The 144,179-nt window shown below is 25.8% G+C and overlaps 4 protein-coding genes and 3 non-coding genes across 8 annotated transcripts in view; 2 read left to right on the forward strand and 5 right to left on the reverse strand.

The window, feature by feature from the left end:
- Positions 1-13,192: 13,192 nt before the first annotated feature.
- On the reverse strand, positions 13,193-82,328 carry LOC145840307 (intraflagellar transport protein 172 homolog). Of its 2 annotated transcripts, none has more exons than XM_082947518.1 (43): positions 82,245-82,328; positions 79,186-79,329; positions 77,564-77,716; positions 74,734-74,879; positions 74,107-74,250; positions 73,665-73,823; positions 72,807-72,930; positions 68,441-68,536; positions 68,214-68,276; positions 67,802-67,976; positions 66,172-66,345; positions 65,911-65,988; positions 65,648-65,748; positions 65,215-65,358; positions 65,021-65,115; positions 64,703-64,810; positions 64,052-64,136; positions 63,740-63,817; positions 63,582-63,674; positions 31,225-31,401; positions 30,274-30,345; positions 29,939-30,012; positions 29,633-29,733; positions 29,324-29,493; positions 28,648-28,835; positions 28,327-28,462; positions 27,571-27,663; positions 27,372-27,434; positions 27,054-27,157; positions 26,824-26,918; positions 26,434-26,609; positions 26,038-26,216; positions 25,698-25,808; positions 23,859-23,982; positions 23,393-23,566; positions 20,925-21,011; positions 20,750-20,846; positions 20,544-20,665; positions 19,822-19,941; positions 19,475-19,611; positions 18,970-19,087; positions 13,603-13,756; positions 13,193-13,450 (listed from the first exon to the last, which is right to left on the reverse strand). In XM_082947518.1, the coding sequence occupies exons 1-43, from the start codon at positions 82,281-82,283 to the stop codon at positions 13,266-13,268; spliced, it is 5,256 nt and encodes a 1,751-aa protein (XP_082803644.1). In that variant the 5' UTR covers positions 82,284-82,328; the 3' UTR covers positions 13,193-13,265. The 2 variants fall into 2 exon arrangements, with proteins under 2 accessions (XP_082803644.1, XP_082803645.1); XM_082947519.1 differs by having other exon boundaries at positions 79,186-79,325; positions 82,245-82,291.
- LOC145841806 (U4 spliceosomal RNA) lies at positions 24,667-24,810 on the reverse strand. Its single transcript, XR_014370182.1, has one exon. It is a non-coding gene; the product is annotated as a U4 spliceosomal RNA (small nuclear RNA).
- LOC145841779 (U6 spliceosomal RNA) lies at positions 69,413-69,519 on the forward strand. The gene has a single exon (XR_014370156.1). It is a non-coding gene; the product is annotated as a U6 spliceosomal RNA (small nuclear RNA).
- On the reverse strand, positions 71,285-71,391 carry LOC145841780 (U6 spliceosomal RNA). The gene has a single exon (XR_014370157.1). It is a non-coding gene; the product is annotated as a U6 spliceosomal RNA (small nuclear RNA).
- Positions 82,329-92,542: 10,214 nt separating the features above from the next.
- Positions 92,543-99,109, forward strand: LOC145841360 (uncharacterized). The gene is made up of 8 exons (XM_082948722.1): positions 92,543-92,585; positions 92,645-92,719; positions 93,030-93,108; positions 94,630-94,739; positions 95,940-96,018; positions 97,408-97,453; positions 98,131-98,309; positions 98,996-99,109. The coding sequence occupies exons 3-8, from the start codon at positions 93,106-93,108 to the stop codon at positions 99,107-99,109; spliced, it is 531 nt and encodes a 176-aa protein (XP_082804848.1). The 5' UTR covers positions 92,543-92,585; positions 92,645-92,719; positions 93,030-93,105.
- A 5,910-nt stretch (positions 99,110-105,019) lies between these two features.
- LOC145840185 (solute carrier family 2, facilitated glucose transporter member 1-like) lies at positions 105,020-112,575 on the reverse strand. Its single transcript, XM_082947353.1, has 3 exons — positions 112,440-112,575; positions 109,663-109,907; positions 105,020-106,695 (listed from the first exon to the last, which is right to left on the reverse strand). The coding sequence occupies exons 1-3, from the start codon at positions 112,527-112,529 to the stop codon at positions 105,561-105,563; spliced, it is 1,470 nt and encodes a 489-aa protein (XP_082803479.1). The 5' UTR covers positions 112,530-112,575; the 3' UTR covers positions 105,020-105,560.
- A 16,764-nt stretch (positions 112,576-129,339) lies between these two features.
- The window catches only part of LOC145840277 (DNA replication ATP-dependent helicase/nuclease DNA2-like), a 21,333-nt gene continuing 6,493 nt past the window's right edge, over positions 129,340-144,179 (reverse strand). The window contains exons 5-25 of the mRNA XM_082947476.1: positions 142,863-143,006; positions 140,561-140,756; positions 140,113-140,282; positions 139,791-139,992; positions 139,220-139,393; positions 138,469-138,648; positions 138,144-138,289; positions 137,885-138,073; positions 137,684-137,776; positions 136,378-136,521; positions 134,755-134,913; positions 134,323-134,465; positions 132,770-132,906; positions 132,552-132,674; positions 132,120-132,355; positions 131,000-131,089; positions 130,680-130,863; positions 130,360-130,449; positions 129,968-130,055; positions 129,719-129,822; positions 129,340-129,614 (exon numbers count right to left, since the gene is read on the reverse strand). Of these exons, the coding sequence (XP_082803602.1) occupies positions 129,417-129,614; positions 129,719-129,822; positions 129,968-130,055; positions 130,360-130,449; positions 130,680-130,863; positions 131,000-131,089; positions 132,120-132,355; positions 132,552-132,674; positions 132,770-132,906; positions 134,323-134,465; positions 134,755-134,913; positions 136,378-136,521; positions 137,684-137,776; positions 137,885-138,073; positions 138,144-138,289; positions 138,469-138,648; positions 139,220-139,393; positions 139,791-139,992; positions 140,113-140,282; positions 140,561-140,756; positions 142,863-143,006 (3,190 nt within the window). The 3' untranslated portion in view covers positions 129,340-129,416. The remainder of the gene's footprint in view (positions 129,615-129,718; positions 129,823-129,967; positions 130,056-130,359; positions 130,450-130,679; positions 130,864-130,999; positions 131,090-132,119; positions 132,356-132,551; positions 132,675-132,769; positions 132,907-134,322; positions 134,466-134,754; positions 134,914-136,377; positions 136,522-137,683; positions 137,777-137,884; positions 138,074-138,143; positions 138,290-138,468; positions 138,649-139,219; positions 139,394-139,790; positions 139,993-140,112; positions 140,283-140,560; positions 140,757-142,862; positions 143,007-144,179) is intronic.

The raw sequence follows: 144,179 nt of genomic DNA on the forward strand, positions 1-144,179 counted from the left end.
ACTTACGTTACGTATTACACTAGAAAAGAGCAGTCGGGTCGGGTGTTAAATTCAAATAGATCTTATACAGATATTTTAAATATATAAAAATTACGAATTTATGTTTAATATGAAAGTAAAAATGTAAAATAACAATGTGCTAAATATAAACCTGCAGTAAAAAATCTTCTCAACGATCTTTTGGGCGTAGTAGGTAAAAATTCATGGTTTATCAGTGATTTGAATACAGGCTTTCAAATAAACTTGGAACTTAATACATAAAGGAACATGAAAAATATAAAGAATAAATCATCTATTTTGCAATGCAAGGTAAATGAATTCTTTTAATGTTAACGTATTAGGACACAATCTTGTGACGTAAATTTTAAGTATTTTCCGAATGTATAACGACGGTTTAGATATCAGTATTACTACAACTTTCGTGTGAGTGCTTAATTTTTTGATTTGTTATTTTATTTTGTATTTAACTTTGCTTTATCTTAATTTAGATTTAAAAATAACAAGTACTATATAGTTTTATTGCAGTCGGATTTAACATTATATATTGTATCTATTAGTAACTAATTATCTACCTAAAATTATCTATAGTGTTTAATCTTACTTAAAATAAACACATGTATACACCTACTTTAGCTTCTATTCTTTCCTTACAGTATGTATCTTTTTACAGAGCTCCGTTAAAGTGTGTAAACTTGTTTACACACACAAACAAGTGTTAGTTTTATAAAGAAAGATTATTTTTTAAATTTGTTATTATTATATCGTATATATTGAGTATCTATATTTCGTTTAAATTTCATCTTAATTAAGATAGTTGCTTTGCTAAAACAGTTAAATGCACTTACATCTATAAGCTTTCTAGTAACAGTAAAGGGGATTTCAACAAAGTCTCAAGCCTAAAAAATAATGTAAGTTAAACGCATCGGCTGCAAATCTAAGAAAATCCTGACTAGCTAATATTTAACGCATTTTTATTTTTAGTTTGAATTATAAATATTTTTATTTATTTGTTAATTTTTTATTTATTTGGGTAAGCTGGGTTTGGTTAAAGGGTATTAATCAAGTTAAACGTATAGTAATGTATTTTTTAAATTTAATTTTATATAAAATTCAATAATTATACAAATTTTATATATAAACAACATAATTTTAAACATACACTAATTTTTGATTAAAAAAAAAACATATTTATAGATTTTGTAAAGTTTAATGTTTAAGAAACTTTTTTTTGTAGTTAACACTTATTAAAAGTTTTAAAAACTAGCAAATATTTTAGATAACAATTGGTGAATATTTTCTAGAAAACTTGTCAAAAATACTGAGAATTTTTAGTTTTGAAAATGAAATCATAAAACTAATTAATTTTACAAAACTTTTTGCAACCATATAAGTTATTACAACAATTTTAAATATCGGAAGATAAAATGTAGGTTGCTTTATTACATATATAAACAACAGTTTTTCATTCAAAACAACTTTAAAATTATTTGTTTTTAATAAAGCTACTGAAATTAGCTATTTATATTCTGATAGCACTCAAAAAATAAGCATCTGAATGTTTTAATTAGAACTTTCTTTTTAACGGATTCTTTTTTGCTGTTTCACAATTAGTTTAATTAGTAAAATTCCTAAATTAAATTAAATTTATCGATTAAGTAATTATTATTGTCGTTTCTACTAAAAATATTAAAAATCTTACGTTAATTTTTTTCAATTTTAACATTAAAAACTTAATTAAAATACACTCATACTTTATTCCACGTTTTTATAGTGAACTAACTGTATAACAGGGTTCGTGATTAATTTTTTCAAAAAATAACTTCTACACTCAAACTCTCTTATAAAGACTCAACAAAATAAATTCATAAGCAACATAAATGTTTTTTTCAATAAATGTCAAATTTAATAAAAAAACTAAAACTAAAGAGCTTTCAAAAATGATAAAATCTGTTAAAAGAAAAAAAATTAGTAACAAATATACATATCCAGTATAAGTTGTTTGCAACTGTCAGTTTCTAAAAACTGTTAACACTTATTTGTTGTTTACTGAAAGAAAACGAAACGCTTGTAAACAATATTTTAAAGCTAGTTTGTCTGAATAAAGGACATTGAAAAACTTCTTTATAGAACTTCTTTATTTATTCCTTGCATGAATATTTCTAAAGTAATGAACTTTAATAATCATTTGTTCTTATTGAAACTATTAAAAGTCACGTTTTTCCAAACAGATTTTCTTAATTTTGTATAGAGATGAAGTTCAGCGTAAAAGACTTTATGATCTATCGGAAACATTTCACACACATTTAGTTTCTATTTATTTAGTTTTCTAAATGTTTTCAATATATTTTGTTCACACCTAAAAAATTTTTCAATATAATACCATTAATAATAGTAAAATCTGAAAATAGCTCAAAAATTTTTTTTTTTTTTACAAAACTTGGTCAAAAATACCGAGATTTTGTTTTATCAAGTATAGCATTATAAAACTTAAACTAATTTTATAAAGCTTTTTTTCTTGTATAAAAACAACTTTCACAATAAAACATCGAAAAATTAAGTTAAAGGTTACTTAATTACATATAATTAATAAAAAATTTATACTTAAAACTTATCATTTATTTTTTATTGATTTCAAATTACAAAAGTTTGTTATTCTAATGCTGATAGTACTTCAAACTTATCTAATAATAAAAAGTCGACTCCAATACAAACTAATGTTTATACCAGAAAATTAAAACATCATTGTTAGATAGCTATACAACACATCAAAGTATTTAATTTTTCGTTTAGTATTGGTCATAATAAATAATCAGGTTTTTAAACCCTTTTCATTCTAGTGTACATTTTAATTAAAGTTTAGTTCACTAAGCTTAAAAAAATACTTTTTTTACGTCTTTAGATTTCACTCATTTATCAAATTAAAAACAAAAACTCTTAGGGTCTTTTTACGATTGCGATTGTTTATATCTATTTTGATTAGATCAAAATAAATTGGATTTCATTTTTGTTGAATTAAATAGTTGAAACATAAGCTGTTAGCATCATCAAATGTAAAAGTAACCTAACTTAAACAGTTTCTTAAAACTCTCCCATTATAACATAAAGAAGTCAAAATAACTTTATTTGTAAAATGTTTAATACATACTTTAAAAAGAAGCTCGAAAATTTATTAGATTATAATAAAAGTTGTTGTTTTCTGCAGTTCCAAAATGTTAATTCAAAAAAAAATTTAATTAGCATATTAGCCAGGATTCTGTTGTAAACATAATATATTTGTTTATAAATTTTCTTGGTTTACAAAATTGATGTTGAAACAACCAAAAACTTAATTGATAAAAATGTGTGTTTATAACTTTTATTTTTTGTTGTTAATACTTCTTAAACTTTGTATCCAAAATTACTATTGTTATAAGTTTGTACGAACAGTTTTTTAAATTACAAAAGCTTATAAAACATAAATTTAAGTTTTACTTGAAGGACTTTTTCAAAAACTATTATTAACCTATTTACTTTATTTAGATAATTTATACTTTATATGACTGGTAACAAGTTTACAGGCCTAACACTATTTTTTACTAGTTTGATAAAAAACTCAATTTAAGTACGTTTAATTTTATTCTACATGTCTATAATGAAACTATTAAACAGCAGGGTTAATAAAATTTATAAAAAACTAAGTTATTTGCTCAAACTTTCTCAAAGACATAAAAATTTGAATTCATAACTTAATTAATACAAAAAAAAGCTTTCAAAGATTATGAAAGTTATTACGAGAAACATTAATAACAACAAGTCTATATACCCAATTAGAAATACAAAGATTTTAAGCAGTCAATTTATAATAACGGTTTTAAATAACTCTAAGGACTACTAAACACTCTTGAACAATACTTTCAAGCTACTCTCTTCTGAAAAGTGGACAGTTTAAAACCTTTTTACAGAACTCTTCCTTTTCTTCTTCATTCATTCCTTCCATAAACCCTTCTTCTTCAATGAACTTTATTAATCGCAGGTTCTTCTTGAGACAAAATTCAGTAGCAAGTCTATAGAGAGGATCTGTCATATTAACATGGCATCATACATTTTGTTTGTGTTTATGTTAGTTTTTAACAGAAAAAAAAAATTATCATCGAAGATACACACGTAATAGTCGTACTACTGACTTTAAATGTTTCATTAAACTTTGTTGGCGCTTATTAATGGTTCAATAAAACATTTTACTGCATTGAATTTAACAACATTTGAAAGAATGAAGTGAGCTGAGCTACTAAACTCATACCTTTATATTTTAATCAAATTAATTTTTAAATTTTTGTTGATCTAGTTTATAAAATTTTTAAAACTATTTATAAAAATAAATTCTCAAAGCAATGAAAAGTGCTGTAAATAATTGAGCTAAAAAAAGTTAGATTACTTAGCCCTTAAAGCGTACAACTGAATTTATTTTTGAAAACTATCGATGAGAAACAAAACAAAGCATTTTCCTTTTAAGCAAATGCAAACCGTATATTTAAACTTCTACAAACTTGAGCGATTGTTAGTATATTTTTCTCGTTTCCTCTCCAATGAATTTTCCTGTGATGAATTTTTGATTTCAGTTTTCCTGGCAACTTCCTCAGCAATCCGGCGTTTGTGCTCATCTTTATCTTTAATAAAAGAGTTAAGTTTTTACATTAATAAAATAATTATTTAATTATTAGTAAAAACATTAATGCTTCAGTTGTAGGAGTTATTACTCTACTTGATATGTGCAGTAAAATATGTTACTTAAAAATAAGTCGTAGACGAGTTATGAACTATGTTTTTAAAAATTGTGATTTTAAACTATGCTCGAATTTTGTTCGTTAGTTTTCTTATTTTAATTTTCTTAGTTTCAAATGTTTCTGTCTGAGTTTACTTAATTTCTATTATTTTCAAGTTACAGTTGGTTAAGATTGTTTTATAAACCAAAACCTTTACAGTTGATAAAAGGAAGAACGTTTTTATATCATGTTCCTGACAATCTCCTCTAGATACTTCTTACATTTAAAACTTAATTTCAAACAAAGTTTTTCAACAAACCCAATTTAATTGTTACAGCGTTTAGCGGTTTTCTTTTGTAAAATTCATTAATTAGTCCTTGGCAGAGAACATTAGCCTTATCCTCCCAGCTATTATCTGACCTGAAAAACAGAAAGACAGAAGAATAATCATGCTAGTGTTCACTGAAAAGCTTTAATATTTGTTTTATATATGTAACAGTTTTTTCAACATTTTTTTTTATGAATTTCCATGCAAGTTGCTGCTAATGATATGTTTTTGAGTGTTAGTTTGACAAACAGTTAGAAATAATTTTAGTTACTGTTAGCTAAGTTAAGAGTAATTATCATTTAAATTTACAACTGATTGTAATTCTACTTTAAAAACTGACTGATTTAATTGATAAGACTCCCTTTTAAATGGGAGTTTGGACTCATTAAATAATTTAAGAACTTTAGCAATATAAACTATTTAAGATATACTCACTCAGGATATCCTTTCCACTTGAGTAGGTACTGAGCTTCATTTGTTATATAGTCAATCCTTCGTCCAATAACTCTCTCCACTTCAAATACTTGTGAAACTGCTGGGTTTTTAGTCATTACGTTTTTAATGAACAACTGTAAAAGTGTAAGTGATTTTTACAGATTGAACTTACACAGTGGAAAAATTAGCAGCTGTTTATTATACAATAAACTAACTATTCAAAGTTTTGAGTTTAAAGTATTTTTGAACTTATTTTTAATGTTATTTATTTTCAAGAAACATTAAAACAAATTAATGATACTTTATATTTAAAAACCATATCATATACAGTATAAAGTTTACATACTTCGAAACTAAACAAATATGCATTTCATTGAAAACTAGTCACATTCAAACGAAATTTTAAACTTAAGTAATATCCTACATAGATAAATATAAAAGCTAATACATCCTTAATTTGAAAAAAAAAACTATTTTAGAATTATTAAGATGGCAAATAAAAAAAATAAATAACTACATAGTATTAAAATACACTTATTGACACATTTTTTAAATATTTTAAATACTAGTTAGTTTAAAATCGTTTATTTGCTTCTACAAGAAGCTTAAAGATACTTTAAAAAATCTTCATTACTTTAAAACATAACTTAATTTTAAGTTCAAGTGTAAAATGAAAAATGTATTGAATTAAAGTCTGTAGTCTAAAACTTTTAGTTTTACATTCACTACTGTTTTATATATGTCAATTAAATTAAAAATGTGACTTTTATTTGTTTAGCAAAGCTTTACAGTAACAAGAGTTAGGAATTAACTACTATCCTTTTCTTTTTCTTATCAAGAAAAATTACTTGTATTAATTACCTACTAGAAATAATCGTTTTACTAATTATAAAAGTGATGGCAAGACTTTAACTATTTATTGATCAGCTTTATAGCTTAACTTTATTTACTGTAAAATCACTTTAAAAATCTTATTACCGTTACAGTAGATTTTAAAACTTTTTTACTTATTTATCTTATACAGTTATAGCAAGTTCAAACAGATTTTATTTATTTATATAGCTCTACCGTAAGTTTTACTTTAGTATGATTAACTCTGTGTAATTAACATTCCAAAATATTTTGTTACTGAAGTCTTATCATAAACTCAATATATTTTAATGAATTTATCGATAGCTTTTTTGTATTCTTAAGGTAATTAATTTCTAAACAATAAACTTTTAACTGTTTTAACTTATATGTAAGTATTGGCAAAACAAAAGGAGAGCAATATATTTAAGCTAATGAATTCTTTCAATCCAAAAATAATAAAGTGTGTAAAATTTACGGTCTAACAAAAAGTTATATTTACTTACAAGGTATGTTATATATCAAAAACAAAATAAATTGAGCTTCTCTATAAATTATATTTGAAAATAAACTCAACATTGTTTGTAGTACACAATGGTGCTTATATAATTTTTTTTTTATACAATATCGCGTTTACATAGTTTTTTTTTTCTTAATACGCACCAAAAAATATTTAAATAAGCTCGGCACGAGAATTTTTTTATTTAAATCTTCTCCACTGACTTTGAAACTTGACCATACCTCTAATAAAGCAAAATAAAGGTAAAACTAACCGTATAAACAAAGTAAAACAGAGATTTATAATAGGCAATTAAAAAAAATAATAAAGATGCACTCAACCAAACGGTCTCTAATTTGTTTTAATAAGAATGACTCTTATGCTTTATCAATCGTCACAAGTGGTTGCAAACCTTTCAAAATCTAGGCAGGTACACGGCTATTCAAATTCGGACAATTCAAATTTGGACAATTCAAATTCTTAAAATAGTTTCAAGGTTCACAACTCAAAGTTGTGTACAGATACAGACTTCAAAAAATATGAAAAGCGGTTGTAGGTCTAATTAAAACCTACAAACGGTTTTTTTTTGTAAAAAAATAAATTGAAACCTGAAAAATATACATTTTAAAGTATAGTAATTTTAGTATTTTCTAAAGTTTTCTTTTAATCAATACATTTTTACTAATTCTTTTTAACTATCAAAATTTTATTAATTAGACCTACAAACGCTTTTAGTTACTTTTTATTATTTTTTTTTTTTGAGCTGTGTCCCTATTAACATTTTTAAAGATATTGAAATGTCATGTAACTAATCTACGTATGTCAACCTTTTACAACAAAACTATTGTTTTTTAAGATTTTTATAATTACTTTACTTACGAACCAAGCATCTATGTATTTCGATATGTCAAACATACTTTCTTTAGATAATAAAAACTGTTAATGCAAAACAATAAACACTTAAAATGTTACAAAAGTTTAAACTCAAAAGTCAAACGAAATTAAAATGCAAAAATATATTCATTAGTTTTGACATGTATTAAAAAACATTAACTAATTTTATCTGATGATAAATTAATAACATATTTTACTCAAATTTTATTTTAAAATCTACTAGAATTTTAAAGACGAATTAAAATATTTGAAACATGATCTGTTAGCATTGTCAAGTGTAAAAGTAATATAGCATACACAATTCATTAGAATTCTCCTACCATTACTTTAAAGATATCAAAGTATCTTTACTTGTTTAATGATTGTTACTTACTAGAAAGCAATATTAAACTTAAACTTTTAAAACAAGCTAGTGAATTTATTCGAATAAAATAACTGATGGTTCTGCTGTTCTAAAATGTAAAGTCAATAAAATTCTATGAGGATATTATTCAAGATTCCTTAGTGAATGAAATATAATTTTTTATAAACTTTCTAGGTTAACAAACTTGACCTTGAAACAACTAGAAATCTATTCACCAACATTATTTGTATATAACTTTTGTTGTTTTTTAACATAAATCACTTTGTCTTCTAAAATACTATTAATATTAGTTTTTACGAAAACGGTTTTTAAAATCATATAAGCAAATAAATAAGCACTATTTTCTAGTTTTAGCTGAAAAACTTTTACAAAAACTATTATAAACCTACTGTTTGATTTTGTTGACTTAAATTTTGTAGGACTTGTAAAAAGTTTTAAAAGTGTTATTATATTTTATTGTTTACATAAAAAAACTTAATTTTATTACTTTTTTTTCATTTTACGTGTTTATAGTAAATTCCTTGTACAACAGGGTTTTGGTTTATTTAAAATTTCTCAAAAACATAATTTTAAGAATAACATAAAAGTTTGAAATCTAAACCCAGATAATACAAAAAACAAAAGAGCTTTCAAAGACTATGAAAGTTGATACGAGAAGTACTCATAATAAAAAGTCTACATATCCAACTTGAATTACAAAAATTTTAAACTGTAAATTTATAATAATTGTTTTTATTAACTTTAAGGACAACTAAACGCTCGTGAACAATACTTTCAAGCTATTCTCTTCTGAAAAGAGGACAGTTGTAAATTTTTTTACAGAGCCTTTTCTTTTCTTCTTCATTCATTTCTTACATAAATGAACTTTCTTCAATGAACTTTATTAATCACAGGTTCTTATTGAGACAAAGTTTGATAGCAAGTCAATATAGAGGATCTGTCATGAAGCAAAAAACTAGAAACTATTTTTGAAATCTATCACAAAGTCTACTTGTTAAAAAAGCATTATGTATTTATTTAATGTAGTGTGTATATTTAAATTAGTACGAACTTGAACCATTGTTTTCCTCCAATACATTTTCTTGCTTAGGGTTATTTGCTTCAGTTTTCCTGGCGACTACCTCAGCAATCTGGCGTTTGAGCTCATTTTAATCTTTAACAAAGAAATTAAGTTGTTATAAAAAAATAATAAGTTATTATTTAAACAATAAAAGCATAAAGTTGTTTCTTTTATGTGTATTAGAGCTATTCTTCTTGATATATGCAATAAAATATAAACAGTCTTAAAAACAAGTCTTAGACAACTTTGAACCGTTTTTCAAAGACAAAAATCAGCAGCAAGTCTATGTGGTGGATCTGTCATATTAACAGGGTGTCAAACGTTTTATTTGCCATTGTCTTAGTTTTTCAAATACGCTTTCAAAGAATTAAAAAGTATATGACACTCGTATAACTAGTATAAAGACTTATCATCGGAAATGCATACCTAATAATCGTACTACTAACTTTGAATCTTTAAGGGTTGTAGAATTCATTATTTCAAAAATTACTCTTTGAACAAAATATTAGGTTTTTTCATTTTAAACGATTTTTAAAAGTTCAATAAAAACATTTTGTTGCAATAAATTTAACATTCCTTGAAAGAATGAACTAAGCGGAGTTACTTAACTAGTACCTTTGTATATTAATACAAAAATTATAATTTTTGTTGTTCTAGATTATTAGATTGTTTATAACAGAATGGAAATAGAACTTATTGAACAACAAAACAAATAAAAAAACACTCAAAGTAATAAGAAATATTATAAATAGTTGAGCTAATTAAGATCCTTAGTTAATCAGTCCTTAAAGCGAATAAGTAGACATTATCTTTTAAACTATCAATAAGCCAAAAGACTAGGACAAAGCATTTTCCTCTTAAGCAAATGCGAACTGTATATTTTACGAATTTGAGCCATTGTTTTCCTCCAATACATTTTCTTGCGATAAGTTTTTGACTTCAGTTTTCCTGGCGACTTCTTCAGTAAACTGGCGTATTAGCTCATATTGATCTTAAATAAGTTTCAATTTGTTATAATAAGAAATAAATAAGTTTTTAATTAACAAAAACATTAAGTTGTTTCATCTGTGTGTATTAGAGTCACTCTATTTGATGCAGTGTATTGTTTTAATTAAAATAAGTTTTAGACGAGTTATGAACGGTGTTTTCGCAAGTTATGATTTCAAACAAAGGTTCAATTTCATGGCTTAATTTTATAAATTAGTTTCGGTTTGTTGTGTAAATTTGAATTTTGAAAAACTAATATTAATAGTAATGATTTTGTGAGAGAATCTGTGAAATTTAAAAGTTTCAAAATACAGTTGGTTTAGATTCAAAAAAGAATAAACTAAAACATTAAAAGTCTCAAAAACAAACCAGCTGGAAAAAAAAGTAAATACGATTCTTATATCACTTTTCTAACAATTTTCTCTTGGTACTTCTTAAACTAAAAACTTAAACTCAGACAGATTTTTTCAGCAAACCCAATTTAATTATTTCAGCGTAGAGCAGTCCTCTTTTGTGAAATTCATCAATTAGTCCAGTGCAGAGGAGATTAGTAGAATCCTCCTAGCTATTTTCCGATCTGAAAAAAAAAGACATTAAAATAATTATTTTAGTATATACTGAATAGCTTTACGTTAATTTGGTATCTTGTTTATAATTACTTTACAAATGTAATATATTTTACTACGAAATCACTTTTAAAGTTTTCAGGCAAATTGATGCTAATATATGTTTCTGAGTGTTAATTTGACAGATATTCAGACATAATATTTTTATTGTTAGTTTAAGTTGGTAGTAGTTCTAATTTACATTTACAGTTGATTTTAAAACAATTTAAAAGCTGAACACCTTAAATGATATAACTCTCTTTACACAAATTAAAACAGTATAGTAGAAACTATCTAAACTCACTCACGATATCCTTCCAACTTGAGTGGGAAGTGAGTTTTTCCTGTTACATTGTTGATCCTTTGTCCAATAACTCTCTCTATTACAAATAATTTTAAAATTGTTGTATTTTGAGCCATAACGTTTTTAATGAATAAATTTTTAAGTGTAAGTGATTTTTAAAGATAGCTTATATATTAAATAAACTAATTATTAAAAGTTTTAGAGTTATTAATAACTTTGTTAACTCTATATCAATTTTACAAAACATCATTACAAGTGAGTATCTACTTTCTAAAACTATAACATATACAGTACAAAGTTGATATCCATTGAAACTATATTGAGATGCATGTCATTAAAATGCTAGCCTAAACTTTGAATTATGATCTCGGCAATTTCTTGCATAGACGAACATACAAGATTGTCTAGTAGCTACTATACCCCTTATTTTCAAAAAAAAAAACACTATTAGAAGAAACAAGTTGAAAAAAAAAACTACATGTTATTAGAATACACTCTCTCTTGTATATTTCATAGTAAAATTTTAACTGCTAATTAGTTTAAAAACATTCACTTGCTTCTACAAAGGCTCAAAGATGTTTTGAGAATTTCCTCTTTACACTAACTTTAAAACATATTTTGATTTTAAATACGATCAATGACAAATTGATTGTTTTTAAGTTTGTAGTCTAAAAATGTAAATTTTAGGCTTACATTTGTTTTAGATATTTCAATAAAGTTAAAAATCTGACTAGCGTATACTTTATAGAGCTTGCTAACTGTAATTTGTAGCTGCTCTTGTTTCAAAAATCTTATACAGTGCGTAACAAGAAAAAGTTTTTGACAAATAATATATTTAACTAGAAAACTTAACTGTACTTCTTACTTAGTAGAAGTAATCATTCTACAATTTATAAAAGTGATAGCAATATTTTAAATTTTTATTAGTCAGCCTTATTATTTAAATTTTATTTTTGCACATTTTGTATTGATTTTTTTTTGAGATCAAAAACAAAAAATGTGTTTGAGTAGTTGTTTTCATAGCTACATCTACTTTTTATCTTAACTGTTTCCAATTTTTGACTAACCTTTTGTTTTACAAATGAGTTAGTTAAAATAAATTATTTTTAAATTTTAAGTATTTGTTAAGTGGTTATTTTAAATGTTCATTCTGGTGAAAAAACATATAAGAGCAAAAATAACGTTTAATTAGGTTAACAAAAAAGTTCTCAACAGTACATTGAGATGCTTGTATTTAAGTACTACTTGTTTCGAAAAAAAAACAAGTAGTATTTTTTTTATTTGATTTAGTAACCTATATTTTGATATTTCTAATGATTAAAATCAGTTGTACACAGTGAGAAGGCAAGCAGTAATTTTATTTTTTTTGGTGACTATAAAATAAAGTTTAACGTATTACATAGTTACATAGACCCGAGTTTTCTTTTTCAAAACTGGTTTTGTTTCTTTTGTGTTTTAAGTATTTCTGTAGTTATGTGAATTTAAATGCGTCAATTTTTATAGGTTTCTGTTTGAACTTAACCAATTTTATTATTATGTTCTTTAAAACTTTCGTTCTAATAAATAATACTATTCATTTAAACTTTATCAAAGTTTTGTTTCGTGCCTTTTTTAATTTTTTGGTTGAAATATGTTTAAAACAAATGATTTTAATACAAATATTACATTAAATGCGTTTTATTATATGCATTGCAATAATAATATCAGAAAGGTAGATTATCAAAAATTTATATTTAAACAATGGTGTATCCTACTATATTAAAAAAAAAACATACCCATCACGGCCGTATTAGCGAGGAAGCAATGAAATACATAAAATAGCTTAAAACTTGTACTAAAATTCTTACTACTTTTTAGTCAGCAACGCTATTTTTATTTTTGATATAACTATTCGCTTAAGTAACTATGTTAATTAAAAACGGTTTAAAAGGTATATATTTAGACAAGTAGTAAGGTTGAAGCATTATGGTCTTGTAATATCAATAGATGTGGTTGCCACTCTGACTGATTGTAGTTAGTTTTCCAGCTGCTACAGTCTAAATACTCAAAACAATTAAGCAGACAACTATCATTAAAGTTTTATAAGTAAAATTAAAGATAAAAAGGTTAAAAACTTTCAAAGGAGTCTGTTGAAAATGATTTATTAACACAGTGTCAAAAAAACAAAACAGCCTCCGAAATAAACAAAACATCAACAATCAATTGTGGTACGAAGTCGAAGCTGACGCCAGGCCTCCGCTGTACTGCGCAATGAAGCGGAACACGTCTTGTATTTCGTACGATGACGTCGTCTTCGCCGTCATCGTCATCTTTTGCCAGTCGTCGCGGTTGGCGGCCTTGCCGTCCGAGCGGAAATCAACATTGTTACGTAACACTGGATAACCTGGAAGTTGAAGCAAAAAATAAAAAACAAAAGTTAAAACTTGCGAAAATAATATATATTTTAAAATAACTTGGAAGAAGATAAAGCAAAGTTAAAAATACTCCAAATTTAAAAACATAAGATTTTTTATTATTAAACAGTGAATATATCACCAGTGACAATGCAGGGCAGGGAAGTAATGTTGGTGGTCGGCGAGTGAAGGTTCGCTTCGAAGCAATTTCTCTCGTCCATGGGAAGCACCTGAGTGAGTTTCTGGTCCATCAGAATCGTCAGAATCCAACCTCTGACTTCTTCGCGCGTCTCAAACTGAAATGATAACTGTTGTTTTAGATCATAACTAATTTTAATTTTAAGTATGCTAAATTAACAAGGTAGCTTGACTGATATTGCATGTTAATAAACTTAGTTGCATAGCTGTTTTAAGCTTCTGTATTTAATCTTGAAACTAAACAACTTAGTTAAAATATCATGGTTTTTGAATTAAAAATATTACTATTTGATAGTTAAGTATATCTTTACCTGTGAGATTTTATTTTTTGTTTTTAAATTACTACTTTTTAACTAAATTAAGACAAGCTTACTTTCCAAACGTAAAATTTCATAGGTTTTAAGTATAATTAAGTAATACTAATTTGTAGTCAATGATTACTTTCATAAAAATATTGTTAAGACTTTTACATAGAGTATGTTGAAAAAGTAGAGAATTTATTTGTAACATGAATAAGTATAACATAAAATATCTCAAATATTAAAACAAAAAAATTCAAGCACAAGTTTTAGTATTATTACTATAAAATGTTTAGTCAGGGTTGTCAAGCTTTTTTTCCGGGTTTTTGAAAATACAAGTTTTTGAGTCAATTTTTGTATAATGCTAAACTTAAGGTAAAAAATGTGTTCAATAGTATAACAATGTTGAAAAGATACTTTAAAAGTGTTTTTTAATAATTGAAATTTTAAATGATACTAAAAAAACATTGTACATGAAAGATATTTTGTATCCAATCAAAATCAATTATTTTAAATGTAAGAAATTTAGGGATATTGGCAATCCTATAGAAAATAAATATTAATTACTGTTGTTTATAGCTTATTTTTGCGAGTTCGATGTAAGAGATCTCTAGCTCGTTTTGAATTTAAATTTATCTTCTAGAAATAAACTTCACAGTACTTCAGATGTGTTAGTAATTAAATATATCTTTTAATTTCAAAAAATCGTTCATTAGAATTACGTGACGTCACAAAACTGTTTAAATACTTTCAAGCTAAAACTTTAATTTCCAAGTTTTAAAAACTTAAAACTTTTACTGAAAACACTATTACAACTTTATATGTAAAAACAGCTTAACACTCAAAACATTTTTGAAGTGAATATAAAATTTGTACTTGTTACTTGAAATTTTGAGCATAAACTTTACAAAAGTGCCAAAATGATAACAAATGCTAATTTTAAAAACCATTGTAAAGTACATTGAACATTACTTATTTCATCAAAAAACTTACATTACGAATTTAAAGTAAGGTTATTTTTGCATAACAACGTTCTATGCGTATCTAAAGGCACATAATACAGTTGTAATACACAACTTATTTGTAAATAAATTCACTGAAAGTAATCCGGTCATTATAATCAATGCAGTATTTTTAACAAACAAATTTTACAGAACGATTAATACAGTATAATTTATTTATATATTTTCCGTATAATTTATAACTCAAACTATATACAAGTTATACTAAAACAATAATTTACTTTTTATGAAAAATAAGAACTATTGAGATCTAATAATCGAGTTAAGATCATACTAGTGATTTTGAAACCCAATACTTAATTTGATTCTCACAAGCTGTTATTAAGCTGAAAATACGTCCCAAGCCGAAATTTCTGCCTGGAATGCAGCTATATTTCTCAAAAGTTTACTTCGTAAATTAAAACAACTTTATTTTTCTCAGAAAACAACACAAGAGTAAAAACAGTCTCAGTTCTTTAAAAAATATAAGGTTTAACACAACAAACAATATAAATTTAATGTTTCGTATTTTATTAAACACACCTTCTTATTTTAAACATATTTTGTAACAGTAATAAAATTTCAACTCAAACCTTTTATATAATTAGTTAAAAACAATTAGCATTTAATTAACAACGTGAGCAAAAAGCAAAAAAAAATGTAAAGATCTATACAAAAGTTTTTTGTTTTTCAGAGACTTTAATAAATAACGGTGCTTTAAAATAAAACTTGTGAAAATAGTTTCAACTTTTATAACAACAAACTTTATGGGCATACGATTGAAGTAATTAACATTAAGAAACAATATATATGTATTATAACTTCATTTCACATAAGTTACTTCTACGTTCATAGTTCTACGCACTCGTTTGGTTATGCACTCTCGTTTAATTACGTATTTTAGAAAATAAAAATTATTATTTGAATTATGTTTAATCTCATATATTTTTGTTTCCACGGGTTCCCATGTTTTTGGCAAAAATATTAAAAGAAACATTTCAAGAAAGTCAAAGATAATTAAAGAAATTAAGAGTAGGAAGATTTCTAATAGAATTGATATTTTAAAATTTATAGTTTGTGACTTCTATAAGTAATATATTAAACTCTACGACTTTGCTCTTTATATTTAAGGTGTCTTAGCCCCCCTTATACTTTTTAGTCAAAAAAGGTACAATGATCAGTTACTCACAATATTTATGGCATAATGTTTCATTTCAACTCAATAAATCACTTATTTTTATCTAAATTGTTCTTTGCCCACCTTGATTAAACTTGTCGTGTATGGTATTAAACAAAGGTATTTCTCTAATACCAAGCAAGACAAGCTTAATCTTACGTGGGCAAGAAACAAAAAAAAAACTTTATCCTAGACAAGACGTTAAACTGTATCCAAGTAGTGTAAGACTCGATAACTGAGAGGTTTTTCGTACACTATGTCCTTGGACCAAACTTGTTTGAGCGTATTTTTTTGCTGTTCCGTTAACTAGTAATTTCTTTGCAATTTTTATGTTACAACCATTTTATACACATAAACACTTTTTATATATATGTACAAATTAAATCAAAACTATCTTTGTAAACAAACAAGGTAAGAAAGTTCCTAAAACTTATTTAATCAAATGCGTTAAAAGAAATTAATTAATATAGTAGGTATATTTGCTACGCACTCTTGCTGTGACTTAATGTGCGTAAATTCGCGAGAAGTGACTGTACAAATATTCTTCAGCTAAGTTCTAACCATCCGAAAGCTCACTGGTATCAACATACTTATCTTAATTTAATTGTTCGAGTCCGATAAAGATAGTCGCTAACTCGTTATAAACGGTTGTAATAAAGTTATTAATTTACAACCATTTCATATTATCTATTAAAATATATACTTTTTATTGATATAAAATCTTTCGGTTAATTTAAGTGACGTCACTAAAATAGTTTACTAACATTTTGAGCAAAAAACTTTAAAGTATATAAACATAGTAATTTTATACCTAATGCAAATTATTGTTGAATTAGGTTTATTTTTCGACTTAATTTTATTAGACTAACTTTGCAAATTTTAAATATAATTCTTTATCTAATGTAAACTAGAAAGGTTAAAATAATCATTTAAAGATTAAGAAATTCATTTTTTTTACAAACACTTATTAAAGTATTTGTAACAAAATAAATATAGTTAATTAATGTATACTAAATAGTTGTATTATAAAAGTAAATGACATTTTAAATCAAAACTTTAAAACAATAAGTAATAAAATAACCAGCATTTTATACTTCGGTGCAAAAGCACAAAACTTTTCCTGACTTAAACTTAGTACAAAAGTAATTTATTTTTTACTTATGTCAAGTAATTATATGTGCTATGATATGTAAATACTCAATTCTAGCTAGTTACAACAAAAAAAATATACGAAAAGTACATCACTCAACATTATTGTATTTGATTGAGTACCAATTCAATTTAGTAAAAATGATTTTGTGCTAATTGAATTAAGTAACAAAATCTCGACTAAAATAATTATTACACTGTTAAATCGGGAACAGGTCAAAATTGCACAAAGACAAAATTGCACGAGAACACAAAATAGCACGAAGATACTTTTGCACGAAGACAAATTTGCACGTGGGAACAAAATTGCACGAAGAAATTTTTGCACCAAGGGTCAACTTTGCACGAGTTACAATATTTGAATAGAGTAAAAATATATAAAAAACAGAAAAAAATACTAAGAGATAAATTAATAAAAGATTTAAAAAAAAGGTACTAACCGAGGGTAATGGTTAGGGGTAACAGTGATAGTAAAAATAAAAAATAAGTAACAAAATTTATTGTAAAAAAAAGACATTTGTAAAAGAAATTAAATTAATTGAAAAAAATAAAAAAAGCTACCGACCGAGGGTAAGGGTTAGGGGTAACAGTAGAACTTAAAAAAACATAATAATAAAAATAAATAAATTTAACTCGTGCAAAAGTGTCTTCGTGCAATTTTGTGCCCTCGTGCAACTTTGAAAGCTACCCGTTAAATCGATAGCAAAGCTTGAAATGCTATAAATATTCTGATAAAAATAGCAGGAATAATTAGTATTGCTCATTAATTATATTTTGTTATTAAACAATTAAATTCATTTTAAAAATTACTCGAGCGCAAAATAGATAATATTTGAGTATTAATACATTAAACATACTATTACTAATATGCTTTTCAACATTAGATTTTTTTTTGTACGAGTTCGATGTAGGTGATCACTAACTCGTTTAAAATTCAAAAGAAGATCTTGGTGTATATGTGAATTATATAGACATCAATTACAATATACTTTATTTATAGCACTGACGCGGTCTTTGACCGAAACCTAGTTAGCATGACAAAGTTTGACGGGATAAATATATTATTTCTCCCCTAGAAGTTGGGATTTCTTTGTTTGTTTTCCAAAAATCAAAACAAATAATACTTTTTTTTTAAGTTGTTCAATAGATTAACGTGACGTACCTAAATATTTTACTTGCACTGTACAGAATTGCCAAAAGTTTTTGTAAATTGTTTCCAGAATTTCTAAACTTCTTTAAGATTTTTGAAAGTTAATGAAAGATTTTTTTTTGTACATTTTTAGTATAAAATTAGGTTTAAGGTAAAAAACTGTCTCTTTAAAATTATTAAAAGATATTGTAACGCTACTTTAAATATTTTTTTCTAATTCAAAAAATTATCAATAAAAAACATTGTTTATAATAAACTTTTGTATCTTATCAAAGTTTGTTCATTATACATTTAAAATTTGTTTAAACTTCTAAGTTTTTCCAGGTTTTTTTTTATTATTTATGTTCAAAACAACAGGCTTTTTTTATTTAAAAATTCCAGATTTTTCCAAAACTCCAATTTTTTTACCAATCCTGTTCAGTTGTTTTAGCAAACTTGTGCAATGCAAATATTAAGAAAACAATTTAAAACAAGCATTTTAACTGCATCTACAGTTTAAAAAATCAATTTAATAAAAAATTTAAATAAAACTAACACTCAAATATTGTTTTTCGGGTAGCGGTACTTCAAAGGGAATATCAGTTCCTTGAAAGTCTGAATTGTCCATGATTTCTAAAGTTCCTTCATCTATAGCCTCTGTCAGATCGAGTAGTCTGTAAAAGTTTTAAATAACCGTATTTATTAGTAAGAAATATAGTTTGGTTGTTAAAGTTTTTCATTAAGTAATTCATTTACAAACAAAACAGAACTTGACTCAATTTTTAAGGAATTTCTATAAGTTTTAAAATAAGATATACAAGTTAAAAACAATATCTAATAAGTTTAGATAAACCAATTTAAAAAGGAAATTAAATAGAATTTACTTTAAAAAATCACCACGATTTTAACAAAAAATTGAGGCTTTAAACAGATAAAGAAAAAAAATATTGTAATTTCAGATTCTCTTTTTGAATTAGAAGTTATACATAATAAAGTTTACGGTAAAGTTTACAGAGTAGATAAGTTTGAAAGGTAGCAAAAAGATAAACATTAAAGCCTACCTGTTCCAGAATATAAAGGTCATGTTTAGTAGCTGAGCTTTCTTGCAGTGCAAACCAGCCTCATAGAATGCCCTGTCAACTGGTATGTGTGTGGTGTACCTCAGTAGTGATGTTGATATTTTTGCTACTATTTCATTCTGCAGTATTGCAAAAGACGTTAAAATTTATTTTGAATATTAAGTTTTAACTTTGAATAAACTAAAGATCCTTACAAACGGAGTTTCCTAAAAACTTTAAAAAGCTTTTTGAAATATTTTGTTTAGATGGTTAAACACTAAAAAAATGCTTAATTATCTATTCATGATAAAAATATTAACAGTAATCAAATAAATTAACAATTAGCTAACCATGTTGTCAATTTCTAGACATGCACTTCTAATAGCATAGTAGTGTGAGATAAGGAGATATATGCTAAAATTTTCATAATTCGCATCATTTTGCATACCGTTTGCTTCCATGTTTCCAACCTTTTTGTTTTAAATAAACTATTACTATTATAAACTATTTATAGTGTGGATACAGTAGTAAATTTATTTTCTAATTTGAAAAGCTAAAAGTTTTTAACACACACAAAGGAAGTAAAAATAACTTTATAAGTTAAAGGTCAGTCTGATTTGTATATTTGCTGAGTCCGCAAAAAAAACTTTTTTTTAGTTTTATTTACTAAAACTTCATTTTTTAATTAGTTTTTAATATGTTTGGGTAAGGTGGGTTAGGGATAAAGGTATAATTTTTTTTAATTTGCTGACTTAGCAAATACGTAAACCAGACTGATCTTTAAGTATATTTTCCATTTTATAGTAGTTTAGTTGTTGATGTCAAGATTGTTTTGGAAAAATCAAACTATTGTACAACTTGTTGCAAAACTGTTTTACACTTAAAAAAGTAACAGCTGCGATTGAGTGAAACCATAATTTAGATATTGTAAATCACGGTTAAACGTTGAAATATTGTTTTAATTAAAAATTTAAAATAACCCATCTTTCTATCAATCCAACGAATTTGTGTCAGGCAAAAACTATTTAAAACTCTTACTAAACCAAAAATAAATTAAATATTTTTTACTTACAAGTCCAAAAAAGACATCTCTAAGAGCAGCCCAAGTTTTGTAAGCGTCATACTTCGCAGAAGACAGCAAATCAGTTGCAATTCGTTTGTATATATTGAAGTTTTGTGGTTTAGCGGGCGCACCTGAAAAAAAACATTATTAAAATTTATCGGACAAAAATACGTACAACCTTTGTGAAAACACTTTACGAATCAACAATAGGAAACCGTGCTGCGAGTAAAGTTCCAAGGCGTCCAGGCAATTTTGGTCTTTGAGCAGGTGAGCAGCGTACAGCGCAACATACTTGTGAAGAATTTGATCTCCCTGCAGTTATATGTTGTCAGTACTTTCGTACAAAACTCAAAACACATGCACTTGTCAACTAAAGTAAATAGAAGTTACCTGCTCTTCAGCGGTTTCGATGCATTTTTCCCACTGGCCACTTTCAACGTACATGTCTAGTGCGGCCATCACATCCACTGGCACCATCTAATTGTTTATTTAGTTAGAACAAATTACTTTATGTACTTACTTTTTTTTTTTTTGAAGCATACTTTATTAATGAACTGTTAAACTTTTTGATATAAGCGTGAAGTCAAATTAAATTGTTTAATTTTGGTAGTAAAAACACTCATATAAAAACTTTAAAAAAAAGGAAACTTTTTTTTTAATTGTGAACACTACTTTGTTTTAATCAAAAAGAAATTCATTTTACAATGAAGGTTAAAAGTATTTTTTCAGTTTATAACTTTTACCTCAAAGTATAAGGATTATTTATATCGGGCCAAGTGGAAGGGGCGTGAGAAATCAAGGGGCATCAGAGGAGCCGTGAGGCCTTAATTTGAAACTCACTATAGATATTCTGAAGTTGCCAGTTAAGAGCAAAAAAAAATGTCTTAATCGTATTTAAGGGTAGTGTTTGAAATTATACTATACATTCTGAATTTTGAGTTGATGGTGAAAAGCAAAAAAAAAAAGGTCTTAAGCGTATTTAACATAAGTTTTTAAAAAGAGGGGCCATAGCTATCTTAATTTTGATCAAAGGGTACCTTATGAAAAAAAAAATTGTGAAACCCAAATGTATATACAAAGTTTTATTTTTACTGTTTATCTATACTGTCTATCACTTAACTATTATTAAGGTTTAAGAAAAAATAACTTTGTTTACTAATATTACTTCATTATTCAATTATTTATTATAAGCACTAAAATCAACATTAGTTACTTAACTACTGGTTGATGGAACAAGAAAAGCAGATTTGTAAATTTTATTCTATTTGATTAACTAAAACTACTCGATTATGAAACGTTAAGTTAAAACAAACAAACGTTTGTTAACAGATTTACCAAGACCAGTAGCATTACTTCAAAAAGGTATATCGATTTATATAAGCTATTAAGGTTGCCAAAGTTTTCATAGAAACTTGTTTCTTTTTTGAATATTTTTTTTTATAAGTTTCTAATTGTTTTTTTTTATATATTTGTACCTAAGATAAAAAGGTGGTATCTATTTTTCAAAACTATTATATTGCTACTTTAAAAGTGTTTTGTGCTATTGTATCAATTTTTAAATAATTTCTTTCAAAAATATGTTAAAAGACTTAACATTGAATTTTAGTTTTAGTTAGATGGTCCTTTTTGTTAAATGAAATAAAAAGGATTGATTTTTATTAGTTTTTTCAATTAGTTTAGAAAATAGAGTTAAACTGAACCAAATCTTATAGTGTATGTAATTTTTATACCTTACACACAGGAATTTCTAGCGATTCTGATGTCTGGAAAAAGCATTTGGCAAAAATCAAAAAGTTCTACTAAAAAGCACATTAACCATTTCTAGTTCCCACAAAACACCAGTAGAACAAGTTGCATCACAATGCTATAGAAGCTTGAGGAACTACTACTAGTACGACCAGAAGAAACAAAGCAACTGCAAATATCTGTGATAAATTACAGAGCCACTTGTGGCTAGGGCTGATTAGAAAGATGGTTCCTCAATGCAATAGAATTCCCATGCTGGACAAACTTATACTGCCTCTTCTCTGCTTAAAGAAAAACCTAGACAATCGGTTTTGTAACCAGGTTTAGTACTGTTGATTTTTAAGATATATGTGAGGAATCTGGTCGCTAGTATAATTAATTTAATGAAATTTTTACTATTATAGTTTAAATAATTAACTTGTTTTGACAACTTCAGTAATAAATACTTTTTTAATTAAAATGTTCATATACCTGCCACACTATAGAATAAAAATATATTGTTCATCAATACAAAAAACTAGATTAATGGAAAACTTTATTGTATTTTAACTTACATGATTTTTTTTCAAGGATTACTTATTTTAAGTACTATATTAGCAGCTTCGTATGTTAATAACAACCACATTATTTGATATTATATATAATTGTACCTGGTTTTCAAAAAAACTCTTAATGTAGTACTTTTTACAATTTTTTGTAGCAACATCAATTTAATTGGTTGTTATACTAGGTCAATCTAAACTTCTAAATAAAATAAAAAATTGTACAAAATTTAAAGTATTTTAATTTTGAATAAGTACATATTTATTTCGGTTTATATATAGGTTTTTATATATCAGCTTATTGTAGCACGTCATTTTACGAATTGCAAATACAAATTATTTATTTTTAAGTATTGTTGGATACAAAAAAATTACTTTTAAAGTCCACAATTTAAAATTTTTATATTATTTTTCAAAGAAGTTTTTGAAACTAAAGTTTTTCAAAATTTCATGTTATTTTTTGCTCAAATTTTCAATTTCTATGATTTCTAGTCACCTTAATATCAAAACTTAAATTATGTATTCATAAGTTTCCAATTATTCATCGAGATACAAACTAGTTATACTAACGCTTTTAATATCACCGCTATGCTTTAAATGAAGCTTGTATTTTTCATCGACGTAACTTTCAAGTTCAGGCGCGTAGTTTTTGCACACATTTTTGGCTTTTTCGAAGTCGTTGGCCTCCATCAAGCAATCTGCGGCTTCTTGAATCATATCAACTTGCACGTATAATTCTGCCGCCTAAAACAGATTGTTTATTTAAAAGATAAATAAAAAACTCGATAACTTAATCAAATTCTAAAGATTGTTCACAATTTAGGGTAGTATGTTATAAAAATGTACTATTTCGTGAACTTTAAACTTACTAAATTAATTATCAAACATTTTTATTAACTATATAAATGTAATAAAAGCAAACTTATAAGTTATCGGAGACTTGTAATAAACATAAAAATGAAAGTAATAAGAAAACTTAAATCAAAACAAAAATTTTGAAACATAAAAACAAAATAAACTTTATTTTAACAAGTACCTTAGAATGTCGACCAAGCTGTACGAACTTGGGTGCAAGCAACTGAACAACAGCGGTTGCCTTGTTGTTCGGTAGAAATTTCAATGCTAACTCGCTCGCTTTCGACCAACATTTTTCTAAGATTCTGTCAATAAAAATGATAAAAACATTGAAGTTTATTGCTTTATTTTTTTGCACTGCTATGTTTTTCTTTGATAGTTTATTTTATAGTAGTTTATTTTGACCACAACATGCATAGCCGTTAGCTATATATAGTACAAATGTTTAGTAGCGAGTCTATCTTTATATAAAATTGCTAGTTTAAAGTCTGTAACTTTCACTTTAATCAAAAAAAAGTTTAAAAAGTACCAGTTGCGACCAATTATATTTTAGTTAGGGGTAAAGAAAAATTTACAAGTATTTAAAAAATTATTAGTTTGGTGTTTTTCAAAAATATTTTAGTAAGATAAAAAATACTACAATTACAGCAAGTTGTTAGTAAACAAAAGTTTGTTAATATATTTACTTTCAAAGTTTTATAATATTACAATAAGTTTTTATTTTTTAAATAAAGCATTGCTCCAATGCTTCACCCCGAGCAAACGTCTCTGGAGTGTACCAAAAGTAAAAAAATAAATTGTTTTACCATTGAATTATATTTTAAGGGTAGCTTGATTTGCTGAGACGGCAAAAAATTTGTAATTTTTAAAACTTAATTTTTTGATTTGTTTTTGACTAGCCTGGGTAAGTTTGGTAAATTAGCAAACCAGACTGACCTGAACGTGACTGCGCTCATGTTACGGCTGACATAACTACAAGTTATATGAAGATGTCCGGTAGACATCTTGCAGAAATTGCCACAGAGTCGAGTCTTTCATCGACAAGGGGCGGGGTATTGGGTATAGTTTTCAACTAGCAATAAACGCACCTCGGATAGACCTCATTGGTTACGTTATCGCCGCTGCGCAAAGCTGTATCAACAGCGCATTGCTCAGAACCATACAAAGTAGTACGAACTAGCGTTTGTGGGTGACGTCACAAAATGAGAGTTTTATTTTCTCTTTATTTCACTGTGTTTAGTCATGCAAGCTTTTCGTAAAGTTTGAAATTTAAATGGTTTGATTATTTTAACTTTGTAACTAATAAGCATTTTTAATACAAGTCATATGTGGCATAAAATAATATTTTAAATACTTTTTTTTGTGACATTTAATCAAATAGAACTTTATGGTATACGTTTAGTTATTAATTTTTATTATTAATGATAGTTTGAAAAAAAAAAGATATTTTATTCAGCCTTATATAAACTATAATCTCTTTGGTATATTTTAACTTTTACAGAACTTATTAAAAACCTAAAACATATTACAAACTTGTAGCCAAGTAGATAAGCACAATTATTAATGAAAAATTGAAGTAGCGGTTGTCAAAAAACTACTAAAATGGAACTACTGGAAACTACGGATTTATGGAAGAAAATTCATATATAAAAATCACAATTTTTATTAAACTTAACCTAAACAGTACAATACACAAAAATAAATAAAATAAAAACTTGTTGACTTCCAGAACTTTGAATTCCTAATCTTTAGTCTAGCAAAAACTCATAACAAAAAAAATTTAAATAATAGACCAACTACACAACTCAACTTTTTAAAATAATTAGTTATCTAATTTTAATGATAATGTAAAAAAGTTAGCCTCGCTTATAAACTTCCATTCTAAGTAAGTTTAGTTCGCACTACAAAGTTTACTTTGAGTGCTTTATCTATATACTTAAGACTTTAAGCAAAAAAAAAACTTTATGCTGTAAAGTATATTTTTAAAACGTTATAGTGTTTGTGAACTTAAGAAGCTTACTGTGTGTCGTGAGTTATGTCCTGATTAACTTTGCAGTACCAACCGATCGCCTGGCTGTATTCACCTCTCGCTTCACACTCCTGCCCTTGCTGGATCAGCGTTTGAACTCCGCTGTACAACAGTAATGTGTTTCAAGTTGAATAAAAAATAATTTTCGTTGGTAAGTAAACTTGACTTATAACAGTTTTGTAATGCAAAGCTTTAATAAATTACATCCAAAAATTAAATTGTTTCAAAAAACTCCATTATTTCAGTTTGAAAGGAACAACACAAGTATTTTAGACAAAACAAAAGAAGATTGATAATGTTTTTTATTTTTTTTACGTTTAAAGCAAAATACCTGGCTCCTTTCTTAGTGACTTGCTGCTCATACTCGAGTTGAAGCTGATCGTACTTGTTGGGCAGATACTCCCTGCAAATGTGCAGCGCCTCATCCCACATCCCCAACTCCCTGTAGTTTTTCACTATCAAGTCGGCTCTGTGCGCTCGCAGAAAGTGAGTTTCTCCTTGCTGGAACTCCTGTTATATAATAAGGTAATTTAAAGCGATCTGAGTTATCAATTTGTTTAAAGCTAAAATATGAACAACTTTGAACATTTGCATAGTAATAAAGTACATCTAAAACGACTATTTTTTATTTAAGTTCTTTAGCAAACCAAACTTTGCATCAGTGAAACTATTAAAAACTTACATATTTTAGAAAAGACAGTTTTAACAAACATAAGTATTTACAAACTTTTTGCTCGAAAGCGAGTCTGCCCTGGCCGCACAGAACGTCGTTGACGGAATCTGGGTCGTGGTTGGTGGCGACCCTTTCTGCGGATTGCCAGTCCTGATTGTGGATGTACATCAGCACCGCCTCCTTCGCCTTTCCCGCCTTTACGAACTCCTCCTCCGCCTGCTGGAACTTGCCTGAGTGTTGGTAATGTTTTAAAAAAAAACTTGAATAATCACTAGGTTAATAGTGTTAACTTTTATTTTTTGTTAATGTAGTTATGATAGCAGCGTTTAAGAAATATCTAAGTTGAGAAAAGTTTTCAAGTTTGTTTGAAACTATTTACTTTTAAGTTTTTGTAGATATATTTATTTCAAATAATACTTGTTTTTAGTTAGATATACTATATACCTTCATCTTCAAGATACATCGCATACTTTAAATGAAGTTCTGTTGTTTTATCTTTTGAAACTGTTTTCGCCAACTCAAATGCAAAATCGAAAGAACTGTAAAAGTTTCAAATATCACTTTATCAAACTTTTACACAATCTTAATAAAGAAAAAGTCTTAAAAATACAAAGGAACAACTGCAAGCCACTTTAATTTGTAACATAACTTTACTTGATTATAAATTAACTCACCAATTGTCAGCAGCATAGTCAATGGCAGTTTCTAACAAGTTGAAGCGATTTAAAAGCTTTACAGCTGATTCTCCACCTAGTGTTCTTGCCCACAAAAATGCCACCTAATTAGTCATCAGTTTAGTTTAGTTCAATTGTTATCATTTGAATTAAAACAAAAACAGTAAAAGCTGCCTTATGTAAAGGATTAAGGCAGTTGAAATCGAATTTGTACGCATAAAGTTGTTTTATAGCAATTTTTATTAAAATACTATTTATAAAAAAAAGTAAAACTTAACATAGAAAACAATGAACGAAAATAATAAAACTTATACAAACTTGTTTGTGTGCGTTTCCACTGCCGTGCTCTTTGGCGACTTTGTAAGCTTCTTCCCACATATTCTGTTATAATGGTAAGCGTAAAAACAATAACAAAACCCTAATCCAAAGGTTCAGGTTTTCATTAAGTTTTATTCTAAAATATCAAAAAAATTAAAAGTTAGACTCAAAAATTTGTTTACAAATTATAGAAACTAACACGTTGTCTAAACATGTTCACAGCGGTTTTCCAGTCGCCACCTTTCACGTAGTGGTGTTGAGCTTGCTCTATTAAGTCTTGACTCTCCAATTCCTATTTAAATGATAATAAAACAATTATACTTTTCTATTACGACCTAAGCGTTTCAATAAAAAGAAAGGACTACATTAAGCTAAAAATCTTATATACAGAATTTATTATAATAGAATTTGTTATTACCTACAAAATAATGCAAACACTTTAATAAAACTTTTACCTTCAAGACTATTTTAATTATATAATATTCAACTCAATTTTTTTAAATTTTATTAACAGAACAATATTTCACTCGTTCGAACTAAATCAAACAAGATCATCAGTTAAATAAATTCGGTATTTTTTAATAAACATGCAAGAAGACATTAGGCTAAACTTGAAACAAAAATGTAATTTATGTGTAAAAATACACAATTACTTAATATTAAACACTAAAGATTATTATAAATTTTCCAAAACATGTCAGAGCAGACAGATTTTTAATAAACTATCCTGATTTATGGCTACCACTTAATAGTATTTCTTAGCTCACTTCTTATCGTACAAAGTTAGTAGCTTTATAAAAAACTTTTAATGGTTAAAAACTATAACTGAAACCTAGACAGTTAATTTAATTGTGTGTATTAGATATACTAATACAAAACCAATTAATAAATTCTAAAAGTTACAAGGTGAATGTGAGTATTATACTAACACAACACAATAAAGCAAACAACAAACTTTAGCGAGGTGAATGTGGGTGTCTTCGAGTATTTCTGGGTGATGGGAGGCGACCAACCGCATCATGTCGTCGTACCTCTGCAGCTTCTTGTACATTGTGATCACGCTCTCGCTCTCTCCTATCGCCAGGTACAACCTGATTTTTGTATGGAGGGTGAAAAATACGCTTAACTATCATAGCTATGATTTATCACAAAACAGCAGCAAAACAGCTAATTTTTTGGACCTTTCTGAGTACAAAATAACATTTTATAAAATACCACGGATAAAATTTATCACAAAACAGCAGCAAAACAATTTTCTTATTAAAAAATAACTCACCTTTCAGCTTCCCTGTACTTTCCCAGATCTTGCTGGCTCTGAGCGGTGTTGGCGTACAGCTCCTGTATTTCCTGCGGAGCCATGCAAGTTTGCGCCAGTTGGTGGGCCTGCTCCCACGAACCTGCCTGCAGTAGAAGCTCCACGGCCTCGTGTCTCGAACCGCTTCGAATGAAAAACTCCGCTGATTTCTGTTGAAGAGTTGTAAGGTTAAGAACTTGAATTGAAATAACGTTGTTTTAATGTTTCTAGTAAAACTTTGGAAATATACGGAATAAAAACAATTATTTATCAATTTGAATAAGGTTTTATACTTTAAAAGTATAATAAAATTACTTTGAAACTAAACTAAATACGTAATTTTTTTTAATACTAAGTTATTTTAAAACTTTCGAAAACTTTAATACAAACTATAACTATCATATCTAAGCATAGTAAATTAAACCTGAAAACATATTTATAGATTTATAGAAAACAATTATAAAACTTTGCATAATAGTTAAAAGACATACTTAAATATTTACACAATGGCTTTTAACACTGAATTGAAACTAAAACGTCACAATCGACAATGTAAATAATCATTTATGCAGAAAACATATCATATTAATCATGTAAGTTCTATCAAAGTTTGTGTTTGCAATTGTTTATCAAAAATTTATAGAAGCATAAATTTTACCTTGTGATCTCCGGACTGTGAGTAATGAAGTGCGATTTGGTGAAAATATTTAGCACTTTCCGCGGAGTCGAGTCCATCCAGCAGAACGTTCGCTTTACTGAACTGCCTGCTCCCAATGGCTGCCTCGACTGCCTTCGACGTTGCGCCTGCTTCTATGTAGTGGTTGATTGCTGCAATTTTAGATAAGTTGGAATCATGGGTTATTTTTACGTATAAAACTTTAATGCAACATTGCGACCAAAAAATAAAAAAAATAACTGGATTAATTTTAAACATTTATGATTCAAAGTTGTATTTTTATTAACAAACCAGCGTCAAGTTGTTTCTGGCTGCTGAGGTGATTCGCCCACTCCAGCTCCAACCTGACCACTTCCGAGGGAAATGAGCTCCTTGCAAGGTCGACTGCTCGCCTGGTGTGTAAGATAAGATTAAAGTAACTGAGGAGAAATGAAATGGTAGAAAAGGGTCATACTTACTTTGATAGATATAACTCTAAGGCTGTTTAACAAATCGAAAGTAACTAGAAACAATAAATCATTTATAGCCATTATAACATAAATAATCATAAGCCCGATATAATATTGAAATTACTTTAAACACTGTACTTAGTATAACCTAAAAGCCTTGTCGTTGCGGTAGCACTCGAGAGCTCTTTGAAAATCTCCTACTTTCTCGTACAACTCTCCTGCCTATTAAAATGAAACGTGTTGAAATACTTGAACTAAAAAATAATATTATTCAAAAAAGTAGTACAATTATTACTGTTAAAATAAGTTTTTACATTGAGTTTTATAACAAAAAAAAAATTTTTTTGTTATAATAAATTTAATATTAATTAAAATACAAAAAAAATAATTTTGTGTATTTTAATAAACTTTAATACAAAAATTAAAATCAGTAAAACACTTTAAAACTGATGAGAAGCTGAGCATTTTAATAAAACAATCAACCTGTTCGTATAGCTCATATTTGAGTAATCCAGAAACAATTTGCTCCATTAAGCTTCTATTAGACAGCAACTCCTGTGAGATTTTTGTTTTACAATACAATTCTTTTAAATCATTTGTTATAAAGTATTCAAGAAAAGTACTTTGTAATATTTTAGCACAAAAATAAAAGAAAAAACCTTAATAAAAGTAATCACTCCTAATACTTATACAAAAGTACTACAAAAAATACAATTTATTACTTGATTAAGAGTCACTAACAAATTAATATATATTTTTTTTTTTTTTGGATTGATTATTGTCACAGTACTTCTATGCAATTTGTTGTTATTGTAGAGCTAATTACTATAAAAACTGTACATGTATATACATATTTTAAGTAAAAAACAACTTGTTACTGTCCGAAATTCTTAACAGTTGTTTCAGTTCTATTTGCATTAGTTTTCTTTTGACAATTGGTTCAAACAGCACTGAAACATTTGTAAGCAATCTCGGAAAAAGTTGTTGTTTACATAAAATATATATAAATATATATATACTGTTTTTATAATTCATGACATGAGTTTTCAAAGTATCTTCGACTTCATAGTATTAGCACATTGAAAAACATATATTAGTAAAATAATCAAATATATATCATACATAGGCTCAGTTTTGCAAATTTAAAACTGCTACAACTACAAACTTTTTTTATAATTAATAATTTCTAATGTTGTAAACTTTTGTTTCTACCAAGCGTACTTTTTCCTTAGAATGTTACCCAACTGAATGTAATTGTACTGAATTTTACTTCCGTAAGTCATTCAACAAAACTTAAACACTTTAAATATATTTACCGTGTTTATTGATTGTATAAGATTAATATCTAAAAAGTTTGTTTCTGATGATTGAAAAATAAAAAGTTCAAAAAACTTGTAAGCAAACATTCAGCTTAACTTTTACAATAAAACTTACCGATCTGGAAAAGGCAAGCTTGGCCGCCCGAGCAGGCAGTCCAGCTTTCATGTACAACGAAATGGCGCCAGTGTAGTCTTGCTGTTGCTGCAGCAACAGTCCTGCAGCTCCGTCTTGATTGGTGGATATCAACCAATCGTAGTACTGCATTTGTAAACTCTTTAGATCGGGGTGGTTCTGAAATTGAATTAACAACATTTGTCATCTGTTTTGAAGAATTTACAAATAAAAATATACAATAATAAGTAATTTTGGAACAATAAAATATGATAAACAGACTTAATATTATTGAATATCCGATTTTCTAATTTTCAAATTACTCAAAGTACTTTCACAATATTTCAATGAAAATATTTTCAGCAGCAATAAATCATATAGGGTATAGAAAAAATATGCGTTTATATCAGTATTTTGTTATTTCAAACTCTTTAAGTCTACAACAGTTGTTGCTCTTATATCTCGTTATTAAGGTCATAGGGTAGGGGTAAGAAACTTATGGCCCACTATGCATAAATTCAGGCCCGCGACATATTTTTAAATTGAAGACTACTTGTGCAGTACAAAAAAATTAAGCTTTTTTACAAGTATTTTAAAATTTGTTCTCAAATTAATTTTTACTATACAGTATTATTGCTTATAAAATAAACAATTCATTACAATTTCTCTCTTAAGTAATTATTTTAATGTTTTTAACAATTAAGCTGTTTGTTGATTAGAAAGGTTACTCATTTATACTATAATGTTCTGTTCGTTAGTAGCAGAAAAAAATACTGAAAAGTTTTGACTTTAAGAACTACTTGGATCAATCAGCAAAAGTGCTTAGTTGTCTTGAAAATTTTAAGAATTACACTCTAAAAAATTAACTTTGAAAGAAAAAGTGAAAATGAACAACATAGTAAAAATATAGTTTGATAAGATTTTTACAATCAAAACTTAAATTCATCTAAGTATTGAAAATAGAATAATTTTCGTGAAGAAGTGTTGTTATAAAGCATAATTCAGAAAACTAATTACTACACACTGAAACTGATTTGATATTTTTTAAATATCTTGCTGGTTTAATGATTGTTTGATGAACTCAGGATAATTTTTTGTTAAATTTTAAATGTGATTGAGTCGATTTAGTTTTCAATATTTTTGATTTCAGTTAACATGGGCTTTACCAATTTTTTATTTTATTTTATAGTGTTGACTTCAATTAGTAAGCAAACTTTTTTTTGTCGTACTTTGCTTTAATTTGACATGTAAAACTTATTTAAGTTTTAAAACTAAGATTCATAATGATGACTTTAAAGGCATTGTTAAAAAATAAAGCTAGTGTTATACAGCTCATTATTTTTATATTTATTTATTTCACATTAGTTTAACTGTATATTTAGATGTATTTGTCTTAAGTCCATGGTTTTAATTGTTTATAATCAATTTTTATAACTGAGTACTGTTGTAAACGTAAAAATATAACTGTAGTATCTTTAAACGTTTTACGCTCTTAAATAAAACACATGATTAATAACGTTTAGGCAGCATAAAAGTGTATGCATATATTTACATTTATTTTTTGTAATTTTTCAACTAATTAAAACGATATTAAAAAGTATATAAATAAAAAGTACGCCGTAGGCACAACATTTATTAAGCTTTTTATTCAGGCTAGTACTTGTACAAAGTGGCAACATTGTTACTAAAAATCTTACAGAAATTTTTCTTAATAAAACTTATTTTTAAAACTGCATTTAAAAAAGTAACTTTGATTTCAGCTCGGGTATATGATAAAATGTTTTTTTTAATCCGCTCGCAAAATTTGTTAATAAAATCCGGCTCGTTATTTATAAAAGACTGCTGTAATGACTTGCAAAATTCATATGATAATCATGAAAAAGTTAATAATATTGTAACTATGCATTTGTAAGTTTGTTTGTTACGTCAGGTTAAAAGCTACATTCAAAGTTTATTTTTCATGAATTTTAAAAATTCAACAGTCTCTTGAATTTTTATATTTGCACAGCTTTCATTGAATCTTGCAGTCATTGAGATGTTTACTACATTTACTGGAAATACTTCTATGATTTTTATGGGTAAAATGCAAAAATGTACTGATGAGACACTGTTAATTTCCAGAGTTTGTGAAAGAGGCGACAAAAAGATCGAAGTTCCTCTGAGAGAAGGTAAACCAGAACATGAAAAGCTAGTTTTGAAGTTTACTAGATGTCCGATACTCGACTGTGCAAAGGAAGAAGATTTGATGAAGAGACGATGTGAGTGGAAAGTATCCATTCCGCCCAGTATTCGAACAAACACAACCAAAGAAAATGTCAAAGAAAGCATAAATGAAGGTCCTGATAGAACTGGATGTGCTGATTATGAAAACTTGGTTACAATGGTTGATGTCTCTGATCCGTGGTCTGAAATAAAAGAAGGCAAAACAAGAAAGCTGAAAGTGAAGACTGAACTGCGCAAGCCTTGTGCAAGCAAAACAGAAATGAAAACAACTTACTTGAAACCGAACACAACTGAACTAGCAAACAGCAGTGTTTTAAAAAAAGAAAATGTTTTGTCTAAATCTTTATTTGTAGTTGGTCAAAAAGCTTCTTCTTTGAAGAATCCCAAAAACAGTTTCAAAAATTACAAGGCTGGTTTAAAAAGAATAAGAAGCAACCGACGTACAAAACAAAATGAGACAAGTACAGGCATTCGAAAGAAAGTTTCGTCGAAGCCACTATTTGTTGTTGGTCAAAAAACTTCTTTGAACAACCCCAAAAACAGTTTTGGAGTTTACCGTGCATACAAAGCTGGCTTGAAAAGATACAATAGCAACCGAAGTGTTAAACAAAACCAGATTAGTGAAAATTTTCAAATAAAAAGAGTTAGAAAACGGTTATAAAAGTATATCGTAAAAGGTATTAAGTTAGTTTACTTAAATTGTTTTTTCAGTTTTACATTTATAACCACGCTTTTTAGTAATTTAAAGTTTTATTGTTTACACATTTGAAACTCATAACAATTTTTTTAAATACAGTCTTAACACTTTTAAACACCAATTTACAAAAACTTTAACTTCGTATATACATTTTATTACACTATCTGACTTCTATTAAAATTAAAACTTTAAAAATTATTCAAAGTAGACATTTAAAAGTGAATAATATTTTCAAGAAATCAGTTATTTTTTTTATTTGGGATATAATTTGTTTTAATACTTGTTAACTAGTTTCAAAACACTTTATACTTATCTGTTTACAAAATATTTTCTTTTTTAATTTTGTTTATAAACTTATCGCTAGTGTTTTTATCATAGCGTTTAAAACGCGAAGACTTTTTAGAGACTAATATAATTATTATGTTAAACTGTTTCAAGTCAGTTCATTTTGTTTAATTACAATATATGCTTTAATCTAAATGTACTACTTGCTTTTTTATAGTCGCTCTACTAAATTTCGATGATTTTTTAGTGATTAAAGTAATTAATTTTTAAACTTTTATAAGTAAATTAATTTTATTCAATTATAAAATGTACTATTTTATTCAAATGTGCTATTTGCGTTTGTTAACTTATTTTTATTTTTCAACGGCGTAGACAATAATCAATAAGTATGATATAATTATAAGAACATATTCAATTTCATTGCTCTAATTATATTAAATACTATTTTTTCTACGTTTATAAACCGTTTTAGATAATGAGTTTTAATTTTCTTTTTTGCAAAAAAGTTTTAATATTAATTTTTCTGGTAAACAAGGACCACATTTTTCATAACATCTTTAACAAAATTTAGAATTTTAGATGCTACCTTGTTTTAAATACCTTTGCCTTTAGTTGTATTTATAAAAAATTCAATTGCTGATTTTATTTACTTCGTTTTAAAACAAGAAATGTAAATATTCTAAAAGTTAGATTTTATGAATATATATAATTTTATCCAACTATGTTTAATTAGTTTATAATAAAGTATTTGATTAGTTTCTGAATATGTATTTGTATTGTTTAATGACAGAAAATTGAAAATTGTGTACAATTTTTTTAGTTTTCTTTTTAGCATTTGCATTTATAACATTTTTATTTAATGAAGGAAACTATGTTTCCAAAGAGTTGCAGCCAAGTTTTACTATTATTTTGGGATAGATTTTTTTATTTTAAATTAAACTAATAATGGATCACAACTGATACTAATAGTAGACCTTAGCTGCAACTCTTTATATGGAAAGCTTCATAGCTAATTTTTAGCTATGTCGGATGCACCTTTTGTAAAGTTAAACAATTTGCTATTTTGTGCATTTTATAAAATGACCAAAATGCATCACCTGTATAACTTTACAATTGCCTGCTCGTTGGTCTTTCTGCTGAAACTAGTAAAAAATTGAGTGTTTTTTAAATACTCAAACCAGTTGACTAAAGTGCATCAAAAATAAACTTTCAAGATAGATTACTAATATTTCATAAAGTTATAAATTTGTACTTATATACAATTGTTTTCTTTCTTGGTTGTTTGTAGTTTTCAAAAACTAATCTTTTTTTAGTTAATATTTATTTTTTGTTTTGTTTATTACTTTTATAAGAAAAGAAACCAACGCAATCACTTATTTTTCTTTAAAACATTACTTGTACCACCAAAAAGTTATTTTATATTATCTACATAGTTTTTTTTCAACGTATAGTATAACAGTTTTTATGATAAAATTTGTATTTTAAAGTGAAAATTCAAATGATTTCTTTATTCTATTTGAACAAGGTTTTGTATGAAAGTCAAAATGACCTCTAAAGCTGAAATTAAAAGCCTGATTGAAGCTTCAAAAACAAAAATAAAAACTAAAGGAAAAGTTGAATAGCATTTGGAAATAAAAAGAAACTTGAAATTCAATTTCTTTTAATCTGATATCCTTACTAAAAGTGAATATAAAGATAAACGTAATAGCATTGAACAAAGTGTTGTTGAACTACTAAAAAAAGAATGCATTTGTGACAAAAACTTTAAATATAAGAACATAATTATTACTTTGAAAAAAAAGGGATTTACAAACAAACTTTCTGGAATTCAATTTTGAATTTGCTTCCAAACTTAATTTTTGAATCAAACGTTTCAACATACGCTGAAGTAGTTCGTACAAACAAACCAACAAATTTTCTCAAAAGTATTAAAACCAAGCTATGTGTCGTAGCTGAAATAAAAGCTGAGAATGAACAAAAGTTAAAAGAAAAAAGGATCTAAATGCATTCCTGAACAAAGAAACTCTACTAGTAGTCTACTTGAAAACTCCAAAAAATATATGCAGATTATTCAAGAAGTTTTAGGAGAAATCAAAAATAGAGCTTAAATCATTGTAACGTGTTTGTAAGATTACAAAATAAAAAATGGACCAATCATAATTAATCTGAGTAATGAAGCAGCAAAAAAAACAGGTTATTGAAACTGAGATAATTGAAAATGCTGAATAACAGAAAAGAAGCAAATGTATAATAAATCCAGACAGAATTTTTTTTAAACTTGAAGCTTTTAGAAATTTGAGAGAAGAAATGAAAATAAAATAGTCAATAGCAGAACACAAAAATTTAAATATTAAATATGTCACAAGATACAATAAAATTGTGGAAATAAAAAAAAAACAGATGTTTTCAGTTTAGCAACAGGAACAATGGGGTTAGTGAAAACTGTAACTATTTCTTAAAAAATCAGATGCAATTTATAAAAACTAATCGACCAATTCTTAATTTAAATAGAAATAACAGTGATTTTTTGAATAATAAATGTTAAAAATTGAACAAACTAATATCAGATACATTTTATCTAAAACTTAATTTTCAAAACAATAAGTTTATACCAAAGATATTGATTAACTCTTTTTAACTGAAACATGGCTGACTCCTAAATTGCTTTATAAAAGTTCTTTAGAAGTTATACAAGTTACAAAAAAAAATAATCTACTTGCAATAAAACTATGAGTAATTATGCATAAATGTAATAAAACAAAAACTAAGATTCATTTTTATCTACTTTCCCCTACTACCTGCAAAATGTGCATTAACTGTAAAAAACGTTATTGGCTTAATCAAAAACTTTTTTCAAAAAACCTATTCCTTTATACTCTTGGAGACTTTACCTTGGACAATCCCCAGTACAACCTGCAATGAATCCAATTAGAACTTTTTACAATTTTGTGTTGATAAGTTTGTATTTAAGATAATTGAAACCTCAATAAACAATAATGAAAATATGCATGATCTTATAATATGCAACCAACTTGGTTCGAACGAAACCTAATCTTTATTAAGCCATTCGCCCTCTAACAAATAAATGTGACCACAATCATTTTTCAATAAGAATCTTATTTCTTATAAGAAACAAACATAAAACAATATCCTCGAATTACTTCGTATAATTTCAAAGAAGCATATTTTAAGAAAATCAATGAATATTTACGTGAAATAAATTGGACTACAATATTCAAAAAGACAAACAATCTTTAATAATTTTATGACAATTTCATTAATTTAATTCAAATATTTATTTACAAAAATATTTCTTTACACTCTAAAAACAAATAAAAGCGTTTCATAATAAAAAGTTACTACAAGATAAATTATACACTAAAAAATATGTAAGACAAATAAGTCATTTCATAAGACATATAAATAAAATCAAAAGAGCTCTAATTAGTTGTCAAAGTATATAATTCTGATAAAGTTCTACAGTTACATTAGATACATACTCAAGCTAAACCCTTCCTCACTCCCCTTTTATACAGTAATAACAGCAAACCACTAACTTATTATTTTTAAAAGCTTAACTCATTAATAAAACTTTCTAAAGTGTATACAAAAAAGACTAAGACTTTAATCCCAAATCATATGATTATATGAGTTTTATTTTTAATATGTTACGATAATATTACAAATTCAAATAACCATTTAAAATATAAAATCATTCAAACACCTAAAAAAATTCAAAGTTTTGTAAAGTTTACTTTTTTGTTAGCTATATTTGAGTTTAAACAATTTTCAATGGATTATAAGAATAAATTATGGGCATGGGGGTTAAGCCATGTTTTTTACAAGTTGATCATACTTTATAAAGTTTTTAATAAACTTCAAGTTGCTTTTTACCGTTTAAAAAAAATCAAATTTTATTTTTGAGATATGACAGGTCAAAGTCGGGCCGCATTATAGGTTCCTTATGTGAAGGAAAAACTAAAACAGCGAAAAAAGACCATTTTGCTTAAAATCTATTTCCTTCTACATTTTTCAAGCAACCTTCTTCAAATTTTCACAGTTGATAATATGTTCTTATATGAAAAATAACTAAAAATTTTAAATAAAAATAATTTACACTGCTAATATCGTTAACTTTAAACTAAATTACTAAGTTCTATTACTTGATAGCAAAAAAAAAAATACTAGAAATTTTTGACTTAAAGAACTACTTAGATCAATCAGCAAAATTGCTTAGTTGTCTTTAAAATTTTAAGAATTACACTCTAAAAAAATTAATTTTGAAATAAATTGTGAAAATGTAGAATATAGTATATATGTAGTTAGATAAAATTTTTACAATCAAAACTTAAATTTTCAGCTTAAGTATTGATAATGGAATAATTTTTGTGAAGAAGTGTTGTTATAAAGCATAATTCAGAAAATTTATTACTACACACTCAAACTGGTTTGATAATTTTTCAAATCTCTGGCTGGTTTAAAGATTGTTTAATAAACTCAGGATATTTTTTTTTTAAATTTTAAATATTATTAAGTCGATTTAGTTTTCAATATTTCTATTTTCAATTAACATGGCTTTACCACTTTTTATTTTATTTTTATTTTATAGTGTTGATTTTAGTTAGTAGGTAAACTTTTTTTTTCGTCCTGCTTAGCTTTAATTTGACATGTAAAACTTATTTAAATTTTAAAACTAAGATTCATAATGATGAATTTAAAGGATTTGATAAAAAATAGTGCTAGTGTTAATACAGCTCATTATTTTTATAAATAATTTATTTCACATTAATTTCATTGTATATTTAGATGTATTTGTCTTTAATCGATGGCTTTAGTTGTAAATAATCACTTTTTTTAACTGAATACTGTTGTAAAACGTAAAAATATAACTGTAGTATATTTAAACATTTTACGCTCTTAAATAAAACATATGATTAATAACGTTTAGACAACATAAATGTGTATGCATATATTTACGTTTTTTTTTTGTGATTTTTCAATGAAATAAAACAATATATAAGTGTTTATAAAAAAAATTACGCCGCAGGCTCAACATTTATTTAGGTTTTTATACAGGCTAGTTTTTGGTCACAGAGGTTAGTGTTTGTACAAATAGGCAACATTGTTACTAAAAATCTTACAGAATTTTTTCTTAATAAAACTTATTTTTCAAACTGCATCTAAAAAAGTAACTGTGATTTCAGCTCGGGTATATGATAAAATGTATTTTTTTTAATCCGCTCGCAAAATTTGTTAATAAAATCTGGCTCGTTATTAATCAAAGGCTGCTGTAATGACTTGCAAAATTCATATGATAATCATGAAAAAGTTAATAATATTGTAACTATGCATTTGTAAGTTTGTTTGTTACGTCAGCTTAAAAGCTACATTAAAAGTTTATTTTTTATGAATTCCTAAAATTCAAAAGTTGCTTGAATTTTTATACTTGCACAGCTTTCATTGAATCTTGCAATCGTTGAGATGTTTATTACATTTACTGGAAATGATTCTATGATTCTAATGGGTAAAATGTTAGAATGTACTGATGAGACACTGTTAACTTCCAGAATTTGTGAAGGAGGCAACAAAAAGATGGAAGTTCCTCTGAGAGAAGGTAAACCTGAACGTGAAAAGCTAGTTTTGAAGTTTACTAGATGTCCGATACTCGACTGTGCAAAGGAAGAAGATCTGATGAAGAGACGATGTGAGTGGAAAGTATCCATTCCGCCCAGTATTCGAACAAACACAGCCAAAGAAAGTGTAGAAAAAAGCATAAATGAAGGTCCTAATAGAACTGGATGTGCTGATTATGAAAACTTGGTTACAATGGTTGATGTCTCTGATCCGTGGTCTGAAATAAAAGAAGGCAAAATAAGAAGGCTGAAAGTGAAGAGTGAACTGCGCAAGCCTTGTGTAACCAAAACAGAAAAGAAAGCAACTTACTTGAAACCGAACATAACTGAACTAGCAAACAGCAGTGTTTTAAAAAAAGAAAAAGTTTTTTCTAAATCTTTATTTGTAGTTGGTCAAAAAGCTTCTTCTTTGAAGAATCCCAAAAACCGTTTCCAAAATTACAAGGCTGGTTTAAAAAGAATAAGAAGCAACCGACGTACAAAACAAAATGAGACAAGTACAGGCATTCGAAAGAAAGTTTCGTCGAAGCCACTATTTGTTGTTGGTCAAAAAACTTCTTTGAACAACCCCAAAAACAGTTTTGGAGTTTACCGTGCATACAAAGCTGGCTTGAAAAGATACAATAGCAACCGAAGTGTTAAACAAAACCAGATTGGCAAATATTTTCAAATAAAAAGAGTTAGAAAACGGTTATAAAAGTATATCATAAAAGGTATTAAGTTAGTTTACTTAAATTTTTTTTTCAGTTTTACATTTATAACCACGCTTTTTAGTAATTTAAAGTTTTATTGTTTACACATTTGAAACTCATAACAATTTTTTTAAATACAGTCTTTACACTTTTAAACACCAATTTACAAAAACTTTAACTTCGTATATACATTTTATTACACTATCTGACTTCTATTAAAATTAAAACTTTAAAAATTATTCAAAGTAGACATTTAAAAGTGAATAAATATTTTCAAGAAATCGGTTCTTTTTTTTTTTTTGGAATATAATTTGTTTTAATACTTGTTAACTAGTTTAAAACTCAATACTTATCTGTTTACAAAATATTTTCTTTTTAATTTTGTTTATAAACTTATCGCCAGTGTTTTTATCATAGCGTTTAAAACGCGAAGACTTTTTAGAGACTAATATAACTATTATGTTAAACTATTTCAAGTCAGTTCATTTTGTGGAATTACAATATATGCTTTAATCTAAATGTACTACTTGCTTTTTTATAGTCGCTCTACTAAATTTCGATGATTTTTTAGTGATTAAAGTAATTAATTTTTAAACTTTTATAAGTAAATTAATTTTATTCAATTATAAAATGTACTATTTTATTCAAATGTGCTATTTGCGTTTGTTAACTTATTTTTATTTTTCAACGGCGTAGACAATAATCAATAAGTATGATATAATTATAAGAACATATTCAATTTCATTGCTCTAATTATATTAAATACTATTTTTTCTACGTTTATAAACCGTTTTAGATAATGAGTTTTAATTTATATTTTTGCAAAAAAGTTTTAATATTAATTTTTCTGGTAAACAAGGACCACATTTTTCATAACATCTTTAACAAAATTTAGAATTTTAGATGCTACCTTGTTTTAAATACCTTTGCCTTTAGTTGTATTTATAAAAAATTCAATTGCTGTTTTTATTTACTTCGTTTTAAAACAAGAAAAGTAAATATTCTAAAAGTAAGATTTTATGAATATATATAATTTTATCCAACTATGTTTAATTAGTTTATAATAAAGTATTTGATTAGTTTCTGAATATGTATTTGTATTGTTTAATGACAGAAAATTGAAAATTGTGTATAATTTTTTTAGTTTTCTTTTTAGCATTTGCATTTATAACATTTTTATTTAATGAAGGAAACTATGTGTCCAAAGAGTTGCAGCCAAGTTTTACTATTATTTTGGGATAGATTTTTTTATTTTAAATTAAACTAATAATGGATCACAACTGATACTAATAGTAGACCTTAGCTGCAACTCTTTATATGGAAAGCTTCATAGCTAAGCTTTAGCTATGTCGGATGCACCTTTTGTAAAGTTAAACAATTTGCTATTTTGTGCATTTTATAAAATGACCAAAATGCATCACCTGTATAACTTTACAATTGCCTGCTCGTTGGTCTTTCTGCTGAAACTGGTTAAAAATTGAGTGTTTTTTAAATAATCAAGCCAGTTGACTAAAGTGCATCAAAAATAAACTTTCAAGATAGATTACTAATATATCATAAAGTTATAAATTTGTACTTATATACAATTGTTTTCTTTCTTGGTTGTTTGTAGTTTTGAAAAACTAAGCTTTTTTTAGTTAATATTTATTTCTTGTTTTGTTTAATACTTTTATAAGAAAAGAAACCAACGCAATCACTTATTTTTCTTTAAAACATTACTTGTACCACCAAAAAGTTATTTTATATTATTTACATAATTCTTTTTTCAACGTATAGTATAACAGTTTTTATGATAAAATTTGTATTTTAAAGTGAAAATTCAAATGATTTCTTTATTCTATTTGAACAAGGTTTTGTATGAAAGTCAAAATGACCTCTAAAGCTGAAATTAAAAGCCTGATTGAAGCTTCCAAAACAAAAATAAAAACTAAAGGAAAAGTTGAATAGCATTTGGAAATAAAAAGAAACTTGAAATTCAATTTCTTTTAATCTGATATCCTTACTAAAAGTGAATATAAAGATAAACGTAATAGCATTGAACAAAGTGTTGTTGAACTACTAAAAAAAGAATGCATTTGTGACAAAAACTTTAAATATAAGAACATAATTATTACTTAAAAAAAAAGGGATTTACAAACAAGCTTTCTGGGATTCAATTTTGAATTTGCTTCCAAACTTAATTTTTGAATCAAAAGTTTCAACATACGCTGAAGTATTTCGTACAAACAAACCAACAAATTTTCTCAAAAGTATTAAAACCAAGCTATGTGTCGTAGCCGAAATAAAAGCTGAGAATGAACAAAAGTTAAAAGAAAAAAGGATCTAAATGCATTCCTGAACAAAGAAACTCTACTAGTAGTCTACTTGAAAACTCCAAAAAATATTTGCAGATTATTCAAGAAGTTTTAGGAGAAATCAAAAATAGAGCTTAAATCATTGTAACGTGTTTGTAGGATTACAAAATAAAAAATGGACCAATCATAATTAATCTGAGTAATGAAGCAGCAAAAAAAACAGGTTATTGAAACTGAGAAAATTGAAAATGCTGAATAACAGAAAAGAAGCAAATGTATAATAAATCCAGACAGAATCTTTTTTAAACTTGAAGCTTTTAGAAATTTGAGAGAAGAAATGAAAATAAAATAGTCAATAGCAGAACACAAAAATTTAAATATTAAATATGTCACAAGATACAATGAAATTGTGGAAATAAAAAAAAACAGATGTTTTCAGTTTAGCAACAGGAACTATGGGGTTAGTGAAAACTGTAACTATTTCTTAAAAAATCAGATGCAATTTATAAAAACTATATAAAAAATATTCAACCAATTCTTAATTTAAATAGAAATAACAGTGATTTTTTGAATAATAAATGTTAAAAATTGAACAAACTAATATCAGATACATTTTATCTAAAACTTAATTTTCAAAACAATAAATTTATATCAAAGATACTGATTTACTCTTTTTAACTAAAACATGGCTGACTCCTAAATTGCTTTATAAAAGTGTTTTAGAAGTTATACAAGTTAAAAAAAGTTAATCTACTTGCAATAAAACTTTGAGTACTTATGCATAAATGTAATAAAACAAAAACTAAGATTCATTTTTATCTACCTTCCCCTACTACCTGCACAATGTGCATTAACAGTAAAAAACGTTATTGGCTTAATCAAAAACTTTTTTCAAAAAGCCTTATCCTTTATACTCTTAAAGACTTTACCTTGGACAATCCCCAGTACAACCTGCAATGAATCCAACGAGAACTTTTTACAATTTTGTGTTGATAAGTTTGTATTTAAGATAATTGAAACCTCAATAAATAATAATGAAAATATGCATGATCTTATAATATGCAACCAACTTGGTTCGAACGAAACCTAATCTTTATTAAGCCATTCGCCCTCTAACAGATACATGTGACCACAATCATTTTTCAATAAGAATCTTATTTCTTATAAGAAACAAACATAAAACAATATCCTCGAATTACTTCGTATAATTTCAAAGAAGCATATTTTAAGAAAATCAATGAATATTTACGTGAAATAAATTGGACTACAATATTCAATAAAACAAACAATCTTTAATACTTTTATGACAATTTCATTAATTTAATTCAAATATTTATTTACAAGAATATTTCTTTACACTCTAAAAACAAAAAAAGCGTCTCATAATAAAAAGTTACTACAAGATAAATTATACACTAAAAAATATGTAAGACAAATAAGTCATTTCATAAGACATATAAATAAAATCAAAAGAGCTTTAATTAGCTGTCAAAGTATATAATTCTGATAAAGTTCTACAGTTACATTAGATACATACTCAAGCTAAACCCTTCCTTACCCCCCTTTTATACAGTAATAACAGCAAACCACTAACTTATTATTTTTAAAAGCTTAACTCATTAATAAAACTTTCTAAAGTGTATACAAAAAAGGCTAAGACTTTAATCCCAAATCATGTGATTATATGAGTTTTATTTTTAATATGTTACGATAATATTACAAATTCAAATAACCATTTAAAATATAAAATCATTCAAACACCTAAAAAATTCAAAGTTTTGTAAAGTTTACTTTTTTGTTAGCTATATTTGAGTTTAAACAATTTTCAATGGATTATAAGAATAAATTATAAGCATAGGGGTTTAGCCATGTTTTTTACAAGTTGATCATATTTTATAAAGTTTTTAATAAACTTCAAGTTGCTTTTTATCGTTTTAAAAAATTCAAATTTTATTTTTGAGATATGACAGGTCAAAGTCGGGCCGCATTATAGGTTCCTTATGTGAAGGGAAAACTAAAACAGCGAAAAAAGACCATTTTGCTTAAAATCTATTTCCTCCTACATTTTTCAAGCAACCTTCTTCAAATTTTCACAGTTGCTAATATGTTCTTATATGAAAAATAACTAAAAATTTTAAATAAAAATAATTTACACTGCTAATATCATTAACTTTAAACTAAATTACTAAGTTCTATTACTTGATAGCAAAAAAAAAAAACTAGAAATTTTTGACTTAAAGAACTACTTAGATCAATCAGCAAAATTGCTTAGTTGTCTTTAAAATTTTAAGAATTACACTCTAAAAAAATAATTTTGAAATAATTGTGAAAATGTAGATTATAGTATATATGTAGTTAGATAAAATTTTTACAATCAAAACTTAAATTTTCAGCTTAAGTATTGATAATGGAATAATTTTTGTGAAGAAGTGTTGTTATAAAGCATAATTCAGAAAATTTATTACTACACACTCAAACTGGTTTGATATTTTTTTAAATCTCTGGCTGGTTTAAAGATTGTTTAATAAACTCAGGATAATATTTTGTTAAATTTTAAATATTATTAAGTCGATTTAGTTTTCAATATTTCTTTTTTCAATTAACATGGCTTTACCACTTTTTATTTTATTTTTATTTTATAGTGTTGATTTTAGTTAGTAGGTAAACTTTTTTTTCGTCCTGCTTAGCTTTAATTTGACATGTAAAACTTATTTAAATTTTAAAACTAAGATTCATAATGATGAATTTAAAGGATTTGATAAAAAATAGTGCTAGTGTTAATACAGCTCATTATTTTTATATTAAATTTATTTCACATTAATTTCATTGTATATTTAGATGTATTTGTCTTTAATCGATGGCTTTAGTTGTAAATAATCACTTTTTTTAACTGAGTACCGTTGTAAAACGTAAAAATATAACTGTAGTATCTTTAAAGGTCTTACGCTCTTAAATAAACACATGATTAATAATGTTTAGGCAACATAAAAGTGTATGCATATATTTACAATTTTTTATGCCCTTTCAATTAAATAAAACAATACAAAAGTGTTTCAAAAAAGTTCGCCGTAGGCACAATACTTATTAAGCTTTTTATTCAGGCTAGTTTTTGGTCACAGAGGTTAGTGTTTGTACAAATAGGCAACATTGTTACTAAAAATCTTACAGAATTTTTTCTTAATAAAACTTATTTTTCAAACTGCATTTAAAAAGGATCTTTGATTTCAGCTCGGGTATGTGATAATTTGTTTTTTTTTATCCGCTCGCAAAATTTGTTAATAAAATCTGGCTCGTTATTTATATAAGTCTGCTATAATGACTTGCAAAATTCATATGATAATCACGAAAAAGTTGATAACATTTAACTATGCATTTGTAAGTTTGTTTGTTACGTCAGCTTAAAAGCTACATTAAAAGTTTATTTTTTATGAATTCCAAAAATTCAAAAGTCGCTTGAATTTTTATATTTGCACAGCTTTCATTGAATCTTGCAATCATTAAGATGTTTACTAAATTTACTGGAAATGATTCTATGATTCTAATGGGTAAAATGCAAAAATGTACTGATGAGACACTGTTAACTTCCAGAGTTTGTGAAAGAGGCGACAAAAAGATCGAAGTTCCTCTGAGAGAAGGTAAACCTGAACGTGAAAAGCTAGTTTTGAAGTTTACTAGATGTCCGATACTCGACTGTGCAAAGGAAGAAGATCTGATGAAAAGACGATGTGAGTGGAAAGTTACAATTCCGCCCAGTATTCGAACAAACACGGCTAAAGAAAGTGTAGAAAAAAGCATAAATGAAGGTCCTAATAGAACTGGATGTGCTGATTATGAAAACTTGGTTACAATGGTTGATGTCTCTGATCCGTGGTCTGAAATAAAAGAAGTCAAAATAAGAAAGCTGAAAGTGAAGAGTGAACTGCGCAAGCCTTGTGTAAGCAAAACAGAAAAGGAGACAACTCACTTGAAACCGAATACAACCGAACTATCAAAAAGCAGTGTTTTAAAAAAAGAAAATGTTTTGTCAAAATCTTTATTTGTAGTTGGTCAAAAAGCTTCTTCTTTGAAGAATGCCAAAAACAGTTTCAAAGATTACAAGGCTGGCTTAAAAAAAATAAGAAGCGTCCAACGTGCAAAACAAAATGAGACAAGTACATGCATTCGAAAGAAAGCTTCGTTGAGGCCACTATTTGTTGTTGCTCAAAAGACTTCTTTGAAAAATCCCAAAAACAGTTTTGGAGTTTACCGCGCATACAAATCTGATTTGAAAAGATACAATAGCAACCGAGGTGTTAAACAAAACCATATTGGCAAAAAAATTCAAATAAAAAGAGTTAGAAAACGGTTGTAAAAGTATATCATAAAAGGTATCAAGTTAGTTTACTTAAATTATTTTATCAGTTTTACATTTATAACCACGCTTTTAAGTAATTCTAAATTCTATTGCTTTACACGTTTGAAACTCTTAACAAATCTTTGAAAAAAATAGACTTAATTTTTTTTAAACAATAATTTTAAAAACCTTTAACTTTTTATATTCATTTTTATCATTTTATTTTACAATCTGACTTCTATGAAAATTGAAACTTCAAAAATAATTCTGAGTAGATATTTAAAAGTGAATATTTATTTTTAATATTTTGGTTCTTTTTTTTGTAATTAGGAATATTATCTGTTTTACAACTTGTTAACTAGTTTAAAAAAATTTTATACGGATCTGTTTAGAAAATATTTAGTTTATAAACTCATCGCTAATGATTTTATCATAGCTTTACGAAATCTCGAAGATTTTTCAGAGACAAATATAAGTATTATGTTAAATTATTACAAGTCAATTCATTTTGTTTCATTACAATATATACTTTAATCTAAATGTACTACTTTCTTTTTTTCATAGCTCTACTAAATTTCGATTATTTTTTAGTGATTAGAATAATTACTTTTTTAAGTTTTATTAGTAAATTAATTTTCTTCAACTATAAAATGAATACTTTTATTCGAATGTACTACTTGCTTTTGTTAACTTATATTATTTTAAAAGGCTTATATATAATCAATTAGTATAATATAACTATGAAAACATTTTCAATTTCATTGCTCTAATTATAATAAATACTTTATTTTATAAGTTATAAACTGTTTTAGATAATGAGTTTCAATATTATTTTCAACAGTTTCAAAAAAGTTCTAATCTTAATATTTCTGGTAAACAAGGACCACATTTTTCATAATTTCGTAAAATTTATTTCAATTAAACTGCTACCTTATTTTAGATACCTTTGTCTTGAGTTTTATTCACTTCGTTTTAAAAAAAGTTAATAAATTATTCTAAAAATAAGTTTTTATATTATGTTTAATTAGGGTGTAAAAAAGTTTTTGATTAGTTTCTGAATATTTAATAGTATTGTTCAATGACAGAAATTTGAAAATTGTGTATATACTTTTTAGTTTTGTTTTTAGCATTTGCATTTAAATTTTTTATTTAATGAAGGAAACATTGTTTCCAAAGAGTTGCAGCCAATTTTTACTATTATTTTGGGATAGTTTTTTTTTGTTTAATCTAACTAGTAATGCATGACAACTGATATTAATAGTAGACCTTAGCTGCAACTCTTTATACGGAAAGCTACATAGCTAATTTTAGCTATGTCGGATGCACCTTTTGTAAAGTTAAACAATTTGCTATTTTTTGCATTTTTTATAAAATGACCAAAATGCATCACCTGTTTAACTTTACAATTGCCTGCTCGTTGGTCTTTCTGCTGAAACTGGTAAAAAATGAGTGTTTTTTAAATACTTAAGCCAGTTGACTAAAGTGCATCAAAAATAAACTTTCAAGATAGATTATTAATATATCATAAAGTTATAAATTTGTACTTATATACAATTGTTTTCTTTCTTGGTTGTTTGTGGTTTTCAAAAAGTAAGCTTTTTTTAGTTTATATTTATTTCTTGTTTTGTTTAATACTTTTATAAGAATAGAAACCAGCACAATCACTTATTTTTCTTTAAAACATTACTTGTACCACCAAAAAGTTATTAAAGTTTTGATTTTTCCATATAATGTGTACTTACCTGATATTTTGTCTTATTTACATAGTTTTTTTTTTCAACGTATAGTACAACAGTTTTTATGATAAAATTTGTATTTTAAAGTAAAACTTTAAATTATTTTTTTTATTCTAATTGAACAAGGTTTTGCATGAAAGTCAAAATGACTTTTAAAGCTGAAATCAAAAGCCTGATTGAAGCTTCAAAAACAAAAATAAAAACTAAAAGAAAAGTTAAATAGCATTTGGAAATAAAAAGAACATGAAATTCAATTTCTTTTAAACTGATATCCTTACTAAAAGTGAATATAAAGATAAACGTAGTAGCATTGAACAAAGTGTTGTTGAACTACTGAAAAAAGAATTCATTTGTGACAAAAACTTTAAATATAATAACAACAAAAGTAATGCTTTGGAAAAAAAGGGATTTACAAACAAGTTTTCTGGAATTCAACTTTGAATTTGCTTCCAAACTTAATTTTTGAATGAAACCTTTCAACATACGCTGATGAAGTTCGTACAAACAAACCAACAAATTTTCTCAAAAGTATTAAAACCAAACTATGTGTCGTAGCCGAAAAAATAGAAGCTGAGAATGAACAAAAGTTAAACGAAAAAAGGATCTAAATGCATTCCTGAACAAAGAAACTCTACTAGTAGTCTACTTGAAAACTCAAAAAAATATTTGCAGATTATTCAAGAAGTTTTGTGAGAAATCAAAAATAGAGCTTAAATCATTGTAAGGTGTTGGTAAAATTAGAAAATAAAAAAATGGACCAATCATAATTAATCTGAGTAATGAAGCAGCAAAAAAAAACAGATTATTGAAACTGAGAAAATTGAAAATGCTGAATAACAGAAAAGAAGCAAATGTATAATATATCCAGACAGAACTTTTTTGGAACTTAAAGCTTTTAGAAATTTGAGAGAAGAAATGAAAATAAAATAGTCAATAGCAGAACACAAAAATTTAAATATTAAATATGTCACAAGATACAATAAAATAGTGGAAATTAAAAAAAACAGATGTTTTCAATTTAGCAACATGAACTATGGGGTTAGTAAAAACTGTAACTATTTCTTAAAAAATCGGATGCAATTTATAAAAACTATAAAAAAATATTCAACCAATTCTTAATTTAAATAGTAATAACAGTGATTTTTTCAATAATAAATGTTAAAAATTGAACAAACTAATATCAGATATATTTTATCTAAAACTGAATTTTAAAAAAAATAAATTTATATCAAAGATATTGATTAACTCTTTTCAACTGAAACATGGCTGACTCCTAAATTGCTTTATAAAAGTTTTTTAGAAGTTATACAAGTTACAAAAAAGTTATTCTACATCCAATAAAACTTTGAGTACTTATGCATAAATGTAATAAAACAAAAACTAAGATTCATTTTTATCTACCTTAGCCTACTACCTGCAAAATGTGCATTAACTGTAAACAACGTTATTGGCTTAATCAAAAACTTTTTTCAAAAAGCCTGTTCCTTTATACTCTTGGAGACTTTACCTTGGACAATCCCCAGTACAACCTACAAAGAATCCAACGATACCTTTTTACAATTTTGTGTTGATAAGTTTATAATTAAGATAATTAAAACCCAAATAAATAATATTGAAAATATGCATGATCTTATAATATGCAACCAACTTGGTTCGAACGAAACCTTATCTTTATTAAAGAATTCGCCGTCTAACAAATACATGTGACCACAATCTTATTTCAATTAGAATCTTATTTCTTATTAGAAACAAACATAAAACACTATCCTCGAATCACTTCGTATAATTTCAAAGAAGCATATTTTAAAAAAATCAATGAATATTTACGCGAAATAAATTGGACTACAATATTCAATAAGACAAACAATCTTTAATACTTTTATGAGGATTTCATTAACTTAATTCAAATATTTATTTAAACATATATTCCTTTACACTTTAAAAACAAAAAACCGTCTCACATTAAAAAGTTGCTATAAGATAAACTATACACTTAGAAATATGTAACACAAATAAGTCATTTTAAAAGAATATAAATAAAATCAAAAGAGCTCCAATTAGCTGTCAAAGTATACAATTTTGATAAAGTTCTACAGTTACATTAGATACATACTCAAGCTAAACCCTTCCTCACTCCCCTTATACAGTCATAACAACAAACCACTAACTTATTGTTTTGAAAAAGCTTCACTCATTAATAAAACTTTCTAAAGTGTATACAAAAAAGACTAAGAAGCAGAGTAAAAAGCTTCAAGTTTCTTTTTACCGTTTTAAAAAACTCAATTTTTTTTTGAGATATGACCGAACAAATACGGGCCATATTATAGGTTCCTTATGGGAAGAGAAAACTAAAACAGCGAAAAAAGACCATTTTACTCAAAATCTATTTTCTCCTACATTATTCAAGCAATCTTCTTCAAACTTTCACAGTTGATAATATGTTCTTTTTTGAAAAATGAATATAAATCTTAAATAAAATTAATATACACTGCTAACATCGTTAACTTTAGACTAAATTATAAAGTTCTATTAGTTATTAGCAGAAAAAAATAGTGAAAATTTTTTACTTAAAGAACTACTTGGATCTTTCTGATAAAGTGTTTTGTTGTCTTAAAAATTTTTTTAATTACACTCTAAAAAATTAATTTTGAAAGAAAAAGTGAAAAAGAAGAACATAGTATATATATATATATATACAACAGATGTTCTTGTGCTAAAACTTTATTTCAACTAACGGCGTTTCACTGCTCTCAAATAAATTTAAGAACAGATCTACGGAGTCTCAAAAAGCTCTAAGAATAGCTATTCTTAGAGCTTTTTGAGACTCCGTAGATCTCTTCTTAAATTTATTTGAGAGCAGTGAAACGCCGTTAGTTGAAATAAAGTTTTAGCACAAGAACATCTGTTGTATACATTCCGATAAGCTTAGCTTATCAGGATCTCCAGGATTTAACGCCTTATAACGTTACATCTTATATATATATATATAGTTAGATAAAATTTTTACAATTAAAACTTAAATTTTCAGCTTAAGTTTTGAAAATGGAATAATTTTTGTGAAGAAGTTTTGTTGCTTTAAAGATTGTTCGATATACTCAGGATAATATTTTGTTAAAATTTAAATGTGATTGAGTCGATTTAGTTTTCAATATTTTTTTTTTCAGCTAACATGGCTTTACCTTTTATTTTTATATTTTTATAGTGATGATTTTAGTTAGTAGGTAAACTTTTTTTCGTTTTGCTTTGCTTTAATTTGACATGTAAAAATTTTTTAAGTTTTATAATTAAGATTCATAATGATGAATTTAAAGGCTTTGATAAAAAATAGTGCTAGTGTTAATACAGCTCATTATTTCTTTATTTAATTTATTTCACATTAGTTTAACTGTATATCTATATGTATTTGTCTTTAATCGATGGTTTTAGTTGTATATGATCACTTTTTTTAACTGAATACTGTTGTAAAACGTAAAAATATAACTGTAGTATCTTTAAAGGTCTTACGCTCTTAAATAAACACATGATTAATAATGTTTAGGCAACATAAAAGTGTATGCATATATTTACAATTTTTTATGCCCTTTCAATTAAGTAAAACAATACAAAAGTGTTTATATAAAAAAAGTACGCCGCAGGCACAACATTTTCAAAACATTTTATTCAGGCTAGTTTTTGGTCACAGAGGTAAGTGTTTGTACAAATAGGCAACGTTGTTACTAAAAATACTACAGAATTTTTTTTAATATAACTTATTTTTCTAGCTGCATTTTAAAAAGTAACTTTGATTTCAGCTCCGGTATATCATAATTTGCTTTTTTTAATCCTCTCGCAAAATTTGTTAATAAAATCTGGCTCGTTATTTATAAAAGGCTGCTGTCATGACTTGCAAAATTCATATGATAATCATGAAAAGGTTAATAATATTGTAACTATGCATTTGTAAGTTTGTTTGTTACGTCAGCTTAAAAGCTACATTTAAAGTTTATTTTTTAAGAATTCCAAAAATTCAAAAGTCGCTTGATTTTTTTATATTTGCACAGCTTTCATTGCATCTTGCAATCATTGAGATGTTTACTACATTTACTGGAAATAATTCTATGGTTCTAATGGGTAAAATGCAAAAATGTAATGATGAGGCACTGTTAACTTCCAGAGTTTGTGAAAGAGGCGACAAAAAGATCGAAGTTCCTCTGAGAGAAGGTAAACCTGAACGTGAAAAGCTAGTTTTGAAGTTTACTAGATGTCCGATACTCGACTGTGCAAAGGAAGAAGATCTGATGAAAAGACGATGTGAGTGGAAAGTTACAATTCCGCCCAGTATTCGAACAAACACGGCTAAAGAAAGTGTAGAAAAAAGCATAAATGAAGGTCCTAATAGAACTGGATGTGCTGATTATGAAAACTTGGTTACAATGGTTGATGTCTCTGATCCGTGGTCTGAAATAAAAGAAGGCAAAACAAGAAAGCTGAAAGTGAAGAGTGAACTGCGCAAGCCTTGTGTAAGCAAAACAGAAAAGGAGACAACTCACTTGAAACCGAATACAACCGAACTATCAAAAAGCAGTGTTTTAAAAAAAGAAAATGTTTTTCAAAATCTTTATTTGTAGTTGGTCAAAAAGCTTCTTCTTTGAAGAATGCCAAAAACAGTTTCAAAAATTACAAGGCTGGTTTAAAAAAAATAAGAAGCACGCGACGCACAAAACAAAATGAGACAAGTACAGGCATTCGAAAGAAAGCTTCGTCGAAGCCACTATTTGTTGTTGGTCAAAAATCTTCTTTGAAGAACCCCAAAAACAGTTTTAGAGCTTACCGTGCATACAAATCTGGCTTGAAAAGATACAATAGCAACCGAGGTGTTAAACAAAATGAGATTAGTGAAAAAATTTCAAATAAAAAGAGTTAGAAAACGGTTGTAAAAGGTACCAAGTTAGTTTACTTTAATTATTTTTTCAGTTTTACATCTATAACTACGCTTTTAAGTAATTTAAAATGCTATTGCTTTATACATTTGAAACTCTTAACAAATCTTTGAAAAAAATAGACTTAATTTTTTTAAATAACAATTTACAAAAACTTTAACTTTTTATATACATTTTTATCATTTTATTATACAATCTGACTTCTATAAAAGTTGAAACTTTAAAAATAATTCAAGTAGATATTTAAAAATGAATTTTAAATTTTAAGATTTTTTTTTGTAATTTGGAATATAATTTGTTTTACAACTTGTTAACTAGTTTAAAAAACTTAATACTTATCTGTTTAGAAAATATTTTGTTTATAAACTTATCGCTAATGATTTTATCATAGCTTTACGAAATCTCGAAGATTTTATAAAGACAAATATAATTATTATGTTAAATTATTTCAAATCGATTCAATTTGTTTATATATACTTTAATCTAAATGTACTACTTGGTTTTTTATCATAGCTCTACTAAATTTCGATGATTTTTCAATGATTAATATAATTACTTTTTAAACTTTTATCAGTAGATTAATTTTCTTCAATCATAAAATGAACAATTTTATTTAAATGTACTACTTGCTTTTGTTAACTTATTTTCATTTTTCAAAGGCTTATATATAATCAATTAGTATGATATAACTATGAGAACATATTCAATTTCATTGCTCTAATTATATTAAATACTATTTTTTTATACGTTTATAAACTGTTTAAGATAATGAGTTTCCATTGTTTTTTTTTTGCAAAAAAGTTCTAATATTAATTTTTCTGGTAAACAACGACCACATTTTTCATAGTTTTATAAAATATATTTTAATTAAATTTAGATGCTACCTTACTTTAGATACTTTTGTCTTGAGTTTTGTTTATAAAAAATACAATTACTGTTTTTATTTACTTCGTTTTAAAACAAGAAAAGTAAATATTCTAAAATAAGTTAATTTTTATAAACATATGTAATTTTATCCAACTATGTTTAATTAGTTTATAATAAAGTATTTGATTAGTTTCTGAATATGTATTAGTATTGTTTAATGACAGAAATTTGAAAATAGTAGATTTTTTTTAGCATTTATATTTATAACATTTTTATTTAATGAAGGAAACTATGTTTCCAAAGAGTTGCAGCCAAGTTTTACTATTATTTTGGGATAGTTTTGTTTTTATTTAGTTAAACTAGTAATGGATGACAACTGATATTAATAGTAGACCTTGGCTGCAACTCTTTATATGGAAAGCTTCATAGCTAACTTTTAGCTATGTCGGATGCACCTTTTGTAAAGTTAAACAATTTGCTATTTTTTGCATTTTTTATAAAATGACCAAAATGCATCACCTGTTTAACTTTACAATTGCCTGCTCGTTGGTCTTTCTGCTGAAACTGGTTCAAAATTGAGTGTCTTTTAAATACTCAAACCAGTTGACTAAAGTGCATCAATAAATAAATTTCAAGATAGATTATTATTAAACCATAAAATTATAAATATTTGTACTTATACACAACTGTTTTCTTGCTTAATTTTTTGTGGTTTTCAAAAACTGAGCTTTTTTCAGTTAATATTTATTTTTTGTTTTGTCTAATACTTTTTTGTAAATACAAAACATTACAATCACTTATTTTTCCTTAAAACATTACTTGTACCACCAAAAAGTTATAAAAACTTTAGTTTTTTCATACAATGTGTTTTTATCTGATAATTAATAGTGTTTACATAGTTTTTATGTATTTTGTAAATCTATGACAAAATTTGTATTTTAAAGTGAAAATTCAATCGTTTGTTTTTTTTTAATTCTATTTGAATAAGGTTTTGTATAAAAGTCTGAATGACCTCTGAAGCTGAAATCAAAAGCCTGATTGAAACCTTACAAATTGGAATTAAAAATTTAAAAAAAATATATCATTTGGAACTAAAAAGCACAAGGAATTCTATGTCGTTTAAACTGATATGATATGCTTACTAAAAAGTGAATAAATAAGGATAAAAGTTTGAGCGTTGAACAAAATGTTGATGAACTACAGAAAAAAGAATGCATTTGTGACAAGGAAATTAATAATAACAACAAAAGTAATGCTTTGAAAACAAAAGGGAATTTACAAACAAGGTTTCTGGAATTAAAAAATAAACTTGCTTACAAACATAATTTTTGAATCAAAGGTTTCAACATACGCTGATGAAGTTTGTACAAACAAACCAACATGTTTTCTAAAAATATTAATACCAAACTATATGTCGTAGCCAAAAAAATAGAAGCTGAGAATGAACAAAAGTTAAAAGAAAAAAGGATCTAAATGCTATTGTTTTCAACATTCCTGAACCAAAAAACTCTACTACTAGTCTACTTAAAAACTCCAAAAAATATTTGCAGATTACTCAAGAAGTTTTGGGAGAAGTCAAAAATAGAGCTTAATGATTGTAATGTGTTGGTAGGATAACAAAATATAAAAACGGACCAATCATAATTAATCTGAGTGATGTGGCAGCAAAAAAAAACAGGTTATTAAAACTGAGAAAATTGAAAGTGCTAAATAACAAAAAAGAAGCAAATGTATAATATATCCAGACAGAACTTCTTTGGAACTTGAAGCTTTTAGAAATTTGAGAAAAGAAATGAAAATAAAACACTCAATAGCAGAAGAGAAAAATTTAAATATTAAATATGTCATAAGATACAATAAAATAATGGAAATAAAAAATCAGTTTTTTCAATTTACCAACACTGGGGTTAGTATAAACTATAACTATTTCTTAAAAAATCAGATTCAATTTATAAAAATTATAAAAAAATATTCAACAAATTCTTAATTTAAATAGTAATAACAAAGATTTTTTCAATAATAAATATTAAAAATTGAACAAACCAATATCAAATATATTTTATCTAAAATTTAATTTTCAAAACAATAAGTTTATACCAAAGATATTGATTAACTCTTTTTAACTGAAACATAGCTGACTCCTAAATTGCTTTACAAAAGTTGTTTAGAAGTTATACAAGTTACAAAAAAATTAATCTACTTGCAATAAAACTTTGAGTACTTATGCATAGATGTAATAAAACAAAAAACTAAGATTCATCTGTATCTACTTTCCCCTACTACCTGCAAAATGTACATTAACTGTAAAAAACGTTATTGGCTTAATCAAAAACTTTTTTCAAAAAGCCTGTTCTTTTTATATTCTTGAAAACTTTAACTTGGACAATCCCCAATACAACCTACAATGAATCCAACGAAAACTTTTTACAATTTTGTGTTGATAAGTTTGTATTTAAGATAATTGAAACCCCAATACATAATAATGGAACTATACATGATCTTATAACTTACAACCAACTTGAAGAAAATAAAATCATATCACATTCAGTGATTCCCTCTTTAACCAAATAGGTTATTTTAATGGTGTTTATGTTTTATGTCTTAACTACGTGGTCTCCAGTAACTAACTGACTGCTATACTTACGAGAAGTAAATAATATACAAACAGTATAAGTTACAAAACTATTTCCTAAGTTATGAATAAAACACACTTTGAATAAATGCAATCTACTTTATTTTCAATAATAATTCTTAGTTCTGAAGAAAGAAACTATTAAATCACGACACAAATAAAATCTATAAAAAGTATCAACAATCGTAAAGTTACATAAATACTAACATCAACTCCGCGATGTAGACGTTTTCTTGATTCTCGATAATTGAAGTAAAACGTTAAACTTAATCGTAACTAGATCATACCGCGGAATAATTTTGCAACTCTTTTTACGCGTATTTGAAAGACAAACGCCGATATATACGCGTCGGAATGAAATTAACTCCTTGAAATAATAAAAATGTTTGTTTTTTTATAAAAATATGTTTGTTGTTTTAATACTAGAAGCACGTCACAAATATCTGCACAAAACACTCCACAACATTCGCTTTAAAATACGAAAATGAGATGTTAATATCATTACATTGTTTCTTTTTAAATTTTTAATTTTAACGTTTAAAGCCTGGTTTTAAATAATTTAAATCCTTAAAATCCTACTTAACTTTAAACTTTTTTATCGATATTAAAAGTTCGGAGTAAAAAAAGTAAGAAAAAGAAACTATTACTTATTATCTCAAAAACTACATAATTTACAAAAACTTAGATAAAACACAACATAAAGACAAAGTAAGTAACAATGATAGTCATTTAGTTGTCCTCAGGCTTCTTATCCTTGGGGTTCTTGTCATTGTGCCTGTTGTCCTCGGGCATCTTCTATTCCGGCGTTTCTCTTCCGATTTCTTCTTCTACGGTGGTTTATTTAGCAGGAACGAATTGTTTTAATTCGCTTGTTCTTCTCTAAACTTCAAATTCAAAAATTCGTCGAAGTCACTTGCTGACATAGGAAAAATTCATCTTTTCATTGTCCAACATTGTAGTATTCATTTCAAAAATACGCGGCTCAAAAAAAAAGTTGAGATATTCTTTCAAGAAAGTTTAGTAAAAACTTCTATGTTATTATGCCACAAGACAATAACGAAACTGTCAGTATTTACTTTCAAACCCATTATGTTATACAAAACAAAAAAAAATTAAGCATTTAAAGATGCATTGAATAGAAATTTAATATTTTAAAAATCATGAAAAATTTTAATTTTGTTTTTAACTTAGAAAAACATATGTTCTTAATATTCAACTCGCAAACTTTAATAAACTAAACAGAAAATATTTTCTTTAAAATATTTTACAAAACAATAAGCAGTATTTTCATGCACAAACTTTTATAGGATTCAAGTATAAAGTATTTCTTTTTAATGTGACACAAAACTTATGCATTGTAGAAATTAATAAAGAGAAAAATTTAGCGAGTGCTATTTTCGATCGTTAACAGTCAAAACTAAATGGGAGTTGAAAGTAATTTAAAATTTATAGGAAAAATTTATCACGAGTCGAATTGAAAGCTTTAAACTTGAACTTGATTATTTTACGAGCAAAAAATCTGATAAATCAGTTTTGTTTTAAAGTTAGAGTGAAATGTAGTTACTAAAATCTCAATATAAAAATAGGCTTATAAAACTTTTTTATAATATAATTGTTATGTCTTAGCTTTTAATTAATTAGTACCAAGCTGTAATTTATAATATAAAAAACTTCATAACACATCATTAAAAGTAAAAAAGCTATAAACTTTACAATTCAGAAATTTTATCAAAAAAGAATACAAAATAAATACACGTAATAGTTTCTTTCATTTTAACTTCTTAAAAAAATTACCTGAGTTTAGAAAATATTTAAATAGATTTTCATGTTAATAAAAAATTACAATTTTTTACCTTTATTAAAATCCGTTTCGTTAGTTTTGTGAAAATACTTATATTTTATCTTCAAAAGGCTTTATGATAAATGTTAAAAGTTTTAGACCTGCTATTAGTAATTCTGACTCTTTTTTATTCTGTGTTATAATTTCTTTTTTGTCAAAGGAATTAAGTACCGTCAAATTGTTTTTCTCTTTAGCTAATATGTTGCTTGATACGCTAGTTTGTGATTTTGTTTTTGAAGAATTGTAATAGCCTGAGTCTTGTTTATAACTTTTAAGCTGCACTGTTGGCACTTGATATTTTGGCTTACTATCATACTTTTTATTGTAACTGCTATTTTTCTGATGTTGTTTCTGATGTTTTTCTTTGCTAAGTTTACCTTGTTTTGCTGTAAAAGCAACAGCTTGCTTATAAGCTCTATTAGCTTTTATTTTCTGCTGTTGGAGGTTACGAGAATGATGGTTTGCGTTAAATATATTTTGTTGAAGTTTTTGATTGTAGTTTGAATTTTTATCTACAGCATACTTAGACCCTTGAACTGTTTTACCATTAGGACCTGTCACGTTTGCGACTTCTGGCATGTTGTTTTTACCTACGACAATATCAAACTGGACTTTCTCTCCTTGTGCAAGAGACCTTAAGAATTTGTTCGGGTTGTTTTTTATGATAGCTGTATAATGAACAAAAATATCGCTGTTCTGATCATCACGATGAATAAAACCGTAACCTTTGCGAACATTAAACCATACTACTTGACCAGTTACTCCAATCGCTATTGTTTTTTTTATTACCTGAGCTTTTTCTTTAACTGTTTGAAACTCTTTGGTTGTATTAGATGTTTTTGTAGGTAAGTTTTGATGACATGACAAATACTGTGCTATGTTAACATTATTACTACTATTCCCATTGTATGATTTTCTTGGTTTAAAACTATCTCTATCTTGGTTATGTTGACGATAATTGTAATTATGATTAATACCATTATCTCTAAAATGAAAATTTTGTTGATTATTAGGACGAACTCGCTTATGGTAATTTATTTTAGCCCTATGCTGACTTTGCTCATACTGCTGTAGTCTATTGTAATTAACTTGCTTAGGTATTAATGCGTTTACTTTATAAGCATTCCATATGGCTTGTCCTTTTCTTTTAAAAAGTTCTAAGCTTTCATCAAAATGTTCCCTAATCTTATCTTTGATCGAAAAGGGCATTAAGTATGCAAGAAAAAACTTAATTCTGTCATGCTCTGGACATTTGGCCCAACTCACGGCTGTAGCAAATATTTTATTAAAGTTTGTACACTCATTCCAAATTGGAATTTTATCTAAAATTTCAGCTAACTGATTGTCCCTATTAATAAAAAAGTTTCTTAAAGAACTGTAGTTTCTTTCACCTCGTTCTGTCATTTTATAATAGTCTGACAACTCTTCTCTCGGCCAAAACCCAGTTAAAAATTTATACTTTTCTGTATTACTAGAAATATTTTCATTAAACATTTCCTCTTCGAAAAAACTAATAATATCACGAGGGTTTCTTACAAAGTCTAACCTTTTAAACTTTTTACTCAGTCTTTGCGCCTTTAATGTGTCGCTAAAGTTGTTAAAATTATTTTGATTACTATTTTTGTAATCATCGTAAAAAGGTTCGCGTTTTTCTAGCATCGCACGTTCGTAATGTGGTGATCTAGACTGTTTTAATCTATTATTTAACTTTTTTATTTGCTTTTGCAAAATTCTTAACTCTTCTTCATTTGTTAGCTGCTTAACTTCGCTTGATTTTCTAAATTGTTGTTGAATGCTGTTTGACGGATAAAATTCAGCATTATCATTCATCATCTCTGCTTGATGAGAATTATTAAGATTGATATCGTCATTGTTGTTTGTGTGCATTTATTCTGTTGACTGCTTAAAGATTTGTAACCAGAAGATTCAAGGTTCTTAAAAGACACTGCGTGGTTTCCACTTTAACCAAATTGGTTATTTTAATGGTGTTTATGTTTTATGTCTTAACTACGTGGTCTCCAGTAACTAACTGACTGCTATACTTACGAGAAGTAAATAATATACAAACAGTATAAGTTACAAAACTATTTCCTAAGTTATGAATAAAACACACTTTGAATAAATGCAATCTACTTTATTTTCAATAACAATTCTTAGTTCTGAAGAAAGAAACTATTAAATCACGACACGAATAAAATCTATAAAAAGTATCAACAATCGTAAAGTTACATAAATACTAACATCAACTCCGCGATGTAGACGTTTTCTTGATTCTCGATAATTGAAGTAAAACGTTAAACTTAATCGTAACTAGATCATACCGCGGAATAATTTTGCAACTCTTTTTACGCGTATTTGAAAGACAAACGCCGATATATACGCGTCGGAATGAAATTAACTCCTTGAAATAATAAAAATGTTTGTTTTTTTATAAAAATATGTTTGTTTTTTTAATACTAGAAGCACGTCACAAATATCTGCACAAAACACTCCACAACATTCGCTTTAAAATACGAAAATGAGATGTTAATATCATTACACCTCTAACAAACACATGTGACCTTAATATTATTTCTTATTAGAAATGAAACTAGCATAACACAATATTCTATTTGAATAAACGTTTAAACAACTGAAGATCTCGTTTGACTAGTTTCAAGCGAGTGAAACATTGTATTGTTAATAAAATTTAAAATTTATAATTAATAACACAATATCCTCAATTCACTTCGTATAACTCAAAAAAGGATATTTTAAGAAAATTAACGAATATTTACGAGAAACAATTTGGACTACAATATTCAATAAAGCAAATAACCTTCAATACTTTTATGACTATTTCAATAAATTAATTCAGATATTTATTTACAAAAATATTCCTTTACACTCTAAAAACAAAAAAAAGACCGTCTCATATTAAAAAGTTACTACAAGATAAACTATATACTAAAAAATATATATGACAAATAAGTCATTTCATAAGACATATAAATAAAATCAAAAGAGCTCCAATTAGCTGCCAAAGTATATAATTCTGATAAAGTTCTACAGTTACATTAGATACATACTCAAGCTAAACCCTTCCTCACTCCCCTTTTATACAGTAATAATAGCAAACCACTAACTTATTATTTTGAATTACCCTAACTCATTAATAAAATTGTCTAAAGTGTATATAAAAAAGACTAAGACTTTTGACAAATAATTTTTTTTATAAAAAAAACAACTTATTTCTTTTTCTGATATATATTTATTTTAATTGCAACATACAAAGTCTTTTAAACTATAAAACGAACATTTCCTGCAAGTTTGAGGTCTTTATCTGAGATATTTTAGTGATTTTTTAAATTTCCGAGAAAAATGACACCAAAACATTTGCGGTCCATACTTTTGTATCGGAAACTTTGTACAAAAATAACAATATCTCAAAAGTTAAATAATAGTTTAGTTCTATAAAAACAGGTTGATAGTTTGTACTTAAAGTTTTCATCTAAGAGCCAATGTTATTTTAGGTAAAAGAAAAAATCTGAAAAACTAAGTTTTGAAAAAGTTTTTCTCCATATAAGAAAATAAAACTGCCGTCAGAAATTCTTCACAAAACTGTCAATATCACAAAAGTTAATCAAAGGTATGAGCTTTTAGTGGATCAAATAATCAAAAAAAAAAGTTAGTAAAAACTATATCTTATTTTTGTCTGATCCAATCGCAAGATAAATTGCCAACTCGATTAGTCAATATTCGAAACCTTTAAATATCATATCGTAGACTTTATAGTAAATCGTAAAATAAAACTTTATCAAAGTATATCTTTCCTTTTGTCTGTACCTTATACACCCAAAAAAAATGTTGTAGTTTTTTGAATCTCACTGTATCATAATTCATTAACTGTATCATTTATAATTCGTTCATCTTTTTACCAATAAACTAAAGGAATAATATACGTAATTATTCTTCACTTTTGAAGTATTAAGTAACAGATTTAATATTTAGATAATTGTAATAAATTTGTAATAAATGAAATTGTTAATTAAATTAAATATAAAATAATTTTAAAATGCTTAAGTAAGCTTATACAATAATTTAAGAGCACACAAACTAAACATCTTAGTTTAGTTTATTTAAAAACTACTAATGTTAAGCCTCACATGATTCAATAAATAATAACATTAGAACAAAAGTAGAATTTTTTTACAAATTAGAACTAATTACCCTAGATTGAGCAAGGTTGATGGCATCAGTCCACATATGAACACTTTTGTAGAAACTTATGCATTCGTCGACAGCACCGTTTTCCAAGTAAATCTGTTCACAACATTAACATAAATATATTTATCTACTTTAATGCACCTTTACAGTATAACAAGTACCTGCTCTACTTTTTTAAAGTTCTTTTCTAGAATCGCAATTTTGGCCTGAACTTTGTAATAGTTTATTCCATCGCCACCCTACAAATGATAGAGAAGGTAACAAACATAGTAAAGTATAAGAAGGTTATTAAAACGGTGTTTATGTATTTAATGAAGCTTTTTTTTATTTTAGCAAAAACATTGATATAAATAAAATAAAAAACTGAAATATAAAACAACTTTTTTTTATTGATAAAAAAAACTACAGTCAAAAACTTAATATATCATATAAAGGTTTACAATGTTTTTTTTATAAAACAAAATTACACTAACTGTTTCAACTTCGTACTTTTGAACCATTTTACTCAACTCTTTCAAATACTTGGCTTTTGAAACATCTCGAAGAGCGGCACAACATCTTTAAAATGTTTTCGTATTGTGTTTACATAAATTGAATATATATCATAAACTATATTTCTTGTTTTAATATTAAATATATAAATATTGAAAAACTTAAGTAAACTATATGTTTTTGTATTAGTTTAATATGAAAAACTAAACTAGTGTTTGAAGCACAATGAGTGCTAAAGTTATTTTTACAAAAAAATTAGAAAAGTGTTAGTAGTTAATTTAGTATTAAATACTTTTGATATTCAAAAAACAATTAGAGTTCTCAACTTGATCTTTTAACTTGGTATTGCAAAGAACACTGAGAATGTGTAAAAAAAGGTATAGTTTGCTAATCATAGTAAAGTAAATATGAACACATCAACAACTTAGGCTAAAAATTCTTGATTCATCAAAGGTAAACTATACAATATTAAAGAAGTTTATACTAGCTTTTGAAATTAATTCAATTATTACAACCATGATTTTCTAAAACATTTGTTTTTAATAGTTTTTAAATATAGTATTAAAAACAGTTTTGAAGCTCCTAGATGACCTACAACCTTGCGTTTTACTTTTACAAAACGCCATACAAACCTCTCAGCAATTGGTAGTTTGCAGTTTTCAAGCGCCAACTTGCACAACGTCCTCCACATAGCTTCCGTTTCTGGAGACATTTCTAAAGTTTCTAAAAACGCTGTTGCCCTGTTTGTGAACAAAATAATTTTAAAATAAAAATTTCTAAGTTTAAAATTTAATTTTATTTATAAAGTGTTTTTTTAAATAAAGTGATAAAAATTATACCCGCTCCTAATAAGTATCTATATAGTGTCACAAGATTTTAAAAAATATTTAATTGCTTTTATATTTCACAAATCAATGTTTCGATTAAATTCAAAAACAAACAAACAAAACCTGTTGAAATCGCCATCTTCGATTGCAGTACCAAACTCAATTAAACCTTCGTCCAACGTGTATGTTACCGTATTCACACCTTCTTGCACTAACACCTATGACAAAACAACATTAAAAAAAAACTTTAAACATCAATCTTTTTATTTTAGAATGCACACAAACTAACAAACTGCTTTCAAATTTAAAATGCATACCTCAGTTTTACCATCGACGCGTTCCAATTGAATAATTTCCCCCTTGATGGGAAACATGGTCACCCGTTCGGGGGCATCGATGTTGTACCACACGCACAACGACTCCCTGTTCTGCGCCACCAACACATCACTCTGCGGCACCCACTAAACATACAACTTTCATTTGTAAATACGCATTTCACCATTTAAGTTTTGACTACTTTAAGTATTAGCCTAAAATGTTAAACAACTTGATAGTTTTCACTTTAAAAATAGAGTTAAATACTTATAAACATAGAATTCGGCAGAAAGCTTCATAAAATACTATATAATTTTGGTTTTAGCCAAAAGGACTATGGATAAACAATAAAACGCAAAATAATAAATTTTTAAAAGTTGACAACTATTATAATGACCTGTCTTAGATAACTAACAGAAATTTGAAAAAAAAAACTTGTACAAAAGAGCAGTAACTGAGCAGTGTAGACTTAACTTCGGTTTCCAAGTCATACATGTGAAGTTGTAGTCGTTTGTCACGGAATAACAACTTTCTTCCTACATTTTTCCGCAGTAAATTTCAACATTTCAAAAAAAAAACCTTTAAATCTTTAAATGTTATTTGAAGTCTAGTTTTTGTAGTGTAATAATTTTCTCTTGTATAAAAGCTTTTTTTAATAATATCGCAGTTTTTTTTTATTAAAAATTATATATATTAACCTGTTTCATTCAGTTCTAGCCAATCGAGTTTTGAGTTATGCTGAATTGTAGCGATTGAAAACATTTGAGTCAGGTCAACTAAAAAGAAATTTAGTTTTAGACTTAAACTTTTTTTAATGATAAACCTAAATTTAATACAACAACATTATTTTATCTTAAAATAACATTTCGTAAACAACTTAAGAAAAATATTCATAAAATTGTCTCATTACAAGAAAAACATATAACAGTTTCAATAAAGCTATAAAAAAAATAAGTTACCGATGGAAACAGTTTTAGCGTCGATGAGATAGGCCATCTTTTTGTTGTCGGTGAAAGTTTTGTGCGAATGCTGCCTCTCGTTCAAACGAACGCTGATCAGATGGGGGTTCATGAGCTCGGTGCGAACAGACCCCAATATTTCGTTGCTGCCATATTCAACCAGAGTCAGCTCACCTGTTTACGTTAACTTAACATTCGTACACAATTAGGCATCGGAAATAAGTTATATGAGTCTGATAAATTGCTTTTTTAGTTGAAATTGACAGTAGATGCTACCTCACGATTTCTACATACTGTCAGAAAATCTTCATTTAAAGTATGAAAATGAGGTACTAGTTATACCTTATCAAAAGTAGATGTCTTTTATAAATTTTCTGAGATAAAGTCTTTGAATGGTAGTTTTGAAATGTGATGATTTGGAATAACTATTTACAAAATGTATACGTTTACCTTAGGTCGAGACAAAGCTTTGTGTATAGTTAAGGGAAAATATAAACACTAAAACATTTAAAATATTGTTTACTACTCATACAAATAAAAAAGTTATAAACGGTATTTTTAGTTACACAATTAAGTAATCAAATTATAAATTTCAAATAATTCAAATATACTTTATAGTAATTAGAACGAAAATATTTTAACAGTTTCTTATAGTATTAAAGTATAAACAAAAGTATTTTACACAAAAACTTATTTAAAAACAAAAATTAAGGAAATTTTTTTTTAGTCTGTTTAAGTTTACATACGTACATATATTTATCTAACATTGCTTATTTTTAGAACGTAAAACTTATGCAATACTTAAGTATAAGGTTCATTTGCAAAATTTTTATTTAGCCTGACAATTCTCAACTTAAACCAATTTAGACTGAAATTTGCCTTTTAGGGGCTAATTTGGCTATTAGGAAGAGTCAATTAGTATAGCAAAAAAATCAATTAATTAGTAATGGGGTATATAAAAAATTGGGTTTTTTTTATTTCTACTAAAATGGAAGGGGCGGGGGGGGGGGGAGGGGGGGGGCGTTTATGTAAATGAGTTTTGAAAACCCTGCCTAACCTTTGTTGGTTGGCGCCCAATTGGTCGTAAACCACATGAAAAAACATAACATATTAGATAAATTGTAGCTGAGTAGCTTATTAGTAAAAGAATTTTATTTTTTTTTTTTTTTTTCAATTCAAAAAGTTACGGTCCCTGAAAAAGTAGCATAAAGTTTCCTGTTTACAGAAGTTGAATTGCTGTGTAGCTGCTACAGACATATTAATCATTTTACTTTCAGAGTGCTAGCTAAATCATTATTTAATGTTTTAAATAACTTAACTACATCAACACTGACAAACTCTCTTTATTATAATTCCTTCCCACTGACTCTTTGCCACTCACCTCTTTGCAATAAATAATTTTGCCTTAACAACTATAGATTTATTTAGAAATAAACTCACATATTAATATAGTCTACTCAAGCGAGAAAATAATATTCTCAAAATTGTTTTAGAAACTCAGAAGTTTTCTACCATTTGAACTTACAAAAACTTGACCTTTGCGACTTTTCAAAAAAAAAACTTATTAAGCCTGACGCGCACGAACCCTGAAAGTATAAAAATTAAGTTGTTCAAAAATACATATTCATACCAGCATTGAATATCATGCAGACAGTTTCGTTTTCAAAGAAATATTTTTCGTTTCCGCCGCTCCCCTGCCAAGTAACCTCGCTCAACCTGTTGCTAAGCAGGTCGCCTAGCAACAGGGTGTCGCTGGTGTTTGCAACCAAATATCTGTCGCCACCCAAAATCTTCACGTCAGTTATCTGTACAAAATACCATTGAATAAATAAAATTTTAAAAACAACTTATAAAGTATTGATATCATTTTGTATATAAATTTCCAAACGAATATTACCTGCGAAATTCCAAACATATAAGAAAACATAAACTACACAACAAATATACAAATATAAATGCCTATAGTCAATAAATCTTTTTAATTAAAATTCAGAGTATAATTCTAATTTAAAAAAAATATGGAAAACAAACAAATAACAAACCTCGTATCCGTAATGAGACTTCAGTACGACTCTAGTGCCTGTACTCATGTTTTTCACTATAACCTGGTAAATTTTCATAATAAAACAACTAATAGTTTGTTGTTATGTTAAGTTAATACTTACATAAAACTTTAAGTAGCTTTAACTTTTTTTAAACGCTAAGCAAAAATAATAGTCATTTAAAAAGTACTTAAAAATGAAAAAAGGATGTTAAATTAAAAACTAACTTGTGACAATCCAACATAAGTCATTTCAAACTTGTTTTTGAAAATACTTCTGCGCAAACAGCAGTCGAAAATTTCAACACCTCCGCACAATGTTCCCTTAAATACATAAATTGAAAGTTAATAACATTTTCCAAATACAGCTCAAATTTTGTATGAGAAGTCATTATAATATTAAAACTAAAATATCAGTATATTCAAATTATCATCAATATGTACAACTTTTATATCTAAAACTTTCATATTTTTTTGTTTATTTATACAGGTTAAACGGTTAATAAGAACGAAAGTAAAAGTTTACACGAAATTTCTAACAAAACTATTTAAATTTATTATTTTTGTTTGCTCAATAAAACGTTTATAATTTTAACCAATTGACACAATAAAAAATAGAGGAACTTTACCTATTATAAAAATATGTTTACTGATCTAGTTTCAACTTTAAAAACCTAAATTTAGACTTATTTGCCGTATTTACTACATCATTGAATAAAGGTTAAAACACTTCATAATCAAACATTTTTAGAAAAAGTTGAACTAGAGGTGAATGAACTTTATTTTCACTGTTTTAATCTAATGATTGCATATTTTTATTTTAATTGAAATGCAAAACTTTATTATTAGTTTAAGTTGAAAGCAATTTAATGTTATAGTCTTTTTAGTAGGTTATTTTTTTTTAAATATCCTAAAGCTTGTTGTAATGAAATATGTTGTTTTTATTTATTTAATAAAGTTTAGTATGGTTGTTTTAATTTCAACCCGGTGGTTTACTGATCTTTTCATTTCCATAAACTTAAAATTCAACTTGCAAATTAGCAAAGTCTTAGCTAAAACTAAATTTTTCTCTCAAACGAGACAACTACGTGATGTCATAAAGTAGTTCTCTCGTTTTTACGTCATAAATTTTAAACACGCAAACATCCGTAGTACGTTGAACCGACGCGTATATATACGAGGTTTGTACCATTACTTTACGTACCTGCTTCGGCAGTACATATACTAAAATTGGAACGATACAGAGAAGATTAGCATGGCCCCTGCGCAAGGATGACACGCAAAATCGTGAAGCGTTCCTACTTTTTTGTAGTTTTAAATATAACAACTGAATATTTAGGTTAGTTTTTTAATCAGAACTTTCTATTAAATTTTTAGTTACTTGTCGACGTATAACAAATGATTTGATATAAGTAGCAAGTAGTCATCAGTAGCGTGGTATGTTTGTTTTGTATATATTTTTTAAACAGTTGAATTAAAAATTTTATAAACCCTCCTCTACCTTTTAAGCACTTTGAAATGCTTTAGTTCGTGAAAAATGAAGCTCCGTGCAAAAGTGACCCACGGGTAGGTGTCAGAAAAGCACGGCGTCATTTTAGCACGGGTCGTCACTTTAGCACGGAGTGACACTTTAGCACATAGTGTCACTTTAGCACGGAGTGATGCTTTAGAACGGTATAATTTTAGGTCTTTTTAAACGTTTATTTATTATGGTCAATTTCTTAATAATTATTTAGTTAACAAACAAATAAATGCAAAAAATAGTTCTAACACTTTTAAAAGTATCGTCTTAGAAAAACTTAAATAAAGTTTTTAGTAGCAGCACTTTAAATTAAACTGTTTCTTAAAGTTTCTAAACAATAAAAATAATAAAAAAGCCAAACAAGTAGAAAAGTTGTAGAATAAAGTTTGTTTACCCTTGCAGTCTATATATAACTTTTATAATATAATTATCATAACATAAAATATGAAACTTATAGTATCAACATATTTTCTTTAATTGTTATATAGTAAAACAACTTTAAAAAGTTTTTAAATTTACTTTTATTATATTTTTTATTAAACCAAGTATTTTGTTACGTTAACGAATTGATGTATTGAATCATATAAAATGGTCTTAAATAAACTCTAAATAAAAGATTTCAGTTTAGGGATTTTTAAATTCTTTGCACAATCCAACAAACGGGAACGTTTCAAAGCACGGCGTCACTTTAGCACGGAGTGACACTTTAGCACGGGTCGTCATTTTAGCACGGAGTGACACTTTCGCACGGGTCGTCATTTTAGCACGGAGTGAAACTTTCGCACGGAATTTATTTTGCAATTTTTTTTTCTATTCTTAAATAAAACATGTACTATTTTATTTAAAAATCCTAAAACGAACTATGCACCATGTAAAATAAAGTTAAAAAGCTTTAAATGTGTTACAAGTTTAAGATTTAATAAAAAATATAATAAAAGTAAATTTACAAACTTAATTCTACAACTTTTCTACTTGTTTACCTTTTTTATTATTTTTATTGTTTAGAAACTTTAAGAAACAGTTTAATTTAAAGTGCTGCTACTAAAAACTTTATTTAAGTTTTTCTAAGACGATACTTTTAAAAGTGTTAGAACTATTTTTTGCATTTATTTGTTTGTTAACTAAATAATTATTAAGAAATTGACCATAATAAATAAACGTTTAAAAAGACCTAAAATTATACCGTTCTAAAGCATCACTCCGTGCTAAAGTGACACTATGTGCTAAAGTGTCACTCCGTGCTAAAGTGACGACCCGTGCTAAAATGACGCCGTGCTTTTCTGACACCTACCCGTGGGTCACTTTTGCACGGAGCTTCATTTTTCACGAACTAAAGCATTTCAAAGTGCTTAAAAGGTAGAGGAGGGTTTATAAAATTTTTAATTCAACTGTTTAAAAAATATATACAAAACAAACATACCACGCTACTGATGACTACTTGCTACTTATATCAAATCATTTGTTATACGTCGACAAGTAACTAAAAATTTAATAGAAAGTTCTGATTAAAAAACTAACCTAAATATTCAGTTGTTATATTTAAAACTACAAAAAAGTAGGAACGCTTCACGATTTTGCGTGTCATCCTTGCGCAGGGGCCATGCTAATCTTCTCTGTATCGTTCCAATTTTAGTATATGTACTGCCGAAGCAGGTACGTAAAGTAATGGTACAAACCTCGTATATATACGCGTCGGTTCAACGTACTACGGATGTTTGCGTGTTTAAAATTTATGACGTAAAAACGAGAGAACTACTTTATGACATCACGTAGTTGTCTCGTTTGAGAGAAAAATTTAGTTTTAGCTAAGACTTTGCTAATTTGCAAGTTGAATTTTAAGTTTATGGAAATGAAAAGATCAGTAAACCACCGGGTTGAAATTAAAACAACCATACTAAACTTTATTAAATAAATAAAAACAACATATTTCATTACAACAAGCTTTAGGATATTTAAAAACAAATAACCTACTAAAAAGACTATAACATTAAATTGCTTTCAACTTAAACTAATAATAAAGTTTTGCATTTCAATTAAAATAAAAATATGCAATCATCAGATTAAAACAGTGAAAATAAATTTCATTCACCTCTAGTTCAACTTTTTCTAAAAATGTTTGATTATGAAGTGTTTTGACTTTCATTCAATAGTATAGTAAGTATGCTTTATGATTGAAAAAGAGACTTAAAAAACTAGTTTTATTTTGGGAAATTTTTCTAATCATAATTTACTTTGGCATAAATATTTCGAACCGAATAAAATTCATATATAGTATGAATACTTGCATCAACAAACTTTATACCCAAATTAATAAAAGGGGATTTTTATTCTGTTTTTATAACAAAGTCAGTAGTATCTTATTTTCATAGTTACGTTCTACATAACAAACTTATATATAACTTTAAATTGTTTGTTCGCAATTGTTTGGTATAACAGTAAATAAAAATTCAATTTACACAAGCGAGGGTGATGTAACGGTCAGCATTAGTTGCTTCCAAGCAATTGTTCTGTATTCAACTCCCAGTGGACACATAACTTTTTTGTTTTATATAAAAACCCCGGTATAGACCTGGGGTCAACACTCTTTTAAAAGTAAAAAGCGAAATTTATCAGATAAAAGTTTTTTGCGGGCCGTCATAATTTTCAAAAATTTACTTAAAAATTAAAAGCAAAATTGCAAGATAACGATCATTTAGTACTACTGCTTACTTAAAATTATAATAAGGACACATTTTTAAAAGTTTGTTATATAGAATTACAATTTTAATAGTTTTATACAAGTTTTAATTAAGATAACAATAGTTTTCAGACATTTCTACTGGGCGCTGTAGTTTGCGAATCTCTTTTTAAAGTTTAAAAATTTATTAATAACATTGATTTTCCAACTTGGATACAATAGCCATGCTAACCTGACTTAGTAGGGACTGTAATTAGTTGAACTAAAGTGATAGTCATAACAACTTACTTATTAATGAAGTTTATTTAGAGCATATATTAGTTTTTAAGTCTTGCAACAAATCAAATACTAAGTTTTTATTTTTATCAAAGCTTTAATTTAAAAACTAAACATACAGCACACAGCCTTGACCCGTCTTTTTTCCACGACAAAGCAGTTATTGTGTACAAGTTTTTTATGTTCTTCGGTTTTGCTTCATCCCATAAACTTTTGCGCTGGCTATACGTGAATAGCCTTAGTCTGAAAGTTAATGTTACAACTTAGAAATTATTTTTCAAATAAAAAAAAACTCCATCAGTAAAAAAATCTGAGCCACTGACTGTTTATAAACTAATTTATTTTGTTTTACTGATACTTATATGTTATTTTTAAGCAATCAGTACCATTGTTTACTTTTTTTTGAGAAAAAACTCCATCCAGGATAACAAAAACTAACCTGAATTACATCATGCTAGTCTCAGTTGACTTGAGTTTATGATAAATTTAAAACATAATTAACTAACTTGAGTCAAAAATTTTAAACAAAACTTTTGCTAATAAGATTAAACATTTAAAAGTACCAAAATAATAGTAAAAGGTATTAATAAAAACACAATTAGAAATAAAGACTTAAATTATAAAAAACTAGCATGAGATTTAGAAAATATCCAAACTAACCTGAATTTTTCAAAATAAAAATCTAACAATCCTGAGCTGGAATAGGTTTTTCAGAAATCTAAAACTAGCCTGAATTATCTTTATTGTGTAGCACCTTGCAATATAGTAAATTATACCTGAACGCGGAACAAACATCTTTTTACCTTCAAGTATTTTATTTAAAACAACAGCTTATAAAAAAATCACATACACAAACCAAATTAGTTTTACTACTTAAACAAAAATAGTATTTAAACAACGACAAAGAACGTAAAGTATACTTTTACCATTTATATTATATTATTTTCCAGTATAAACAAGGCTATTTTGTAAAAAACCTGTCATAACTACCGAAAACAACACTTTGGCCACTAGGATTACAAACTGCGGCGGTGAACTCTTTTTCAGTGTTGTCTCTAGAATAATCGAAAGTTTGCATGCTTCTGCCTTCCCTGCTGTAAACAACCACTTTTCTGTCGCATCCACCAACCAAAATACTGTTAAAACAAAAACTTGAATTTCCAGTATAATTGCAGTATAAAATCGTATAAATCGTTATTCACTCAAGTAAATTAGTATGATAAAATCGTATATTAATCGTTAAAAAAGATTTAATTTTTCAAACTACATTAAGATATCAAGTATCGCTCAAAGGTTCAGTTGTTGTATAAACTCTGAAAATAAAGAATAAGTGGAAGATAATAAAAGACAGAATAAACCTTTAAATTAAAATTTGAAAAAAAACAAGTATGGCTGTAGTATGAATTGCAAATGACAAACTTATTCGTCGCCCACGCAAGCGCGTACGGAGCGCAAGTGTGAGTGATGATTTTTCCTTGCGCGTCTCCAGTTCCTTCGTCATCGAAGAAATATCTTATCAGGGTTCCGTCTGCGTGTCCTGATATTATTCCTTTGCCTGATTGGCTAAAAATTATACGCATATTTGGTGAAATAATTTAGTTTAAAAGTTTTTATAAATCATCTACAGTTATATTAATAATTAAAAAATGCAGTAAAAAACAATATTACATTTGCAGTATAATAAAAAGTAGTTATAGTACGGGTAGTGGTTGAGTTTCATTTTGTATCAAAGTAAAAATATATTCTAAAGTTATGCTGCTTCTCATATTTTTTAAATACGAGTATTAAAACTATTTTAACTTAAGTTTTGAAACTTTGATCAACTAGCTTTAAAATATTTTAATTACTTTTTGTGAATACTTCAAAAAAATTTTTTTTTCACTTATGAACAATAGTTTTTTCATTAAAAGGTTTTATATACAAGTTTTTCACTACAACATAAATTTTGAAGATTAAATGATTATTTCAAGCATTACAAAAATCTGGTTTATTATAATTATACTTTTAATTTTGAAATTAAAGTAAAAAACGTAAAACAGAACAAACTTTGAAACAAGAGATACGACATAGGAATCAGTAGCATATATAGTTGAAGCTTTATTTGTCAATGTGTTTGCAAGCCTTACTTTTCCCTCTGCAATCCCATATACAATTGCATTATCCAATGGCCAAATTAAGCTTGTTACTGCACTCTGAAGAAACAGAACGTTTTATACAAAGATGTTAAAGAACTTATTTTTATTTTTTACTTATTTGTTTAAGATGTGTAAGCATTGTTTATTTAAAAGCAAGTAAAAAGGTGTCATATCATGTATCTAAATCGAAATAAATGAAAGTAAGTATATTGTATCAGTTTATCTACTTTATAAATACTTTTACAACTAAGGAACGAAAAACTGAAAAAAGTAAGAAAATTGTTTAAAGTTTAGAAGAAAAAAATATTTTTAGACTAAATGAAAAAATTAAAAAAAGATTAAAAAATTAAAAGTACAATCATAATAGATTAAACTAAATCAACATATTAACAAAAATCGGTAACTACACAAACTTATAATTAATCATAATTTATTGAGTTTTCAAAAATCCAGTTTCTTTGATCAGCTTTTATTTGTTTTGAGTTAAACAACGACATCTATTATCTTGAAAGGGGACATACAAGGCTATTACTCTCATATTGTTATAGTGAATATGTTATTAACTTGTAGTTAATGTTTAATTTTCCTTTTAAGGCATTTAAAAAAATATATAGTACAGATTTTTCAAACTTCGTTGCCTAAGAAAGAATTTTTCTAGTAAATCTGGTACGCCGACTAAAAAAGTTGCTTACCCTTATACTATAGCAGTAAAGCCTACTGACTAAAAAATATTGTTTTTTAAGTATATCTGCTACAGAAGACACAGTTTTAATTACCTTCGTTGCAGTTTTCCTTAAAACATTTTTTTGATAACAATATTTTTATCAGGTCAAAATTTTTAGATACAGGATAACTTATACACCATAAAATAAGTTAATAATTTGTTAACAGCTTTTTTACGTAGTCTAAATTTTTTATACTATCGGATATTTTTTTATATCTGTATTATTACTTCACAATTAATAATCTATTAAATCTACTTACGATATGTCGTTTGTCTCCCTTTTACTTTATAGTTTTTTATTATTTTTTATTTTTGTAGATGTTTATATGTCTTTAATTTTTACGAAATATATAATTATCAATTCTTTTTCACTAAACAATATTGAAAATTAAAGCTTTTTACATCATACTAAAGGACTAATGTTTATTATTTATTCAACAAAAATTGTAAACAGCTTATAGTACTACCTTCATGTATATAACATTATTTTAAAAATTTGAGGTATGGATAGATGCACGTTTTAATAAACATAGTTAATAATTACTGTTTTTTGGCAGAAAAATAAAACTCTTATAAAGCTCATTTGGCCTTATATTGTCTTATTTAAAAAGAGTCTACCAACAATTATTCATAAATTAGTTGTTTGAGTTAGTTAGTCCTTATGTTAATATTTCTTTGATAAGCTTAAACTTTGAACGTAATAATAAATTAATAAATAAAAAAATAATAAAAAAAATATTTATAAAAATTTATAAGAATTATAAACTACTACTAAAAATTTTCAATGAAAAAATAACCCATACAATATAGCAAAAAATTCAGACTTATCTACAAAGCAATCATTAAAAAATATAGTCTTTCAAAAAAATGATTATCCATCTTTTAGTTTAATTAAAACAAACACTATATACAAATGAGTTAAAATACATCTATATTTTCAAAGCATATGTACACCAACTATAACTATTGCAGTTTAAACAAAGGCAACAAAAATTTTAAAGTTAAAAGTTGTGCTGGTTGTTGCAAATAATCTTTAACTATATGCAATCTTGATCTATCTAAAAATAATAATTTTCATACTATATTAGTTTAAGGTCTAACTGTGAGAACAGATTATCTAAAATAGAGGTGGGCAACATACGGCCCGCGTGCGTTATAAAATGTTTAAAGAGTTCAAGTGGAATCTGGCCAGCAAAAAGTAAAACTGGAAAAAGTGCAAAAAAAGTTCTTAAGTACGATTTACAGGAGATTTGAAACTTATAGTAGATATAGTATAACCAAGTTCACATAACATTAGTATTTTGTCAAAAATAATTGGACAAATAATTAATTTTTGTGAGTTTTTCCTCATCTGGCCTGTAGACTAAAAACATTGTAAAAACATTAAAAAACCCTTAATCTAAAACCTTATAACTTCTTGAATAATTCAGAGTAAACTAATATAAAGTGGTGTTTAATACATAAGTATCTTTTTTTTTTGTTTTAGTGTCAGTCAAAACTTTACTAAAATTAACACACTTCAAATAATTCTATGTTATTACACTTTTTAATTATCTTACTTGTTTTCACTCTTTTTTATTGCTGTAACTTTAGTTTTGCATTGGCTATTTAAAGTTTTTGTTGCCAATAAAACTAAAATTAAGCTGTTTAAATAAACTGTATTCTTAGAACTAAAAATAATAATAGAGTTTGGATATAAAAGAGTTGTATACTATATTATCTATTAGAGTATTGAAATGATAAAACAAATTAAACCAAAAACACACCACTTATAATGCTTACACAGTTTTGAACACGTATATATAGTTAGTAATTCTTTTTGAAATAAAAATCTAAACAACATTTTAAATCAAAACTGGACTAGCAAGTATGTTAAACGAAAAAAAAGTTTAAGAATTGAAAAATATCATAACTAAATTAATAAAGTAAAACATTAAAATAAATTTAACAACTTGTAATTTATAGACAAAATTGTAAATTTTTTGAAAGTTTTACACAAAAAAAATAATTTACTAACTGTTTGTATGAATTTGTTGCAAATAATCTTTTTCTCTCCCCATTCCTCTCCAACCCGGTAAACATAAATGATGTTATCTGATTGGCCAAGAGCTATTTTTGTTGAACAGGGTGAAAATGCTAAAGCTTTGACCGTATAGCTTTTCTTTCCATACTAAAATTTTATTTTTTTAAATTATTTAAATATATATATAATTTGTAAAGGAAAAAAGGTTGCTACGATTAACGATAGTTTTAAGTAAGCATAAAACAAAGTTTTTCTAAATCTAAATATAATAATAAATATATGGAAACTTTTATTATTATAAGTTTGTATTAATAAACTAAAGTGTTGAACATAAAATCTGAAAAAAAAACAGAAGTATAAGTATAGAATAAAAAGAAGAATAACTCAGAAAGAAATATAACTTTTTATCTTATCAAAGTAAAAACTAATATACCATGTATTTGTATTAAATTACCAATCAGTGTTAATTTGGCTATATTTTTATAGCAAAATAAAATATATGCTTGTTTATAAAATGAAAATTTCTTTTTTAAACTTTGAAAAATATGTCCACAAAACCTATCATTAATAAATATTGTTTTCAAGTTGTCTATATTCATTGTAACACAGCTTATACTAAAAGTTAACATTGTGTTTTACTATAAAAGTATAAATAAAATCAAACTACAAAACTGTTTAATAAACTTTGAATTGATAAGTTTTAAAAACAAATCAGAACAACTTGAGGCTAGATGTGAAACAAGCATTTAAGCACATAAGCTTGTATTTGTAAGGTTTTATCATAAATAATAAGTTTATCAATAGATATAAAAAAGTATTTTAACTTTTGAAATACAATCAACTTTGAAAAAATTATAAAAGAGAATGAAAGACGAAATTTTTAGTTTTTATGTTATTTTTCTCAAATGTTTAAAAATTTATTCAAATTCTATAATTTCCTAGGTTTGGCTTCAATTTTCAGGAAATATTACATGCATTATTTAAGTAAAACATTAAGCAACATTTCATCTAATAATTTAGTAATTAACAACTAAACTTTAAAATATGTACTTTTGTTGACTTTTTTATAGAAAAAGAAAGTTTGTTTATTACTTAATAAAAAATAGACAGTGAAAACTTGAAAATATTTTCAAAAATATTTAAGAAAAAAACTGCTTTTATTGAATGTATTTTAAACTTTTTAATTTTATTCTTTATTAGAAAACCAATCAAACTCTCTGATTTCTAAATTTGACAAGTTATACAAGTTGATCCAATAGCTTAGATTAAAAAATCAAATAATTAGTAGCTTTTTTACTGCCTTATTTAATTTTAAAAACTTTATGAATAGAAGGGTATAAACTTGTAAATTTGTTTTTTAATACCCCTATGGTCTAAACAAAATCAAAACATACACATTAAATGTTAAACATACATGCATTTGAAAATATTTTAGAAAATAGTCTGTTTGTATTTGAAATTAAAAGTATTTTGCAAAATAGTTTAATGATTTCAATTAAAACTTAAGAAAGCACAGTACAAATATATACTAAAAGCAAGTTTTGAATGTTTTTAATTTTCTCAGAATAAAACTTAAAACATCTAAAAACTTATGATACTAGTTAAAAACAACAAACCTTCGATTCAATAGGTTTGCTTGAAAATTTGTCTCTTCTTTCTCCGTTTTCATCGTACAGTAAAACTACTCTATCTGATGTACAGACAGCAAGCTTGTTATTGTTTGGTGACCATCCCATACAGCATATTTTTGATGCTCCTAGCTATATATAAACGTTTTTTAATAAATTTAATATTACAAAAAGTGTAAACACTTGAAAAGTTATCAATAGTTTATTAAACACAACAAAGAAATTGATCCTAAAATATGGTCAAAATACCTATTGTATAAAAATCATTTTTATTATATACTGTTAGCTCACTTAGTTATTGAAAATTATAAAATAGCTATTAAATAAAGATATGCAAATTAAATATTTTAATTACAACCAGGTTTTGGTGACAAAAAATTGCTACCTCTTCAAGTAATACAAAATAGTAAACAGTTTACTATTTTATTTTACTTGAAGAGGTCGCAATTTTTTGTCACCAAAACTTGGTGGTAAGTAAAATATCTAATTTGCACATTTTTATTTAAATAAGCTCTTTACATTTCAATAAATTGAGCAATCCTTTTTAGTGAAGATTAATAACTATATAAAATAACTATCGAAAACTAATAAAAATCTTAATATACAAATAGTAGCTTATAACACTGATTATGTAACATTGAACAACAACAATGAGTAAAGCAACTTGAACTTAATCTCAAAGCTGTAACTACATAGAAAGTATGTTTAATAGTATAAAAATGTTAAAGTATTACCTTATTAAATTTTTTAGTTTTATAATATGACTTTTGTTCAGCACACAACATTATAATAAAGATAATATAACAACTAATTAAAAATTTGTGCTAACTTTTTCATTTCTAGTAAATCAGTTTATTTCTTATTAAACTAAACTCAAAGACCACAAAATAGGGGTGGGAAACTACTTTATTCAAGAAAATCTGCCAGAATCACTAGAAAAAAGCATTTTGAAAGTTAAATTTGTTAAAAAAACATGATGGCAGGTCATCATTTACTACAAAAGTTAAAGAAACTCATTAATTGCAAACCAGTAATGAAATAAATATTTAATAAATGTACATTATTTACTGAAAATCAAACTAAGTATGAGTTACATTTAAAAAAATAAAATAACTCAACTTTTTTCTTATTATTGTAATTTTCACAATTAGATCTACATGAATATGTTTTATCTTTATTTAATTTAAAAATTTGAGAGATGAGTAAAAAATATATATAAAATTTTATAAAAACAAATTGTACAGTAATCTTCCTTTATTGTACCAACATATGTTTCTGTGTGTCAACAAATCAACACACTTCAACTTGGTTGTTAATGGAAAGAAAACATTAACAACCCAGTTGAAGTGTGTTGATTCGTTGACACACAGAAACATATGTTGGTACAATAAAGGAAGATTACTGTACAATTTGTTTTTATTTATATTCCAGTGAAATTACTTCACTAGGATATTTTGTTAGTAAACGATTAATTGAACAGTTATATAAAATTTTATTAAATATTTTTAGTTATTAAGACTTTTCTTTTTTATAAATATATTTTACAAAAAAATTTTATTACCATAGTCTTATTAATTAGACCTACATTCGCTTTTTAAAAATTTATTTTTTTTTGAAATAAGGCCCCTTAAAGTTTTAATATGAATTTAAATTGTCAGAACTTAATTGTCAGAAATTGAATTGTTATGTAACCTTGTGAGCCAAAGATTTCTATTTAGATGGTCATATATTGTTATGTCATTATTGGAGGACAATAAGAGTACAATAACTCTCTTACATTGAAACATTAAAATCTGTGCAATGTTAAATATAGGTTTCCAATAGTATGTATACAAACTTTTATAACTACATGAGCTGTACACGAGTTCTTAGCTTACTTTTTTTTAACTTTAAAGTTATTGTGAATGAAAAAATTGAAAATATGATAAGGTTAAGTAATAGTACTCAAAAGTACAGACTTAAGTTTTTCACAACTATATAAGCAGCATTTTGTCAAAAATAGAATTCAGTATATAAGAAATAACTTTTGAAATAATAAGGTTTTGATCTAAAAACAAGTTTTTGTTATGATACTATAATAACTGAATAAACAGACTTGAAAATTTGATTTAGTAGAATAATTTTCTATAAAAATATTTAAATTAATTTTTATAACTACATGAGCAGTAATTTTGTCAATAATAAGATTTTTCCTGCAACAAAGACTGTCCTCACATCAGAAGATTATTTGCAAATAACTACCATAATGATACTTTCTCAAACTAATTAAATATTATACTTTATTAAATTAACCAATGGTTGTCATTTTTACTAAAATTAGGTAGAGTAACAATAAATTTTATTTTTTAAGTTAATACAATAAATTACTACATACAGAACTAAAATATCTCAATGATTGTAATTTATTATTAAAAAGAACTTTTAGTCAATATAAAGAAGTTTTCTGAAAATATTTTTAGGTAATTTTTACTTAACTTTTTTTTTAAACTTCTTCACTCAAACTATGCACAATTTAGTATCGTTTATTAAACGACAAAAAAGTGCTCAAAATAATTGGTTCTAAACCTGGTGTACAAAAAAAACTTTTGATTATTAAGTCATACACTGCTTGGGTACCTTTTAATGTCTTGTCCAGGTCATTTTTTATAAAAGAAAAACATCAGTATCACTTTTATCTCTACAATGATAAACAATTTTTTTAAATGTACAAGTAAATTACCCCATATGTAATTTTATTTACAACTTTAATAGTTAACATTAAGCTAAGCATAAGTAAAAAAAAATTAAAGTTTATTTAAACTTAATTAAGTAAAAATGAATATGGTTGAAGATTTTTTTAGCATTTAAGTACATATGTATTTGTTAATTACGTTAGGAGATAAAAAATAAACATTTTCTAGAGATATAAAGCTTATTTATAAGCTTAAAAGAAAGAATTAAAACTATCAAATAAAATTATAGTGCATTTTTTGATTATTTCTTTAACTTTACAGAAATTCTTACAGTATAAACATTGTAAATAGACAATTTTAATGAAATCAAATTACCTGGGGTTCTAATAATGGTTTTAAATGTTTCAAATGCATAGTTGACTATGAAAGTAACAAATTACAATCAAATTAAGTAGTCAATTTGTTTTAATATTTTAAATAAAAGCATTAACTTGTTTATAGCTGTTGTAAAAAACTCCCTAACATAAAAAACGATTTACTAGCAGAATCAATTATCAAAAAAGGTAAAGTCAACAGCATTACCTTAGCTCGGAAAGACATTTTGGTATTTTGTATTTTTATCAAAACTTTAAAACCTATTGTTTTCAATATCTTTAAAGCTAAGTTTTTTAAATAAACAACAGGTCGGCTGAAGTTGTAAGGTTTTTTTTGTTCATTTATAACAATAAATCATTAAAATCATCAGTAAATCAGGTGAATTATTAATACATCAGTAATGCAGTATACTATAACAATAGCATTTGAAATCCTATAACCTAGCTTTTTAAAAAAAAAAATTAATTTGTATTCATGTTCCTTACCAACCTTACCCAAATTTAATAAAAACAATTTTGATTATTAAATAAAACTAAAATTTAAATACTTAAAACATTTTCCAATCAGAATCGCCTTAGACTTTGAGCTGACAGGTCAACAACAATGTTATTAAAAAATTTATAAAGTTGTAATAAAAAAAAATAATCATATGTTTTTCTTTGTAATGGAAAATAACAAAAAATATGTACTTAATGAGGTTCTGTTTTGAAATTTTGTGTTTTCAAACCTAATAGCACAGCTTTTTTGGCTGAGTTTATTACAAAAAATTTTACTAGCATTTATTTTTCAATTGTAAATTTTTTTTTATAAGTAGTACTAAGGTTAAGTTTTTTTTATTATGATTAACTAGTTAAAACACCACTAATCATACCAGCAAACAATGCTTCGTGTTAACATAAAATTCCTGGACAAGACGATAAAAGGGTATCCTAGTGGTGTGGGACTCGATAACCGAAAGGTTTTTTCGTATAAGAGGTCCTACGACCAATAATTTTGGATGATTTTTTTTTTCAATAAACATTATAAAATAACTGCTTGTAGAATAAAAAACAACTGACAAATTTTAATACGAACAAAACCAAGTGCTAGTTTACCGAGAAGTACCGTTTGATATTGTAAAAATCATTTTTAAATGTAAAGTCTTAAAATATAGTGAATAAAGCTGTAGCGAAAAAAAATTACATACATAGCTTAATAAAAATAAAATAAGTAAATTTATGCCCTATGAAAAAAAGTTTACTTACTATTTTTTATCAAAAGTTAGTTATAAAACCACTGTAGAAGTTTAAAAATTTAATAAACTCATAATGAAACTCCATTATCAAAAGTTTGTTCTTTAAGTGATAAAAATAAGGTCTGTAAAAATTATTAAAGTTTAAATTATAATAAAAAACTACACAATACGAATTAAAGTAGTTTCACTGTACTACATCAGTAATAATGGCACGGCATTTAAGACAATTTATATCACACTGTTGTGTAAAATAATGACAGAAATACAAAAGAATTATAAGCCCTAACATAACACCTGCTTGTTTTTTTTTGTTACATTAAATGCCCAAAATAATTAGTTGAAAACAAAAATATCATTAAAACTTTAATTTTTTTAACTTTTGTTTAATCCGAAAACTTCTTAACTTGTTTGTACCTTTTTAAAGTATAACTTTCACTACTTTAAAGATTTTATTTTCAAAACAATGTTTCACTCAAAACAGAAATGATTAGTTAACAATAAAACTAATTCAAACAGAATTTTCTAAAATCTATTGAAAGTATGTTTTTATTTAGTGAAAAATAATTAGTAAATTTGTTTTAACATTTTTGATATTTTTACTTGTAATAAGTTTAAAGTAAAAAGCTTCCTAATATTCATATACAATAAAACTTAAAAACTAGTCAAATATATTTACCAAAAGCGCTTTTGAGTGTTTTATTTTGACTGACACAAAAAATCTAAAAGTTATAATTAAATTAAGACTTTATAAACACAAAATAATAAGACTATTTTATTTTATTCAAATACTAAAACTTATTAAGACGTGTAACTACAATCCAGATAAACTATATTAAAAAAAATATGTATAATCCGAAAACAAGAACCTAAAGCTGTCCTGACTCCTGAGTCCTGACTCCTGTTGTACTTAGAATTTATACTGTGCAGTTAAACATTAAAAAATATAATATTTTTAATCATATGTTTTGATTTATTTACATTTCTCACAACACAAAAACTTACAAACGTGTTAAAACTTACTGTACAAAATATTGTTAAGTTATTTGTCGCTTTTTTATAAAATAAAACAACCGTAAAGTTCTTCGTGCAGCAGGTCCTGGGACCAAATACTATGATGGTTTTTTTATCGTTTAATAAACTATAAACTTTTTACAGCTCGTATAAAGAATAAATTAGATTATAGCTTTTCTTAATTTTTCTTCTTAGTTTTCGTCAGTTTTTTTTTTGTTGCAAATTGACAAAAATATTTATTAAGTTTATGTTAATGGTTGCTTTAAAATTTGTTTAAGTTTTGCAATAAGCATTTTGTTATATTAAAAAAACGTATTTTCATGTCTCAAATTTTAGCTTACTCACCTTCTTAGCTTTAAAACAGTAATAAATATTTACAAAAATTCAAACTAAAATTTTAACTGTCTTAAATTGAACATGCTCTTTTTGTAACGGATGTTTGTTAAAACGACTTTCAAAAAACATTTCTTTGTATGGATTAAATTTTAATAACTAGTTCGATTTAGGTAAATTTTTACAAGCTGTCATGTTTAAGACGTTAAAAGGTATCCGTGTTCCGTGGTGTAAGGTTTTTCGTGCACCTGGTCCTAGGACCAAATATTTTGAGCGTTTTTTTTGTCGTTCAATAAAATATAAACTATAAGCTGATACATTTACTACTAGTGCTACCAAGTTTTATTATTAGCCCTGATAACTAATTCATAACAATTAAAAATACAGTTTTTTTACACCTTTGTTTACTCCAAGCATTTCAAATGATATTTCTCTGTTGGAAAAGAACTAAAACAACCAATTCTATGTTTGTTACTGTTGATGCTGACTACCAGATTTGAAAATGAAATAACTCAAATGGAATGCAAAAACTTGTACAAATCCATCAAAGAGTACACAGGTAGAGGTGGTGGCGATGTAGGTTATTTTAATTTAGCTGAGTTGTTGTATTATTGTTTTTAACAAGAGCTTTTATAAATTAAAAAAGTTATTTTGTACATTAAAATAGAATAAGTGAGTTTGCATACAATAATAATAAACTATGGTAAATTTTTTTTTTTAATCAAAAAAAAAAAAAAAGAAATCAAATTACCTTAAGTACAAATGAATTTATTTACTCATAGCTAATGATCTTCAAAAAAAGTTGAAAGAGGATGAGTGTTACTGATGTTTTTTACCAAAACAAAAAAGTTTTTAAGTTTATATTTTATAAAAATGACATGGGTTTGTATTTTAAGCTTTAAGTATAAAATAACTGGTAATTTTTATATATAAAAATATTTTCCCTTTACTTATTCTATAAGATAGCTAATATTCGATCTAAGTTTGGTCTGATATAGCTCAAAAATTACTTTAAATTTTAAAATATAGGTTTAAGCAAGTATTAGCTTAATATATAAATAATGTTAAAATATAATCAGAATGGATTAAATCTCTTATAACCCATATGGCTCTTATCAGGTTAGGTGTTTAAAATAATTAGGATGACAAATTTGTAGAAAAAAAAAAAAAAAATTTCAAGTTACAAAAATAAATAAAAAAGAGGCCATCTCTTATTTTTTAAATTCAAAACAGTTGAGTTAATGTTTTTGAGGAAAGTTAAATTTTATGTAAAAGATAGGTTTTCAAATTATTTACTGGTTGTGAACCATAAAGAAGTAATGAAGTAAATAACCACAAAAGAAAGTTTTGATTAAGATAATAATAATTTTTTTTTTTTTCAAAATATACTTTTTTGTATTTTAATATATTGATTGAAGTATGTTAAAATTTTTTAGTACTCACAAAAAAGTAGGGTTAAAAACAAAGTTTTAAACAAAGTATACCTGCTTTTATAATATTTTTACCAATCAATAAAAAGCAATAAAAAGCTCACTTAAAAAAACTGGTCTGCACTGTTAAGAAGTTGAAAGCAAAAGGTTTTTGTTGCATGTTGATTCTCAGAAATGCTTGACCTGGACATAAAATTAAATTGTACCCTGGTGTATGACTCGAAAATTGAAAGTTTTTTTTGTACATTAAGTCCTGAGACCAAATTTTTTGAGTGCTTTTTTTTTGTTTAGTAAAAAATATATAAATACCCATTTTTAACACTTAATAATATATAGACCTTTAAAAAAAAAGGTTTGACTGCATTTAATTTATTAAGTAACATGAATAAAAGTATAAAAAATCATTAAGTTTAAATGGTTCAAATCTACTTATATTATTTTATATACAAATTTACCCTGTAAAGATTACATAAAATTGCCTTAAAATAATTGTTGAACTAGTTTAAAAAAAGTGTCTACCCTGCTACCAGTGAGGTTTAAGCTTGAAATCCTGGTTATTTTCGAACTAGACAAATTAGAAAAATTGTGAACTAGCAATAGTTAGATTTTTAAAGTTTTGAGTTAAAAAAACAGTTTTTCTAAATTATTATCATTTGAGACTATGGTAAGCAATACAATTTTAAAAAGTAACATAAAGGTACTATTGTAAAAATAAATTAAAGAAAACATTTATGTAATAAAATTAAATGCAATATTAAACTTCTAATTTACATGTGTTTAATATTTTTTGACTTAAAGTATTGTAGTTTTGTTGTTTTTAGTATTCACTTAGTTTAGTTGTTTTTTAGGCAAAAACACTGGATTTTCCTTGCGGAGTTATAATAAAAGTTACAAATATTGGTCAACGAGGCTGGTATAGAGGTGAATATAATTCAAAAAAAGGCTGGTTTCCTAAACAATTTGTTCAAAAAATTAAGGTTGTTTTATCGGTTTTAGTTTTCTTTTGTTTAGTAATTAATACTATTATCTAAAAATTTCATTTATTGATGGTTTAAATATTTTTAATAAATTTTCATAAACTTAAATTTAAGTTTGCTTTTAAATTAAGTTTGATATTAAGATGGAATTTATAACATTGTTATGAGTTTCAACCACTACTAGTCAATGAGTGGATTCTGATATATAATTAAATAATAACTACATTAACTTAATACTAATGTTGAGGATAATGAAAAAAAAAGGTGTATAAGTCTGGCAAACTTGTTTTTATTTAGCAATTTTTCCAATAAAAATACTTTATCTTATCATTAAAAATGCTTTAAGCAATAAAACACAACAAATTTTCACTTTGTCTGAAAAAAATCTGGTAGATATTCATTTGTAATTTTTTAATCAAATAAAAATAAAATTAATTTATAGCTTAGTAAAATCAAATTAAATAATTAAATTTATTGTTTATTTTTAGAGTAGAACACATTCATTACCTGATTTGAAATATGTACACTACAAAAAAGAGGTCAGTGAAAAAGAAGAAAATTTTGGTGAAAGTTCTAAAAATAATAAAAACCTAATCAAGTATAGAAAAAATCAGTTTGAAGGCTCAACCAACCATAAAGCCAGTTCAAAATTTTCTAAGTTTACTTATGCTCATTTAATAGAGAAGATAAGTGATACTTCAACTCAAGCCTCATCTTTGAGCAGTTCTGTTGGATATAAAACTCCTTTAAAAAGTGTTTCTAAAACTCTGAATGAAGGTATGCATTTTTGGGGTAGGTGTCTAAATTGCGCGAGCGTACAAAATTGCACGAGGGGACAAAATTGCACGAAAACACAAAATTGCACGAAGATACTTTTGCACGATGACTAATTTGCACGAGAGCATAAAATTGCACGAAGATAAAATTGCACGCAGACAAAATTGCACGAAGGATCACTTTTGCACGAAGACACTTTTGCACGAGGGTATATTTTTGCACGAGCAGACAATTTTGCACGCAGACACTTTTGCACGAAGGGTCATTTTTGCACGAGTGACAATTTAGCACGGAGGGTCAATTTTGCACGGGTTTTGTTTCCTTCCCAGGGACGGGTCAAAATTGCGCGTAGACATTTTTGCACGAGGGGACAAAATTGCACGAGAAGACTATTTTGCACGAAATTTTTTAATAATATTTATAATTTATAACTTAATAATAAAAAATACAAAACAAAACTGTATAATGTTCAAAAAAAATAAATCTGAATTATAATATTTAATAACTAAATAACGAAAAATAAAAATCAGAATTAAAAAAGTTATAACTTAATAAAAAAAAATACAAAACAAAATTATATATTGTTCAAAAAAATAAAAAAATCTGAGTTATTAAATTTAATAACTAAATAACGAAAAATTAAAAAAATTAAAAAAAAAAAACAGAGTTAAAAATTTTATAACTTAATAATAAAAAATACGAAACAAAATTACATATTATTCAAAAAAATAAAAAAATCTGAATTATAAAATTTAATAACTAAATAACGAAAAATTAAAAAAAAAATATTAAGTAAAAAATAAAGTAGTGAAAAATTTAAGTGAATAAAAAAATATATATAGTACTTTTAAGTAAAAAAAATATTTTCCAGTAAAAAAAAATTAAATGTTAATTAGATTCTTTTAAAAAATAAAAAAAGTTAGAATATAAAAAATTAACTAACTTTATAATAAATAAGTTTTAAAAAATCAAAAAACATTTAAGATTTACAAAAATTTAAAATTAAATAATAAATACATTAAATAAAAGTCCAAAACAAAAGTTAATAAGATTAATATAAAAAATCAAATTAAATGAAATAAGTTACTAAATAAATTTAAATGAAATAATAATAAATATAAAAGTCAAAATGAACAATTTAAATAATAAACAAAAATCTATCAAAAAAAATTATATAAATAAAAATAAAAACTAGATTATAAAATTAGATTATAACCGTTATTAAAATACAATTACCAAAAAAAGAGTTTTGTTTAAACTTTTTTTTTTGTTAAAAATAGAAATTAACTAATTGTAGCTGTTGTATTATTTTATTTGTTTCATTTAAGTCTAAAGCTTATATTTCCTTTTTCTTCTAAAAATGTAAAAATAAAATTGCTTCTGACAGTGCTTTTTCGCAAGTCTTGGTTAGATAAAGAGAAAATACAGAGCAGGAGAAACTTAAGAGCTAATTAGACTAAAACGCGTGCAAATACTGATGCAACTAAAATAAAGTTTAGAAAAATATAAAATAATGATATATAAATTAGGTTTAAAACTTTTATTTAAAACAAAAAAGTACAATTTTAAGTATAATTTATGGAATTACAAACCCGTAACAGAACTTTTTGTACAATGCATAATAAAAATTTCAAAAGACGGATTTTCTCTTTTCTAAATTCAATTTATTGTTTCACTATTTCGCATGCTCGTTTTTTCTGTACAAAAGTATCTTCGTGCAATTTTGTCCCCTTGTGCAATTTTGTACACTCGCGCAATTTTAACACCTACCCATGTAAAACTTTATTTATTATATTTTTTTTAATCTTGTTTTATTTCATATTTAAATTTAGTATAATTATAATATAATTTATGTTTACATCAATACATGTCTATTTTTAAATAAGGATTATTTTAAGTATGATAAAATTCTAGTTTTATTTTTATTAAAATAAAATTTTAATTTATAATAGTTTTTAAACACATTAATTTAGTTTAAATAAAAAAAAGGTTTTACATATTGAAAAAAAATTAAATAAAATTAATTTAAACCTGGTTAAATTAGAATGAACTACACTAGCACATGCTTATTATTTTTTTTATAAAACATAAAGGTTTTATTATATTTTTTATTTAGTTATTTTAAGTTGATATTTTTTGTGCAAAATTGACCCTCCGTGCAAAACTGTCTGTCGTGCAAAATTGACCTTCCGTGCAAAATTGTAACTCGTGCAAATTCGACTTTCCGTGCAAAATAGTCTTCGTGCAATTTTGTCCCCTCGTGCAATTTTGTGCCCGCGTGCAAATTAGTCTTCGTGCAAAAGTATCTTCGTGCAATTTTGTACACTCGTGCAATTTTGTTCTCGTGCAATTTAGTCCCCGCGTGCAATTTAGTAACCTCGCGCACTTTTGTCTTCGCGCAATTTAGACCCGTTCCCGCATTTTTGTTATGAAAATATAAAATTTTTAAAGATAAAAAATGGTAAAATAAACTTTACACAATTATTAAGTGTATTGTTAAACAAATATATTTTTTAAGAAAGCAAACAGAACAATTCTTGTTTAGAAGTAAAAGAAGAAAATAGAAACAATCACAGAAAAGAAGAAAATTTTGATGCATTTTTAGTAAAAATGGTTTGACATTGATATTAAAAACTTACTTTTTATATCTAATATTAGTTATACTTTTTCTTTCAGACAAATGGACTGTCTTTTCCTGCTTTTGTATCATCACATCAAAAAATTGTTGACTCACATTATTGTAACAACTTCTGGGTAAATTTTGTTTAGTTGCTAAATTAGGTCAAGTTTAATATTGGTTTAACAGATTTAAAACAAGAATCAATTCAAACTGAAGAATCATATATTTAGATTAAAAATTATTAAAAAATTACAGTAACTTCGTTTCAACGCAAAACGGATTTTCAAACTGTGATTCTGCAATAAAAAAATGACTATTTATGATTATGATTAGTTATGAAAATAACAAACTCTGCAAAAATTAAATAAATTTTAGGTTAAAATATGTTTAAAATTTGAATACTATACCATGCCTAATTAGATTATTGTACAGAAGTAAAAAAAATAGTAATGAAGTTAAGATAATATTTCTGAAAAAAAAGGTTAATCAATTTTCATAAAATTAGTTAATTAATTTTAATAGAATTGATAACTGTTAAATTTTTTTAAGGTTACTAGATAACTATTTTTGTGAATTTATTAGTTATAAATTATACTGTGTTTATAGTGTTAAAATTTTTTTTTATTTTAATTTAAACCAAAGTGAAATGTTTTTGTTTTAAATATCTCCTTGATTTTTCAAATAAGCCATTTTTATTTAAAACTATGTTATATTTTAAAATGTTAATTAATACACGTCTAATCAAACAACTCAAAATTGTAAACAACATATAATGAGTTTGTTTTTTTATATTATTTACATAAATCTTAACTAAACTTAATTTATATATTTTTATTTCTGTACAATAACCTAATTAGCTATTATATAATATTCTAATTTATGCAGAACATTTTTTCCTAAAATTTAACTACATTTTACTAATATTTTATGATTTTTTGTATTGTTTGTTATTTTAATAATGTTTTTGTTGCTCAATTATAATTTGAAAATTAGTTTTACGGTGAAACTGACTAGCTGTAAACTTTATAATAAATTATAATTAAAAAAATTAAATTTGATATATGTTTACAGAGTTTTAATAAAAATATAATTTAATTGCTATAAAAAGTTTTTAGATTTTATCATACTGGATTGCAATAAATCTTATTAGTTAGTAAAATGTAGGATTTAATCACACCAAATGATCATCAGACCACAAGCCTTTGGTAGACTGAGAACCCGGATTGTTTTTATTGAAACTTGTCAGTCAGCAGCAAGGGAAAGACATGCAGTTGCCAATCTACAATTTGTGTATCATGTTTTACCATGAAGGTACTGTTTGCCATTATTGTTCAGTGAATTTGGTGTGTCTTTTGCCGTGCAAATTTTAATACATTGTCAATTGATCGTATTTAAAACAAGCGTACCAGCTGTCTTGCCTAGAGGATAACAGTAAATAAAAGCTGATGTCATTTATCAATCAGTACCAGCAAGCGGTACCTTTGGTAAAATATTAAATACCGTTTGTAGGTTGATGACTGCAGGTTTTTTTGTTACGTCTGACTGACAAGTTTCAACAAGAACAAAACCGGGGTGTCAGTCTACCAAAAGCTTGTGGTCTGATGATTGATTTGGTATGACCAAACCTTGTAAACTTGCTTGTCTCACGGCATAAGAAAATAGCTCTGTAGACTTTTGCTGATGTTATCTTTAAAAGTCAAATGTTACAAATGATTAAGTATTTTAATCAAACATGATTCTGTATTTTTGTTAAAATTCATTATTTTTGATAGACTTAATATAGCTTTCAAAATGCACTTTAATGCTTTAACCTATATTAGGAATTAAATTATATATAATTTTTGTAAATTAAACCTTTAAGCAAGATACAAGTGACTCATCAGGATTTCATATAGTGTACAGCAAAGTAATGCAAGACAAGCGCAAGTGTTTAGAGCTGACCAAACTATTAGAGGCAAGGTATTTGAATATTTATCTTTTTTAAAGGTTGAGTTTTGACATTAGATATTATCCAATAGAGAGCAGCTTGAACTACAATACTCAAAAGGTCTTGCCAATATTTCAAATTGCCTGCATGGTTCAAGGCTTTCTGGGTATATTTAAAAGCTTTTTACTTTTCTTAATGCAGTGTATATAAGTATTTAAATAATGTTTTTATTGTAAAAGACACAGTTTTATCAAAAAAATCTTATTATACACTAATTAAATATTTTTGAAAATAATAAGGGTATTTTAGTGTTCTTGTTTTTCCATAAATTGGCATAAAATACTTTGTTTTTACACATATTAGGAGTGTACTTCTGTAGTAAATTTATTTAAATTCTAATGGTTTTTATTTAAGTCAAATAGTTATTAAGAATTAGATTATTTATACTTATTAAAATAATAATTAATTTTCTAAAGAACTTTTGGTGAAGCTTGGAAACAGCTAAAAAATTCAACAAAGTTTCAGTCTAAATCTCACTATAATTTCGCATCTATGGTTAGTTGATAAATTTTAGAATAGTTTAACAGATTGAATTTAATTAATTTAGATTAACTTTTTTATTTTAGTTAAATCAGTTAAAGTTTTGTAATTTGCGTTGTTTTAGAAAAATATTTATTGTCACTAAAATATTTTTTTAGTAGCAAGATGAATAAAATATTTTATTTTAAGTAATATATAATTTACAAATTTTATTTTAAGCGTAGGTTCTGAATTTGTTAGGCTGAGAAAAAACATATGTGTGTGTATGCTTGACATATTTAAATATTTGAAACAGAACCCTAATTACAAATAAAATTTACTTTGGTTTTAGTATTATATTTTTTAGATCTAATAAAAACCTTGTAACTTTAGCAATTCAGTTTTGCTTAGTGATATTTTGTTTTGTGAGAGTAGTAAGTCCATTAATTTTTGACAAACTGTAACCAAAACTTATTTTGACTAGTTAAAAAGCCAGGTTTGTTAAAAGCAGGGTTGCCACAAAATTTGGAATCCTGAAAGAACCTGGAATATGACAATATAGGCTAAAAGAAACCTGGAATTTAAGAAATTTTGAAAAATAAACCTGAAATTTTGAACAAATCACTAAAAAACCTGATATTTTGAACAAAAGTTGCTAATAAAACCTGAAAAAAATTGGAATTTTGAACAATTTTTACATGTTAAGTAGTAAAGTTTTGATCTCACACGAAAAATCTGTCATATTGTTAAAATTATTTTTGGGTCTAATTTTTGTCATCATCAAATTTTAAAAAAAAAAAAACATTTAAAGTAGCTTTACCGTATATTATCCAGTGTTTCCACTTCCCTATAAACCTCTATAAAAAATTGAAAAATGTTTTAAAATCCCTAAAAATTAAGATTTTTTTGCTTGATGTTTGAAATTTGAAAGCCAAAACAGTAACACCGCGTGGTGAAGAAACGAGTAAAAAAATTTGATATATATTTTTTTTATTTATTATTTTTTTAAATCAAGATCTTTGCAATCTCAATACAAACTTGTGACTCTATGTCACCACCTAGCGGATGAAGTTTTTTCTTTTTATTTTAAATACAATTTATCTAAAGCTTGCTTATTTAACTAAAATTAGAGCTCAAAAACCCTCGAACTTTGTAAATTTATTTTTAAGACTGTGCAAATAAACGATTAATGACATATTTTACTTTATTTACCTTAAAAATATGTTTGCAACGTTTAAAATTCATTGTTTTTTTGATAATTTCCCTTTAATTTTGCTATATCTTATGGATTTCACTATAATTTTTTCTTTGAAATTTTAGTGGAATATCATTGTTATTATACTACTTAAAACAGTTTTTAACCTTAAAATCAACTTTAAACTAAAAATAGATCCTAAAACATGTACTTTCCAAAACCTGAGAGAAATCTCCCAAAAATCAGTGGCAACCCTGTAAAAGGAAAGTTATTTCTGTTCAATTTTAAAATTTTCTTAATACTATATATTTTATAATAAATTTATTAGAATGAAATAAAAAAATATTTTATTTTACCTTAAGCTCAAAATGAATGTTATACAACCTCTACATGATCTGCATGATATAAAACGGACTGAAATAAAATCAATCAACAAGTCCATTACTAAACTACGGGTCAAAATGTTTCAAAAGTAATTTTTATTTTCAAATTATATGTAATATTTTATTTTAAAGTTAACAGGTTAAGCATAAAAAGCTAAGTTTTACATAAATTGTATATTTATTTTGTATGCAACTTTAAATTAAAATAAATATTACAGTTAAGTATTTTAAATTGTTTTTTTCCTTTGCGCATGCTGATTTTTACTTTACCACATAGAGAACGATTTGCATTGTTTATACATAGTTTTTAAAAAAAATTAATACGAATCAAAAACTTTGAGATCATTGATATAAGCTATCGAGTTATTGACATAACATTAGAAATATAACTAGTTGTTTAATCTAATAATGAATAGTCTAGGTTAGATTACTTATATTAATAAAATATGAAATTTGATTTTAGACAAGTTTATTTTAACTAGACTTTTACATAAGTATTTATTATTAAGACCTTTAGCAAAAGATATTCCTTTACTTCTGAGAATTTGTTCTATATTTTATGAACATTTTACTACAGTAGGGTAGGGACATCGGTAAGATATGCACCTCAAACCCAGGCAAAAGCGCGTACTTAACGTAAAATGTGTACTTTGCAGCTATGGAAAAAATTTATCCTATGAACACCAAATAGTAGCTTTAATCAAATTTACTTTAATTAAATACCCACTACCTAGTTTATTGTAGAATTAACAAAATCTATCAAAAATAATTGTGTATTTAGGATGATTGCTAAGTATCACTAATACCATATTTTTGTTAATTTAACTGAATTTATATAGCAAGATACCATAGTATTTTTTCAGAAATGTTTAATTCTACTTGTTTTCGAGATTTATTGGGTACTTCTTTAAAGGCTTACCTTATGAATATCTCTACTGTATACTTAAATACATAAGGCAATTAATAGTTTTATTATATTTTCAAAATTTTTAAGCTTTTTTTGAGTTGTTTACTTTTTATTAGTTCTTAAATCTAAACTAAAAGAGGTTAAAGTCATAATAAAATACTTATAATTACTAAACTGTTGTTTATATTTATTTTTCTTTATACTTTACTAATTTACTTTCATATGAGTGAGTGTATGGTTTTATTAAGTTATACAACCTTCAGTTGCCTTAGATAAAAAAGCCATTTGTAAAAGTATTAGTGAAGATCAAAAATTTCAAACACTCTCAGTTGTGTGCTGAATTATTGTGTGCTGAATTTATAGGTATATTTTAAAAATTTAGGTACAATCAACTTGAAACAACAGGAAATCATTTTCTTCAACTAGATGAGGATTTGCAGGAAAAAATTAACAAAAATGAAGTTTGTTTTTAATAAAAAATTATATAGTTTATTTTTAAACTTTAATAGAAAAAATGATTTTATTTTTAAATATTCTAAGATATATAAAGTGAATTAATGTTGAAATTAGTTTTGAAATCAAAAAATTATCAGGAACAATTTTGTGCTTTTGCATCTTAAATTATTTATACTTAAAATATAATATGCCTATAAACATTGTTTGATAAACTTAGGTAGGGGTATAAATACTACTAAGTAGATCCATCTTATTTATATCTTAAACTTTTTTGACTTATCGTATATTTCAATTTACGTACTAATATAAGTTTGAATATTTTATACTTAAACTAGTCGAACTTTTTTTCAATGACTTAAAACAAGTTGTTTATTATCTTCTTACCATTATTAGTTTGACTTGTTTCCTTTCAATAAACTATTAAAGGCAATTTAAAGTAATAGGGAAGGGGTAAGGACACTGTGTTAGCAAAAAAATAAAATTAATTTTCATACAAAAACCTAAACTATAAAATTTAAGTCACTTTTTATAGATTATAAGTTTCGTTTATTTTTAAGATACATTTAGTTTTGTAAAAAGGTAAAAGACATAACTATTTCGTTGTCTATTTCTAGGGAAATAAAAGTAAATTAAAAATGTAAATTTATATTTTTATAATTCACTTCCAACTTTAAAGAAATAAACATTAATATTTCAATTTGTTCACGCCGTTAAGTTTGAATTAAATTGCTCTTGATTGCCTTTTTAAATTGCATCTTTGACACGAACTTGTTAAACACCAAATATGATCCCCGTATAAATCCATAGTTTCTGCATTTTTTGTTAGTTTATGACTAATTTCTGGTAGTTAAAATAAAGACCACGTTGTAAATCTAGATCTAAATGAAGTGTTTCATACTAGTAAATAGATTGCAATTAATATATTATACGTTTTGGCTGCATGAAAATGTGTACTGGTTTAATTAAATTTTTAACTATATGTTCAAACTTAAACTTATCTTTTAATTTTATCTTATATTTAGAATATGTCTTCAATTTGTAAAATTTAGAGAAGCATGTAAAGCGTACTTATTTTTGTTTTATCTTAGAGTAGTCTAGAACTTAGTACCGGTAAGCTTTAATAATAATATTAAATATTTTATCCACTTACTAAAAAGCGTCATTATAAATTTTACTCTATTACAATAATCATAATTTAAAATAAAACTTTTGTATTTCATTATTAATATTACTGTATATTATTATTGTAATATATTGTATATAATTATTGTATTATTTTACACTAAGATATGTTTTTGTTTTTCTATGTCATTATAAACTTTTAGATGAATAAATTTTACCAAAAATCTATTATTTAAATAAAAGGTTGTTTAAAGTATGAAAAAATTTTTTAGCCTGAAGAACAAATTAACAAAGCGATGGCTTATAGAAATGCAGTTTGTAAGTTTAAATATTTTTTTAAGCTAAAATAATTTTGAATACATTCTCAAGTTTATAACAAGTATTCAGTTTTATATCTATTATCTCCCTTCAAGTTTTAACTTAAACAATTTAACTTTTAAGCGAATTTTTTAAACTTTTTCAGGTCAAAGTTGAGTTTAATTAAACTATTTCGATAGTTAATGTTTATGTTTAAAAATAAATACTAATTACGCTTATATAAAGTTTATTTAATAATAGTTGTAATTTCTTTTAAGAAGCTTTATTTACTAAAAATTAAAATAATATAGTTTTATAAAATGTAATAATAAAAAAAAAAATGTATCAGTTTTAACAATATTTTTACTTTAAAAATATATATCTTGATATGATTATTATATATACCAATGATATAGGATTAAAATAATTGATTTTTGATGCATTTAATAAAAAAGCTAAACTTATAAAGATTAAATTATAATAACTTTATTTTTATTCTTTACTTTTATAAGTAAATTATATGAATTATTTCGCAAAAATTTACAAAGTATGCAATAGTGTTTAATATATATATTCAAATTAGAACATTTCGAAACACTTCTATTTGTATTAAGTAGTTGTAATAAAGTAGACATTAGTCAGAATCGTATTATAAAATTAAAAAAATTAAATTGCTAGTAAAATTATATCTTTTTCAGCAGAAGAAATATCAGTTTTAGTAAAAGAGTATAATAAGCTGTTACACAGTTGGTCTGATAATACTATTTCATCTTTTGAGTTTATTGAAAACGAAGAAACTAGTAGAGTTGAAAAAATTTCCGAACTACTTGATACTTATTGTCAATTAAATAGAGACTGCTCTAAAGATTCTAGCAAAGTAAGTTTGATTGTCTATAATTTTTAAGTACGTGCCAGTTATTTTGCTACTTAAGAAGTTATATTTATTAATTATTTGTTTTTCATGACTTATATTTTGTTTTTAAGTGTATAAAACATGGTTGCCACAAGACCTGGAATCCTGGAAAACCCTGGAATTTGACAATTTAGGCTAAAAAAACCTGGAATTTGAGAAATATTGAAAAAAACCGAAATTTTAAACAATTTCTACATGATTAATAGTAAAATTTTTATATGACATGAAAAATCTATCATATCGATATAAAAATTTTGTCATCATCAAACTTTTTTTTATTTAATAAAACACAATTAAAGTAGCTTTACAGTATCTTTTCATTATTATTATACTATTTAACACAGTTTTTAACCTTAAACTTAACTTTAAACTAAAAATAGACCTTAAAACGTGTACTTTCAAAAACCTGGAAGAAATTTCTAAAAAATCTGTGGCAACCTTGATAAAAGTATACTGGAATATTTTGAAATTAAAAAAAAAAAAAAGTTTAATAGTTTTTTACTGTTGCAACTCTTAGAATTTGTAATACTACTTTCAATAACACGTAGTTATCTGATTTAATTTAACCTAATTTAACTTATTCTTCCTACTTAACTATATTAAAGTTTAACAAATATGCATCAACTTTAAAGTATAAACAAATTTACCAGGCAGTTAACAAGCTGCAAACATGTTGCGATAATATAAACCCGCACGAGGATAGGAAAGACTGGGTCAACGAAAATGCGACTGGCTCCGTTTGCCCCATAGACCTTGTCATTTGATTGCTATTAGCAGTATTTGTTAAGTTTCTTAATAAAAGTGTCAAATGATTTTTTAATATAAGAAGAAACTATTTAACTATAATAGAATTAAATAAGCTTGTTAAAAGTTAAAATTTCCTATAAAAAAACGGTATAATATTGTTTTTATTAATTTGTAAAAACCTACTTATTTTAATAAGTGTAGTAGTCTTTCTTGTGCAATTTCAACTCTACTTTTTTAAGTAATTGTTTTCTACTTCAAAATATTTATTAAATTTATTTTCTAATATTGGAGTTTTATCAGGGCTGACACTCACTCGGGGTGTAACGAAATTTAAAAAAAACTTGAAGCCAACTTAAACTAATTTATTTTTTATAAATTTTCTGCAAACTAAAACTTGATATTTTTTTGAAATGCCATGATAGCTTTGGAATTGCAAGTTAATTTTTATCAAAAATGATGTGTCTAAATTTAAATATAAGTTTTTTTTTCGCGTTTATAATTAGTTTATAAATTTAACTTGATTATTAGTACTTTTTAGTCTTTTACTACTTTAAGTAATTTTTGTTGTACATGAATTTTTAATTTATCTACTAAAATTAGTCAGGTTAAAGGTAGTTAGTAATTGTTCGATATTTTTCTACAAGTTTCGACAACCTTGTATTATAAGTAGATCTGCTTGATCCGTTTTTTCTATCAAGATCCTTCCGGGCCCAAATGCCTTTTTCAAATCGAAATCCGGCCGTATCCTGATACTTTAAGAAGTTGTAAGTAATTCGAGCTGGAATAAACATATAACATTTTCTTTTTCGTTTTTTACCTATAGTTATGTCCTAACTTAAGGGTGGGCAACCTACGGCCCGCAGGCCGGATGTCGTTTACAAAGCATAACTTTTTAGTCCAACAAGTTTGTTAGCTTGAAACAATTTGTGCAAATAGAAAAAAAGTTTTTTGTAGCAAACATATACAAAAATTTTTTAGTTTTCAGTACGCTACACTGATGCTTCTCGGAGTGTGCACCTTCACAAGTATTGCGTTTAGAAAATGTTCAACTAAGAGCTAGCTTAGTAGCACAATATTAATGTAAGGCAGCTAATGCTTGCAAAGTTTAATATTTTTACATATGATACTTTTTTAATACTTTAATTTTAGCCTTAATGCGCTATCTACATATTTTAAAATATTTACTTTAATAGTGTTTTAAAGAAGCTCAATGTGAATTTTTAAATTAAAATAAAGGTCTGCGATTAATTTATATAAAATAAATGTTGTTAAACAAAACATGTATATAATTAATAAAATATAAAACTCGTAAGAAAACTTTGTAAACCTGAATATATTCTTTAAATTTCCTATATTTGTTAACATACTGAAAATAACAATTAGGTAGTAAAATATTTTAATTACTAATTGGAAACTAAAGTTTATAAAGTATGTATACTTCTAAATTAGAGAAACTTTTAGCTGCATAATAACCATAATTTAAGTCTTTAGGACCTAGTACATGTAAATTATTCTTTTGCTTAGATATTAGACATTTAGGGTTAAGAACAAACTTTAATTTTTTAAAGTCTAGTAAAGTTTCATAAATAACAACTCTGCTTTGAAAGCGAGTTTATAATCAGCTACGAAGTTGTAGCCTAATGAAAAGCTGATACGAACGACTAAATTTAAGAAATGTAAACAGGCAGTTTTTTTACAAATCAACTACCGTCAAACTAAATTTTTAAATTAAAAAAAACAATATTAATTTAAAAAAAAATTTAACTATAAGCCTCTTTATGTATTTTTTGAAAAACTTTATCATCAATTATTGAGAAAGACACTATTGGTAAGCAAACATTTTCGAATTAACAACATTATTTGACAAAGTGTTTTAAAGAAAGCAACAATTTTTTATAATTTACGTTTAAATAGCAAATAACGCGTCTTCTAAAATAAATCAGGGAAATAATTCGACTGTATAACGTCTTCTGAGAATTACTCAATATTTTATAAACATTAACAAATTTTCAATAGTCTTGTGACGCACACTAGCCTTTAGAAACTAAAAGCACCACCTGTTCATGAAACCAATTTTATAAACACTTTAAATTACGAATCGCATTAAAAAATTACAGACTTTTTATCAATTTAACGCAGGGTTATCCAAGCTCATTTTTATAATTGCTTCCCTGGCATAGATTTTTAAAATAATCGTTCTTTTACTATCTAGATACCCAATTACATTATTTAATTTGACTTAATTAGTACCTTCTTATAGCCAAAACCGCCCCTATCGGGCAAATTGCTTATTTTGGTAAACTGTTGTTTAACGCATTAGTATTGTAGAATCTAGTAAAAGTTGTTAGCAAAGCTAAGAAAATTTTAAACATCAAGTAATTAGCACTAGACTACTTTGTGCGATTGCCGTTGCAGCCTGAAACCGGTTTTTAGAATTCTTCAAGCATTCATAATCCCAAGGAAAGGAACAATTATTACGCAAAGTAGTTGTAAATTTGTAATTTAAGTAATCTGTAGTTATTTTCGAAAAAAAAAAAAAAATCAAGTCGAAAACGACTTGTTTTAATGTTACAACTCTTGTATTAAAGGAGATGTATACTTTTATTATATATAAACTAAATATGTTAAGCAAAAGTATTAAGAAGTAAAAAAAGATATTTTATACAAAACAAATTATATATATGTTTTGTATTTTACTTGATTAAACAATTGTATATAGCACGTCTAAAAATTATCAAACAAGTTTCAAAACTGTATATATTTATCAAATATTTACAGGGTTGCTACTTTACCTGGAATAACCTCGAATTTGACAACTTAGGCTAAAATAACCTGGAGAACACGGATTTTGAGAAATTTTGAAAAAAAACCTGGAATTATTGATCAAAAAACCTGGAGTTTTTAACGTTTTCAACTGTAAAATTTTGATTTGATACAAAAAATCTATCACATAATTAAGATTTTTTGTCATCATCAAAAATTTTTTTTATTAAAAAATACATTTAATGTAACTTTACAGTATCTTTTCAATATTTTTATACTATTTAACACAGTTTCTTAAATAGAAATTAACTTAAAACTAAAAATAGACCCAAAAATGTGTACTTTTAAAAACCTGGAAGAAATTTGATAAAACGAGTGGCAACCCTGTATTTACTGCATAAAAGAAAAAAATAGGGTTTTTGGTTGTATATAGTTAGACATAATAAACAATACATTTAACGTAAAGTAAATTTTTATTCAAAAATTTTAAGAATCTATACTTGGCATGGGTAGGAGTCTAATATGCACAAAGGGTCAAATATGCACGAAGACGCTTTTGCACTATGACCCTTTTGCACGGGCTAAACAAAAGTTTTTTTTTAATCAATTTTAAATTATTATTACTTTACTATCACTATTACCCCTAACCCTTAACCTCAGTCGGTAATTTTTTTATTGTTAAATTATTATATTATTTGATTATAAATTCTTTTTAGGTATATAATACATACATAATATATATATATATATAAAATAAGGTTAATGTTTAAACGTAAACACTTTCAACTGAGCCCACTTGAAGGGCTTTTAAATAATTTATTCAAATGGCGATTTTAAAAATTCTGGAACATATGTTTCACAAAGCTTTAATTTTTCATAAAGCTTTGATCATCAGCCAGTTAAATTCAAAATACAAAGCACTGTACTAAACAAAGATACAAAAGTTATGCAAAAAAACAAAAAACAGCATGACGTAATATTGTACATTACAAATATTCAGTACAAAAATCGATCTACCTTCTAACTAATTAAACAACTAAATAAGCCGTTATGTGTGCGTTAAAAAAGGAAGGTTGTTTAAATAAGCGAAGCGAATTTATATCGTCTTGTCGACATATAAAAAAGCTTCTTTTAAAACACAACAAATTTTGAAGCATTTTATAGTCAATTAACTGTTGTTTTCGTTAATTTTAGTTGTTTAATTAGTTAGAAGGTAGATCGATTTTTGTACTGAGTATTTGTAATGTACAATATTACGTCATACTGTTTTTTGTTTTTTTGCATAACTTTTGTATCTTTGTTTAGTACAGTGCTTTGTATTTTGAATTTAACTGGCTGATGATCAAAGCTTTATGAAAAATTAAAGCTTTGTGAAACATATGTTCCAGAATTTTTAAAATCGCCATTTGAATAAATTATATATATATATATACATTATGATTTTAAATTGAACTGGCTGATGATTAAAGCGTTTTGCTTTATGAAACATATGTACCAGTATTTTTAAAATCGTACTTTTCCAAAAAATTGTTTAAAATCTCTTCTAGTTGGCTCTGTAGAAGATGTTTAAGTTTGAATAATAACCTTATTATATAGGATATATATTCTATCACTGTTACTCCTTACCCTCAGTCGGTGACTTTTTTTTTATAGTTTATTTTATTTATTTTTCTCTAGTTTTTTTGTATTTTCAATTTCAATATGACTGTTTCCCCTTACCTTCGGTCGGTAACTTTTTATTTATTTATTTTTCAATTAATTATCTTTTTTTTTACTATTTTTAATCTTAATCTTGTGCAAAAAAGAACCCTTCGTGCAAAATTGTCTTCGTGCTAAAATGTCTTCTTGAAAAAATTTCTCTACGTGCAATAGAGTCTTCGTGCAAAAGTGTTCTTCGTGCATATTTGACCCTTCGTGCATATTAAACCCGTTTCCATTTGACATATAGCATTTTACAAGTAATATAAAAACAGTTATATGATAGAAACATCACATACAGATTAAAAAAAATCTAGTATTCAAAGTATTAGGTATAGATTTACTACTTAAATTATGATAGAAAATAATTCATTGTTAATCAACGTTATTATTTATTTATTTATTTTATTCTTGTGTCCACTTTTAAGTGAAAATAGACTTTTTTTAGATCTTCTCTGTATAACTTTTTAAAACAAATACAGTTTTAAAGAAAAATTTTAATAGCATATATAAAAAACAATTGTGATGATAATAATGTAACAACTCGTTATAAAACTTTAGAATCAAATTTAAGCGTAGAAAACAGTTTGAAAGTGTTATTATAATTCTTTTTAATTATAAATAAAAATAAGGGTAAACAAAATGTATGTAATAGCTGTAACTGTTGTAATGCAATTTAATAGTTTTTTGTTGTTAAACTTAAATTAATTAAAAATAAACTTAATTTTTTAATATCTAGCTTTTACAAAGGTTTCTAAAAATTTTCTAAAGCAATTTCAAACCAGTTAAGTAATTTTTCATTGAAGCATTTGACATAAAGCAGGGTTCCAAAACTCATATACACAATCGCCCCTTTGAAAAAAATGTGTCCTACTTTTTTTACTCTTCACTACAAACCGAAGAACAAATATTGTATGTTATCTTCATAAAAGTTCTGTAACTGCTTTAAATTTTAAAACTGCTCCCCTTTGGCCCCCTTATTAGTTGTTGCGCCCGACTTACTAAAGTTGCCCAAAAAAGAACCATATCGTCCTCTTTGGTATACCCTAGTCTAGAGGAGTCAATTAAACTTGAAAATTGTAAAAACGTTTAGTTTTGTAGCAAAATGAATTAACTTAAGCCCCCTGTACATTTCTGAGTTTTGACATATAAAAGTATGTATAAATATAAACAACTTTAAAATTGACAGTACTAGAAGGAAGAGTTAATTTGTTATCAAGTTTAGTTTTTTTTTGTATCAATATCAATGTTAGAAGTAAAAACTATCTAAAGCTAACTAAAATAAATAAAACATTTAATTAAAGTTGTTTTCAACTGTTCGATTAAAATTTTAAAGTTTTTAAATCTAATTGGATTTTAATAGCTGAAATTAAAAAAAAAAAAAAGAAATACTATACTTTTTTAAATCAATATTTAGCTGGTTTTTAATTAATGTTTAAAATTAACTATAAAATATACTTTGCTGGAACGATAATTAGTTTTAAATAGTTTATTCAGCAACACAGAACACATTTTAATATACAGTACTCTACAAAACAAAATGCTAATCAGTACATAAAAACTTGAAGCATAAAATAAAACTGTACAGAAAAGCTTGAAGTTTTTCTAACATGATAAATTTTTCTAAAAAACGCTAACAGGAAAGAAATATTGCAATGAATCTTTGTGTGTATTTATACTATCTGTGTACATATACAATAATTCTCAACATGTTGATAATTTTAAAGAAATCTAAATGTGAAATTTTTGGTAGCAGGCTAGCAGCGGAGGTTAAAAAAAAACTATAATTTACAAAAATAGACTCAAAGTTCAAATAAAACACACTTGTATACAAAATCACAATAAAATATTATCTAAACAGGCGGCTAAAACTTGTACAGCTTCAAAAAACATTTTAATGCTTTAATTATTCTACATCATTAAACATGTATCGAAACTTATTGATTAAAAAAAAAAGAAACTTTAGTACAAAAATGTTGCATGTAACTTAGTTTGGTTGAGATGGGGTTAAAACAAAGCAGTGATTTCTTCTATGGTCTTTCCTCTGGTTTCAGGCACGCGCATGAAAGTAAAGAGCCAGAAAAACACCAGCAGCACCGTGAAGATGCAGAAAACCCAGCCGCCGATCAAGTCGGTCAAGGGCAGGTACGCGATGCACACCAAAAAGTTACCCGACCAGTTGACCAATCCGGCCACGCTGATGGCCGCGCTTCTGCTCTCATTGGCGAATATCTCGCTGGTTATGAACCACGGGATGCTGCCGGGTCCCGATTGGAAGAACACGACGAACAGCATGATGGCGACTATGGCGGTTATGGCCGCTGGCTTGCTCGACTCGCTGTACTGCAGGGTTATGGTGAGAACGAGAGCGCAGCACGCTATTCCTCCCAGGCCGAACAAGTGCAAGAACCTCCTGCCGGCTTTTTCCATCAGAGGGATGGAGATGGCGCAGAAGACGACGTTCACCGCGCCCAAGCAGCTCGTCAGCGTTTGACTCGCTCCAGCGCTCATCCCGGCTTGCTTGAACATCTGGCCGCTGAAATTGAACACCGCGTTGATGCCTGAGAGCTGCTGGGACAGCTGCATTACCACTGCGACAACCAGAGCGGAACGCAGACTTTTTGATCTGACAAGCTGCAGAATCGATAGGTCATCTGAGCGCACTTCGTTTTTACCTTTTGAGAGAGATTCCATTTCATCACTAACATTGTTTGTTTTTCGCAGCCAGCAAAGGGCACTCATTGCTTTTTCTTCATTGTGTTTAATGAGAAAAGCAGGCGATTCAGGACAAATAAAGAACAGAAAAGCCTGAATGGCGGAAACTAATAGCGGAACGCACAACAAAATATGCCACTTGTCGCTTGTACCAAAAACGCTTTCCATCCCCAAAAGGTTTGAAACCAGTATTGCGGTCACGATTCCCATTTGGTGGAAGACTCCTAGTGCGCCTCTTAAGTTGACAGGTGCAACTTCGGTAATGTAGAGAGGGGACAATCCGGTGAAAACTCCGCAGTTGACTCCGAAGAGGAAGCGCGCAACAACGAGCCAGTAGAACACTTGAGTGTAGTACGAAATGATGACGCAAAGACAAGCGGCAAGTACAACGGTGTTGTTCAGCAGCATGGACCTTTTTCTTCCGTACCTATTGTAAGTTTACTCATGTAGTCATATATGAAAATATGATATACAAATGTTGTTTAGTTTTAAAGTAAAACTTTACAATGCAAATAAACTTTCTACTTAAATCTTTGAACTTAAGCTGGAAATAATTTACTTAGTTTTTGCTTAGGAAATGAAAACAATTACAAATTTGTTTAAAAATAAAAAAGTTAGTGGTTATAAAAATGAAATTTAAAGTTGTTAAGTAATTAAGATAACTGTTTTTTTTGTAAGCTTTATTCAAAATAACTTAAATAATAATTTAACTTAATTAACTTTAATTGTTAACTACATTTATTATTTACAAAAAGCAGTGTACTACAGCCACTATTTGTTTTATAATACATTAGACTAATAAAATAGCTTAGAAACAACTTTAATTTTTAAACACAGTTGTTCATCTTCTATCAATAAACAAGCATATTTAAAAAAAAATTAAGTTATAATATAGCTTAATTATAACTTTCATTTAAGTAGGGCGAATAGAATACTTATTTAGACTTCTACTTCCGTATAGTTACAAGTTTTAGTTTTGCCGTTTTGCAAATTTGGTAAATTTGCAAAATGGAAAAATTTGCACTAAAAACTAACAAAGGAGATAAATATTTTTGCTATAAAATATGTTTCAATAATTTTCAAAACAAAAAAAAAATTCACTGCATAAAATTTAACAAAAACGGTTCACAAATTAAAAAAATATATATAATAGTTTGGCTTGAGTTCTTTTGAAGTTGAGTTTTAGTCAATTGCAACATTGAAAATTTTTTAAGTATATTGCAAATAATAACTTTTTCATAAGTATCACAAACAATTTTACACTGAGGTAAAACTTATAGAAGAAAATGAGTAAAAAATTTGAGATAAAAAATTGATTTAACTTTAAATAATTTTATGAAAAGTGTTTTTCATTTATTTTCGTGAAATAATGTTTAATTTTGTCACCATTTTGTTAGAAATTCTTTAAAATAATTTTGCTTCACATTTAAATTGTGTATAATGTATTTGCTTTTGTAAAACTAATAGCTAGACGATTTTCAATTCTGATCATTAGATATTAAACTAAAAGTTTGTGTTTAAAACCTTACGAACTAGGTTTCTTCTTAACCTAAAAAAATTATCAAGAACCATCAAAAATTTTAACAAAATATAAAGTAGCTATTGCTTTAAAGTTAACTAATAAATTAAAATACAGTGAAACTTACTTTTAATGGTTCTTTAAAGCTGTATATTAATTGTGTTTGTTGTTAATTCTATATTATAAGTTTAGTCGTACATGAATAAAAAATAATGCTAATTTGTTTTGTAAATCAAACTACATGATTGTTTGTGTTGAATACAAAATATTACTCAATTTACTTAGTCAAGAGTTTATATAAGTTATAACAAATGCGGTAACTAGCTATCTTTTTATGACCGGTTTCGGTAAAAAAAATCTGACCTTGTTGAAAATTTACAAAATAGTTTACCAAATAGTTGGTTAGAAAGTTCATTATTTTGTAAATCAAACTACTCAACTGTGATTAAAGAGCTTCAGCAGGTTTGTTGTGAAAGTAAATTAAGTTTTGTAATTGTATGTTTAAATAGTTTTCTACTTGTCTTCAACATCTAACAAAAGCTTTATAAAATAAATCACAGTATAGCGTATGCCTAAACTACAATCAATTAGGTTTGTGTTTTAACAAACTATGCAAACAAGTTATTTTTTACATATTTACATTTTAAAGCACGAAAAAATCTGTAATATTAATCAAAAAGGTTTTGAACAATGTTTACACAGCAGTGTTTACATAGCACAAGTAGAGACAACCCCAATCGCCGATTTTCTTACTTAGCCTAAAACTAAAATTTTAGTTTTTAATACCAATTAATCAGTTGGCTTGATTTAAGTTCTCCAAAAATTATTCTTAATTTTTTTAAGGTTTTTTTTAGCAATATTTCATTTAAATTTTAAGTTAAATTTTTATAGTAAGTGCGAAATTATCACAATACTTATAAACGAAAAAAAAAAGTCATGTAGAGATAACTAATTTAAAAATTCATTAAGATAACACTCATTAAAATAACTAACAATTAAAACTGAAGTCATAAAGTGCAGCATTTTAGTTTAAAAAAATCAGAAAAGGTTTAGCATGGTTTCATTAGCATTAGAGATTTGGAATATTTTTCTCTAAAAAAAGTTCCTTATAAGCTATTTGTTGGTTCTACCAAATTTACAATACTGAACAAATAATCGACTAAAGCGAATAGTTAAAAAATCCCAAAAACAATACAATATATAAAATTGTCATGACAAAAGTCATGCTAAGCCTTTACTAAGTTTTTTTAGCACTATTTAAATTCAAAACAAATTTTCAAAGATATATTTGTAATATAAACGAAAAGAACTAATTACAAAGTTTCAACTACAGAACTTTCTGAGAAAAAATAAGTCGTTCAATATGAAATAACACTATTTCGTTTACACAATTTTTAAACAATTAGTATTTAAAAAGAAATTGGAAAAGCTAAATTTATAGAAACTTAAACCGTAACTTTTATACTTTAAGTGTAATATACCTAAAACTTTTTAATGTTAAATGATATTACTTTTAATAGTAAGAATATATAAACTTGATATTTTTTTTGGCTATTTGTATTTAGTTGGTTACAATGTTATAAATTGTTATACTGACTTAATTAGGTTGTACGTAAATTATGTTTTAGTTTTTCTTCTTCGCTTTCTATGACAATGAGTATGTACTATAGGATAAAAAAATTAACTTAAAGTAGAAATTAAAGTAAATGTATTAAAGTATTAATCCGTAGAAATATGTCAAAAATTAGTTTTTGAGAAATTAAAATACAAAATTTCTTAAGTTTTGTTTACTAAAAGAAGAAAATTCAACTACAAATTATACTTAACATGTTTACTTTTTTACAAAATATTAATCACAAATCAAACACTTCCTACCTGTCAGCGAAGTAGCCGGCAAAAAAGCTGCCGATCATTCCACCGATGGCAAAAATGGAAGTTATGAGGGAAAACCAAAACTTTTCATCAGCCGGTGCTTCGCCTGGAAACATTTTGATTGAGGAGTTGGTTATGAAAGTTTGCAGGACGCCCTGCACGTTGTTCACCACTCCGGTCTGATACCCGAACTGCACACTTCCCATCACGGCTGCAAACACCGCAGCAATCAGGTTTGTATTGAGCCCCTGCAGTTTGTTTTTTGTTTTATTTTTTGTTAATAACTTTTTTTTTGTAAAAGTTGTTTCTTTTTTTGATATGGAGTATAAGGAAAGTAAGTTTTATAACACTGATATTCTTTTTAGTTATGCTTAAATTTAATTTAATGCTTTTTTATTAGTTTGATTTTGTTTTGAGAACGTTTAACCTTGAAAAATTTTCACGGTACGCCTACTGCTTTTTATGTATTTACTATACGCCACTTGGAAATATAAACTAACTAAGTTTTGAATAATTTAAACAATTAAATTAATATATTAATGAAAGTATTTTTTTAAATTAGTAAATAATCAAACTTCATACTCACTAAATTTTACAAAGTGTTCAAAATCAAATTTGCAAGTCATCAATGACTTATCAAAAGTTTTAAATAACTTGACCGTACGAGCATAAAGTATATAAAAAACACTTTTGACTTGCTTTAAGCATGAAATATTCTAACTTAATTCAAAAATTTTAGGTATTATTTTTGCGGTAGTTTTGGTATGAAAAGACAAATGACTTTCAAATTTGGGAGTTAGCTTTGTTTTAGTTTCTTATCTTAAATATATTTTTACGTTTACAAAGATTAAGCTGATTGTAAAAACAAAAGTAAAATCTTGAAAATGCGAAATATAAAGTTTGATAAGGATATTTACTGCAGTTAAATATTTTATTTCGTTATTTTCCGTGTATAAGCTAAAATAAGTTTTACAGGTAATACGATTTTCATCATACTTTTCTATAACTTTTTTTGATGCTTTACTAATACTAAGTGTTGAAGTAACAAAACTTTTGTTAGTTTTCAAATAAAAAAACTATTGAATTTAAAATGGTAATATTTTATTCTTGTTTATTTTAGATTGTATTTGATGATTAAAAAATAGCTTATAAAGCTATGATCATAAAAGTTTTTGATGTATTTAGACCAAATATTAACCATTTTTAAATTCAAAATTCTCTGTTATAATATTTTCTATTCAGATATTATATTCAGTTAATCATTTGATCTATGTTTTATTTTAGTATTGATGTTTTTATCGTTTATTTCTTTATTAAATTTGCTTTCATGTAAATATCATTGCCTAATAAAACTATTCAAAAATTTAGAGACGGTTTTTCGTCAAACCTGTGTTTTTGTTTTGTTGGATCCTAAAAAACGCATAAGTGGTTTATAAAAAGTTAAAATATTACATTACTCAAACCTTAACTAAAATTATGAATATGTATTTACGTTCGATTGAAAAACTTTCTGATAAGTCAACAATATCTTGTAAAATTAATATTATTAACTTTTTTTTGTTTAGTAGGTATTGCCTTATGGTAGAATCAGTAAAATTGAATAACTGCTAAAAAACTTATTTAAAAAAAACATTTTTCTACAAAATTAAATGTATGTCACTTCCTTAATTTTAGCAACTTAACATAAGGTCTAAGAAAATACGAACGAAACAATAGTTGCGTTTTTTCTCAATAATCAACACTTCCTGTATGATACACTTTATTTGATTATAAATTTCCTGACAATAACAAAACTCTAGTTCAAAATAAAAAGTATTGTTATCGATACAGTTCTGTATTTAAAAGATTCCAATGATGTTCTGTTCTACTAAATTTTGAAAAGTTTTTTTTTTTCGTAAAAGCTAGTTACATATCTATGATAAGTCTGTTGTAAATACTAAAACGGACAGAAGTCGATCACATATAAAGAGAGCTTCGATGAAAACAATTTTAAAACTATTAAAAAAAAAAAAGAATATCTTTTTTTGTTGTATGAGTGATCGTTAAAATAAAGTTCTTTTTAACAAGTTTACACTTTCTTAAATTTAATAAGTCTAAAAATAACATTAGTTGTTCTTAGAATTGCCAATAGGCTAAAACTAATATCGTATTTTAGCTTGAAGTATTATTATTTTTTTTAAACATGAACAACTTTTGTATTTGTTATTACTTTTTTTAAAGATACTACACCTTACCATATTTTTTGTTTCTTATTTTACTTAATTGGATAGAAGTTTTTATTGCCAAAAAAAAAAGTTTCAGTTTGTAATTCATACTTTTTTTTTAGTTTAAAGCTTTCAAGAAATGTACAACTTATTTTGAAAAATATAGTATGCAGCTATATAGGTTTAAGTAAAAAAAATCTTAAAATAAAAGACCTTTTTATTACTTTTAGACCTCAATTTTGTTATAAGATACTTTTAAACTAATGTTTAACTTAAAATTTTTGGCTGTAGAAATATAAGATTATTCTTAATTACTTTTAAATTACGTTGTTTGCTTATAATTAAGACGAAAATAAGAAAACAATTTGTTTTTTTAAATAGTTTACCTTTATAGAATTATGACTATCATAAATACATATACTTTAATTCTACTGTATCTCTTACTTGTACTTTAAGTAAAATTTATCTTCTTAAAAAGCACAATGTAGTAAGTGACGAAATTAAATTTAATAAACACTATTACTTTAATGACTTTTATTTTCTTTTTACACATGTAAAGAACTTTTTATTACTCACATGTTTCTTAGATTCACTCTCTGATGTTTTAGTTGAGTATGAATTTAAGAGGTCTTCCTTTTCTTTTGAATCGCTGACAGATGATGACATTCTAAATGACTTTACAGTATTTTAGTTTTATAAAACTTCAACTTCTGTAAAACACTCGATATTAGTTATAAAAAAACTATAAGGTTAAAACATTAAATAGCTAAAGTCTTGGCCCTGGTAGAATTACCTAATAACAATAAGTAGCCCCCGAAAATTTAATTAAAGTGAAAAGACACAAACAAACATTTTTTTTAATCAGTAAAAAGCTAAACGAAATCATAACTACTGATAATTTAGTAGTAACAAAATGAAGCTCCTTATAATCAAGTGTTTTTTGAACAAGTGAAAGTATTAATTATTAATTGAATTAAAGGTGTTTTACTTTACAATGTTGTATCTGTTTTTTGTTTTAGGATACTCTCGATTTTTTTATACTTTCTGAAAGGTTTGTTTTGTAAGAATCGCAAACAATTAATTTTAAATGTTTGTTGTGTTTAAAAACTAATCGCTTTACTTACGCCTAAGGTAATACAACTATATTTATGTAACAAATCCTATGGTTAGTTTTGAAACTTTTCAAAACGTTTTGAAATAAATACATTGAAAAATTTAATTTTTCAGTAAACATACTTCATTTAAATATTGTTCATTGAAAAAAAAAGCGCTCAAAAAGTTTGGTCTAAGGACCTGGTGTACAAAAAAACCTTTTGGTTATCGGGTCATACTCCAAAAATACAGTTTCATACCTTGTCTAGGACATTAGTGCAATAAATTTTTGATAAATTATTTTTTTGAACTTCAGAACTTTAGTATAAGTAGTTAATGTACTAAACTACCAGAGCAAGCTATAATGTTAATAAATTTTCAAATTACTTCTCTTAAACAACAATTTAAAGTGGTTTTATTAAACTAAAACTTAAAAAAAACTTAAGCCTATATTTTTAATAAAGGTTTATTTTTACACCGCTTTTTCAGACTACTTTTTGCTTATTAGCTTTTTATTTCAAGTAAGCTACAGTCTTTTTTTTTTTTTTGACTAATTTGTTTTTTGTAACAAATCTTAATTATCATGTAAATGACAGATTTCTAAAAAGGGTTAAATTTTTAATGTATAAAGTAGCAGCTAAAAATATATTAAAAAAATTAGGTCATCAAAAATTTACAGTACATATCTTATATTTTGAAAGTATAAATACTGAATTTTAATTTTTTCAAAAGCTTAACTGTAATAATTAAAGACCAATTCCTAAAAAAAGTAAGTAAAAACAGAAAAATGTTGTAATTTTCACAAAAAAGTATGAAAGCTGCTAATGTAACTATTTCAAAGGTTCATTTTACTTACACATAATAAAATGGTAAGCTTTTCACTATTTTTCACATAATATAAATTAATTTAAAATAAAAACTGTTAAAAACATCGAAGAATAACGTTTTAGAAAAATAGTTTTACCGCGAAAATTAAATACGTATAAGAAAAACTCGTAACAAAAATCTTATAAAACGTAACCAACTTGACAATACGAAATGTAGTCCGTCGAAATATATATATATAGACAAATGCTCTATACTTGAAAAAAAAACTAAAACTTTCTGTACCTTTTTATAAAGTTGAGAGGCTTATACAACTTAGTTGATAATAAAACTTTTCAAAACAAAATTGGCAAACTATTTTTTGTTTATTTATTATATCTATTTAACCAAAGCTAAAAATTGTGTACTATTTTCTTATTCAAAGAGATTAAATATAAAACAAACTGTTGATGTTATTTTTAAGAACTATTATTTTACTTAATGTATTGAAAATCAAAACTTTAAAGATTAGCTATTTTAATTTATTACAAAATTTAACAGAATATTTGTCAATTAATCTTAAAATTACTGTTAGAAAAGCTACAACCTATCTCAACTAGCTCATTACATTTTAAACTAAGTGTAATAAAGATAAACTAAACTAAAAGTTGCAACGTAATTTAACACTTATTTCAAAATCTATCGTAAATTTTTCTTAAAAAGGCGTAAACCACAAAACATTTCTTTGTAAATTGTAAAAAAAAAATGTTTGTTAATGGTTTAATTAATTTTATATAAAATACATTAAGATGATAGCGACTATTTGTTTTTGACAAATAAAAAGAAATAAAATATTATTTTTAAAACACAGTTGTTCATTTTCTGCTAAATTTATATAAATATTTTCTATATAACTTATACAAAAGTTAATTATAAAAAATTATTTAAGTATATGAAACATAATTATATAATCATATGAAATTATTCTCTATTCCGTATAGTTGCAACTACACCAGGAAATAAAATGTATGTTATTCAAATTACGTAAAGTTTTACATTAAAAAATCATCGATACAAAAAGTTTAACAAAAGTGTGCTTTGTTTATAACATATCTAAACTCCAATTTGATTAAAAAAAAGTTCATTGGAAAGATATAAAATAGATTATTATATCGATGATATTTTATTTTACTTTGACGACAAGAATCTTCTTTACAGATCTTTTAAATTAATTTTATAGCTTTCTCCTGTGCTTGTTATATTTTAGAAATAATACTATCACCGCTTTAGTTCTCTGGGTAAAAGCATACTGGTTTTTATAATATTGCTTATAATGACTTTTTTACACTAAATCAAAAATATTATCCGACAAACGTTAATAAAGTTTTTAATGAATATTAAAAAAAAAAACACTACTGCCAAACCTATAAAAAACAGTAAAAAAGTTTAAATTTTATAAATTGTTGACTTTGAAACTATTTGATAGTATATTTGAACTTAAATTTTCAAGTTATGAAGTTTTTTAACTACCGGTTGATACATAACTGTTTATGTTTTAAGTGTTATTGAAAATTTAGCACTGCTACTTAAAAATGTTAGTCTGAAACTGGTCTTTTAATAATTTGTACAACATGCAAATAAAGTAAAAATTGATCACGACCATTGTTTAAAGAGAAAACAATTATCGTCATTAAAAAGCTTTTAACGGTAAAGCTGACCTATTACGTTTTTTAAAGCTAATTATTTTTTTTAACGTCTATTTATCTTAATTAAAGTACAAATGTTAAACAAATTTGGGTTTAACTTATAAAAAAGCACTCCTTTAGAAATATTTTTTGCCTATTTTTACTAAACTTTATGCACAGACAAAAAAAAAAGATAATATAAAAAAATTATTTTTCTCGTATGCTAATTCTGATTTTTTTAAAATTAGATATGCCCCATACCAATTTTCAACCTGAACGGGACAGACTAGCACGGTGTTTATTTAGCACGGAGTGACATTTTAACACAGAGTGTCACTTTAGCACGGAGAGACCTTCGTGCTAAAGCGTTACTCCGGTCTAAAACTACACCGTGCTAATGTGTCACTCTATGCTACAGTGACACTCTAACTAAGTAACAAACCGTACTAAAGTGTCGCTGTGCGATTTTGAAACCTACCAATATTTTAACTAAACAACCTTAAATCTTAGAGTAATTTTATCCATATAAATCAAATAAGCCTATTTAAAAATATTCTAGAAAGTTAATTTGTAAAGAATCCATGAAACTGAGAAAAACAAAATAAGTTAGAATAAAAATTGAATTTGACAGATCACACTGAAATAAGATTTATTCTCAATCACGCTCTTTTCAAAGTGAAGCTTGAGTAGTCTAGTCAATTTTTGTTGTTGTTGAAAATGGGTAGGTTTTCAACAACGTAATTGTTCAACATACAATAATTTTTAACAAAAGAAATATATTGAATTGACAACTCCATCTTCACTTTTAGTAGGGTGTGGCGGGAAAAAATCTTATTTCAATGTGATCCGTCAATTATCTCAGCTTTATGTATCCTTTACAAATTATTTTATAAAAATATTCGTAAATGTGCTAACTTTTTTTTATTGATAAAGTTGCTCCAAGATTGAAGTCTATTCATTTAAAACAAGTATTTTTAGAAAACAAAGTAATATAATTTTTTTTCTTTCATTATATTGCGCCTTACTAAAAGTTTAAGCTTGAGTATTCAATCTCTCCTTTTTTTAAAATTGGCTAAATGTTAAAAATTCGTATGGGGCATACATAAAAACAAAAGTTAAAATTTATAATAGTAATAAATTAGGAAGCATATGAAGAAAACATTCTTAAAAAGTTTAGACAAAAATAAAATATTACTAGTTTTAAATTTTGTCTGTATTTAGTTTTGAGTTACACAGGCAAAAAATTAAGCTCTAAAAATTAAGTCAATATTCTATTAAAACTTGTGCTGGTAATAGAACTTAAAAAAAAAAGAAAACAGTTTTCCCTCTAAATTAATTGAAGGGTTGATCATGCCAATTCGATCATCAGACCACAAGTTTCGGTAAACTGAGACCGGTTACTTGTGGTCTGATGATCGAATTGTCATGATCAACCCTTTTGTTAAATTTGAGCTTGTCTCACGGCAAACGAAAGTCCGGACTTGTTCTGCAGACTTTCGCCGATTTTGTTGATTCTAAATTAATTGTTGTAAATTAACTCTCAAAAGTTTTCAAAAAAGATACTTATACAAAATTTTATTAAAACTGAATTTTTCCTTAATGCTACTGTAAATTAAATAGTTTCATTATAAAACTATCATAACTTTTTTTTTTTCAACATCAAACCATTATTTTTTAGAAATAAATTACTAGCTAATAACGGAAACTGAAAGTTTCATAAAAGTTTGTTACAAATAACAGAAGCTTATAATGGATTCTTTATATTGAATTGTTAAGTTTTATTAACTTTTTTCAAAGTTCTATTCAGGAGATTTTTTACAACAACTTTTAAACTTTAATGCATTTTATAACAAGAAAACTTGGAAAAAAATATATTTTTTTTCAAATAAGACTTAATAAATTAAAAAATGGTTTACGTAATAAATTTATTTGTTTAGTATCAAAGTATTAACTGGAACAGAATTACTTTTTTTTTGCTGGCCAGACTTATACAAAAAAATTTCCTGTTTGGTATACTGAAAAAAACTACGTTATAAAATAAGTTTCTTTAAAAAAACTTTTAATGAAGTGATCATTTAATAAGGACTATTTTGTAGGAAAATAAAGTTAAGAGCAAACCAATTTTTTTTGTTCCTAATATTATCAAAAGTTCCCACTACGTACAATTATGTTGTTTTTAAATAAGTTTTTAAACAAAACAGTTATTAATAATCAAAAGTCAATTTGATCAAAAATTGTATTAAAGTATTCATATTCTTTGATATTCTTAATATAGTTTTACTAAAATAGATAATAAAAAAACACATATTTAATATTGGAAAAGCATTCTTGTTTAACTTTGTGAAAAAAGTTTTTATTAAATAACTTTTTTGAAAAAAAGACCATAGCTTTTGAAATAAGTTGCTCAGATTCTACCTGATAACCAAAAAAAGTAATTAAAAAAAGAATTTTCATCATATAAATGATAGTTTTCTTTAACTAAGTTAATGAGAAATACAATGCTAATCTTAACTAAAATGAAAAGCTTTTATTAAATATGATTGTTATTAAAAACACATCATTTAACAAAACACTAAAAATTAATTACACATTTGTATAACACATTGTTTTAATAAACAGCTTTTAGAAACTTCTAAATTACTATAAAGATTAAAAGATTGATTAAAATTATTCTTTGATGTTATAGTTAAAAAAACATATGCAATATTAAGACATAATGCTAAACTATTCTAACAATGAAACTTGTTGCACACAAGTAAGTATTGATTGTTTTCACTGAAATTTGTGTCACACAAAAACTTTTTACTATTTTGCTTTGATTTGCCCGGCCAACCATTAAAAAGAGATTACAATTATGGCTTAATTGCACAACAAAATGCAATAAAATAAATCGTTCAACGCTAATTGACTTTTCAAACAACTAACTCTGCCTTAAGTTTAGCTTTAACTTTTTGTTTATAAAGAAGCAAAGTTTTATTTTTACAAAATTTTATTAAAAAATTTCCATTTGATTAATAAAAATCTTTTAAAATTAAGTAAGGTAAAAAGCACATTAAAGTTTGTATACTAAATTTGTTGGTGTATTTAATAATAATTTTCAGATACGTACAAGACTATTTAAAACAATGCTTAGTTTGAATTAAAATTTCAAATTTATTTCAAATTCTTAATTTCTTTTTGTTTTTTGCACAGACGTAGAACTATATTTACTTTTAACTTCTATTGTATTTTAAAGTTTAAGCATTTTGTTTTAATATAAATATTCTAAACTATATAACATGATAAAAAAAAACTTAACGTTTATAATACTTTAGTTAAATTTTATCACTTTAGTTAAAAAATATTGATTTTTTTAATGTACGTACATATTTGTTTTATACAAGCTTGTATCAACTTCTAACAAGCCGAAATGTATGAAACTATAACCATTCGACCACAACTAAACAAACTAGTATTATAATGAAGATTTTAAAATCATCAAAAACAGTTTGTAAATTTAAACAAGATAAAAAAATAATTGCGTTATACTACTCAATATGTTTAAAATTTGCGATAAGTTCATAACTAAAATAGTTAATAATTAAGTGTTTAGTTCGCATAGTTAAATTTATCAGTTGTAAATGAAACTAAGACTGATTTTTCACTGACTAAAGCAACTTTTTTTTTGAACAAAGTTAATAAACCTATTGTGTTTTAAAAATTAATCCAAATTTAAGTACAACATTAAGCAAAACTTTGTTATATCATTAATATTGCTTATTGAAGGACATAAACACGCTCAAAATATTTGGTTATAGGACTTTGTGCACGGAAAAACCTTTCGGTTATCAATTCGTACACCACAGATACCTTTTAACGTCCAGGATAGTATTATTGAATTGATTGTCTTATTGATCTGTTTTTTTGTTTGTGTCATTTTAATAAAGCGTCTAAACTTTAAACATTAGTAAACATATGTATTTCAAGATATTTCTAATAAATGTTTACTTAACGTGTTGTCTGAACTGGCCTATATGTGGCGTGTCAAGAGATTTTAATGCGTTAAGCAACAATACAAAATAAAATAAATACAAAAAGAAATGATTGATTAAAAAACTGTTATACATTGTCGACATTGTTATAATAGTCGACTCGAAAAGTTATAACAGTCGGACTTAATAACATACATTGTACCTAGTATTAATTCTTTATCTATAGTTATGACTTACCTTTAGTACAAGGGTCGGTAAACTGCGGCCCGCAAAAGAAAAATTTGCGGCTCGCGAGCATGTAAATGTGGCCCGATGAACAAAAACAGGTTATAAGTTGATTTTTTTTTGGTGATTTGTTGTAATTTGATCAATTTAGTTTTATGTCCCTGTATACCATTAAAACTGTGGAAAAGTCAAACTAGCTTTCTAGAAATGATTTTTATTTGTTTAGAATTTAGATAATAACTTCCGTCTTACAACAGCAATTGGTTATCTAAAACAAAGCTTTAAAAGTATTCAAAAAAAATTAGTTTTGTAATACACTTTTATTAAATAGATAAACTAAGTACAAATGTATTCCATTGTGTAAAAAAGTAACGCACAGTAATTAACTAATATATCATTTCTTTACGATTTAATTATTTTGTTTAAATTTTAATTTATATCTAAGTTTCTCTTATTAACGTTTTATCACTTTATATTGTAATTGAGTGTGAACAAAAACATTTAAAATAATATAATATTAAGACATTAGGTATATTAAATTGTTTAACACTGGTTTGACATATTTTGATTTTTTCATAAATTTTCTTTGCACCTTAAATTCAGTCCTATGTACACAATCTCTGATTTTTGGATTCTTTTTTAACTAATACTTAATTTAGTAAAAACTATTTAGAACAATTCAAATTCTTAAAAAAAAAGTTTTAAAGAGCTACAACTTAAAAAGTAATGTAAACACAAAAAACAATTAAAAAAACGTATGTAGATCTTAAAAATATCTACAAGCTATTTTTTTAGTTTTGCTAAGTATCAATTTTTTTAGATATGTCTAAAATTATTTACAAAGTATTGTAATTTCTAATAATTTTTAAATATCTCAAAGACTCTTTTAAAAAAAATGGCTTGTAGATATTGATAAGACCTACATACGTATTTTTCATTTTTTAAAATATTTATTTCTTTTTAATTATGGTCTCCTGAATATTTTTTAAAGAATTTGTATCGTCGGAAGTTAATTTTCCAAATTTTAATTGTCATGTAATCTTACTTTTTTTTAAAATAATATTTCTTTGCAAACTTATTTAGTTCCAATGCAATGCACACTAACATACACAGATGTTCTTTTTTTTGAACTAACTTTTTAATGGATACTTGATTTAGGTATGATAAATTCATTAAGTCTGTATGTTGTTAATCAAAGTAGTTTACACTTTTTCCTTTTTAAATGGAAGATAAAGCAATGAAGAATTTTAACAACAAAAAATAAATTGTTTACTTTATTTATGGCTTAATAACTTTTTATATTCAAAAAAATATATATATTAGAAGTCTATGTGTCCTTTCAAAGCTAACTTACTTTCAAAGCTAACGAAGATTTTAAAAGTTGAAAGTTTGGCCTGCGAGTACCAACTGCCTGCCGACCCCTGCTTTAGAAGGTACAAACATTCTCATACTTCATCTTAACTAAAAAGACTTCTTAAAAAAATTAAAAACCTGTCAGTAATTAAACATTAACAAAAAATACTAAACTATACCAAAATTCAAGCTAATTTCCAAATAAAAAGCAAGATTATTTTGTTTTATCTTTAAATGTATAATTCATCATTCACTATTTTTGGTAATACACTTTTCATCATTTTAATTTATAACATGAATTTTGATATGAAAAATATCACAAATATCTATAAGTTCCTAATCAACATGTATTACCATTTTGATTTGAATCTAGAAGTAGCTTAAAACATTTGAAAAAGGTTTAATCAAGTAAATTGGTTTTCCTACCAAGACTTTAGAGGTGTAGTCCCTCTTGATTATTGTAATATAATGTTTACAAAAACAAATTAAGGTTATCAATTTTTTTTAGAAAGTTTAGTAAAAAATACTTAAAGGCTTTACTTACTTTTCAATTTACAAAAAAAAAGTCTCTTGTTAAAGTAATTAATTTAGTAATAGTTTAAGATTTCTTTTAGATTTTTCATAAAATAAATTATTTGTTAAAAAAGAGTTTAATTAAATTCCATGCAGTTGTTTTCATTAGAATTTTTTTAAAAGTAGAATTGGTTGTAAACGAATTTTGTAGATATATCTTAAATCTTTACTAAGGCTAAAAAGACACAAAATGACTAAGTTTAAGTTGAAAAAATGTTGACTTAAAAATTCCTAGTTTCAAATTAAATCAATAAAAAGCTTTAGCTGAAGTTCGTAATGGTTAATAAGTGTAATAAAGAGTATTTGAAAAAATTTTAGTGATCAAAAATTGAAATTTATCGTAAAAAAACTGCTGCTATTATGTGCATACATTTCATAAAAAAGTTACACAATTTATCTAAATCAACCAAGCAAGTCATTTTGTATTTTTTTAGCGATGTTTTTTTAAAGCAATACATAATCTTATAAAACAACATAATCGTTTTTTAAAATCAAAGTTTTAGACAACTAAAACCAATTACAATTTTAATGCATACTCATAAGCTTATTATTTTGGTACGAATAACTGAACATCAAAAGTTTTTCAAAAAGAACTACAGTTTTGTAAAGATTAGCCTAAGTTTAGTGTATACGATAAGTTCTATAGTTTTGGAATAATGTTAAAAAATGTCTTAAAAAACAAGTCCATGAAATAAAATTACACGTTTTTCAAATATTTAAAAAACAAAAACTTTAACACTGTATAAAGTAGTATAATTTGCTACTCATTGTCCGTTTTACTTTTCATATTGTTTTAAAATGATTTTACGGAAATAAATAAAGTATTACATAAAACGAAACTTACTTACAACACTAAAAGAAGCTAGTATAAACACTTAAAGTAGGAATATTATTTTAAACTTCATAATAATTCAGTTTTAGTTACTATACTAGTATAACTTTTTCTTACACAGCTATCTTTTAGTTTGACTATTACAGGAATTTATATTTAAAACTTATCTCACCCAATAAAACATGTTTAATGTTATTTGAGTTTTTTAGTGTTTGTTGAAAACAATGTGTTTTTTAATCTTTCATACTTTGCTTGCATGTTTTTAACTTCTAAGTTTTTACCTTAAGCAGCTTTTGTAATAAAACTGAAAGTATAGGCTTTTTATATCAGAGTGGGATAAAAAGGGAGGTCAAGCGGTCATTGACATTTTTGGTGCCTAAAATAAAACCAAATTGTATACATACTTGAATAGAATTGAGTTTCGTGTAGTAAAAACTTTTTTTGTTTCTTTTCTGCTTTACTATTTCAAAAGTTTTATAAATTTAAATGCTGTTAGTTTTTCTTATTTTGCAGGTCAAATAATTTTCATAATTTTGTCGAAAATTGGCTCGCAAAAACTATACAAAATTTTCTGCAATTCTTATTTGTAGTTATTATTTTAACCATTTAAATATTGTTTAGTGTTTATTGAAAAGCATCACAAGATGTTTTAATAATCAAAATTATATTATTTTTTTTGATTTACAACACAAAAAAACAATCAAATATGCTTCAAAAAACAGTTTTGTTCTGATTGATAAATTATTCTCTAAACTTGTTACGAACTTCAAAATACGTATTTCAATAAAAATCAATTGAGGCTTCCTTTAAAATTGATTGATTTATAAGATCCTCTCAATATACCCTTAAATTGTCCTAAAAGCGCCGTTGAGTTTTTTATAAAAAAGCTAAGTAAATTCAAAAGATTATAATATCGAAAGTTTTGACTTTGAGTTTTCAAACAACTTATCATATTTTTTCAGGAAATGTTTATTATATCCCATAAAAATTAAACTATTATATAAGTGTATATACAATACACACAAACTTTTAAATGAGTTTTAATGTAACCTGGTAATTCAAATTTATCAAATTTGTTTATGACGTCTGCTAAAAGGCTACATTGAAAATTCAGTTTGAATTGCAAAATATAAACTAACAGTAGATTGTATATTTTATACTTGTCTTACAAAGAACAACCAACTTCTAAAATAAAAAATGTTTGATTATTATAGTTCAGCCAGTTTTGTTGATCAAATCCTAACAATACTAGAACAAGCGGCAAAAACTTTTCCAGATCCAAAAAAGATCATTGAATGCAAAGATGCTGAAACAGGCTGTGATAAGCTCGTTTTAAAGTGCACACGAAGTGACTTGGATAAATGTAAATGGAGAGTTTCTGTACCATCCAGTCCTACGAAGATAGAGGTTAATGAAAACATCTTCACTTTAGATGATATTTTCAATCCAAAGGCTCAGAGTAGTAGAGAAAAAATGAGAAGATTGAAACAGAAAGAGTTAGATGAAGTGCTTGGCTTGTGTAGACCTGACAACAGTTGTGAGCCTGAGATTAAAAACGATGCTGAGCCAAAAAATCCTACTAAAAGTACACCCTGCCTAAGCAACTATAAAATAAGTTTCAGAAAGTACATGACTAAGATGGCTGGCTTTGAAAAATTTAGAAGCAATAAAAGAAGAAAACAAAACAAGATCAACTTTTCCAGTAAGAAGATAAATAAAGCTTTACTTTGCAACAATACTATTCCAAAGAATCGCATAATTGTTACCACCAAAAACTCAACTGCTTTGAAAAGAAACTTTTACAATAAAAGTTTTCGTGCTAAAAAAAGTAAAGAAATCTCCACAATAGACGATGCAAAGTTACCTTTCAAAAAGTGCCGTTTGGCTAAAGAAAAAACAAGTTTAACAAAAAGGGATGAAAGCACCACTTATGACTCAAAGTTGCCAAAAAGAAGAATTAAAAGGTTGAAAATAAAAGCTGATAGTAAACAAAGTGTTGAATATAATGGAAAAACCAAATAAATTTCTTAATAGCTAAAATCTTTGTTTTTTGTTTATTACCAGTGTATTATAAAAGCCAATACGCGAAAAACAATTTGGTTATATAAACAAAAAAATACCATATATAACTACTAACTACAGTAACCTACCAACTAGGTATGATCATTTCAATCATTTAAAAATATTTTGCGCTTACAGTACTTTAATTTTGTCTTTTTAAGGGATTATAAGGTAAGATTGCTAAAATTTAAATTGAGCTTGTTAATGGTAAAAAGAATGTTGTGTAATAACATTAATAACCAGACTTAAAATAGTAAAAAAAACATCAAAATATGTTAATATTGCTTCATTAAACTTAAAAAATCGTTATAAACAAAATATATTATTTTAGTACCACAGATGTTCTTGTGCTAAAACTTTATTTCAACTAACATTGTTTCACTGCTCTCAAATAAATTTAAGAACAGATCTACGGAGTCTCAAAAAGCTCTAAGAATGTATATTATTTTAGTATATATTTTGAATTACTAATTAGAATTAGTTTTAATTAAAAATGAAACTGCTGTAGAATTTTTTATGATACTTATCTCATTAGATAGTAAAGTTAATAATTTGCTAAGCTAAAACTTTTTGCATTGAAATTAAAAAAATTGCTAATAAACAACTGAACAGATAAGTCTAGAAGTATATCAAAGCAACTACCTTAATAAGAACAACACTTGCTGTACCACGGATGTTCAAATCTTTTATCAGCCTAGCCACATATCAAACGCACATACTTACGCGGGTCTGAATACCACCCCTTTATTATTCAATTTTAAAATCAAAACACTTCCACAAACTTTGTTTATATTTTTACAACAGCGTAAACTTTATTTAAAACTGTTGAAAAAAATATTTACTTATTTAAAAAAAAATATTTCAACAAAATAATCAGTCTTAAACGGGCCACAATATGACTAGCGCGTAACAGATCGAAATAAACAAAGTAACTTATTTTTGCATTTGAACTTTTGTAATAAAGTTTTCTCTGAATTAACTGTGATTTATTGTGCTCTGAGTTATAAACTTACAAAAAGGGATACGTTTTTTATAAACTTTGCTCCATGTTTGATCTTGAGAAAACTAAGTTGAAATAATCTACTAAACAAATACAAAGTTGTATACTAACTGTTTAGTTGTATTAATACATAGTTGTAAAATTTTCTATTTAATACGTTTCATTCAAGGTAAACTTTCTTAAACAAAAAACAATATCGTTTTATATATCATTAAATAATACATAACTTTTCAAAAAATAGTAATCGCAGTGTTTTAATTAAATGAGTGTGTAAGAAAACCTCTGCTGATATAAATCTTTAGAAACATGGTATTCAGTAATGCAGTTCGAAACAAAACATAAATTTATCTCTTCAAATTTCTGTACACCACCATTTATCATAAAAGTCATGTATACATTTTAATGTTTGGTCCTGGACAAAAGATATCCGTGGTGTGCGACTCGATAACCGAAAGAGTTTTTTCTTGCACTAGGTCCTAGGACCAATTATTTTGAGCGCTTTTTTGTTGTTCAATAAACTATATAAAAATATAAATATCTAACAAATTTTACTTTATACTGTAAACATTAAGACATAATAAAAGTTATTAACAAGTGCATTTTAAAATAGTTTCTAATTATGTATACTGTTTGCTGTTCATTCATAGAGATTATATTGTTAAATACGTTACGCTTTACAACTATAGTTATTAATAAACAAACTTTTTATACAAGCAGTAATTTTTGAAGAAGTAGTTTTTCTGTAAGTTTTACATATTAAGTTTATACTTCTTTCAATTGCAATATTCTTTAGAGAAAATTTACTGCCGCAAATATAACTTTATATTCTATTGTTTGATATATCTTACCAGATCTATCTAATATTAAAGCTTACAATTAAAAGAAAATCAAATTGGTAAATAGCAAAAATTGTACGACAAAGAATCTTAAACTTTTAAAACAACTTATATTTTTATTTGCAGTTGTTGATATTTATTTTTTTTATTTAATTTTTTGCTCCATCTATCTTCTTTTTAGACAGATTGCATGCAACCCTATATTTGATTGTATATAAAGCTAAAGTAATTTGATGGACACTTTTTTGTGAACATATCTAGAATTAATATGTGGATATCAATTATAATTTTATCAGTATCATTATGACTATTCAAAGTTTTTGTACTTTAGCTGTTTTCACTAACAGATAAAACAGTATTTCCTTTTTTATTAGAACTGCTGCTTAAAACACTACTAACATTTTGTCATGTGCATTACATTATATTCTAATATTTCTGTCTGTGCTTATCATTTTCCTTGAAAAATAACAACAATCATTTTGTTATTTAAGCTAGTATGTTTTTTTGTGTTATTTATAACCTTTTTTGCTAGAATTAAAGCTAGCAGAAAATTATTTTATTATCAGTGCCGTTAAAATTTAAATATATAGTTATACTTAACCAAGTTATATGTACTTCATTCTACAAGGATCGTTTTTAAACCTTTAAAGCTGTTTTTAACCTACGGTTGAACAATCATTTAAGTTTTAAGGTAGCTGCAACTGTCTTAAATATTTATTAACAAAATTTTCTAAACTTTTTGTCAATTTTTAATTTTTTTAACAGTTAACTGAACTAATTAATGCTTGTTTTCTACAATTTCTTTATCCTTTATCTAAAAAGAATTCTTCCTAGCCTTTTGTCTTTTTTTAGCATTTACTGACTAAGTATCATTTAGTTCTTAATCACCCTTCACTTCACCTCCTTAGGTGGGAAGGAATTTTTTCTATTTTTATCTACTGACTTGGTCAGTAACAAATTTATTATTTCGTTCAATAAAAATATTTTCAACTCTATTTTTTTGTTTTCCTAATCAGTTTCTTCTATCAAAGTGTTTGTTACTACTTAACTTATATCTTCGTTTTTCTTGCTTAAGAACTTTTTGTCAACCATTTTTGTCTCATGCAGTTTAGTTTCGAAAGTTCTTTTTGCAAAAAATTCTACTCACAGGATTGCCACTGGTTTTTGGGACTATTTGTATTTGATAGTACACGTTTTTGGGTCAATTTTTAGTTTTAAGTAAAGTTTAAAAACTGTGTTAAGTAGTATAAGAACATTGAAAACATACTGTAAAGGAGTTTTTTCATAAAACAAATGTTTGATGATGACAATTTTTTTAATCTATATAATATATTTTTGTGTCAAATTGAAATTTTTAGTAATTTACATGTAATGATTTTTAAATTTACCATTTTTTTGTCAAAACTTCTTAATTTTCAGGTTTTTCCAGTACTCCAAAGTTTTGAGGCAACCCGGCTTTTATCATCCGAACAGGATTCTAACACGATACAATGAGTAAAACCAAACAGTTTATTAACAACAATTTTTTTTCTACTTTACTTTAACGTGTGCATATTGTTATCGTCTTTATGAATAGCTGAAAACATTTTTAAACATCTGCGATAGTTTATCAATAAAAACATTTAAATAATTCAACCTCTCTTTGATGTTGTGCTTTTTTTTTCGCGTCTTTAAAAACTTTCGCTTTGTTTTAATTTTATACTAAACATCCATATGTTTGTTTTGCTTTGCTAATTGTAACTAAATGATTAAATATGTAGAAATATTTTAAATTTGAGTTGAATTGTAATTTATTTGCGGTGATTTATCCAGAACTTAGTGTTTTTTCTACTTTTAGTGTTTTAAGAAACTTGCTCTTTTCCTTTTCTTATATTTTATTTTCTTCAGTCTTTTATAAGATAATTTCTTTATTGTTGTAACTACTTTATTTTACTTTTTATCGTGATTTTTATAATACAGTGCTTATTCACTTATCCGGACAGTTTTGGTTAGAAGAAAATTCAAAAATTTTCAATAGTAACTACAAAATTTCATTAAAAAAGTTTCACAACTTTTAAAATTCCAAGAGTTTTCTGCTGAAAAACGTGGAAAAAGTATAAAAACAAACATCAGTTATTTATTTCAGTAAAACTTCAAAAAAAAACTAGTTTGTTAGGAGTGATATGTTTCCGTTAAATTGACTTTAAACTTAGTCAAAGTTTCTCGTTTTCTTTCTGTCTGTTTTTTTTTTTGTTTAAAAAGGTTTTTTTTATTGTAAGAGATAGGTTTAAATTATTTTTTGTTTTTAAGGATAATTTTAATTTATATTTTCTATCAAAAAAAAATTAATCTTTTTGAAATTAATAGTTAGGGCAGGTGGAATTGCAATTGATGAATTTTACTTGCTTGACCCTTAAAAAACGCATATAATTGCAGAGGGTCAGTAAGTCTGATGTTTTTCTACCTTAGAAAAAATAAATAAATTAACCTTAAGTTTAGCTTTTATTCTTTATCATTTTATTATACATTACTCATAATTACTATGTATTTGTTTTTACCATAACACTTTTATTATGCATTGCATTATATGCAGCAGTTATATTATTATATGAAAAAAATGATTTTTTGTACATTGGTTTATAATTATTGGTACAATGATTTATCCGGAACTTTAGTTATCCGGACATGTTTACAGAAAAACCTTGCCCAATGTGTCCGGATAAGTGAATAAGCACTGTATACTTTTTTTTATATATGTATAAATTTTATGCTGAACTCAGTTTGACGTAATGATGTCAAAATTTTTAATAAGAATTTTCTCAGTATGACAAACATAATACTAATTAAGTTTTACTTTTTTCACTTGATGTTTATTTACTACTAACAAAATCAATTCTATAATAAAACAAATATTTACAAATAGATCAGTAAATTTTCAAACAGAATTGTGTATATAATAAACATAAAAAACACTAACGGCCAGCCATAATGACGTATAACATAATGATTTTCCAGCACTATTTTTCGGCTGCAAAGCTAACGACTGTTGAAAAATACTGTATAAATTATAACACTTGCAAAAAACTTATTCCTATTAGTGTATAAAAGTTTACTACATATCGAAAATTATCTATTATTAATTTTACTCCTTTAAGAAGTTAATGTCTTTTGGGGCTTCTTTAATGAACGACTTTTCCTGTAAAATTTCTACCAATTTTTTACAGGGTGGGTAACTTTTGAGGCAGTCAACGTTTCCAACCATGATTAATTTGTGCTTGGATCTTGTTACTGCCACATTCAAGCGTCGCCAATCATCTAGTAATCTCTCGTGGCTGTCTTCCTTTTATCAAAAATTAACATTTATCAATATCTTTTAACACAAAAAATAACTATATTTGTAGAAATTGAATAACAATGTTACTTAAAAAATGTGTAAGGGCTTACTCTTTTACTTGAAACTTCATTCGCAACGAATGAAATCAGTATGACACTTTTATCTCGGCCCTGATATTTGTCGACGGTGTTAACTTCAATTTTTTCGGCCTCGTCTGTGAAAACAGTAATTTAAAAACTAAACTTAATATCATACATAAAGGTTTTTTAAATAAATAAAATACTTTTGAAAAATACGTATTTGAAATTTATATCTTGTAATAAAATGCTTTTATTTTTGATTATAAAAATATGAATTACCGGTGCAAGAAGCGAGGCTTTTCTTGACAGCTTCTAGTTGTTTTCTATATGGAGAAACAATTCCTATATTTTGTGGGGAGCAGCCAGCCTAAAATGCACAACAAAACTTGAAACAGGTTAGAAAACTTATAAGTCAAAGTGGTAAGTGTCAGTAAACATTTTAGAAGCGTAGCGTAGTTTCTTCAAACTTAATGCTAAAGTTATAAAAAATATTGTTGTACAATTTTATGGCACCTTTTACATCTGATGATCTTAAATATAATATACTCATTTTAATTAAACTCAAATGAAGTTCAAATATTTAAAATCCACTTCTAAGCAGGTAATTTTAAAACATATTATAGAAAGCTATGATAGAAAAATTTTTTTTAGTTACACAAATAATAAACCACCTTGATAAAATAACTGGATATAACTGAAACAAATTCTGCTTCGTATATGTTTGAATTTTTCTGATTCTCTTTATTGTTTACCTCAATAATCTGAAAAGTAAGTACCGAAAACTTATTAAAAAAAGTTTTTAATGTGTAATAAATTTGACTTAAGTGTCTAAAAATTATGATGATATACAAAAAAAGAAACAATTTGTCGTCAAGAAATAATAATATTCTATCTTAACATTGTATATAACTAATCAGAAAAGTTATTATTCATTGAATTAAGGTTCGATCATTGTAAAAGAGAAAAATACATATCAAACAAATTTTCTCACATTACTAGTATCATAAAAATGAACTGGATAATCTGGGCTGATGCAATCAAGAAGCCATCTGTTTTCATCTGAAACTTCTACTTGATCATATTTGTTCAATTTCAATCTAGATTGTGCAATTTCGATTTTGGCACATTCAAGTTTCCCTTCGTATGTGAGCATGTTGCTTATATCCATTATTTCTCTGTTGTAGTAAACAAAGAAGCTTTAGTCTTATGTGTATGAATATCATTAACTTTAATTATAAATATGCTCTGTACAACTTGTTATACAACTGTATTACATTTTTTAACAGTGTCATTATTTTTTTTGAAACTCACTGATTCATTCTATACTGAACATTCAATTCTGAAAGCGAAGATTTCTGAACTGACAGTCTTCTAAACAGACTTTCGTCTGCTCCTATTTCCCTTTAATATAACAACAATATCACATATAAATAAATTAAAATGTCAATTAAAGTATATCTAATGATAAGTTAAAATTTAATACAACCTTAGTTATATTTGTATTTTCCAGTACTTAAACTTAAATACGTAAAAAAATTCAACTTTATACTAAAATAAAACTTTATTTTACTGTAAAAAAAAATTAAAACTTATTTCTAAAACTTCAGTTTTACAAAAACAAAAAACATAAAAAACATAATATATATAAATATAAAATAATAATAAACATTTTATAAAAGAAACATAGTTGCTTTTATAGTCTTAACTTAGGTAAAATAAGTAAGTGATCTATTTTTAATAGTTTACTTGTATCTAAAGTATCATGATTTAGAAGTTGAACGCATATGTTATACAAAAACAGCTTTAGAGCAAAACACATAATTTTAAAGTCTGCTGGATAAAGAATAGGTTTAGCTCAAAACTTAAAAAAAGGTGAACTAGTTTTTAATATGTTAGTTGTTAGTATTTTAAAAAAGTTTTGTGAAAAATTTACAGCTTGTTTGACTTTTTTTTTTAGAGAAAAGTATATTCTACAATAGTGAGACTTAAAAAACTGTTGATTACCAATGTTTAGTAAATTGGGCACACCAGATCTCCACGAATATTAAAGTTTAAATTAAGCTACTAGATATATGGTTTGACTGTCTTTGTTAGAACAAAATATATGGTTAATTTGAACGTGTAAAAATATAACTCTTAAATATAACAAAATAAGTTAGTAAAATATAAATAGAAACGTACCCATTTAAAATATATGATTGCTTATTTTTTAATATGTGTGTATTAAATAAACAAATATCTCAGTACACATCTTAATAATGTTAAATTATCAAAATACTCATAAAAAAAAGTTTAAATATACCAGATATTTTTATTAACAAATTAAAAAAATTAAGTTGTTGGTTAAATTATAATAAATCAATGTAATACTAATATTATACTATTGTGAATATTTTCATACGAACAGAACATACAACACTACATAACTAACTTCGCTTGACTACTGACCACAAGAGGGGGCAGTTGTTTGTGGTCACCGACCAAGACGAACTTGTTGCTATGCAACAGGGGAGCTATGCAAATCGGCTGGCTTATTTGAGATGCTTCGTCGACGATGCAAACGTCGAAATGAGGTATGATGGGTACTATGACGTCATTGTCCAGTTTTGAGCGTGATGCAAAGAAAGGGTGCGACGAAACAGCAAGACAGGTGCATGCTACCACTTCCTGATGTACAATTTATAATTAGTTTACTTAAATTTTGTACAACTACTAAAAAAATAATAATATGTAAATAGTATTGGTTTTTTAACATAAGTTACTTGCAAATCATAGAAGTATAATTTATTAGACAGTAGTAACTACTTTTATTCATAAAAGTTTTAATAGACACAAAAAACTCAATAGAATCTTTATAACTCACCGCTTTATCATACAAGTCTTTGAGCTGTTGTGGATTGTCGAAATTCTCTGAAATAACTTGGTCACAGTAAGGTAAAATGTCGGGATGTACTTTACTTCGCTGTCCTAATCGCAGAAAATTCACCTAAAGAAAGGTTGCAAAAGTTATAATGTTATTCAATTGAATTACTCTTTTAAACCTGAAAAAAGTACTCATTTTTTTACAGTTTTTAAACTTACGTTATAGTTTTTCAGTTTGATGAGCAGGTTGTCCACTGCAGAGTGAGTGTAGGAGGAGTAGAGGATTTTGTAGCCGAGGAGGAGCAGTATCCGGATCATGACAGCGATCACTGTTGTCTTGCCGCTGCCTGGCGTACCTACGCATGCAAACAAGTTCAAAAAACAGTAATACTATTTAAAAAAATTTAAAACTTATCACTAAACTTATTTTTGATTCATTAAAAAATCAAATGTTAATAATTTCTTAGTTTTTGTTGCTTGTTTTTAAAGTTTGTTATAGCTGCTGATAAATTTTTATTTGCGTATCGAACGATTGTTGTGATATGCAAAGAAAAATTGACTTAAAACGCGTCTTAAATGAACATAAAAAACAAAAATTACTTGAATGATAGTTTTAAAATATTTATAAATAAATGATAAAAAAAATCATATACTTCATACTTATAATATCTTTCATTAAAACTAAGTTATAATGTTTTAATATACACACACTCTTATGTTCAGCAATCAAGTGTGATTTTTTCCTAGATTATTATAAAATAAAAGGCTTATACAACTCTACTTAGTTTTTAAAATACAGAAAAATCTAATTCATTTCTACTTGAACATATTTTCAATTTATATTATACTATAAAAGCTTAAAAACTGTGTCTTATCTAGTTTTGCAAAAAATTTTAAGAAATTATCAAAACTTAGCTTAACAAAGTTAGTTTGTATATATTAACTTTTTTAATTTAAACTACTTTAAAAAAGTATACTTTCAATGTATATTCATGTTATTATTAGATGCCTAACAATTTTTTAAAACAGTTTATCAAAACACCAGAAGAATAAAAACCTTTGTGTAGTTTTTTAAATAAAAGTATCCTAAACTACCAGAATAATATTTTGATTGTTAAAACATATGTATGTCTGCTGCATAAATTTAGTCGAAATAAATTTACACAAACAATTTAATTTTAACAGTGCAAAGTTTAAACTTAATTATTAGCAACTTCTTGTTGTTGTTCTTTTAATTAACTGTTCTTTTTTATTATATTAAGATCAGATTAACATACTTAAGATGTAACAGATTTAGTTCGTTAGGACAATAACGTGAACTTTTAGATTTATTTTTTTGTTTTAAATAATAAAGTTATTTCCTTTTTTGTTTACTTATATGTTATATACTTAGTTTAAAAAATATTTTCATTTAAAAAACAAAAACTAAACAGAACATAGAAAAAAATGTTGTACCCCTAATAACACAAAAATTAAAAACTGATAGAAGTTCAAACAGATTTTTAATTTTTGTTAATAATTAAAACTCCTTGTTATAAATTTTTTCATATGGGTAACAAAGTGTACAACTTGAAATAATAAAGTATATAAAATATTTTTTTTAAACAAAAACCAAATAACTATAAAACGTTAAATGAATTCGAATAAAAAATTAAAAAGGAATAAATAACACTGATTTCTTTCAAAATCAAATAAAAAACTTAAAATCTACAACAAACTAGTTTTTAACTTAATAATTACTAATAAAATAAACCGAAACTAAAGCAACTAACCCACGACAAGAGTGTAATCACTCGATTGTAGAACTTTTTTAATCGCTTGTCTTTGTGTTCGATTCAATCCTTTCAGAAGTCTTTCTACTTCTTTATTGTGGCGTCTGTCTATCATGCCCAGCCCTTTTTCAAAAGTAGGCTCCCTAAAGTTTAAATTTAACAATTGAATAAAACTTTAAGCCTTTAATAACAATTTGACACAGAAGTTAGAAAATTGTTGCTTAACTCAATATCTTATTCAAAAAGAGTCACAACTCTAAGCTTCAATGTAATATTTGGTTACAACTTATTGAAGAAAATTACTTTAAATATTAAAAAAAATCATAAGCCAGTGAGATAAAAATGTCGTAATTTAACTTTAAAATGTCTATACACTTTTTAAAGTTCATAATTTAAAAATACAATGTTTTATTTACTATACATAGAACAAACTGTTGGTGTATGATGAGCCTTCGTAGTTTTTTACAATGAACTTGGTTTGTTGTGAGCAAAATAGACAAATTGCTGAGAGAGTTTTGCAAACTCGTGTGACTCGCCCATATATATTTGTCGATTGAGTAGTGCATCTTCGTACCATAAGAAGATAAATCTCTAAAATATAATGGTTAAACTTTACCGTGATCGTAGAAAACTGAAGAAAGTTAATATGTAAATTTTCTCTTAGAAAGTTTATTGAAATACTCATAATTAGTATATAAACAGTAATTGATGCTATTAGAAAAAAATATAAGTATGATAGATTGTATAGTGGTTTCAAATGCTGTTAAATATTGTTTAGAATAGGCTTATACGCCTAATTACATAATAACTTATTACCTATTTATGTTAAGTTCATTACTTCTAAACAAATAGTCTTGTTTTCATTGTTACTAACAGTTATGAAATATTTTTATAAATAATTTTTGTTCACAGTATTTTGCATTTATTTTGTAAAAATAAATATAAAGACATTACTTAATTTGGTCACATGAATACTCAAATTAGACAGTTCTATATGTGAAAATTTAATTTTTAAGCGTCAATATCTTTAGAAAAATAAGCTCATGTAACTCTAAATAATAACATTTGTATGGCAAATTGGAAAAAATTTTTTTTTTATAGTTAGTTCATAATAACTAAAAATTACCATATTTCAATAGCTTGAAAACTTTTTTTCGCCTATCCAAAAAGTTAATTTAAATTAAAAAAGGGGTTTAATATAATAAAAACTAACAAGACTGAAAAGTAAAAATATATTTATAGAGAAAATTTAATTGCCAGGTTTTGAATTTTCGTGCACCCATTAATTCTGACAGGTTTACCAATCTTCAAAGCATAAAAACAATTTTAAATCTAGACTGAATTTAAAAACTTGAAACTGAAAACATATTGAAAATATACTAGCTAAAAGGTTAAAAATAAAATTTTAATAAAGCTAATTAAATAAAACTAAATAACAAGTCTTCAATTAAAAAAACCAAATGTCAATAAAACAAACTAGCCAGTGATAAAAAAAAAGACTGAATTGATATGAGTGAGTTGTAGGCTTGTTTTAAATGTAAAATTTAATTTTAACAATCTCTAGCTATTATTTACTTGATAAAACTGTTTAAGTATCTTAGAGGTGTAAAACATGGGAACGGGTCAAAATTGCACAAAGATAAATTTGCACCAAGGGTCTATTTCGCACGGAGAGTTATTTTCGCACGAGAGTAAAAACAAAACAAAAAGAAAAAAAGTTACTGACCGAGGGTAAGGGTTAGGGGTAACAGTAGTAGTAAAAAAAAACTAATAAAAATTATTATTAAATAAAACAAGAAAAATAAATAAATAAATATAAGTTAATCAAAAAAAAAAAAAAGAAAATTACCGACCGAGGGTAAGGAATAACAGTGGTAGTAAAACAAAAAATAAATAAATATAAACCAAATTAAAAAAAAATATAATCAAAATAAAATTAATAAAGAAATAATATACAATTGAATATTCAACCCGTGCAAACATGTCTCCGTGCAAAAGTATCTTCGTGCAATTTTGTCCGCTCGTGCAAATTTGACACCAACCCGTAAAATATACCTATCTATTTTGAGAACAATGAAGTTTCTATCTATTTTCTGAATGTAAGGGTATGCAATGGCCGTAAATGATGGCTCGCTTCCACTAAGCACCACCATTTCGTTCTCCTGAAAATTTTCAACTTTTTCCTCATCTGTGCCTGTTCTGAAAAGTTTTAAAATTTCATTCTAGTGAATACAGTCCATAGTTTTTAGGTTAGTTAATAAACTTAGAACAACAATGTCTAAAAACTAAAAACATTTATTTTTTAACATGCTTAGAATTTTTTTAATTTCTTTTAAAATATTTCCAGTATATAATACCTAGTAGTATAAGCTTAGATATAGTTTTTCAAATCAAAAAGAAGCTTGCACAACCGTTTACTTTTGTCTTTCAAAACTATTAGCGTCAATATTGTGTACATTATTTAAAAATGACTATAAATAGGCTCTAAACTAATTATATGAATAACGTAATTTTATTTACTATAAAATCAAAGTCTTACGTATTCTGATCTTAGGTAACCACGTACTCAAAACATACTTTTAAACAAAGTTATGTTATACTATGAATTTAAAAATTCACAGTTACTAACAATTGAAATGTCACAAATAGTCTTGATCTAGAAAATAACGATATGAAATTGTTAGAATTATTAAAATATTGTCCTATTTTTTATAATCAAGAGTAATGTAAAATTTAATGATTTTACATTATATGTAAATTTCAATATAGTATATAGGTAAATAAAAAATTTGTTAAAATCAAGAAAAAAATTGTCTCTAAATGACAAACCTTACTAACCAGTAGAAAAAAAGAAACCAAAACTTTTTAAGTTTTATTTAAAAACATACTTTTAAACAAAGTTATGTTATACTATGAATTTAAAAATTCACAGTTACTAATAATTGAAATGTCACAAATAGTCTTAATCTAGAAAATAACGATATGAAATTGTTAGAATTATTAAAATATTGTCCTATTTTTTATAATCAAGAGTAATGTAAAATTTAATGATTTTACATTATATGTAAATTTCAATATAGTATATAGGTAAATAAAAAATTTTGTTAAAATCAAGAAAAAAATTGTCTCTAAATGATAAACCTTACTAACCAGTAGAAAAAAAGAAACCAAAACTTTTTAAGTTTTACTTTTATTTAAAATCTTATAAAATGTTAAATGAACAAAGGTTGAAAAACTGTTGAGATTAAAATATAAAAGCACTTATTTTTGATTTTATAAAATTAAGTTATTTTTAAATTACTTTTGGTTAATCATGTTCTTATTTTCTAACTGTTCTTGTTAAAGTTAATAGAAAACGTACCTTTTGAAAGTATGTAAGAAGAAATTAGAGTTTTCATCTCTGACAACTGATGCAGATAATTTCATATTCGTAATACAAGTTCTTGCTTTGCTCCTTGAATTAAAAAAAATATCAATAAAAAATATTGTTGTCTTTTCAAATTAAAATTAACTGTAAACAAAAGTTAAAATGTAAACAGTATGTTTTAATTCAAATAAAAACCTTTCATTGGGATTTTTCAACCAGAATTGATTAGAACTGTTGTTTTGCTCGTTTTTACACATGTGTTCTAATAAAACACAAGACATCCAATGACGAAAATAACTTATTTCAATTGATTCTAAACTGCTAGTAAAACTTTCTATTTGTTCTTTCATGTCTTTGCTATGTAACGCATTATTTGGAGAAGATCTACAAAATAGTACAAATAAAGAACACGTCGCTTCAAACTAATTTGTTCTAACTACAAAATTGTGCAAACTTGTAGACGAGAGCACAGTTTCTGGCCTGGTCACAATAACTGCACGTTCTGTTATCGTCAGCGAAATCTGGAAAACTAAAGTTTGTTTTCAGCTCGTTCGGTTTTTCCCGTGTAAAGCTGATCACTGACTGCTTGTAAACAGCAATCTACATTGTGAACGTTAAAATTTTTAAAAAATAAAATTATAGCAGAAAAGTTGCAAAATTTGGACTATTCAAGGATATTTCACATTTTCATAATAAATAAAGTATGTGTTTAACGTGGAAAAACTTGGCAACTCAAACAAATATTCAATCAAGTTTTATTATAAGCCTTCATTATTCACTTTGTTACGAAGCTGAACAATTCCTCTTCTATCATGTGTCTTTAAAGGCACCGTTGCCAGTTTTGCAGTTTTTAAGTAGAGAAGTAGTCCTAGTTGAACTGGTTTGTACTCGCTATGTTCACTTGATTGCTCTGAAAATTTTGACCTCCTACTCAAACAAAACATAGAATATATTGCAGCCTGAATAATTTTTTTTTTCACTTTATGTGTATCTGAAGATTACTTTAGAACAAACTTACTGACTATTTATGATACTTAAAACACAAAGTATACAAAAATTACCATTAATTTTTAATTTTAATACTCTACTTAAACAACAATAAAGTTGATTTTGAAAAAAAAACCATAGAAAAAAACTGTCTTAACTCTTTTCTTGATTTTTTCTATGTTTTTTAAACCAATTTTATTGTATGTTCAAATCATTCAAAGATGTCCAACTTCTTATATAAAAAGGCAGACTACCTTCATACTATTCATTATATTTAAATAAGTAACATATTTTATACACATAGTCTTTTTTTGAAATATTAAGAAACTTTTTATTAAAAACATTTATTTTAACTTTTTTATGATAAAGGTTTGTTTTACGACTAAAAACCATGGTATTTGAAAAAATTGAATATGAAAGCTTTAAGTTGAAAATAGAAACAATTTCAATTTTCAACCATATAACCATTTACTCTTCGATTGATCATTATTTTATGTTGTAGTTACAACAAGGCGAAAATATAATACAAAAACAAAAACTTACTTGAATTCTATGTTCCATACTCACGTTGTCTCTACCAGTTTTAATTTCAATCGGGAGGAGAACCTTGTCAATTTTGTTTGATTTGCAGTTTCTCACATGCAAGTTCGCTGTCACATCTATTTTACCCTTTAACCCGTACAAATGAGACCAAACATTTTCTTCAATATCCACAACCTGCATTAAATTTGAGAGATGTTTTGATGTTTTTACAATAACAAAAAAAAAAAGTTTATAAGTCTTTTATCTTCTTACCCTTGTTGGCTATTTTTAGTTGTTAACTAGCTTTAGGCTTTAGTTTAAATCTTTACTATCATACATTTCAAGTTTATAAAAAGTATATGTTAAGTTCAACACACAACTAAATTCAAAACTAAATAAACTTTTGTCCTAAATAATTTGAAGTTGTTTGATTGTAAAAATACTCAGCAAGTAAAAAAAAAAAGAGTAGGTTTTAACAAATTTTTTTTAAAGAAATTTTGTGTGCTGGAAGTTAAATTCTATAAATAGTAGGAAGTTTCAACTAAATTGAATCTACAAATTGAAAACAAGTTTAAAATACTTTAATGTTTACCTTTTCTACATGAAAATTAGCATTGCATTTAATAAATTTGTTGCCAGAATTTTCACTAGGAAAATCAGCTTGTAATCTACCCCTGGCTGAGTTGAAACTTTTTCCATTTAACATGGAGTGTTCAATAAGCCACTTGTTTATTTGTGGAACGTACTCAAGAACTTCTTCCATTATCTTTTCTTTGGTTGAATACAGCACAAGCCTGAAAGTTTAAATTGTACAATAGTTACTATAAAACTATTTGTTTCAAATTCATCAAAAGAGCATTGAATGTTAGTTTTTTATTGTTTTTTGTACACTAAAAGCAGAAACAGTAACTTACAAATCTGAAAGGCTTGTGCTACTTCTAACAACTTCCTGAGCAATAGCTTTTATTTGTTTTTCACCCATCAATTTGTTTTTACTAGTAACGACAAGCTGAAAAACTTCGTGGAGTAAACTTCCTAGTAGCATGCAAGAGTTAGGTTTCCCTGATTCAAATATTTCTGTGTTCTATAAAGTTGTTCAAAACTGTTTATTACATTTAAAGATATCTTATATATCATAAAAAATTATCATACTTGACAAAAAATAAAAATGATGATACAAAAATGTATATGAACTAGTTAATTACACAATTCTTGAGCACAATCATTTTAAAAAATAACTACCTGCAGAAAGTGTCAGTAAAAATTTTTCATAAATGTGATACTTTTTCATACAATGTCCACATAAATTTTCCACAGCAAAAAAGCACCACCAAAAATAATATTCAAGAATGTACAACTAACTTTAAAAATATCGTTGAGAACGGCTCTTCTCGGGCACCTCAGTGAACTTGCAACTGAGGTGGAGCTGATAAGGACATCGGGATGAACAACGATCAGGTTGTTTGTGCCGTCCACCGTCACATCAGTGTCGTGTATCACGTCCCCTTCTGTCGTCATCAAGTTAAATATGCCACCCTTTTCGACTTTTAAGTCACCCCTGTTTTTGTAAAGGCATTTTAGTTTGTTTAAAAAAAAAAAAATTATTTAAATGAAAATGCAGCTTGAAAACAAAACATTAGTTATATGTTTTATTGTAGTTTTACTTTTTTATTAAAACCTAACAAATTTTGTTTGTACTTGTAGTCACATTAAGAATATAAAAATATTTAGTTGAACACTATACAGCAGTTCTCAAGCTGTTTGGTTTAGCTGTTTGCTTTTGTTTTCTCTAAAAGACTCTGGCTCGCCCACTGGAAAGCTGACAAAAATTAACCTAAGAAACCGTTTTAGGTTTTTATTTATAATGTATAAACATTGAAACTCAAGCAGCTGCATCTAATTTAATACTTGAATGGGATTCAACAAATTATAAACAAAATGAATACAACAAAATGGTACAATAAGTAAAATGCATAAATTTAATTTTTCGAGTTTCAATTACAACAATTTAATTGTTATAGTTTAGGTTTTGCTTTAATTTATACATTATTACAGTATAAAACTATATAAGGCTCAAACATATACAAACATACTCAAATCTATATTTAAAGTAAGTAAACGCATAAAAATATCATAACATAAATCAATACTTACTCTAAATGGACAAAAAAAAATTTAAAGGCATAAAGTTTTGTAGTATAGTACCATTACTTATTTTATTAGTTTAAAATAAATTATGCGTATTAAATATTCTCTATATTCTAATGAATATATGTACACAATTCAAGTTTGCTAGTCTTTAAGGCAAACGACTAGGTTTGAATATATGCATATAAATTCTTGTTCTATTTTGGATCTACTTTTGGTAAGCTTTAAAGCTTCATTATAATATAAAAACTACTATTCCTTAAAAAAGTTTGTTTTAGAATTAACGTAAAGTCAAAATATTAATTTTCTTTATTTTCGATTTTGACTAGTATATACTTAACTTCATTTTTACATAATTAAAAGAGCAATCTGTAAATAAATGCCTCAATATTTATGTTTATAAAAAGTAATGAAACGTTCATTTGTTATACTCAAGTATAGCTGGCTGCGAGGCGGAAAACCTTACTAAATAATTAAAACCAACACTCTAACATGAAACAGTAGTTCATAAGCTACGTATAAAATATCAAAGTACTTAGAACTTAATCAACCCAAACTCATTTCAATGTTAAAAGTAAACTAACTACAGATTTTTTAAATCTTTAAAAATCAAACTAGCCTGAGCTAGTGTAAGTGTGTCATTATCAAGCAAATTATTAGTCAAGTTGACCCAACTAGATCATTATTATAGTTGATAATTATAACATGTTTGAAGGTTATAGAGTCCAACTTGTTTATATAATATTTTGAAACTCATTGATCAATTAAAAAATAATCATAACTTTAGAACAATTTTTTCTGATCTTTCAAGCGTTTATATGTTTAAAAATAGAAAGAGTTTTAAACAATGTCATGTATAAATTTTAAATAATGACTAAGGTTGAACTTAAAGTATGTACTCAACATATAATAATTTAACATGTATTTTCAAAGCTTCCTATAATAATTTTAATTAAAAACTTTAGTTGTTTTTAGCAATACAAAAACAGTTATACTATATATAAATTTTAATTAATTTTAAGTGATATAAAATACCCTGAAAGTTTTTTACAAAAAAAAATTATACAGAAAAGTTTTATTTCTAATTAATATGTTCAGTTACTGTTGAAATGGATAAAAAAAAAAAAATAATAAACATTAAAAAAAAGTTGTATATACTTATGTTATAGTCTTACTCTTAGTTTCAGAAACTGACAATCCAGAAAAAATAAAATTGTTTTAGTTTTAAAATGCCGAAGTATATAGGTACATAAGGTAAATTTGTTAATTTATCAATTATACAAATAGACTTTATGAGCATAATACAAAATTAGTACTCTTTAAATTGTTTAAACAAAGTCTGATTCAAGTCAGTTAAGAAATTAAATTTCTAATATCTGTCCAATGATAACCACTTAATTATTATATGCTCTCAAAAGCATAGAGTGCTTAGTTAATCGGCTTAAGCATAAAAACATACAATTTAAATGAATACATGCAAAGTTAAGGACAAAATAATTAATTCTAAAAAGCTAACCACTGATCTTTCAGATAAATATTGTAAATTTTGGAATTTTTGTAACAACAGTTTTTTGCTTGTATATGAACCACTGGTTGGTTGTAATCATCTCTCCAAGCTTGTATATTAATTGCCTTGTAGCGATATTTAAAGAGTTCGTAGCTGTAAAACAGTTATATACTTAAATGTAAATATGCTTTACTTTTTCACTAAGTTTACCAATTAGGTGGTTTACAAAAAAAAAAAAATAACAATATTACTTTTATACTATACTATAAGTTAATTTTAATGTATTTGTGTACAGCAGGGGTCAGCACAACCTTCAGACTGCAATGTAAATTTATCAAATTTTTTTTCTTTATAATTAAAAAACTTAAGTTTTTTCTTGTAGAAACTTATAATCTACTAGTACTTAAAAAATTACAAATGACTGTTGATTAGTTACTGCTTACTTAATACATTTTTAGTTCAAAAAAGTGTTTTTTTTTTATTACTACAATTATTTTATATAATTGTTGCTAGAAAAAACATTTTTCCATTTGGTGTGACCTACAAGAAAGTTTTTTTAGAAAATTGGCAAATAAATTATAGTATATGATCCTTAGTGTAGAGCAGGGGTCGGCAAACTGCGGCCCGCGGGCCACATTAAAATTTTGTTTCAACTAATTTAATATGTTAATATTGTCGAAAAAAACAAAAATTAAATTTTAGTGTTATTATTAAAGGATAATATATTGCCTAATTTTTTGTTTAAAAAAATTACCTTTAAATATGTTTTATAAAGCACATAAAAAACGTTCCTTTTTAGACCTGCAGACCCTTGGTGTAGAGTTGTAGCATGTGTTTATCAGAAGATAGGAATCGATTAAATTAGGGTGAAAAATAGGAACATAAAGTTTAAGACAACAGTTTCATAGAGACTTATTTTTCAGATTTGGGAAACCTGAAGCAATATGTAGCGATATTGGACTAGAATTAATGTCTGGTGCAGCAAAATAATTTCTAAAAACCTGTGACATTATGTATCAAATAGCTTCTGTTTTTATCTAAAATCAAACGTAGAGCAAAAGCAGCTATCAAACATGACAAAGGTTGCTAAGATCAAATGTTGATGCACCAGGAAGACTGGAAATTGATAATTTTCAAAGTGTGATACTTCATTTCAGAAACATTCCTAATATAATTTTCAAGTATTCCCAGCTAAAAAGCATATGTATGTCAGATCAGAAACATTTTCTTATTGTTAAACAAACTAGATTAGTTTTACACAACTGCAACTCGATTCACATAAAGGAAAATATGGAAGATCATAAAATGGGTGCTTTGTATGAAATT

This window comes from Thalia democratica, chromosome 7, assembly GCF_965202585.1.
Source record: "Thalia democratica chromosome 7, ktThaDemo2.hap1.1, whole genome shotgun sequence".
Lineage (NCBI taxonomy): Eukaryota > Metazoa > Chordata > Thaliacea > Salpida > Salpidae > Thalia > Thalia democratica.

Coding starts and splice junctions, on each gene's coding strand:
- LOC145840307 (XM_082947518.1), bottom strand. CDS start 82,283: ATGCATTTGAAACATTTAAAACCATTATTAGAACCCCAG. Junction 63,818..64,051: donor AAAAGTACGAAGTTGAAACA/GTTAGTGTAATT, acceptor TATCATTTGTAG/GGTGGCGATGGAATAAACTA. Junction 28,463..28,647: donor AAGTACAGGGAAGCTGAAAG/GTGAGTTATTTT, acceptor TACAAAAATCAG/GTTGTACCTGGCGATAGGAG.
- LOC145841360 (XM_082948722.1), top strand. Junction 96,019..97,407: donor AAAAAATTAACAAAAATGAA/GTTTGTTTTTAA, acceptor AAAATTTTTTAG/CCTGAAGAACAAATTAACAA. Junction 97,454..98,130: donor GGCTTATAGAAATGCAGTTT/GTAAGTTTAAAT, acceptor TATCTTTTTCAG/CAGAAGAAATATCAGTTTTA.
- LOC145840185 (XM_082947353.1), bottom strand. CDS start 112,529: ATGTCATCATCTGTCAGCGATTCAAAAGAAAAGGAAGACCTCTTAAAT. Junction 109,908..112,439: donor AGAGTGAATCTAAGAAACAT/GTGAGTAATAAA, acceptor AACAAACTGCAG/GGGCTCAATACAAACCTGAT. Junction 106,696..109,662: donor GCCGGCTACTTCGCTGACAG/GTAGGAAGTGTT, acceptor AACTTACAATAG/GTACGGAAGAAAAAGGTCCA.